General features: G+C 52.5%; 2 protein-coding genes across 2 annotated transcripts; both read right to left on the bottom strand.

Annotated features, from left to right (window-relative positions):
• Positions 1-13139: 13139 nt before the first annotated feature.
• On the bottom strand, positions 13140-41594 carry LOC111154766 (peptidyl arginine deiminase 3). Its single transcript, XM_022514662.1, is given in 17 exon segments — positions 13140-13373; positions 14903-15028; positions 17908-17987; positions 20500-20602; positions 20711-20855; positions 22465-22616; positions 23814-23921; positions 25007-25118; positions 25222-25325; positions 25531-25709; positions 27536-27661; positions 28440-28557; positions 29541-29602; positions 30767-30839; positions 33144-33281; positions 33283-33325; positions 41488-41594. Coding segments are annotated over 17 exon segments (1995 nt in total). The 5' UTR covers positions 41580-41594.
• A 3100-nt stretch (positions 41595-44694) lies between these two features.
• Positions 44695-85706, bottom strand: LOC111154708 (peptidyl arginine deiminase 1). The gene is made up of 16 exons (XM_022514561.1): positions 85615-85706; positions 65975-66155; positions 64726-64798; positions 64037-64098; positions 62593-62710; positions 62351-62476; positions 60177-60349; positions 59922-60025; positions 58834-58957; positions 58324-58431; positions 56839-56990; positions 51496-51640; positions 50604-50697; positions 49512-49591; positions 48613-48738; positions 44695-45806 (listed from the first exon to the last, which is right to left on the bottom strand). The coding sequence occupies exons 1-16, from the start codon at positions 85704-85706 to the stop codon at positions 45573-45575; spliced, it is 1992 nt and encodes a 663-aa protein (XP_022370269.1). The 3' UTR covers positions 44695-45572.
• Positions 85707-142505: the final 56799 nt, after the last annotated feature.

Below are 142505 nucleotides of genomic sequence, written 5' to 3' on the forward strand. Positions count from 1 at the left end.
AGCCCACCCCAGCAGCAGGCAGCTAGGGCACTCATACACACATCCCATCACTTGCTGGGTGAGGGCTGCTCCTGGGGGCGTCAGTGCCCCAGCCTCTGGTCAGCAGGCTCTGACGGGCAGAGAAGGCTCAGGCAGGGTGCTAGTGCCGGTGCTTGGAGCCAGGTTCCGTGAATTGAAGAGGGAGGGGATGGTGTGGGTGGGGAGGGCACTGATAGCATCTGCCCCAGGAAGGCAGGGGCATTCCAACCCCTTCAAGGAGCAGGAGACAGCTGGGGACACATCCTCCCTGAAAAATGCACATGGAACTTGTTGCATATAGTTTGGTGGGTTCTTGGACCCTTGGAGCCCCCACGTGGAGACGCGATTTAAGACCTCTACCTCCGGTGACTCATCCTTCCTCTTTCCCCCACGCCCACTTACATGCCCCCAGCAGGAGATGGTCAAGACTTTCCAGATACAGCTGCCCTCCTCCCACATACGCTCAGGGACTCTTCCGGAGGGAGGCGGCTCAGTGACGGCACTGTGCAGGCGCCCTCCGCTTCTCTGACCTTTGGGATGCTTCTCTGACCTTTGGGACGTCAGGGCAGCTGGCTCCCAGGCAGGTGCCCCCGGGGGCCCCTCTTCAAGGGATGGCAAATCCTCTGCTAGCTGCCTGCTGGAGGCCAGGATCTGCTCTCTTTCCAGCCAGTGGGAGCTGCGTTTTTGAATTGGACTCACTCACGCAGGCATTCTGAGGCTGCCTTTCCGTCTGCATGCATTTCTTCAAACTGTGTAACACACCGCGCATATGGGGGAGGGCAAATGCTCAATCATTTTAAGGAATAATAAAATGAACACCATGGAAACACCACTTAGTTTAAGAAATAGAAACTCCTCCGTACCTTGGAAGCTACTTGGGGACCCCTCCCTCACTACAGCCCCCTTCCAACCCTGAACTAACAATTAGAAGAATTTTTTGCTCCTCATCCCTTTGCTTTTCTTTACAGTTTTTACTGGATTGGTTGGTTCTGTCTGGTTGGCCTTGGTGTCAATGGAAGCACGTGCCATTCCTCTGCGACTTGCTTCCTTCACTCAACATGACCTTGAGTGAATGACCTTGAGTGAAATGCATCCACGTGGCCGTGTGAGCCCTAAATGGCTCTTCCTCATTGCTTTCCGATGTTCCGTCATATGGATGTCCGACAATTTAGCTAGCCATCGCACTGGTGACGGGCATCCTTTCCAGTCTGGGGACAATCCGACAACAGCTGCCATGAATATTTGTGTCTCTCGGGGCGCAGTGCGAGAGTTTCTGCAGGCATTTACTTCGGAGTTGAATTTCTGGCAGAGGGCGGCATTTTTAATTCACTGGGTAGTAACCAACTGTTTTTTCCAAGTGATTGTGCCAGTTTCATTCCCATCAGCAATTCGTGAGTGTTCCAATTGTTCCACATCCTTGCTCACGGCCCCTCCCCTTTTTAAAAGATATTGTTTATTGATTTGACCAAGAGAGACACAGCGAGAGAGGGAACACAAGCATGGGGAGTGGGCGAGGGAGAAGCAGGCTTCCCGCTGAGCAGGGAGCCTGATTCGGGGCTCGATCCCAGGACCCTGGGATCATGAGCTGAGCCGAAGGCAGACGCTCGACCGACTGAGCCCCCCAGGCGCCCCTAACAGTTCTCCTTTATATGCTTATTTATTTTGGTCTATCTGGTGAGCATGTGATAGTCTATCATTGTGGTTTGCTTCTGAGTTTCCCCCACTAAGAACGCGGCTGAATACCTTTCCATCTCTTCATTGGAGACCTGTGTTTTCTGTTTTGTGAAGGGCTATCCGCCGCTTTATCCTTTTTTTCTCTTTTTCTTATTTTTTGATTGTTTCTCTTTTTCTTATTTTTGTTGAATGGTAGGACTTCTTTATATATTCTAGAATAATGGTCCGCAAAGAACAAAATGATAAAGGGAAGGAATGATTAACTATATTAAAATGGAGAACTTCTATTTGTGAAAGACAGATTAAGTGAATAAAAAAATAAACCACAAACTGGGAGAAAGTAGATCTGTAATACAGGTAAATGGTGACAGACCAGTATACGGAGTTTATAAGCAATCACTGCCATGTGATAATAAGATGTCTGACCCTCTGATCTGGGTAGCTGGACTGTCTGTCCAACTGCACATGAATTACACATTGCCCTCATGACTAGAGCTTTTTAATGAGTCTTAATACCTGGGAGAGCTCATTCTCTCATCTTGTCATCTTAATGACTCACTTAGCTATTCTTGGCTCTTTGCACTTCTACATAAATTTTGGAATCAGCCTTTAAGTTCTACACACACACACCCGCTGCAATGGTTTTGATTGGGTTTGCATTAACTTATAGATCTCGGGGAGGAGTAACCTTTTTTTTTTTAAGATTTTATTTATTTATTTGAGAGAGCGTGAATGCACAAGCAGGAGGAACGGCAGAGGGACAGGGAGAAGCAAGCTCACCACTTACCAAGGAGACCGAAGCAGGGCTTGATCCCAGGACCCCGGGATCATGACCTGAGCCGAAGGCAGGTGCTTAACCGACTGAGCCACCCAGGCGCCCCAGTGTACCGTCTTTTCAGTATGGAGCTTTCCATCCATGAGCATGGCATTTCTCTGCATTCATTCAGATCTTCTCCAATGTTTATAGTTCGGTCCTGTAGCATACCGCATAGAGTTTTTTGCACATCTTTGGTTAGATCTGGTTTTGGGGGTTTTGTTTTATTTTTTACTTTTTTATTGCTATTATAACTGGCAACTTTAACTTTTTTTTTTTTGGCAACTTTAACTTTTAAATTTTCTATTTGCCATTGGTATACAGAAATGCAATTTATCTCTGTGTATTTGTTTTATAGCAATAGTCTGTCTAAACCCTCTTAACAGTTTTTATAGTCTATAGATTCTTTTGGATTTTCTGTGCATATAATCATTCTTTTCCAGTCCTTAAAACTTGCATTTCTTTCTTTTTTTTTTTTTTAAAGGTATTTATTTATTTATTTATTTATTTATTTGACAGAGATCACACGTAGGTAGAGAGGCAGGCAGAGAGAGAGAGAGAAGGAAGCAGGCTCCCCATCGAGCAGAGCGTTCAATGCGAGGCTCGATCCCAGAAACCTGGGATCATGACCTGAGCCGAAGGCAGAGGCTTTAACCCACTGAGCCACCCAGGCACCCTTTTTTTTTTTTTAAACTTGCGTTTTTCTCTTGCCTACTGTACTGCATGAACTTTTGGTTCCAGGCTGAATAGAAGTGATGACAATAGTGTTCTTGTCTTGCCCTGGTCCTCTGATCCTACGAGAGTAGTTTCAACACTCCCTCATTAAGTGTAATTGTTGATGTGGGTTTCCTGCGGAACAGTGGTTCTCGAAGTCCAGCTGCACTGGGGTTACCCAGAGGGCTCATTAAAATGCAGCCTGCTGCCCCCCCTCCATGCCCTGACCCCAGAGTTTCAGATTCAGCAGGTCTGGGAGAGGCCTGAGGCCTTCATTTTGAATCAGTTTCCTGGCTGCTGCTGCTCTGGGGACCAGGCCGTGAGAAGCGCTGTTGTAGATGTTTATCAGGTTAAAGGAGCTCCTTCTGATGCTTTAATTTTATTTTAAAGTCATGGATGGAAATTTTGTCAACCATTTTTTCCTGATTTATTGAGATCATTGTATAAATTGTTCCTGATTTATTAATCTATTGAATTAATTTTCTTTTTTTTAAAGATTTTATTTATTTTTTTTGACAGAGAGATAGAGAGTACCGGTAGGCAGAACAGCAGGCAGAGAGAGAAGGAGAAGCAGGTTCCCTAGGGAGCAGGGAGACCGACACGGGGCTCAATCCCAGGACCCTGGGATCATGACATGAGCCGAAGGCAGCCGCCTAACCGACTGAGCCACCCAGACGCCCCTGTTGAATTGATTTTCTAAGGTGAAACTTGGCATTCCTGGGATCCGTTTCATTTGATCTGATAGGTTATCCCTTTTGAATTTTCCTTGCTAAGGTTTTGCTAATAATTTTTGTATCTATGAACTCGTGGCTCTGTCTACAGGTGTCCTTTCTCCTGCCGTCCTCCTCAAGTGCGGTATCGTGCTCAGATTAAGCGCAAAAATGCGGACGTTATTATCCTGCCCGGATCATCGTATTTATGCCACGCTGTCCTGTCCGTCTGCCTCGCTTCACTACTAATCCTCAAGCTTCAAGAAGGTGGGGTTCACACCGGCTCCTTCAGAGTCTGCCACCGAGCTGGACACGCAGCCGGGATGATCCTGTCCCTATAAAACAGGGGCGAGGATCAAGTAGCCGCTGTTGGGAGGATGAATAAGGCATGAATCGTGCAGGGGGTGGAGAATGGAAAGCAAAGAAATGAACATTTCCAGGGTGCTCCCGGTCTGCTAGGCACGGCTCTAGTCCTCAGACGATCTGGGAAGATAAGCATTATGTTGGCATTTTACTGATGGGAAATGGAGGCTCGGACTTAGGAGAGCTCTCATCAGGTTTGCTGTTGCAGGGGGTTGAGGGCTTTGGCCACTTCACATCCTCTCATAACGGCCTGCATGAGGGGGGGGATCACTTGGCATGCTGCCTTCCTCGAGAAGGAGCTGGCTAGCTCCGCTTCCCTTCTTGCATAGGCTGCTGGGAAGCTCAGATCCCAACTCTGAGCTTAACCATGCGCACAAGCTTGGTCCCCATTGTCATATGTGTGTTCGTCCTTTCCATGGCCTTTATTTCTTAAAATCTTCTTGCTTTGGTGTCTCCATTTTTCTCTATTTTTTAACCATCAGTTTGCTGACTCCTTCCTTATAATAAACGGCTTCAAATCCTTGAGGAATAATTCCCATCAAGGGAATAAAATCCAAAAAGGAAAAGAAGTAACAATCGCAAATGAGCTGTCCAGTACCCTCTTGGGTAGTGTCACATAAAAACTCATTTGTGAATCACACCCCGCCCAGCCCCGCTCAGGTTCCTGCTTGCCGGAGCCCTGGGAAGTCCCTGGGGCGGCTGTAATTTCTGCGATTGAGATGTTTCAGGTTAAGATAATTAACACTGAGATGCAGTTTCTCAGGAGGCTGAGACACGGACAGACCCAAGGAGAGCTCAAAAAACGAAACTACGGAGTGAACTTTAAAGCTGGTCTTAAACTCTTCAAAGACAGCATTGCTTTAGAGAGCCGGCTTAACGGTGGTTTCTTTTCATCTGCTGGAAATGATCACACACACACACACACACACACACACACATGTCTGTTGAGCCCTCATACCAACACCACTCACCCTGGGTTTTTCAAGTCTGCATTCCTTTCTAGGAACTCCAAGGGTGACTCCTACCCCCTGATAGACCATCAAAAACCATCTCAAATCCTTCCCACCAACATAGCAAGAAAATGCTGAGAAGCAGGAGGCCCTGGTTCCATGCCCAGGCGGGGGCGGCGCACTTGGAAGAACAGGGAGCCAGCCCCCCAACCCCCACCCCGACCTCATGAAAACTTGCCCACTGCTTATTCAGCCTCAAGTCATTCGGGGGGTGGCTGCTGGCATATCGCAGCGGGCAAAGGGGAGACACCACAGCCCACCTGCCTCCCCCGGTGGGTGGAGGGTGCTAGGATCTGCCGTGTTCATCAAAGCTTTGCTGTAGCCAGAATTCTTACGTGCCCAGCTTTAATGTTAAAAAAAAAATGCTTATTATTAGAAAAAGGTTGGTAAAGGGACTCCTTAGGGACAGTGCAGAAAATTCAAGGCTTTAGAGCCAAAACCCATCTGTGTTTTAAGTGCTTCCAAGTTATGGGTCCCCATCACAGAGCTGCTGTTTCCAAGCACTTTAGGCACGTTGCCAAGCACTTTAGACAATCTCTTATGTCGCCCACACCACCAGCCTGAGGGAGAAGGACTGTCCCTATCTTACCAATGAGGAAAGTCAGGTTCAGAGAGGTTAAGACACCTGCCCAAGGTCACAGGAAGCACACCCTGGCAGCCTGCCTCCCCAGCCCTCACTCTTAGCTATACGACCACCACCGCTGCTTATTGGCTGGGGACATAGTATGTGCTCAGTAAACACCTAACAGGTTCAAGGAAAGTGTCCATCCACGGAACTCTCACCCCTGAGAGACGGGCAGGGAGAGGTTGGTAGGGACACCTCGGCCCGCTTCTGTGTTGGCACACCAGTTACTTCAACAAAGAGGGAACCAGGAAGGACAGAAAGAGGCACTGTCCCACACACCTTCGTCTGTCACCAGGTCCTCGGTGCGGGGCTTTTATCTGCTTGCACCAAAGGAAACTTTGACTCACTAATCTCTGTCTGGGAAGCTGCTGACTGTGCTCTCCGTCAGTGGGCGAGATCCGGAGCCATAGCACAGCTGGCCCCGGGGGGATGGGAGGAAGGGGCTTGAAGCTCACTGCTGGGACCTGGGAGGTCTCTTCGGGGAAAGATTTCTCCCCACCTACTCTCTTCCTCCTCTGGCTCTGAGGAGGCTAGCAAATAGCAAGGAATTCCTTTTCCCTCATCTGTCATGCAGTCATGACTTGTCAGGCAGCTGCCCCAGCAAGGACCGTGTCCCCAGAGTCCCCAGCACTCACATGCAGGCGCTATGTTTCCACGGGGATAGGGGTCCCTGACGTCATTTCTCCTGCCTCTCTTCTCTTTTCTGCTTGCTCAAGGCCAGTGTCCAGGATGACCTTGGAAACCACAGGTGCAAGACGGCAGAGCCTCCAGCAGCCTGGGTCCCTGAGTGCCTTTGTGCAGCAAAACTCCCCCACTCCACCCCCACACACACACCTGCACACCTTAGACGGTTGGCATGAGAAGAAGTAAACAGGGGCTGTGTCTGAGCCATTACACATGTTAGATCCCATTCACTGGGACAGCTAGCCTCCCTGAACAAATGCTTCCCCCGCAGACCGGTCCTTTCCCTTTCTCCTCCATGGCATCACCATTCCCCCAGTTAATGAGGCTAGAAACCTTCTAGATATATATTCTAGAGAGACACATGAATGCGCACCCCGGGAGACACCTGCAGGAATGGTGGTAGCACCGCTGTTTATGGCAGCGCAGCCTGGAAAGCATCCAACACCCACCGACAGAAAAACGTAAATTCCGTCCATGAAGTGGACTCCTACACAGCCGCGGAAAGGAATGCACGCCGGGGACACACAGCCAGAGCCCATCTCGCCAACACGGTGTTGGATGAAAAGAGCATGTCACAGAATAATGCCGGGGATAGGGTTGTGTGCTATCAACTCTAGAAACAGGCGGCACTAACCCGGAGGCCATCCAGAGACGCTGCTGTACGAGGTATGATTACGAGGAGGGGAAAGTGATGATAAACCCAATTTCAGGTTGGTGAGACGTCCTGGGTGTGGGAGAGGGGTGGGAAGGGTCACCCCACAGGACGCCAGGGGGTTTGGAATGCCCTCTTTTTAGAAAATGGTGCTGACTACATGGGTTTTCACTTTGTAACCCATGCTTTAAATCCTACAGAGATTTAAAGACTCTGTTGTACCTGCGCCCTGCTGCATCAGAGACCAATAAGCAAGAAGCCTGGAACTCTGCAGTCACTCGTGACCTGCCTTACTCCCGTTCCCAGCACTGTCCCCATCAACAATCTTCTTCTTCTGGTTGCCACACCAGAATGGTGAATCCAGAGCAGGCCTTGCTCTCTCTAGGCTGAGAACGAGCAGCCTTCCGACCTGTGTCTTTGCTCCCTACTATGTTTCTTACCCCAAAACCCATTCCCCATCTAGAACATTCTCTCCAAGAATGTAGACCAAATCACATCACACCCAGCTGAGAGAGCTCCCCCCACCCTACCTCAGAGCCACAGCCAAGCTCATCCCTGTGGCAGAGATGGGGCCCTGCCGTCTATCCCAGCACCCTGCCACGGTAGCTCGCTCCCTCCATTCCCACCTGGAGGCCTTGGGCCGGGTTCTAGAACACACACAGCCAGCTCCCACTCAAGCGCCTGTGGAAATCCCTCTGAGTCCATTTGGGATCGTTGCCATTTATTTTTGTTCAACAGCGGTATAATGGTCCAAGGTGTGAACCACACCAGAATTCAAAGACAGCCTCTTGGTAAACGTTCACGCTGGGTCTAGGTGTTGCCATGATGAACAGAAAGTCGTCAGAATTTTAACTCAGAACCAGGAGAACCATGAGAACCATCAGGGAAGCTTTACAGCATCCAGACAGCTGGGCCCAGGGAGTTGGCTCAGGAGGCCTGGTGGGATGGGTGCCCAGACATCTGTATTTTCAATGACTCTCCCAGGGAATCTTGTGTGCACCCTAAGAACCACTGGCCTTGCAAGAAAACTCGAACGTAGCAGCAACTGTCTGGTTGTTAGAAATGACCCTGCCGCCCAGGTGGTGTGGGATCCCAGGGCCCCCAAACTTGCGGCAGAGCGGAATGCCAGGTGGGGGGAGGGGCAGAGAGGCTCAGGAAGGCCATATGGCTCGGGTCATGGATGCTCGACCCTGGCTGCATGTCAGAATCCCCCAGCAGCCCCATGCAACACCCCAATGTCCAGGCAGACCCTCAAAGCATGGAGACTACGCCTTGCTGGTTTCCAGCCTCCCGGGTGACTCTCAGGGGCAGATGGGGTGAGAGCCATGGCAGTGGCTGCGTGAGAACCCAGGCTCTGGAGGTCACCTGTCTGGGCTCAAACCCTGTCTTCCCCACTTAATGGCTCTGGGACCCAGGCAAGTTCCTTTATTTCTCTGTGCCTCAGTTTCCTTGACAATAAAGTGATGGTAACCACAGTACTGACTGTTAGCCCACTGTCAAGGGCAAATGGGAGGAGGCGTGGCAGGTGTCTGGTGTGTGCTGGCATGTGGCCCACACTCACCGCCATCGGGCTGGGGGAGACGAGGCAGGATGCTGATTTGGTGGGGAACAGTGGCTCCCACTGACGGTCCCGTCGACCAGCTGGAGCCCCAGCTGCCCCAGCCTGACACTCCGCCCTTCAGGGCTGCAGACAAAGGTGCAGGAGACCACAGAGTTCGCCGAGTGCCTGCCCAGGCCCTGCAGCTGCTTATCCCTACTGGGAATGAAGCACGAGTCCGGCAGGCCTGGTGTAACCCAGAGCTGTCAGTCTGCACAGGAAAGACGCGCCCTCGCTCCCCGTCTGGGTCGGAGCCTCCGCCTGGGTCAGTCTCAGGCAGCTGAGACCAGCAGGATTTCCTCTGAGAGTTGCCTGAAACGCCTTCCCTACCCTCCCTCCCACGTCTGACCTCTGCGCCTGAGAGGGTCTCTGCCCCCTGGTAGAAGGCAGGATGAGGGGCTCGCTACACAGCAGTGGCTGGAGGAGAGCCCGGGGAGGCTGTCCAACAACAGGCAACATTTACTGAGCACGCAGTACGTGCCAGGCCCTGCCCCACGGAGAGTCTCACGGAAGCCAGGCGTAAACGTGAGAGGCACGATTATGACGCCCATTTCACAGAGGAGAAAAGAGACCCAGAGAGGTTCAGAGCAGAGAAGTATCAGTTCAGCATCCGATTGTCTGTCTCTGAGGCACGTGGCCTTCCCGCTGTACCGTGCTGCTTTGCCCAGGGACTGTGGTGTGCGGACGCTCTACTCCATTCTGTCCACCCCTAAGTCAGACCCTGCGGAGTGGGAGAGGGGAAGGGGCACTGCACTCTGAGGTGGGCATGGTAGGGCTCTGGGAAAACCTGCCTCCTTGTCACTCACCCCACACTCCACACCCCTACTGATCCAGTGATCTAGGTCTCTTTACTTGCTACCTCCCTAGAGAGAAACCGAGGTTAGAGATTTTGCCGGCAAACAGCAGATGCTTGTTGAATAGATTTTGAATGAATGAAGAATTCATAAGGTTGCCAGAAAAGCTTCCACTGGGATATAAATAACAGGCCCAGCCGAGCTGCCACCTTCAGCCTCCCCCAGACACCCATCCTAACCTTTCCAGGGTCAAGGCTGACCTCCATCAGAGAAACCGTAGTGCGTTGTGCAGGAGTGGGGCTTCCCCCACTAGAACACAGCCCTCATCCTGGTCCTCCTGCAGGTCTCCAGGGGGAGAACCAGCACCCAAGGGCCCTGGGACTCAGGTTCGTTGACGCAACCCCCAGTGCCCTTAAGAGCCACCAGCCTGAACTCATGGGATCCCAGGTCTCAGCCTCGCGTCACCAGGGGTCCGGGACTAAATACCAGTCCTGGAGGGAGGGTCCACCAATGGCATCTTTCTCCTGATGGCCCCGTTGATACTTGTCGAGGAGCTGAGCTAGATTTCAGAGGGGACATGTGTGCTCCTTCAGAGGAGACCAGAAAGCCCAGTCGGGGAGCCTGGCGGGCCATGGGAGGCAGAAGAATGCTCCCTCCGCTCTGCAAAGATGTCTGTATCCTAATCCCCAGAGCCTGTGACTATGTTCCCTCACGTGGACCAGGGGAATCAAGGTTGTAGGTGGAATTGAGGTTATGAATCAGCTGACCTGGAGATGGCCACTTAGCCTGGCTCATCCAGGTGGGCCCAGTGTAATCACGAGGGTCCTTATAAATGGAAGAGGCAGGCAGAGGAATCAGAGAAACAGCTGGAGAGCCCACATCACTGGCTCTGAAGATGGAGGAATATGATGTTACAGGCCAAGAAATGCGGGCGCTTCTAGAAGCTGGAAAGGCAAGAGAACAGATTCTCCCCTAATGCCTTTAGAAGAAACAGCTCTGCTGATACCTTGACGTTAGCCTAGTGAGACCCATTTCACACCTCAGATCTCCAGACTGTAAGATAATAAATCTGTGTTGTTTTAAGCCACTACATTTCTGGTGACTCTGCACAGCAGTAGTGCACAACAGATACAGCAGCTCTATCTTTCCCCGTGTGGACAGGTGAGTGCCGCGGGTGGTGGCCCAAATGAGAGCTTGTCTTGCTTCCTCTCTGCATGGGGGTCAGGTGCCTGGGGCTACTCAGTGGTACCACCCACACCAGCCTAAAGCATGGGAGGTGAACTGGAGAGGCAAGAAGTTTCCAGGGCTTCCGTTGGGTTCTGGGGTTCTGTTGGGAAGGCATGGGTGGGGACGGGTGAGAAAAGCCTGCTTGCAAACTCATCCTAGTTCTCCTGATTTTTCAGCACTGGACTTCTAGGAAGTCACATTCCCCACTGCAAACCCTTTCAAAAAATTGGATTTTCGAAAAAAAAAAAAAAAAGGATTTTCTCAGCATCGGTATTTGGACCAGCTTCCCTTGGAGGTGGGCTTATTCTGTTAACATCTGGCCACATAGGGGTACTGGGAGTCCAGTCCAGAGAAACTTTTTTTTTTAAACTTTTGGCAAAGTTTATTCATTATTTATTTATTTTTTCTATTAACATATAATGTATTTGTTTCTGGGGTACAAGTCTGTGAATCATCAGTCTTACACAATTCACAGCGCTCACCATAGCACATACCCTCCCCATTGTCCATCACCGAGCCACCCCATCCCTTCCCCACCCCTCCAGCAGCACTCAGTTTGTTTTGGTCCAGAGAATCTAAGTAAATCATGGTGAGGAAGGGGTTTGGGGGAGAAGCTGCAGCACCTTCTCTAACCACTGGGAAGTGACCCAGTCCTGGAGCTAGCCTGAGTGTGTTTCTGTTTTGCACCCTGGTAGGGGGTCAGACGGACACCGAGCAGGGGGCGTGATTTCCTGAGGCTCTGAAGCAAAGCCCACCTGGCCTTTTCTGGGGCACCCATGGCCTCACATGGGCAGGAAGGAGGATGCTGAGACACATACACAGCAGGCGCCCCATGCTCCATGCACCCTGGCTTCCCCCATTGCCACACTCACGATGCAACCTTCCGGCCACAGCTCAGACCCTCCCCCTGCCAAGCTCACTTGGCCCTGGAGGCCTGGCCCTTGACCCCCAGGCTTGCATGCATGTGGCTAAATCACTGTAACTGTCCACGGTAGACCTCACTCTTCCTGTGGTTAATGCGGAACCACCTCCCCATCTTACCAAAACATAGACCTGTCTCCCCCAATTCTTCATGGGCCAGGCAAGCCTATGCCTCAGCTACAAACAATCTCTCCATTCTATTACGTTCTAATCCCAAAGAAGGGCCAGAAGTAGACCCAAACCGTTCGTGTTGCTGTAGCTTTGTTAGCCAGTGATAGAAAACCAGCTAGATGCATACAGAACACATATGGATCTGGCAGACATCTGGAGGAACCCTCCCACCCCTCACCCCCTCCCCTGGCCCTCAGGGCAGGTCATTCCCAGAGCTGGCCCACTGTGAGCTATCTCAGTGGATCTGCCCATCTGGGCCCCCTCTCCTGAGGCACAGCAGGACATGGGATGGTTGACCAGAGGGCAACACAAAGCCTAGTACTGATTCTGCCCTCCTGCAGAGAGTGGTCTGGGGCCAGGGAAGCATCTTAAGCGTTATGAAGGACCTCTCTCCCCCTTGCACCCATAGCCTTCTTAAAATCCAAGAATTTCCCACATAGTTTCATCTCCAGGAAATTCCTGGAGGTTTTTGGACAAAGCCAGATTTCTGAATGTCAGATGATGGGGCATTTATAAGGCTAAGGGCCAACAGTCATTCCTTCAACACACATCTAGAAAGGACCAACTGTGCAAAAGCTCCTGCTGGGCACTGGGTGGGGTAGAGAGCTCAGCATCTGTTCAGAAGCTTGACAGATAGACTGGTGATCCAACCTTGATCTACAAGGACCCCACCTCCTTCCCTTTGTGGGAAGCTATGGGTAGACTCTCTTCTGGGTGGAGGGATCTGACTTTAAGGTGTTCCCCTGCAGAGTGAGAGACAATTGGACCCAAGCAGAATTGTGGGTCCTTCCTCCATTAGGACACACAGGACAAGAGGGCAAATCAGACACATGGATATTTCTAGACCCCAAAGTAGATTTGAACCCAAACAGAGGATTTGGGGATGGGGAGGAGAGGGCTTGCAGGAATCCCCATGGGTCATGTCGATCCTCATGAGAGGCCACAAGAAGTGAGGGCTTTCTTCTTGGGAGGCCAACAAGAATCAAGTCTGAGAACCAAATGGGTTGCCAGTGGTGAGGTGTGAACACTTCAAGGGGAAAGGCTTCTGAGAGAGACAGTCACCCTCAGGGTGCTATCTGGAACACTGGGGTCTCTTGATGCTTTTTGTTCAGGGCCGGCTGATGTCCTGCCCCAGGGGCAGAGGATAGGGGTGTGGGGGACCGGCTCAGGGCACCATATTCCACCACTTGAAGGAGAAGGGCTGCCGGCGCACGTTGGTGCCGCAGTGGACCTCCCCGTGCAGCATGTGGTACGGGGTGAAGTCGTCGATGAAGGTGCAGTGCAGGCCCAGCGGCTCGAGCAGGGTGCGCACCTTCTCCTCCAGGCAGCAGCGGCCGTTGATGATGGGTCCGAAGGGCTTGGGGATGCCCAGGTGCTTGCCCAGCACCAGCATGTTCACCTGCAAAAGAGCGGGGTCCCAGCTCAGGGGTAGCACTTCGTCATCAGCTCCGCCTCGACACCTGCACCACACCTGGCAGGACCTGGCGCCTGCCTTGCGGGCAGCCCTGAGAAGAGGTCCTTATACTTGCACGCAGTGGGAGACGCACCCGGGCTGCTGAGACTCTAGCCAGATATGCCATCCCACAGGAACAACCACGGAGCTCCCAGGGACAGCTCATTTCTCCGGGGACATCCTTCCTTACGGGCGGACTATGGTGGCTGCCATGTTTGTGGGGCAGAATCGCAACTTCCTAGGTTGTAGCTGATTGGACCAGGGCAGACATCTGACCCAGGCTGGACCAATCAGATTCTCTCTCTCTCTCTCTCTCTCTCTCTGTGGTATTTAAAGTTGACAAAGTGGGTCGGTCCAGTGGGTCGTTGCCCGTGTCTGTGTCTCTGTGTGGTGATGCTACACTAAACCTCCTGCCTCGGCTAAGGCTGGCTGGGGTGGCCCTGTTTCCTGCAAAGGCTGGAGGCATTTACGTAAATGCAGATCCGCCTTAAACATGCAGGAAGGAAGGGGAATGATAAAAGGGGGAAACCGAGTTTTGCAAATGGGGAAATGGAGGAGGGCGTAAGGTTAGCCAGAAAGAGGAAGGGAAATGGGGGATGAAGCAATGGTGGTGTGGACAGGCTCCCTGTAAGGCTCTGATGGTGGGCGAGTTGAGTTCCTCTGTGGGGTGGAGGTGAAGGGGGGCTGGAGGAGGGGAAAGGAGGGAAGGGGTGGAGAGTTGGGTCATCTATAGTAGTGCTACTCGAAGTGTGGCCCTCGGAGAGCAGCCTCAGCACCCCCTGCTGAATCAGAACCCATGGGGTGGAGCCCCAGCAGTCCAGGTGTTCTAGAGGCAAAGCCCTCCCGCCTCAACCAAAGGTCATTTCCCCCAAGAAGCCTTCTTGGATCTCCAGGCCTACCTCTCAGGCTGGAATTGCTTTGTCCCACCTCTCAACTGGCACATGACATTATACAAAAGATATCCTTGAGTGGGACACACCCTAAGGGAGGTGAGGAGAGTTTCCCAGCAGTAGATTAGACTGGAAACTCCCTGAAAGCAGGGAGCAACCTTAATCGTTTCTCTGACAGTGTATCCTAAATATATGAGGGTTGGGTGAACAGCTATGCACTGGGACAGAGGGGACACAGGGGGTGTCTGAGCTCCTAGCTGATACTCCTAGCTATGCACACGGAACCTCATGCGATCATTGATTCCCTCCACGAATATCAAGTGGGTCCCTGGGTGAAGGGAAGGGCCGTTGCCTGATGGTCCTTGAGCAAGGGGCTTGGCCAGTGAGCCTTCTGTAGTGACCAGGACAGTCAGCCAACTAGACACCCATCTGCTGGCCATCCTGGGACCCCTGATTCTCTCTGCCACCCCCACCAGCCACCACAATCCCACACATGGCAGTGACCAAACATCTTGCCCTTCTGGGGAGCAAAAGCTTGGAGCCTAACTTGATGAAACAGGTTTAACTCACGAATGGTGGCCTCACCAAGTCAGGGAAGAAGGCCACCGCCTTTCTCCTCTCAGTCTTGAAGAGCTGGGGGATGTCGATGATGTCCCGCTCTGTCAGGCCCAGCTCCCGCTTCAGTACCTCCCGGTTCCAGTCGATGCAGCTCTAGGGGGGTGGGTAGAGTTGGAGAGACCTTATCAGCGAGTTTTGCGGGGACCCAAGAGGTCCTGTCTGGTTAAGGAGACAGGCTGCGCATATACCCATGGGCTAAACTCTCCACACAAACCTTACCTCTGTGTCCCTTTGTCAAAATACACCTGTTCTGGGTCCCACTTCTCACAGTCCTATCCTACTAGCTGGGCTAGTTCCAGAGTGTTCCACAGCATTCTCTTTTTGTGAGTGTTCCAGAATGTTCCATCTTTAGCCCTCTTCCCTTCTTCAGATCCTTTAGTCTTATGGTTTAAGACATCATCTACACACAGACAATTCCCACATTTCTACTTCCTAACTGCATAGAGAGCCCACCCTCTTTCCTGATCTCAGATTTGCACATACAACCACCACTGCGCATCTTCAGTGGATGGCTAATTGGCACATTAGATAAAACATGTCCAAAGACGCTCTCTTCATTTCTACACATGTCACCCCTACCCCTGCCAGTGTCCTTCAGCTCCATAAAGGCAGCCAGCTGCTTGAGCCGAAAGCCTTGCTATCCCTCCAGTGCCTCCTTCCCCCTTACCTCACACTCATCTTCAGCAAGTGCCGTAGGCTCTACCTCTAAAATATACCCCCAGTCTGACCTCTTTCCACCACCTCCACTGCTCCCACCTGGTGGACAGCCATCCCCCACCTGGCCTGAACCAGTCACCCTGCTTCTTCTGCTTCCATACCCTGTGGCAGCCCTCATTATGTTCCTCGTGGATCTCCAGCTGGTGGGTGGGGTAGACTTGACCAAGAGCCTCGCTGCCTGGCTCCAGCTCTGAAATCCCACGGCCACACCTCCCACCAGCTGTTAATGGCCAATGCTGAGTGCAACAAGGGTAATAAGGCAGACCCATGGCCATCTTGGCTTGCGGACTGCCCCCCCCCCACCAGGGCCCCGCCTTGCTGAACCTGTCTGAGACTGCGTGGCCCTACAGGATGCTTCCCTCAGGCTTCCTACCCCCTCACCCACAGAAGTCTGGTCTCCCAGCTCCCTCCGGCTCCCTTCCTCTTCCTAACAGCTTCCCTGATGGGGCATGAGCACTGGACTGGGGGAGTCTGGAGCCCTGCCTTCTAGCCCCTTCTCTTCTGGGCTTCAGTTTCCCTGGAATGAAGTAAGGCATGAGTTCAGGTGCCTTTAACTTTCACTCATCTCAAACGTTTACACGCGCTGACTCCTTTAATCTTCTCCACTTTATATATGGAGACACTGAGGCAGAGGGAGGCCAAGCGTCTCCCTCAAGGTCACATACCTAGAGCGTGGTAGGGCGGGAATTTGAACCCGGCTTGCCAGGGCCCAGCACCCACAGGCTTAATCCCCTCACCTTAGCTGCAAGGTGTTGTCCCTCCTGATCAAGAACTTTCACTGGCTCCCCATGACAGCCTGAGTTTACCCTTGACCTCCTAAGGCTTCACTGTGAAAATGCCTTCCCCTCAGGACAGGTTTCTTTGTCCTTGGTTCCCAGGCACTGTCCCTAACAGGATTCCTGAATGATTAACTCTGTCTTGGCATTTCCTTCTTAGATGACAGCATGCTGGGTATTCTGTTTGCCCTTCTGGACCTTCGGTATGGTCTTCTCCTCTGCTCTGCGGCTTGGAAGCCTAGTGCTTGGAATTGGGGGCTCCTGTGCCCACTGGCTTCTGGCTAGATGCTGCCGATGGGGCACTGATGGGAGGCGGGGGGTGGGTAGCAGAATGCTGTTGGGGTATTTGTTCCTGAAGCTCCTTCACAGCCAAGTCACTGTGGGCTGGCCAGGAATGTCACAGCTCCTGTCTCTAAGCCCTCTTTTCATGGTGACCTCTCCAGGCTCCAGCAGCACGTTCACTCCCTAATGCCATCAGGTCTAGGGGTAGTGACAGCTCCCCTCTCTCTAACCTGGGAATATTACACAGTCTCCTGTTGATTTCCTCAGCTTCTGCCTGCACCTTTATAAATATTCCCTGATTATGGGACGCCTGGGTGGCTCAGTTGGTTGGACAACTGTCTTCGGCTCAGGTCATGATCCTGCAGTCCTGGGATCGAGTCCCAAATCCGCCTTGCTGATCAGCAGGGAGTCTGCTTCTCCCTCTAACCTTCCCCCTTCTCATGCTCACTCTCTCTCTCTCTCTCAAATAAATAAAATCTTTAACGGGTTGCCCGGGCGGCTCAGTGGATTAAGCCTCTGCCTTCGGCTTGGGTCATGATCTCGGGGTCCTGGGATCGAGCCCCACATCGGGCTCTCTGCTCGGCGGGGAGCCTGCTTCCCCCGCTCTCTCTCTCTCTGCCTACTTGTGATCTCTCTCTCTCTGTGTCAAATAAATACAATCTTTAAATATATATATATATATATATATATATTCCCTGATTAAACTATTCCAGTTTTCCAGCTTGAGGTCCCACGTGTTTCTTGCTGGGACCTAATGTCACTACCCCCACCCCCTGCTATGAAATATTGATATGTTCTCAACACAGCCACAGAGCGATCCTTTCAAAGCAAAGGTCCGATCAGGGCCCTCCTCTGCCCAAATGCCCTGGTGGCCTCAAATGTCAACGCCCTTGCAACACCCTCCATTGTTCGATGACCCAGCCTCCCCTCATCTCCCCAGAACCCCCTGGCTCATCCTCAAATATCCCATGCCCTTTCGTTCTACCTCAGGGCTATCGTCTGTGCCCTTCCCTCTGCCTGGGTGCGTGTCCTCCTCACATGCACACGGCTTACCCCCCATTTCTCCTGGATCGGAGGAGGGGTTGGAGCCCCTCTGTCTGGGCCAGTTCCAGCCTGGGCTTTCATGGACCCTGAGCCTCAGACTCTATCCCCTTTGCTGTCCCCAGCCATGCCCACCTTCTCCTCACAGCCCTGTACCTGCACGAACTTATTGAAGCTGATAAGGTTTGCATTGGAGAGGACCTGGTTGATGGAGATGGTGTTGACCGGCTTATCCCCTGAGAGGGAGAGAGAGATGTTAGAGGAGGAGCAGGAACGATGCCAGAGTTGAGGGCCACTGGCTCTGGGAGGCAGCCAGGCAGAGGTCAAGTTCACAGCTACTGGTCTTGCGAGTCAGTAGCTCTCTGGCCTTTCTGGACATGGGGTAGACATCACCCAGCAGAGCTCGGCCTGGCCACGGCGCAAGCCTGGGGGTGGGAGGGACGGACAGGTGGCTGAGTGCCACGGAACTTGGAGCTCTATTTGAGTACGCCGGAAGTGGGGATGCCTTTCACCGAAAACGCCCGTCCCTTCTAGGGCACTGGGTGCTTATCCCTCTTCTTTCCTGCTGGCCATGGTAGTGGGGCTGGGTCATCCACCTGTCCATCAGCCCTGATGGGCCCTGTCCCTGCCCTCCACGAGGGGAACTCATGGCCAAGAGTCTCCTTGAAGTCTCCCTGATGGGCTGGGCAGGGAAGGGGAGGTTAGGCTCACAATCCCAGCTGCCAGCGAGCTCTTAGCACGGGCAGGCCCTGGATTCAGTTCTCCACATTCAACACCTCATTTAGCTTCCCTGTAACCCCACAAGGTGTGCATTGTCACCTTCTTTACAGACGGGCACCTTCAGGTCAGGGAAGCAAAAAGACTCACCCAGGAGCTTACAGCTAGGAGACAGGGGGCTTGTGATTCAAACCCTAGCCCAGTGCTCACAAAAGGCAGCAAACCTTGACCAAGGGGAAAGACAGGGCCCCTGGACCCACGCGCCCGTCTGCAGGCTCAGCATCCCCTCCACCCCAGCTGGGGTCCACCAGCTGGGGTCCAGTCCCAGCTCCATTGCGTCCCTGCTGAGCCCTTTGGGCCAGTGACTCCCTTGACTTCCCCGTGCTCTTGGGTCTATAGGAAGAGGGGATAGTAAGTGGGGGTCTGGCACACAGTGTGGCCAGTGAGATATGCTGGTCTCCTGGGGCACAGTGGCTTCATGTGGCCTGATGGCCATGAATTCCCACATTCTCCTTCCCAGCTGGACGGCTGGGAAACCCACTCAGCCTGTTCCTGGGTCTTGTTCACCGAGGATGTGGTCCTTCCAGGAAAGGTGATGATGGCTTTCCCTCCACCTGATCCGTAACATCTGGATTTGAGGCTTTTTCAGGTTTGCTCTGGACCCAAAGGTATTTAGCCACGATCCTTATGGGAACAAAGGGGCTGGGGACTGTGTTTCTTCCACTTTACACCTGGGGTTCCAGGGTGGCCTTGGGAATGGGGTGAGGATCGTAAGCGGGGAGAAAGGAACTGCAAAGTTCTACTGAGAGCTTCTGAATTCTACACAAGCTTTTCCCTTGGAGGTTTGGTCCAGGACATTCTTTATCTCCCATGAGGCCAAGAAAAGCTATAGTCCCCCCAGCCAAAGATTTTTGCCCTGAGACTGCCAGGGCCCCTGTCGGAGAGGACCAGTCCTCTCTGATTCACACACTTTTGGTGGGGATGGGAATGAGCATCCCAGCAAGCAGGCGCACCGCCGCCAGCCCCAGTCAGCAATGGCTCTCAGAATTCTTTCCAAGCATAATGAGAATGTGGGACCCATTGTTCAAAGAACAGGAAAAAAAAGTTTCAATAAACATACAAAAATAAAAGGACTTTTCTTTCCTCCAGGGTCTCTCTCCCGCCCTGTCATGTTGGTTTTTTACTTGCTCTTTGACGTCATGCTCCCTTGGTCACAGGACATCCACCTGGTAAGCACAGACCCCCGCAGGGCTGGGAGCCCCAGCTGAAACTTGGCGAGTGTGCACAGCCCACCGGCTGCCCGGCATCCCAGCCCATGAGCCACAGGACCCACATCAGGCCAGATGTCTCCCCTTCCCCCAGGCCTGCCATCCCGAGCCACGGTAAACAGGCAGAATCCGCACAGGGGTGTGCTAGCTCCCTTGCTCGGGGGTAGACAAGAGGCTCACCCCTTGCGAGGTGCCCACCCCATGACCTGGGGCACTGCCAGTCCACGACAGGGACAGTTAATGCCATGACCCACCCCCCACCCCTGGGGATGCCGAGGGGCCCATGTACCCAGGCCTCCCCAAGCCCAGGCTCCTGCTACAACAACCGCCACAGGGGGGAAGGGTTTGAGAAGGGGAGGCAGAGAGGGGAGGCCCCACCAGCTCCCACTGCCCATGGCTAAGACTTCAGGGATTCGGGGGTTACAGAAGGGATCTCACCCCTGGGAGGCAGCAAGAGGTTTCACTCGCGAAGCCCAGATGGTTAAGAACTTCAAGACAGTGACGGCAGAGCCTCAAACCTTCTAAGGTGAGGGCGTTGTCTGATGACACTGGTCACAGGCCCACGTGGCTCACCATGTCCCTGCCCCTAGCCGCAGGCAGCGGGGGCCGGTGGGGACAAGGCATGCAGCAACAGTGAGGCTCTTTGGGGGTACCACCCTGCTGGATAGACTTGGCCATCTGTCTCTCAAGCCATGAGGTGTCCTGCTTTAGATAGGGGAGGGGGCGGGAAGCCTGGGATGAGGGGCACAGCATGGGTACCCACCAACAACCCCTTGGAACAGGAGGGCCCCGCCATGGCCCCACTTCTGCTTTTCCTGGAAGAGCTTGAAGCAGGCGCTAGGGCTGGCCAGGAGCATCCGGAAACCCTGTGTGGAGAGGGCAGAACCGCCTGAGTTCCCCGGACTCAGCCCGGCCCCCTGGAGCTCATCCTCTGACCCAGACACCAGGGAAAGGCAGGTCACCACTGTCCTTACCTTCTCATCGGGGGCAGGGACGAAGCTCAGAAACTCATCCACGTGGCCCACAGCCAACCAGTCCACAAAGAGCTCCACGGGGGGTTGCACCCGCTGTGCATAGAGGAAGTCCCGCACCACCTGGGTGACCCGACGGCCGCTGGACCTGGGGCCCGAGGGGTCAAAAACATTGCTTAGCTTAAAAATGTCTGTGCAGGGGCGCCTGGGTGGCTCAGTGGGTTAAGCCGCTGCCTTCCGCTCGGGTCATGATCTCAGGATCCTGGGATCGAGCCCCGCATCGGGCTCTCTGCTCGGCGGGGAGCCTGCTTCCTCCTCTCTCTCTGCCTGCCTCTCTGCCTGCTTGTGACCTCTCTCTGTCAGATAAATAAATAAAATCTTTAAAAAAAAAATGTCTGTGCAGAAATGGAATGACAAAGTTTGAGTTTCTGCAATATCCAATGTTTTTAAACAAAAAACATGCACTGCGTCCTTTAAATTCTGCTCAGGCTGAGCTCTTGAACAGTTGGAGGCAGGCCAGCTCGACCCCACCCAGTCGGTGACCCCCAGGTCTTGCCATCCCAGCAAACGCTCAGAGCCGCCCTCCGACCCATCTTCACTGGCTCCTGGAGACATTCACCATCCTATTCCGTCCCCTGGGGCCAGGCGGCTCTTCTGGGAGTTTAACTTGTGTCTCTCTTGCTGTGGCCTCACCTTCTGTTCGTCAGTGGGGAGAGAGATGGACAAGATCACCCCAAGGAACACAGAGCCCCAGCATTTCATGCTCGTGAACTTAACCCCCATTCTTCTTTGGACTTCCACATAAGTATCTAATGGCACGGCCCAAATTTCCTCTTTCTTTTTTGTCTTTTTTTAAATAGGATCCACATCCGGTTGAAGCCCAAGGTAGGGCTTGAACTCAGGACCCTGAGATTAAGACCTGAGCTGAGATCAGGAGTTGAAGGCTTAACTGACTGAGCCACCCAGACACCTTGAACTTCCTCTTTCTGTGGGATCACATGTTGAGGGCAGTGAGTCCCCTCCAAAGCCTTTTGATTCACCTGTTATTTGACTGCAAGTTTGTCCTAACTGCTTTGTTGAATTTGGATGGCTCAATGCCCTGGTCTATTCCACAACAAAAAACCATCACCATATAATTCCTTTTCTTTTGCATCAGTATCTCCGTGTCACATGTTGAACAACAAATAGTCTATTATTCTGTGTGTGTGTGTGTGTGTGTGTGTGTGTGTGTGTGTGTGTGTTATGACATCTCATTTTTCATGTCCTATACCTTCCTTCTCCTGTTCTCAGGAAAATATCTGATGGTAGTCATTTACATTATAGTATGAACAAGCTCTTGAAATATAATTGCTCTAGGACTGTTGAGACTTGAAGCTTTTTCTTCTAGAACTATTAATTAATAGATTGTTATTATATCATTTCTTTGGGAAAAAGAAGACCTAAGTTTAGTCACAACTTTGGATTCTGTGTGACCTGTACCAGGTCACTTTACTCTTTCTGAGCTCACTTAATGAAATGAAAAGGCTGGACTGAATGATATCTTAGGTCTCTGCTCACCGTGGACTTCTCAAAATTCACCAAGGTCAATGGACAGTGTCCGGTCATCAGCCCACTGCCTCCCCTACCTCAACTAGAACTAGGAATTTATCACTCCTCGTGGGTTCTCTCCCAGGAGTGGAATGATCCCTCACCCCCACCACCCCTGCCACCATCACCACCCTCCACCAAAGGAACACCTCTCCCTGCCCCTCTCTCACCCAGGCAGGTTGCCCCCGATGAGGATCCTCCCCAAGGGGTACTGTTTCCCATTGGCCACCACTGGGGGGCTGACCTCCAGGTTCCCGAAGGAGTCCAGGCCACTCACAGAGCTGTCTAGTGGTTCCCGAGTCACATAGCCGAAATCTGGACCCTGGCAGGGGAAACTGAGTCAGGCTAGGGGTGGGGGTCACCAGAAAGAGCTTGAGCCAACTTGCTGGGCTCTGAGCTCCTTCAGGATGGGGCAGGGTTGTCTGTCCATTCTTTGGATGGAAATACTGAGTCAAAGACAGGGATCTGACCTATTCAATATTTCACACATGCATAGGGGCTAAAGTTGTGAAACACACAGGCACTCTGGGCCTGCTGCCACATTAGAGCACGTTATTTCCGTGGTCACAGGGAGACAGTGGACAGGGCTGCAGTTGCCTAAACTCCCCATTAGACATGGAGCCTGAGGCTATGGTCCCTGCCCCTTTCCCTCTGAGCAGACTTCCTGCCAAGTACAGCCCAAGGGCAAGTACCTGGCTGTTCTAGAGCAGCTTGTTCCTGGGGGCCAAGTGGCTGGTGATGGAGCTTCAGTCTTTCAGTCTTTCAAGTCAGAAAAACGGGAGAGCTCCCCAGGGCCATCTCTTAGAAGCAACTCAAACAACATTGAGGCCCAGGCGAGAGCTCCTACCACCACCTCTGTGATCCAGCAGGGGTTGGAAGGGCCTCATAGTCTCTCCAGCATCAAGGGAGTCTCCCCTCTCTCTTCTAGGAGGTCCTGGTCCCCAAGGACCATCTTCACAGTAGTTCTTATTATCAATATTAATCTCAGCTAACAGCGCTATGTGCTCCCTCTTCCCAGGACAGAGAAGCCTCAGAAACACCTGTGAGGCCAGGGCTATCACATCATTTTTGCTGATGAAGAAACCGCAGCTCAGAGAGGGGAAGTGACTCATACCAGGCCACACAGCATCTGAGTAACAGAGCCCGGTTCTTCTGCCTCCAAAGCCTGTGTTCTTAACAGCGGCACAGCCTCACCCCGCCCTTACCTAGGACTGCCAAATTCAGTAAATAAAAAGTATAGGACGCCCAGTTACATTTGAATTTCGGATAAAGCATGAGTATATTTTTAGTATAACTATGTCCCGTGCATGGTTGGGAACATACTTATACCAAAAGTTCCTCATCGCTGACCTGAAATTTGAACGTAACTAGGCATCTGCCGTATTTTATCTGGTCGCTCCTGTCCCTAAAGAACGTGGTCCCCAGTACCATGCCCTACACTCTACACCCCGGTGGGGCTTTGGAAAACGTTCCTCTGCTCTCCGAGCCAGGCTGTAGCCTGTGGCCCCCGACCACTCACCAGGATTCTTTTGTAAGGGAAGTCCTGCAGCTCCCCGTTCCTGGGGGAGTCAAAGACCACCGGGAAGGTCTTGTGTGGTGCCTGAACATAGCCCAGCTCCATCTCGTCCTGCGAACGAGAGAGACACCCTGTGGACAACAAAGCCTCATTTGGGACTGAGCGCTTTGGGGAGGACTGTTCTTGCGGGTTCTTTTTTCAGGCCAGCTTTGCCCTTTGGGCTGAAGAAGACAGGGGTTCTTGATGCCTGCTGGCTGGAGGAGGGGCTGGGGGCTCAGAGACGGTGTGCTCTCACCTATGGTCACACAGCAAGACAGGCGGGGAATAACTGGAACGTGGATGTGACCCTGGGGGGGGGGTGTCCCCATGCCGGATCAGGGAGAGTGGCCACAGAGAGAGGCTCGGGGTGGCCTGAGTTGGACAAACAAATCTCTAGACATCAGCCAGCACCTCTGGCCTCCACACCTGGTCAAGGGCCAGGGCTGAGGGGACCAAAGGAGGTATAGGTCTGCCTCCTTCTCAGATCTCTCAACATCTAGCCCAGCTTCATCCTGACCTCTCTGGTCCTGGAGGCAAAGATGGCCCAGCACCCCTATGACATTTTCAATTATAGAGGCAGGGGGAGGGGTTGTTGCAATAGGTTCACCACACTAGGGGCTTCTCAGCCTTAGCACTCATGGCCCTTGGGGCCAGACAATTCTTTGTTGTGGGGCTACCCTGTGCCTTCACTGTAGGACACATGGCAGCAGCCCCGAGCTCTACCCACTAGAAGCCAGTAGCATCATCAGGGTGACAGCCATTTCTCCAGATACTGCTAAACGTCCCTTGGAGGACAAAGTCGCCTTCCGTGGGGAACCATAGGGCCGTGCTGCTGAGGACAGGGATTGTGTCCCACACCTCCACCATCCCATTCAGGGCCAGCCCCATGCCTAGCCCAGATCCTGTGGGTGAATGCAGGTTCAATCCAGTGTCAGTGTGTGCCTGGGTCTCTAGAAAGTTCTAGGGAGAGGGAGGGAGCTCTAGGTCTATAGTAGGAAAAAGGAGTGCCCTGGGGAGGACAGTCACAGCCCCCAGGTCCTTCTAGATATCCACAAGCAACCCCACCCCCCAGCCCCGCCCCCAGTTAGGATGGGCCAGCCTCTCCCTCCACAGTGCCAATGGCGTCCTAGCTGGACGCTGCCCGGCAGCCCCGGTACCTGGATCCAGCGGTCATTGCGGTTCTCGTGCTGCGGGCAGATGGTCAGCGTGCAGCTGGCCTTCCTGGCCAGCTCTGCCACCGCGTCCACGAAACACGTGTTGTTCCTCACACTGCGGATGAGCCCAGGCAGCACGACTCAGGACCGAGCCAGGTGTGGGGGCAGGAGGGGCCGCCAGCCTCCGAAGGACACCCACGCCCGCCTCCCACACTCACCGGCACACGTACACCTCCAGCGGCGGCAGGGTGCTGGGCGTCATAATCCAAGGCGCCACGCGGAATACCACGGTGTCGGTGAAGATCGGGGACTCGGAGAAATCCTACAGCAGAAGATGGGCAGATGGGGAAGAGCACTGACCTTGGAGTCCAGAGGCCAGGCTGATGCCCCTGGCATCTCCTCATTTCCAGAGGGGCCACAGCAGGGGTGGGGGAGGTCAAGAGGTCTGGGGTCCTCCACACCCTTGGTGCCCATCTCTCCCGGGGATGGAGCCCTCTCTCACCCTCTCTGTCCGGGCCACCCCTCACCTCATTGGAGTCATCCAGCAGGGTGACGTGGAAGGAGATGAGCCCCGTGAACCTGGCGTCGGGGAACGAGAGGCCCTCCACAAAGAAGCGTTCCTCGTCCCCGTGGAAGCGGGGCACCTCATAGGACACCTTGTCCTGGCCCAGCACATGCCTGTAGGCCTCGCATGAGTCTTCAGGACCTGGGAGGGGACAGGAGGAACGGCTGTGACCTCTAGGTGGGCCCACAGAGCACAACAGATGCAGGAGGAGCTGGGCCAACCTCACACTCCAGATAGCAGCCCCCATCTCTGCCCTCCCATCAGCGAAAGAGAGAAGATGCTTGATCCCCAGTGTGGGCGAGCCAGTGAAAAGGCCATTCCTTTCTAAGACGCCTGTTCAGACCTTCTGGAGGACAGCCCGGCAGCCTCTCGCAAAGGAACCTCTACTCCTAATGAGCAATCCCGCTTCTAGGTGTCTTTGCTACAAATACAGGTACAAGGGTATTCATGCTGTTTAGTCATTGAACAAGTATTTACTGAGCACCTACTGTGCACCTAGGAGGCCAGGTTCCAGGCTCAGGATACAGCCGTGAGCAAGACCCCTGCACTCGAGGAACCTATGTTGTGGTCAAATCAGAACACCGCGAACCGCCGTGTGCTCAGGGGAGCGGGTGAGCCACAGCATGCCTGTGCTCCAGAATACCACGCAGCTGTGCAAAAGACCGAGGCAGAACTGCGTTCGTTCAGAAAGGAATGTCCACCACACACACACATGCACACACACGCATGCACGTTTGATGCCTACAGAGAAAAGTCAGGAAGAACACATAGAGAATCGTTAACAGTGAACGCATTTTCAAAAGTCAGATTTAGGGATAGGGATGAGCATTTTTTTACCTTACATGCTTCTATCTTGTTTGGTCTTTTAAAATTTTTTAATTTTTAAAAGAGATTTATTTTAGAGAGAGTCCCCGTGTGTGAGTGGGGGGAGGGGCAGAGAGCAGAGGAAGAGAGAGAATCACAAGCAAGCTTCCCACTGAACGCGGAGCCGGACGTGGGGCTTGATCTCAGGACACTGAGGTCACGACTGGAGCCAAAACCAAGAGTCAGACGCCCACCCCACTGCACCACCCAGGCGCCCCTTCTTTGAGCTTTCCAAAAACGAGCATTTTATTACTTGTATGCATTTGTATCTTTAAAGATTTTTATTTATTTATTTGACAGAGAGAGATCACAAGTAGGCAGAGAGGCAGGCAGAGAGAGAGGGGGAAGCAGGCTCCCTGCTGAGCAGAGAGCCTGATGCGGGACTCGATCCCAGGACCCTGAGATCATGACCTGTGCCGAAGGCAGAGGCTTAACCCACTGAGCCACCCAGGCGCCCGCATTTGTATCTTTAAAAGGGATTTTATGTCCTTGCTCATACTGTGGCTCTGTAGAACAATTGTCATTGGTTTTGGGGGGAGATGCATGCTAAATTCTGCAGGGACAATAGCCATCGTGTCAGGGAGTGGCTTTATGATACAGAGAGAGCAAGAGAAGCAAACAGCGGTAATTGTTGAATCTGAGTGACTGGCGTCCAAGGGGTCATCGCTGTTCTCTCTACTTTTCTGTGTGTTTGAAAGTTTTGATAAGAATTTCCAAACATGCTTAAATTATATTTTTAAATATGTCTATTTAAGATTTTTTTATTTATTTGAGGGGGAGGGGCATAGGGAGAGGGAGAAGCAGACTCCCCGCTAAGCAGGGAGCCTGACTTGGGGCTCGATCCCAGGACCCTGAGATCACGACCTGAGCTAAGGGCAGGCGCTTAACTGACTGAGCCACCCAGGTGCCCCTGAATGTATTTTAATTTATCCAATCAAACGACCCTGGGCCATGGCCGGGGCCCCACCTGTTTCAGAGTTTCCCCATCTGACCATGTTTCCTTGCCCCCCAGGGCAGGCTGGAAGCCAGAGCAGAGCCTGCCCTCTAGTCCAAGGTGGGGACAGGGGCAGTGGGCACAGGGGAGGGGATGGGCACGAACTCACCGCAGGCGTGGAAGACCCGTGCCCACTTGGCGTCATAGCTGGAAGTGTGGAGGATGAGTCTGTGGTCATCGAAGAGGGCAGCAGGGCCTTGGGTCCTCAGAACCATGACGGACATGTCTTCCAGGTCTGTGGAACCAGATGGGGCAGCAACTCCATGGGCCCCTGACACTCCGTGTCTTCTCCTCCTGCCCACCACACACCCCCCTCCCGGGGCAGAGGGAGCCAAGACTTGGGTCTCTGAGCCCCAGCTCTGCCCAGCCTGTGAAAATGCTAGAAACCATCAAGAACAAACCATGAGGACGTCTGAAGCATGTGCTACGCGAATGTGTCCGACCCTCTCTGGGCCTCCGCTCCCTCACCTGCCCAGAGCGACAGGAAGTACAGAGCGGCCTGCCCTGAGCCCAGGGACAGGTGAGAAGCATGCGGTAGGCAGGCCACCTGGGTGGCACGCGGCTGAGAGTCTGGTCTCAGTCCAAGCATCACTCCCTGTTGACACCAGGCAGGCCCCTCCCTCCCCAAGCCTCAGTGCTCCCCAGTCTGAAATGAGGGACAGATGTGCCCACATTCCAGAGAAACTGTGCCTGCCCAGGCATAAGGCACCTGCCTGCTCCCCAGGCCACTATAGTGGTCTTCCTCACGGGGCTGTTGTGCGCAGTGCCGGACTGACTTAGAATGTGGGGCATCCTGAAATGCAGGCCCGGGGTGCCTGGTGGGGAGGCTGGATTTGGGGTGCGGATAGGAAGCTTTGGATCTGCCACAGACAGGCTGGGAGGGGTCAGCTGCCAGCGTGAGGCAGGTTTTGAGCGACATCAAAGTGTGTCTGGGAGCTGGAACTCTGGCCCCTGGTGCTCCCTTCAGTGCGACCTACAGGGTAGCTGAGCAGTGACCCGGGGCACCCCCTTACCTTGCAGGCAGCGCACCTGCTGGTCTCGGTTGTCCTGGTCATGACAGTTCAGATTGTCCCTGTCGCAGTTCACCAGCAGGATGGCTCCATACCCACCGGGCCCCCAGACCCAATCCCGCTGCCAATGGCAAAGCATAATTGGTGATGGGGCTCAGACCTGTCCTCTGCCCCTGCCCAGCAACCTGCTGGCCAGCCTCCTGACCCCCGTCTCCTCCTCCTTGCCCTCCCTGTGAGGACAGGTCCATGCTCATGGAAGCACTTCCTGCACCAGACACGGCCGTGGCTCCAGACTGCCCACAACAGCAAGTCCAAACTATACAGAGGTCTTTTATGGGCAAATGCAGTGTGTCTTGGGCCAATGTCCTATTTCTCAACAGACAACTTCCTGATTACAGATCTATTCCCGGCTCCAGGCCTTGGCTCCCGCTCATCCCTCCACCTGGAATCCCCTCCCTCTTGCATCACTTTAGAGCCTAGCTCAAGTGGACTTCAAAGGAAGTCTTCCTTGTTCACATAGCCCACCTTGACCTTCTGCTAAGATCTCCCAGTGCGTTGAGTGCCACAACAGTTCAGCCCAAAGTTCTTTAACAGCCTCATATTTGGCAGAGTTCCCCTTTCGCCTAAATCAGAAGATTGGCACGCCAAGGCCGGGGGCCACCTCTGGCCCGCTGCCTGTTTTTATAAATAAAGTTTTATTGGAATAGTCACATCCATTGAATTGGCTACAGCTCTTTCACACTACAATGGCAGAACTGAAGAGTTGCAACAGAGACACTTTGCAATGCCTAAGATATTTACTATCTCACTTTTACAGAAAAAGTTTGCTGACCCCTGAGCTAGACTGAAATTCCAGAAGGACTTTTCCCCACAAAGCAAGGCGTAGCCCAGTTCTGGGCATGTATATGCTTGATAATTCTTGGTAATGATTTTTCTCCTGGTGAAAGAATACCCCCAGCCATGCCTACTTCCCATTTGGCTCTCCCGACCTCGTCACCAGCTAGGAGGCAGGGGAATACCCGTAATGGCCTTGCCCCTCCTAACCCAGCCTAGGTCAATGCCAAACTCCATGCCCCTTTCTGGGTCCAGGTTGAGTCACCCTACCTTGTCCACAAAGCTCCTATTCTGCCTGCCCTCACAGTTCAGATCACAATCCAGAGCGATGTCTGTAAGGGGAGGAAAGAGCATGAGTCACTATGGGGTTCCCAGGAGTCCGGCACAAGTCCAATAATGCATATGTTGCCTCTAACAATGCCTCCTGCAGACAGAGCATTTTCAGCTTTCTTGCTAAGTGCTTTGCAGGTGCCTGTACCCATGCAAACTCCCACCCACCATCCAGGAGCTCCCAATTCCACATCCTTGGCAATGTTAAGTATTAAGCATCTTTCTATTTAGGTTCTGGTCACTGGGAATTTCTCTTCTGTGAATTGTTTGTTCATAGTCTTTGCCTATTTCATTAGTTTATGTTTTTTTCCTATTGATTGGAGTTCTCCATAATCTATGTGTACCAAATCAGCTGTGTGCATTGCAAATTTCTTCTTGCAGTCCATATTCGGACCTTTTTTCCCTTTTTGTTTAAAGTAAGCTCTGTGCCAAGGTGTGGCTTGAACTCACAACCCTGAGATCAAGATTCATGTGCTCTATGGGCTGAGCCATCCAGGCAGCCCTATAGTTTGACTTTTTGCTTGTCTTCTGTTGTGTAAAAGTTTTAAAATTTAGTACAGTCTAATTTATCATTGCCCTATCTTCAAGTTCACTGATCCTCTCTCCAGCTGTGTCAAGTCTATCAAGACAACCCACTAGGAGCATTTTTAAAAAATCTGTTACCGTGATTTTTAGTTCTAGCATTTCCATTTGACACCTTATAGTTTTCATCTCTCTGTTGACATTCCCCATCTTTTCATTCATGTTATCTACCTTTTCCTTTATTGTATTAATCAATCTGAGTTACTGTGCATGGAGTTTACATGTCAATTTTTGTTTAACTGGCACAAAAATCTTAAGGTGGAAAAGCAAGGTCCAGGTCTGGAGTATGTCTCCCTTTGCTTCCAAAAGGAGGGAGTGTACAGGTATGCCTGTGTCCACCTGCACAAGCACAGAAGATCTCTAGAAGGATGCTGGGCTTGGGGAACTGGAAGTCTTAGGTTGGGAGAAAGGGAAGCTTACTTTTCCATATATATACCCTTTCATCCCATTAGAATTTTTAAAATATACCCTTATTTGAATTTTTAAAATAAAATGAGTTGATGTTTGTAAAAAGAACCCTGTTCCTTGTCATTCCCAGCCACCCCCCACCCTTGGTCCAGGCCCTTGCATGGGCTCCAACTTACCAACACAGGTGAGGTAGAGCACCGCATAGGCCAGGGGCAGGGGCTCATGGCTGGAGTGGTAGGAAATCTGAACCTGTAGAGAAATGGGCTTAGAGTCAAGCTGGCAGAAGCCAATATCTCCCACCCCAAAGGACAGGTCTTGGGGGATCTGGCAGGACAGAGAGAGGGTCTCAGGAAGCTCTGTGCACTGAAGTTGAGTTTACCAACCCAGCTCTTCTGTTAGTCTCTGTGCCATTTATTTTTCCATGCCTTGTTTGGCCCATCTGTAAAATGGGACCATTTGTGAGGGATTCCCTGGAGACCTGGGCCCCAGTGCTGCCAATGACTAACGTGGGACTTGGACAATCCCCTGCTCCCCTTTGGATCTCTGTTTTGCTGCTCATAAACTGAGGAGGTCTCTGACTGGGTAGGGTTTAGGGACCCTCTCTTATCTGGGGGATTCAGACAGGCTTGGTCTTGAGCCCAGCACCTCTGGGTTCTTAGACCTTGGCTGAGGTCCCTCACCTTTCTGAGCTGTCTGTTTTCCTCATCTGCAGAACAGCAAGCATACGGGTCCCTGCTGGCCGCAGAGGATTATAGTGCCACTTAGAAACAATGCACGTACCAGACTGACCCCATAGGAAGGGCCCCAGACATGCCTGCTACTGTTCATAGAGGGCGGGCGGCATCACGTGAGCTGCTCCAGAGCTCTGGGCTCCGATTCCGGATCCACCACTTGTGATTATCCTGGGAAGAGTCACTTGCCCTCCCCGGGCCTCAAGGTCCCCTGCTGTAAAGTAGGGATAATAATAGTCCCTACCCCAGAGGGTTGATTGTAGGCTGTGACCATCAAAGAAGGAAGGTGGGTGACATGCTCGGCGCTGTGCTTGGCCACGGCAAGCCCCGATAGCTGTTAAAGGCTGGTCTGGCAATGACTGATGAGAACACAGCTTCAGGCCCATGTGTCAAAGCTCCTTCAACCCACTGCTCTCTGCTTGCGCGGTCCCTCCTGCTGGGGGTCCCTCAGCTCTGTCAGAAGGCTCAGGATCTTACAGAGACCATTCACCCCTCAGTGCTGGGAACCCCTAAATCCTGCAATCACTGACCCCCAACTGTCAAGCCTGAGTTGGGGCTCAGTGGTCTCAGGCACACAGTTACCTGGATCCAGGGCAAAGATGGGGGAAGGGGAGGGGCAGGACACTCTGACCCTCCTCAGTTCCTTTGGTCTTTGGCATCCACATGGCCCCCAGCTTGGCAGGGCACCCAGGAGGGGCCCCTCACCAGCTGGCTGGTCCTCTTGCCCTGCCCCGGGGACTCTGTCCTGAACCTCACCAACTCTGCTACTCACTAGATCTGCTGACTTTGGGTAAGTGGTTTTGGTTTCCTTATCTGTAAAATAAGTTCATTTACCTGTCCGCCTGCATCACAGAGCTCCGTGGAGGGGCTCATCTCAGATACGTGGGTGGGAAAAGACGAGGGGGTGATGAAGGGAACCACCCCCCAGGTGTCAGGAAGTTCTGTGCAGAGAACACGGCTACTCTGAACCTTGGCGGCCCCACCAACGGAATGGAGATCAGACCCTGCCTCTCGCAGCTGCTGTGAGGCCTGTGTGAGGTCATGGCTGTCCAGGGCGTGGCATATGGTCAGTGGTCCTTAAAAGGTCAGTTTTTTGCAACACCACACCTGACGTGGAGTGGAAACCTGTCACTCCTTCATAACAAGCTACTTCCCGTGACCCCTTTAAGGGGGCATCACCTGGGCCAAGCTCCAGGGCCACCCCATTTCTTTCCTCTTTTAAATGTCCCTGCCCTGAGGCCAGAACCCTGCCTACAGCTAGGGCTTGTTAAACTCACCCTTGGTGGCTGAATGAGGAGAGGAAGGGAAGTTATGTGCCTGAGAAGGGAAGGAAGTCAGGGAGCAGGTGGATTAGGAGGTGAGGCACCTTATAGAAGGGAGTCTCCCCGTCACTTGTATCCCCCCATTTCTGCTTTCTCTCCTTCATTCAGGGTGGCAGAGATCTCCTAATCAACCCTCAGCCTGTAGATGGGGAAACTGAGGCCTGACACAGAGAAACGGGGACACCTCCCTTCACCGGGGTCTTGGGAAACAAGAAAAGGAGCCAATATTGACTCATGTTCCACCCTACACCAACACCAGGAGGAAAGGTGCTGTGATCATCCCCATTTTACAGACAGGGAAACCGAGGTCCAGAGGGCTGATGTGACTTGCCATCAGACACACAGTTTATGTCTGTAAAGCTGCAGGGCTGGCTAGTTCCAGGGGCAGGTACTTACCCATCACGCTACCCTGCCATCTGGGTAAATAGAGGGTGCCAACCCTTGTGGAGCTAGATCACGGCCCCACCCACCCCCCACCCCGGACCAGGGGACCTGCTCACATGACTGTCATTGAGGTCGTTGCTGGGTGAGTTCATGACCACGATGATCTCCAACCCCGTATCAAAGTGCCACCGCCTTGTGTCCGCGCGCTCCCGGCCTCTCTCCACACTAGAAGAGATGTAGATATCCACGCCGGGGGGTCCCATAGACCTCGAACATCTCTGTGCCCTCAGGTACCGACCTGGGAAGGACAAGAAGCCATGGGAAGTTCTAGAGGGATGCAATAACTCTTCAGATGCTTGAGCTTTGGCTCAAACTCTTGGTTCCTTCAGGAAGCCCTCCCTGACCACCCCAGTCCTCTCAGATCCCCACAGCAAGCTCCTGGGAGTGAAGCCTGGACCCCACACGAATGCATTCACCATCTCACATTCCCAGGTTCTGTGTTCATTAACACTTCCCTTGTGAGTTATTTTAACTCCCAACAAAGCCACAAGCTCTTTGAAAGTTAGGACCCAATGAAGTACTTTATAATCCCCCAGTGCCAAGCTGGGCACAAGGAGCTCAGGGGACACCAGCCAGCAAATGGACCCCAGTGCAATTCCAAGACCATGGCTTTAAGAGCAGTCTCCCCCTCAAGGTCCCAATGCATCCCTCTTTAGCGGGTGAGATGTCCTCTGGGTGTTCCCTAGGGAAGGGCAGTAAATCTTGTGGCGTGCCCACCATGTGCCAAGTGCCTTGTAGTTCCTGGCTCCTTTTATTCTTATAAGTCTACAAAGTGAGTGGTACCATCTCCAATGCAAAGGTTAGAAACTGAGGCTCAGAGAGATCAAGTACCAAGCCCAAGATCACACAGCATTGAATGGCACAGCCAGGTTTGCCTTGCGTCTCTGACACATAGCCCCTGCTTCTCCGTGGCGCTTCAGTGTCACCTGGGAAACTGGGCCAGATTCAGTCAAACAACCAGTCATTATTCGTACGGTTAAAAAGTCTATGTCATTTGGCCCTGGGACTGCATGTCCCCCACCCCACCTCCAGCTAGTCCGTAGTCCTGTTTGAAATCAGTCCTTTCACCCTCTGATTGTCTGTGGGGTGCCCGGGGCGCCCACTGTGCCCAGAGGCATTGCCAGACCGAGGCAGATATACCCACTGCTCTCCCCACTGCCCCAGAACCTTCCATCCCATCAGGGAGTTAAAAACAGCCCTGCCCGGGGCAGCCAGATGGGGCTTATGGCCAGGAAGTCAGTGGTCAGTGGAATCCCATGTAGGGACAGGCCACTGTGAGCCAGAGGGACCAGAAGGCTTCCTGGAGGAAGCAGCATACACATGTGCCTGGGGGATAACAGAAGCTGACATTTGTCGAACTCTGGTCATATGCTAGCCCGGTGCCAGGTTCTTAGGTCTATTACATCACGTAATCCTTTCAATAAACCTAGGAGACGCAGACTACCATTGTCTCCCATTTTACAGATAGGGAAACTGAGGTTAAGTAAACCGTCCAAAGTCATGGAGCTAGTAAGTGGCAAGGCCCAAGCCTTCTGGTTCCTGAATCCATATTCTCACCCACCACCTCCCCAAGAGTAATCACGATAACCCTAGCCCCCGAGGTCCCCATCCCCTGCACGCTCACCAGGGCAGGCCTGGCTGAGCCCTTCCAACACAGCATTCATTTCATCCTCACTGTGGCCCCGGGAGGAGGGATTATTACTCCCACTTACACCTGGGGAAACAGAGGCTCAGGACGAGCAAGAGACTTGCCCAAATTGGCACAGCCAGCGATTTGACTCCAGGCCCTTTCCCTTTCCCTGCCCCACTGGGAGGAGAGCAGACCTCCTTCAATACACCCTCTTCACTCCTCCACCAGTGGGATCCTGATACTTCTCAAAAGGCTTTTTTTAATAAATAAAGAAATAAGCCAAGCCCAAGCTCCACTTCATGAGGCGGGTCCCAGCCCAGTGCGTGGCCCTCCCAGGCGTCCTCGCCAGCGGGGCGGGGCCGGCACACCTGCTTCTCCTCCCAAGGAGGGCTGCTAGATTTAGCAAACAAAAATAGAGAACACCCAGTTGGACCCGGATTTCAGATAAACAACGAATAGTTGTTTTAGTCTAAGGACGTCCCATGCGATATTTGGGACAAGCTTACACTAAAAAAATATTAATTGATTATCTGAATTTCAAATTTAACTAGGCATCCTGGATTTTATCTGGCAACCCTATTCCCAAAGCCTGTAATTTCCAGGGCTGGTGGTACCCTCAGTCCTGTTGTGCCCTGGGTGTGGGAGCCAGGCCCATCATGGGACATAAAGAATCTGGACAGAGAAGCATGGGGGCACAGAGACAGAGAAAGACAGAGACAGAGAAAGACAAAGAGATGTAGAAAAACCCAGAGAGATGGAGAGCCAGAAAGACAGAGACACGTGGAGATAGACTGGGTATGAAGGGCCCGCCCACCCCAGCCCAGGCAGCACCCTCAGCCTCACTCCACTCCCTGAGTCACCGGGCCTCCAGCTTCCCAGGAGGCTTATAAACTTTTCATGAAACTTCCCCCAACCCCAAACTGCTGCTTGGACCCTGGGCGCCCGTGAGCTCGGGGTGAACAGCTTGATGATCCTTCTGGTATGGGACCCCACCCAGCTCCCCCGCCCCAGCCCCTGGGTTTGGGGTACCTCCCTGTACGAGGCACCAGGGATCCGATGAAGATTCTGCCAGGCCTGGGGGGAAGATGCTGAGAGCCCAGTGGTGCCAGGACCAGAGTCAAGAGTCAGATTCTAGACTGGGCTGGGTCGCACCTAAGCCAGGTGACCTTGAGAAATGACCCAGCCTCCCTACAAAGTGGAATGATGACACCCATTTTGTCAACCTCACGGGCAATTGCAAGGCTCAGATGAGATAATGGGAAAGTCTTGGAAAACCACCCATCTGAAATGGCGGAAGGGTGATAGTCAAGTAAATTATGAAATGGGAAATGAGTAGACAGAGGCAGGTTGAGAGGGTGGACTTGGGGGGGCTGGGGGCAGCTTCCTGGAGAGAGGCAGGGGAACCAAGGACAAGGAGGAGAAGCATCTGAGGGGAATTATTTTCACAGTGAAGGCTTAGGAGGTCAAGGGAAACTCAGGCTGTCGTGGGGAGCCAGTGAAAGTTCTTGATCAGGTGGGACAACACCTTGGAGCTGCGGTGAGGGGGTTAAGCCTGCGGGCGTGGGCAAGCTGGGTCCAAATCCCAGCCCTACCATCCACTAGGTATGTGACCTTGAGGGAGAGGCTTGGTCTCCCTCTGCCTCAGTGTCTCCGTCTACAAAGTAGAGATTAAAGGAGTCAGTGCATGTAAACGCTTGAGACAAGTGAAAGTTAAAGGCACCTGAACTCATGCCTTACTTTACTCCAGGGAAACTGAGGCCCAGAAGAGAAGGGACTAGAAGGTAGGGGTCCAGACTCCCCCAGTCCGGTGCTCACGCCCCATCAGGGAAGCTGTTAAGAAGATTAAAACGGTGGCTTCTGGGAGAAGAGCCTGCATCAGGTACAGGAGGGTCTGGATTTCCCATCTTGTGGAGGGCAGGGGAAGAAGCCAAAGGCTCAGCAGGACAAAATTTCCTCCAACCTGTCCACACCGAGCTGCCAGCGAGCTGCTCTAGACTGTGCCCCAGGCCCAGCCCAGCTTTCCCTCACTGAGGCTGTCCACACACGGGACGGGCTAAGGCCCTTCCCCGCACTGAGCAGCTCTGGCCAGCCCAGGGGCCCACCTGCAGGCCCTACAAGCCCAGTTGACAAAGGGGGAGGGGAAGCATGCTACTGTGACCAACAGATCTGTTTTGTCAGAAACGTGTATGTCGCGCAGTGTAGGACTTCCAGTGCGAAGACCTAGAAGGTCTTGGGCAAACCAGGACAGCTAGTCACCATCACGGTGACCAACCTCAGACCTATTTGTTGAAAATGCAGAGTCTAGACCCAGCTGTGCTGTTGGCAGGGTCCCCAGAACCTGTCCTTCAAGCCACACGATGCCCAGTGACGTCTGAGGACCATGGCTAAGGGTGGGCTGTCTCCCTGGGCAGCATGGGAAGGACTCAGGGTGAGCCCACCTCGTCCTAGGAATCAAGACAAGTCAGGTCTTCCTTTTTGCTCTATGTCACCCCTCAATGGTGAGGACAATGATGGTGACAATGGTGACAGAGGTATCCCCACAGCCACACACTGTCGGTCCTATTATCCCCACTGTACAGATGAGGGAACAAGGCCAGAGATGACAGGTGACTGGTCCAGAGTCACACAGCTGGTCGGTGATGGAGTTCTGACCCCCGCTCCTCTGCAAACCCTAACCCATCCTCCCCTTTCATGGGCTCAGGGTCTTGGCCTCTGGGAAAACGAAACCAGACATTTCAGAGCCAAAAAACTGATGGGAAAGGTCTTTGTGGCTGAAACAGACAGGTTGACGAGATGACCACCATGGTCCCCACTGACGTGGCCCACGGGGGCAGAGAACATCAAGGCCCAGACAGCTCGGGCTCTGGGTGACAGTACTCGTGGCCCCTCCCTGTTCAGCGAGGTTCCCAGGTCCCAAGTCCTCTGGCCTCATCATCACCAGGGTCAGAAGACCACGGCCCCTCCTTAGTCTCACATTCTTCCGCTGAGAAAATGTACCCCTGAGAAATGGTGGCCCCATGAACCCTTTTCCTAAAGCCCAGGTCACTGGGAGATTTGGCGATGCACCAGCCTCCCAGGGCCCTGCTCTGCCCAGGCAGGTCAGCACTCTCACACAGCACAAGCTGGGGAAAGCAGATGGAGAGCCACTTTGTCAAACCAGGGAGGGTGCTCAGACACCTCCATGAGCAAAGCGTGCAACCCAGTGTTCAATGTCAGCCTCATCAGGGCCCATGAGGGGAAACTGAGGCCCAAGAAGGCACAGAAAGTGGCTCAAGATGAGGTAGCAAAGGATGACTAAGCTAGGATTAAAATGCAGGAATCCTGCCCCCCAGATGCCCTCTGCCTTTTCACTCCATTGACCTGTCTCTGCTGAGCAAGAGGGGACAGGAGTTGTTAGCTTGTCTAACCAGAGCAGTGGTTTTCAACCCTGGCTACAAATTTGTCCCCAGGGGGGCACCTGGGTGGCTCAGTGGGTTAAAGTCTCTGCCTTCAGCTCGGGTCATGATCCCAGGGTTCTGGGATCGAGCCCCACATGGGGCTCTCTGCTCAGCAGGGAGCCTGCTTCCCTCCCTCTCTCTGCCTGCCTCTCTGCCTACTTGTGGTCTCTGTCTGTCAAATAAATAAATAAAATCTTTAAAAAAAATTTGGGGGCCGCCTGGGTGGCTCAGTGGGTTAAAGCCTCTGCTTTTGGCTCAGGTCATGATCCCAGAATCCTGGGATCGAGCCCCGCATCGGGCTCTCTGCTCAGTAGGGAGCCTGCTTCCTCCTCTCTCTCTGACTGCCTCTCTGCCTACTTGTGATCTTTGTCTGTCAAATAAATAAATAAAATCTTTAAAAAAAAAATTTGTCCCCAGGGAGGTTCAGCACACCTGTGTATCTCCCTCCCTTCCCTTTCCCCCTAGAAATCTCTGCTCAGGAAACCAAAACCCCCTTAACAAGTCAGGGTCATCTCCCACTCAACGGAAGGCAAGAAGACAGGGTTCAGTCCATTGCCACAGACAGAGTACCCCAATGGTCTTGCCTGCGCTCATCCTTCAAGGTTCTGGTTGGGGCCCTTCCTCCAGAAAACCTGCCCTGACTGCTTGGCTTATGTTCATTTCTCTTTTCTCATTTCCTCCTCCTCCCAGTAGGGTTTAGAGGTTGTACCCATCTTGTGGATGGCAGGTGTGGAGACACTTGAGGCTGTCCACTGTCCGAAGGGCTGGGCAGAGCCTTAAAATGATGATGAAGAAGAAGGAGGAGGAGGAGGAGAAGGGGGAGGAGGAGGAGAAGGAGAAGAAGTCGAGGAAGGAGAAAAAGAAGGAGGAGGGAGGGGAAGAGGGAGGGGGAGGAGGAGGAGGAGGACGGGAAGGTGGTGGTAATGGAGGAGGTGGTGGCAGTCACCATAATAGACTACCCACCATGGGCCTGGCATCACCTATGGGCTCCACACACACAGTCTCATTCAATCCTCCCCAGAGTCCTCTGAAGTGAAGGTCAACGTGTTTGGGTTGCAGCCTGGCTCCCCCACTCCTCACAGGCTGTGTGACATGCGGCGAGTTACTCAACCTCTCTGTGGCTCTTTTTCCTCATCTATAGGACAGGGATGATGATAGTCCCCCCTCGTGGAATTGAGAGAATTCGTTACTAAACACCAAGCACTTCGGGCAGCGCCTGGTACGGAGTCGTCTCTAAGTATCATCGCTGACAGGACCATGTCCATCCTACAGGTGAAGAAACAGACTCCGAGAAGTTAAGTGACTTTCCCGAAGTCAGACAGCTGCTAAGTCATTGCAGAGCCAGGACTGAGCCAGCACACCCACTGTCCTTTCCCTCCTTGGCCCGCCGTGTGAGCATCAGGATTGCGGTGACATCTCCAAGCTGGGAGGGACTATAGAGCTGACCCAGTCCCTCTCCCCTAGCAAGACAGGAATCCTTCCACCAAGCGTTAGGTGGTCCAGCCTCTCATAGGACTCTGAAGGGACAGGATTTTCAGAGAGCAGGGACCACGCCTCCTTGTTCACCGCTGTGTCCCCGTGCCCGGCCCATGCTAGACCTCAAAGAAATACTTGATGAATGTGTGAATGAATGGACCAGCAGCTCTCACTCTCCTCCAAGATGGTCTGGTCACAGCAGTCCAAGAATCCTTCATCTGAGGGTGCCTGAGGCTCTGCTGTGCACCCTGTGGCTGTCCCCCCCCAGTCTCCTCTGAGAACCCCAACACGGCCCATCCATTCTCATACCCGCAAGACACTGCTGCCTTTGCCTCTGGTGGCCCCAATTCGTCCTCCATCGTCTAAGGAAGCTCTGCAGGGGAGGAGCTGGCCCTGAGCCTCCTGGGCAGGTCAAACTAGAGGCACATCTGCCCAACGGGCATGAGGCAGCCAACACAGGTGAGTCACGGCCATGGGCACGCAGTGCTACAGGAGGGGGTGGCGCCAAACACCTTCCTCCCTTGTCACTCCTCTTGGTACAGCCTCTGTGGCTGTCCCCTCCTCCAAATCCCCTTCCTACTTCTCACTGTCCACCCACCATCAGCCAGGCTTTAGCTCCCCATGCCTAGCTTGGCCAGGTCTGCTCCAGACTTGGTTCCCTCCCATAACCAGCCCCTCACCCCTTCTCATCTAACCCTCTGGGGCCAACCCCATCTCTGCTTCCAACTAAGTTCGCTCCAATTTTTTAAAGTCTTAGTCTGGGTTACTGGCTCTCAACTGGGTGTGATTCCCCCCACCCCTTACAGGGCACAACTGGCAATGTCTGGAGACATTTTTGGCGGTCACTAGTGGGTGTGTGCCATGGGCATCTGGTCCGTAGAAGTAGAGGGCACTGCTCAGCATCTCCCAGTGCATAGGACACCCTCTGCAGCTGGGAATTATCGTATCAGTACTGCTGAGGTTTCAAAACCTGGTCTGAGGAGAGGGTACAAGACCAGTGACAAGGGAAGGGTGACACAGTTCTGCCTTCTCTCTTCCCCGTCCCCTTCCTCCCTGCATCCTCAGCTCAGCCTTGGAGCTGGGACCCCTGGAGTCTCCCCAAAAAGCTATGTAGCCAGCTCCCCAGTGGTTCCCAGAGCCCAGTTCCTAAAACCCTGCCCAAACTCTCCTTTTCTTCCTGGGAGAGAGAGAACGTGGGGTCTTACCTCCAGCCACTGGCTTTAAGGACATGGCCAGGGCACACAATAGGGCCATATCAGGTGGGCTCTGAATGGCTGGAGGAAACCAGATTCTTCCTCTTCAAGTGGCACACAGCTAAAATCATAAGACACTTGACCATGAATGGGTTTGAATCTTGGCACTGACACTTAGTGACTGTGTGACCTGAGCAAATGGCTTGCCCTCTCTGTGCCAGTTTCCTCATCCATCAAATGAGATGAAGCTGACAACAAACTTAGCTCAGAAGTTGTTGTGAGGTTAAACTGAAGCGTTTAAGTTCACGGATTAAATTCAAGGAGATTGCCACGCCTCGAACAGTGTCTGGCACACAGGAAGTGCTACATAAGCATAAATGATTTCTAAAGAAATGACTGATGCTCTTCGCAGAGCTCATAAGCTGGGGACCGTGGCTGGGGTACATACCTCTTCCTGTGTACCCAGCCTACAGGGTCCTCCACTGTGCCCAAACCCCCATGACACCAGCACCCTCCAAGGCCCTGGACTAGAGCTCAACCACTGCAAGTCCCCTGACTTGGGGGAGCCAGGCCTGCGCCCCGAGGAAGCCCTGCACAGCTTGCGGGAAGAGACCAAGGGGTTCAGCACCAACGGCCCGCAGACCCCCAGGCCTCTGGCTCTTACCCATAAATGTCCACGAGGGTCTCCACGCCAGCCACACACACGGCGCTAGTGGGATGCTCCAGGGACACACGCACGATTCTCTGCAGTGACATGCTGGCCTTGGGACTGGGCCTGGGCCACCAAACCCAACACGGCCCCACAGATCCCTTGACTGTGGTTTAAAGGACACCGGCCCCGCCTCTTCAGCCCGGGGTGCTAGCTCATTGGTTCCAGTTCTGGAAGCCCAGCCCCTTCCCAGAGCCGGGAGCTCAGAATTGGCCGGAAGGAACCCATCATTTGCATATGAACCTGTTGCTCCGCCCCCAGCATGGAGGGAGTCAGGTTCTCCCTCGAAGGGAGCAAGTCCCCACAGGTATCTGGCTGGGCCACGAGGGCTTTGAGAGGTGGAGGAGGCAAAGATGTGGGTTATTGATCTGGGCGCCTCCTTCCCTTTCCACACTCCTCCTCACCCCCTTTCCTGCATTTTCAGAGATGATCTGGTTTGGTGGGGAGCTTCTCTACCCTGCTGAAGGAGCAGGTGAAAATGCAGATTTCCAGGCCCCGCCTCCAGTCTGACGCGCCGGGAAGGGGGTACCGCCTGGCATGTGGATTTTTTTTTTTTTTTAATAAGCACCCCAGAGCATTTTGAGAAACTTTGAGAAACAGCAGACTTTTTCCTAAGAGCATGGAGTGTAGAAGCAGGACTGGATTCAGCCCTGCCTCAACCACATCCTGCTGCGCGGAGTGGGCGAGTCACATCATTGCTGTGTCCCTCACGTGTCGCTTCTGAAAATGCTGTTGCAGGGCTTCCATGGGACGACGTGGGCAGAGTTGTAGTGTGGAGCTCGGCATTATTTTATTACTGGCGTTGTTATTATTTTCACATGCCAAAGGCCTGTGGAAGGGGCGGGTGGTGCGATTTAAACCCTTTCCAGCTAGAAAGAGCTTAGAACATCAGGGCAGGAAGGCTCACTTGTCAGGTGGGGAAACTGAGGCCAGAGGGGGTATTCAGCCACCTGAAGCAGCAAGGGCTCTGGGGAGAGGGGTCTTGGGTTCAGATCCCGACTCCGCCATGCACCAGCTACATGACCTTTGGTGGTTACGTTCCCTCTCTCCGACCCTTGGTTTCCTCACCTGTAGAAAATGTGGCTCATCACCACCTGGGCAGAGATAATGGCGGGGACACGCCCTACCCAGCCAGGCTCTAAAGATGCTGGATAGATGAAGCTTCCTCCCTTCTCTCTAGCGATGCTGCCAGTCTGAGGCAAGGGAGGGACCGGGACCTGCTCCCCAGAGTTCCCAGTGGGTGAACTCCAGCAGTTCAAGGATCTCGGCGGGTCTCCAAGGCTGATGCCCTTCTCTCCCAGAGTCTGGGAAGGATGTTCTCAAGAAGAGCCGCTGGGCTGCTAGATTCAAAGACAGCTTTACTTTTTTTGGCTGGAAAATGGTGTGATGGCTGACTCAGCTCTGGGTAAGAGTCAGGGCTCAGAAGGAAGTCCAAACTATCTCCCTACCTGCTTATGAACACAGCAGGGGAATCGGTGCAGAAAGTAAGGGCTTCCCTTGGGCACCGGCCCACTGTGCTGGGGCAGGACCTGCTTCCGACTTAGAGCCCTGTAATCTCCCTTTGGAAGTAGAGCCAGGCCTTCGCCTCTACCCGGTTGATACCAGCTGGTAGAAATATATCCGCGGTTCGTTCAGACTAAAGTGTCAATGACTGATGGGCAGCAACGTTTTGCCTTTTAGTCCACAAGATAGAATAAAGTGAGTGAGTGAGTGAGCATCAAAGGGGGCCACCTGAGGCAGCAGCCTGTGCATAGGGTGAGAGGGGTGATATTTTCAGGCTCCTGAAACCAGAACACTGAGGCTGGGTAACCCAGTCACTTTAGAGGCAGGAAGGAAAGGGGATCACAGCGGCCTTTGGCCCTGGGCACCAGTCCCACTGAAGAGTCTCCTGCCTCTGCCAGTAGGGCCCAGCCCACCTGCATCTGAGAGATGGAAGAGAGAGATAGCCCAGGGAAGGAAGAGTTAGGACCCACCTCTCCTCTGATACCCATCTCAGCAGGGCAGTTGGCCTCAGAGCCATGGGCTGGTGCCAGTCATCCCGCTGAATCAGCCTGCCTGCCTGGCACCGGCCCTGGGGGCTCTCTCAGCCAGGAAGGAGCTGCCCACGGCCCGCAGTTGAGCCAAGGAGCTGGGGCATGGTGGGTGGAACGGGAAGGAAGGTTCTCCCCTGCCTCCTTCCCTCCTCCCTGCAGCCCAACGAATAGAAACTAAGGAGGCAGCCACTTGAAGAAATGCATATTGACATTTTTATTAATCACGTAGGAGATGATTGGTCACCGGAACATCCTCAGTGGGGGTCATCAGGGCCCTCGGACAACTCTAGCATTAATTCCAGAGCTTCCCACACTCAGGGTAGCTTGAGAAGGCCTGCTCCCCATCCTCCCGATCCCTCCGTAATGCCCATTCCCCTCCACCCACAGCCTTTCCCTGGGGAATCTCAACCCTGGCTGCTCGCCCTTGGTCCCGAAGAGCTTCCCTTCTCTCCTTGGCTCAGTCTAGGCTGCGTCATGGTTATGAGCAGAAAGTGCAAAGGTTCGACCAGAGGCTTCCAAATGGGGTCCCCAGAATCTTCTGGAAGGGGAGAACCCGGGTACACCACCCCTGACATCTTAAACCAGAGCAGTTCTGTTTCATCCGCTTCATATGTCCGGTTTCCATGGAAGTTTCTGGTTGCTAAGTGTTCTATGGCTCACAGAGTTTAACAGTGGCTGGCTAGCCTGGTCTTGGTCTTAACAGGGGCCACTGAAAACCCCGCTGGTGGAGGCCCGGGGCTGAGAGCCCCTGGCAATGGTGGGGAGGGGGCAGGCTGGCTCCCTTGTGCCTGCGCCTGCCTGGGGCAGGGGCCACCGCTTGCCCGGCACTGGCCAAGCCTGCCTGCCTGTGCACATCCCGGTGACCTCACCGGGGACCAGCCTCTTAACCAACCCCCACCCCCGTGGCAGTTCTCTTGCCCTCTTTGGGGGGCATGGGGGCGGATATAGGCCTGCTATGGGGTTGACTCCACAGCGGAAACCCAGGCTACGTGCAGGGTCTCCGAGCTGCTGAGAGAGACGGGGCGAGCCTTCCCTCCCACTGCCTGCGGGACCAAGGGGAATAATTAAAGACAATTAAAGGAAATTAAACCCCACCTTCAGAGATAACCTAATGGCCCCCCACCCTCTCTTAACATCGGGGCCCCTGCCCCCTGTGACATCTGGAACGGTCAGCACCCCCCGTTTTGCATCCAGAGTCCAAAATCCGAAGTGGGGACCAGGCCCCGCGGCTCATCCTCAGGCGTCGGCCTCCTCTGCCACCCTGGCCTCCTGCCAGCTTGCCTCTGTGTGTCCCCTGAGGCCTCTCTCCAGCCTCACAGTGTTTGGGGGCCGGAAGCAGCCAGCACTCGTAATTAAAGGCTTTCTAACCAGGTAACAAGCACCCTTCTAAGGACAGAGTCAGGTATTAAAGGGGTTTTGTTGCCTTTTCTTTTTTAAACAGGCCCTCAGATGCCGGGTTTTCCTGTCCTTATTTGTCTCTATAAACATGGCTGAGAGATCCCAGGAGGTCCCAGGACAGCTGGTAGAGAAAAGACGGTGTCTCACCTCCCTGCTCCTGCTCGTACAAGAACCACGGATGCCTGCGGCCCAGGCCCCCACCCCAGAGCCCAGGCCCTCTGGGACCCCTTCCTGGTGCCGACACGAGAGGAACAGCAGAACGGATGGGGAGCTACTTAGAGTGACCAGGCACAGCCGGCTGTGAACACATTAAGGCCATTGCTCTTTTCTAGAACCTCTAGGAGTGGTAGATCAGGAAGGCGGAGAGAGGAATGAGGACAGTCCTCCCTGGGCCGGGGAGGCCCCTCCAGAGGGAGGTGTGTGTGTGTGTGGTGTCCACGGTCATATCCCCATATCCCCGGGCCCGCGGTGGCCAGCACGTTTGCAAGCACTCGGGAAGAAGCGCCACGGGCTCCCCTCAGAGGCCGGAGGCTGGGTGGAGGGTCTTCGCCGTCACCCTGGCGTGGCTCCCTGGCAGGTGGGCGGAGGGGATGGCGGGCGGAGGCAGGCTCAGGGCACCATGTGCCACCACTTGAAGGAGAAGGGCTGCCGGCGCACGTTGGTGCCGCAGTGGATCTCCCCAAGCAGCTCGTGGTAGGACAGATAGTCGTCGATGAAGGTGCAGTGCAGGCCCAGCGGCTCCAGCAGGGCGCGTACCTTCTCCTCCAGGCAGCAGCGGCCGTTGATGATGGGTCCGAAGGGCTTGGGGATGCCCAGGTGCTTGCCTAAGACCACCATATTGACCTGCAGAAGAGAGAAGACGAGGGAAGCCTTGCTACCAGGGGACGCCCCCCACATGGGGCCCCGTCCCCAGGTCCATCCCATTCTCATCAGCATCCCTGGGCCGCTAGGACAGGCGCTTGCGCAAAAACTAGGGTCAATGGAAAGAAGAAACGGATTCGTGTTTGGAAGAGAAGATTAATACCAAGTAGGGCTGCCAAGGACATCCGTGATGCCTTTATGTGAATGACACTATTCCTCCAATACTTCCTCTCAAAATATCGTCAGATTCTAACAGTTTAGTTAGAGCAAGCCTTCACCATCATCGGCCAGAAACTTTGTACAACAAATATCTATGAGGTCCACGGTGTGAATGTCCTTCTGGTGTGGTGTCCTTGTGCAGTGCACAGCTTGCTCAACTCTCCCTGGAAGCCCTGATAAGTGTTATGGTTTTTTGAACATCCCCTGTGTGCCAGATACGGCATCACTAAACCTCACAGCCTCCCTCTGAGTCAGTGGCTGGGGAAGGTTAAGTAACATAATCCAGGCCACACAATCAGAGAACGGAGAGATGAGGGCGCTTGGGTAGCTCTGCCGGTTAAGCATCTGCCTCCGACTCAGGTCATGATCCCAGGGTCACAGGACTGAGTCCCGCATTGGGCTCCCTGCTCCTCGGGGAGTCTGCTTCTCCCTCTGTCTCTCTCTGTCTCTTATGAATAAATTTTTTTAAAAATCTTTTAAAAAAAGAGAACAGAGAGACTAAAATTTATGTGGATGTAACTCACGCCCAAACTCATGCTCTTTATCTTCTGCCAGAGTTGGTAGCACTGTGGCTGGCTGGGGGGCTGAAGAGTCAGGGCAAGGGGCTAGAGCCCCTGGTGGCTTCTCAGTCTCCAGGGGCACTTCCGCTTCCCTGGCTGAGGGCCCTAACCCTGGGGAAGGGAAACTTTCCTAGGACAGGGTATGGAAAGGTCTCAGAGAAAACCTCGGCCCCATACTGATGGCCAGAGGAGCTGCCCTTGGTGTTCCAATGGGACTCTTTGGGGACCTGCTGTCCAGAGGCTGGTGCTGGGTCATCTCAGCATGGGATGGACCACCCCGGACTCTGCGCTCTCACATTTTCCCTGCCATGGCCCCTTGGCCTCAAGTCTACCCTGCAGGGCCATCCGCAGCTGGGAATAGTATGAAGCTGGAGGGTCCTCTGGGGTCCATCCCATGGCCTTGGCCCTGAGCTACCCCATTGCCCACGAATGGGCCAGAATATGCCAGGTGGAAGTGAGGCAAGTAAAGGGACAAAGAGCCTGGAGAGGAGATGAGAATTCAGGAGACTGAAGGCTCCTCGCTTGCTGGGTGACCTTAGGCAAGTCAACCACTCAGCTCGGAGGGCCCGTTTCCCCATCCGACCCATGAGGGGGTTCAGTGAGCATTCCCTACGGGGCTCTTCCAGTGTGGACATACTGGGATCGTTTAGCAGGGTCTGGACCATAGTTTAGGGATTCTCACAGAGGGGTGTGTGTTGGGGTGGGGGCTCCCAAAAGAGGGCTGGCCAAGGTCATGGGCTGTGTCCCAGGCTCTCCCCCAACCTCAGCCAGAACCAGAACCTGGGTGTCCCTTAGTGTCTCCCTGACCAATATGGCGGCCACATGCAGCCACAAACAGCTGTTGGAAATTAAGTAAAAGCATAAATTTCATTCCTCAGCCACACTAGCTATATTTTAAGTGCTCAGTGGCTTGGTGGCTCCCACGTTGTGTTGTGTAGACACAGAACTTTTCCATTACCTGAGAAAGTTCTAACACACAACACTGCCTTAGTTCTCAACCAGGGTGATTTTGCCCCCAGGACATTCCGGTTGTCACAGCAAGGGGAGTGCTACTTACTGGTATCTCATGGGCAGGGGACAGGGACGCTGCAGCCATCCCATGAGGCACAGAACAGCCCCCACAACAAAGAATTTGGGCCCAAACATCAGGAGAGCCAAGGTCATGAAGCCCTGCCTTAGAGGTCTCTGCTAGGACCTCACAGTGAGGATGTAGGAGTGAGAACACATCCCGGCAAGGAAGCCCCGCCCCACATACGTGCCTCCAGGCAGGCCCTCGGGATTCACTCCCACCCCTTGGCTTGTCCAGTGACAAGGACTAGAGCGAAAGGCCCCGGGCTGAAGAAGGAGGGTCTCCTGTACTGGGGAGCCCAAGCCGCCAACACCCTGACATCCTTTCCCAAGGTGTTAATGGGGTAGCCGGTGCTGTGCTGATAGCATCACCGGGCCCCTCCCAGAGGCCACACCGGTGAGATCACACCTGGGCATCTGCTTGTCAGCTGCTGACTTAATGACAGCGGGGAGGCAGCCACCTTGGGCCCGCCTGCTCGCCTGGGGAGCTGCACTGGGGAGCAGCCTGTAGGGGGCCACGGTGCAGGGCAGAGCCAGCAGCTGAGGCCCAGGAAAGGACGCCTGAAACACTGGAACCAAAAGATGCTTCCTTTTTCCACTTGGGAGAAAAAAAACGCCCTTTGCTCAGGGCTGGCCCATGCATGGAAGGAGGTTCAGCCGCACCCCGGCCCGCATCCACGAGATGCCCATAGCTCCCCCATCCCCGTAGCAATGAGAAAATGACCTTGGGGGCAAATTTGCCCTGGTTGACAGCCACCGATGGAGATGCTTTGCACGAAAAGCAAACATACGCAGGAGAGGTCCACAAGCCGCCCACCCGCCCCAGTCTCTGCCCAGCGGCCCTCGGATGACAGGAAGTGCTTCTCCTCTGGAGCCCCAAATGACACCCCTCTGGGCCCTGTCGGGCCCCAGGGAAAGGAAATGACCTTCTGCGCTCTCACCATGTCAGGGAAGAAGGCTTCTGCATAGGAGCCCTTCAGGGAGAAGAGCTGGGGGATATCGATGATGTCCCGCTCAGTCAGGCCCAGCTCCCGCTTCAGCACCTCTCGGTTCCAGTCGATGCATTTCTGGGGGCAGGGGGAGAGGCAGCGGGCACCCAGGGAGCCGGGGAGGCTCTAACACTTGCTGAATGCCAACTGCGTGTCAGGCCCAGCGCACGGCGCTGGGCACACCTTCACTCCTCCAATCCTCCCAACAGCTATGGGCCCCTGCCACTCCCAGATAGAGAAACTGAGTCTCCAAGGACCTGCCCAAGGGCACAGAGCTAGGACACAGCAGAGCTGGGATGTGGACCCAGGCAGTTTTGGTTCCGAAAGTGCCTGCTGCTACACCACACTGCCCCAGGTGCAGCGTGAGCCGTACCCCTGTGCATCTCAGCAGTGAGGGAGAGAGTGCCAGGCTCCGCTCAGGAGAAGGGAAGGGCCTCCTCCATTTACTGAGCACAGCTGCCACGAGGTCCTGCACCTTGCACTTGGCTGGCATTAGCCCCGCCCCTCCCAGAGACCTCTTCCCGCCCTCACCCATTGTCCCTTTGACTCCCACCTGCCCCACCCCTCACCCCCACGGGGCCCCATTTCTCCACATTTCTCTCCTCTCACTCCGCTCCCCGGAACCTGGAATCTCATTTCCTCAGAGCAGAGCTAGATCTCCCTCATCAGACTGGAAGCTCCCTGAGGGACTGCTATGTCTCCTCCATCAGACCCTGGGTTTCCCACTGCAGAGGTCCTACCTTACCCACAGGTTTTGGCAGCCCTCAGGACAGGCTGAGCCCCTAATCCCCAGCCCAGCAATTCCTGGGGCTGCTTCTCCTGGGAACTGGGGGACCCCCAAGAACCCTCACCTGTACATAGAGACTGTCGCTCCTGAGACGACGGTCGGCCAGCATCTCATTAATGCTTCTATTCGCCTGGTAACTTAACCCTGAGAGAAAGAAGGTATGATGGGGGTTCAGGGCGGACTGCCCAGGGCCATCTCGGGCCTGGGGCTGTAGAATCCAGGCCAGGATTTTTCTCCTCCCTCAGGGCCAAGGGCTGAAGCTAGGACAGAGAATGTCAGACCCAGGAGACCCTGCAGGGCCCAGGCTCTGGCTGCAAGTGCTTCCCGGGGATGGAGCACAGGCTCCTGGGGAAGAGACTCCTGGCTCAGTGCTGTGTCATTAAGGTGCAGCTACCATTACTGAACACCCACCATGCCCTGGCACCCTCCTAAATTTGTGACTAATCTTTAAAACAATGCTAGAGGGATTAATTATCACCCCCAACTCAGAGCAGAGGAAACTGAGGCACTGAGCGGTTTGGAACACAAGCTTGATCTCCCAGCCCAGGATTTGAACCCAGGTCCTGAAGCTCTGCCACAACCCTTCCTGTGCTCCATTTCTCAGGTGGGAACACTGAGATCCATGGTGGGAAGGGGGAGGTGCTCAAGGGGGCCCAGCCAGATCCTTGGACAGTCTGTCAACTCCCAGAGGCAGGCTTACAGAGTGGCCCTGACCATGCACCTGGCTTCTCCCCCACTCCCCCACTCTTGAGCGAGCCCCAAAGCCCTGCCTCATCCTGGGGATAGCCCTGAACCAGGCACCCCTCCCAGGAAAGGGATAAGGGAAAGGATGCAAGATCAGCAGGGTGCACATTGTTTCCGGTGGCTTTCCTCTCCTGGGGTGTGGCCAGGAGCCACCCACTCTTACTACGGAGGTCACCCTCTGTGTGTGCCTGGGACAGTTCACTGGCCTCTTGGCTTCCATGCCTCGGCCCAATAAAGGGAGGACTGAGAGCCCTGCTCCCAGGGGAGGGTGTCAGAAGAATTAGTGATGTTCAGCTCTAAGCGGAGGGATCGGAGCAAGTCAAAGGCATAGCCACGAAAGGCATCCCCGGTGCCCAGGGCTGGCAGTGAGAGGGCAGGATCCCCACAGGGGGACTGGGCCATTGGCACTCACCATCAAACTGGGCGGCATCCCCATACCCCTCCTCTTCCTTCTCTTGGAACAGTCTGAGGCAAGCGCTAGGGCTCGCCAGGAGCAGCCGGAAACCCTAGCACAGAGGGAGGAAGAATGTCTCAGTGGATGGGGTCCCCCTAGGTGCAGGAGACCCTAAACTCAGGAAGGGCCTGAATTCAGAGGCCAGACCATGCAGGGGTGCCACCTACCAGCCACAAAGAACTCTCAGCGAGTCCCCTAATCCTCCAAGCTGGTTTGCACCCCCAAGCCTTTGTCCAAGACATTCTCTGCCTGGATGCCCTTATCAACCAGGGAACTCAGCCACTGGCCACTGGTCAGCCTTCCCTCCCAGGCTGCTCGCTCTCTGAGCAAGGGGCCCTCTCTGCAAGGCAGTGGAGCTGAGTGGTTAAGAGGCTGGTCCCGAGTCCTCTGTCTGGGTTTGAATCTTACCCTACAAGTAATTGCCCTTCTGAACCTCAGTTTTCCCATCCATAAGATGGGGACAATGATAATACTACCCACTTTATGGAATTGCTGGAAGATTAGATGACTTAAAACACATGCACACCATAGGTGCTCACTAAATGTTACCAGTTATCATTATCAGTGTCATCCCTGGGTTTAGACTGAGAAGTCTGGATCAGAGCAAATACCCAACAAGTGTGAGAATGAGTGTATGAGTGGTGGAGCCAACCAGCACCCTCCTGATCTGAGCTTGACCTCCTCCAGGAAGCCCCCCAGATGAACATCATCTTGTTCCCAAGGTGCCCTGACTCTGAGCTCCCTATGGACATAGGCAGTGAGCTGGTTCCAGGCAGCTTTGCCCCATCCATCTTTTTCCCATCAGGTTGGGGAGTGGGGGGTGGCTCAGGCAGGAGGAGAGGGGACGTACCTTTTGATCAGAGGTGGGCACAAAGCTCAGGAACTCATCCACGTGGCCCACGGAGAGCCAATCAGAGTAGAGCTCCACAGGTGCCTGCACCTGCTGGGCCTGCAGGAAGTCCCGGACCACCTTGGCCATCCGCCTCCCACCGGACCTGGCCCAGGAGGGAAAGAGTGGGGTCATTTCATGCCTACCATCCGCTGGCTCCCTGCAGGCACTCTCTGAGCCTCCCACCCCTGTCCAGGCCTCATAATGTCCCTCTGAACGGGTCTCCTTTCGTCCCCACTTCCTGGCTCCAGCTCCCAGGGTCTCCCCAGAACTCACTGTCCATCCTGACCGTCATCCCAGAGACTCCAGCCCTCCCATACACAAAGCATCCTCCCCAAGGCCAGGAAGGCCCTGCCAGCCCCTCCCCACTAAAAAGAGCCAAACAAGAGAGCTCCACCTGCCAAAGGGAACTAAAGACCCTGACCTCACATCCCATGACTCAGAGAGGTTGACTCTTTACCTAAGGTGCCCAGCCTCAGGTTCCAAAGATGACCAGGAGCTGGCCGGCCCCTCCCTCGGCCCAGTGTTTCCCGAAGCGTGAGGTCTGGACCACCTGGGAGTCAGACTCTGGTGGAGGCAGCTGCTTGTTTCAACAGAGAGTTCCTGAGCCCTGACCTCCTCCACATCTCAGAGTCTTTTTTTTTTTTTAAGATTTTATTTATTTGTTTGACAGAGAGAGAGAGATCACAAGTAGGCAGAGAGGCAGGCAGAGAGAGATAGGAGGAAGCAGGCTCCCTGCTGAGCAGAGAGCCCGATGTGGGGCTCGATCCCAGGATCCTGAGATCATGACCTGAGCCGAAGGCAGAGGCTCAACCCACTGAGCCACCCAGGTGCCCCCACATCTCAGAGTCTTGAAGAACGTGGCACATCCAAGGATGTGGGATCTGCATCCCAACCAGCCCCTCGGCTGATTCACGCGCCAGAGAACCACTGCCCTGGTCACCTTGTGCTCAACATGGACTGTCTAGCAGTTCCTGAAATGAGCTCTGGGCAGTTTCACACCACCCTTTACTAGCAGAGGGAGGGGCTGAGGTGGCCCAAACCAGGGAGCAGGTCTTGGGAGCTGGAGTCCCAGGGCTGTGGGAGGAGACATTACCAAAAGCCGCCTGGGCCTGGGGGTGGTTTCCACACTGCCTCCAGCACGGCCATGTCCCCATTTCACAGATGGGGCAGCTGAGGCCTAGGAAGGTCAAGGGGAGGACTTGTCCAAAGTCAGAGCCATGTCTGATATACTCTGGGCTCTCTCCACCTTTCCTTAGCACAGGTAACCATGTGCAAACACACGCATATATATAGAGAGAGAGACATTTTTTAATATGTTATATGTTTTAATATATTAATATTTTTTAATATGGCTTTGCTTGCCTGGCTTAAGGACCTATTATGGACAAGCTCCCCAGCCTACATCGAATCTGGTGCTTCTACCTTAAGCAGAACACAATCCAGCCGTCCCCTCTCCTCTTCTGCCACCATCTGGCCCGCACACCTCCCTCATCTAAATAATTCTAGTGGCAGGGGCTCCTGGGCCACTCAGTGGGTTAAACCTCTGCCTTCAGCTCAGGTCATGATCCAGGAGTCCTGGGATGGGACTCCCCTTGCTCAGTGGGAGGTCTGCTTCTCACTTTGCCCCTTCTCCTACTCTCTCTCTCAAATAAATAAAATCTTAAAAAAGAAAGAAGAGAGAGAGAGAGAGAGAGAGAGAGAGAGAGAGGAAGTGAGGGAGGGAAGAAAGAAGAAAGGAAGAAAGATAGAAAGAATTCTAGTGGCTTGCTTCTTTCCCTGGTCTCTCTGCTTCACCCTTGCTCTCTTGCAGTCTAACCAAACGGAGGCTCCCTCCGTCCTCCAGACAAAATCCTCCCACCACCCATCTCCCTCGTTGTACATGCAAAGTCCTCACGCTGACCTGCACAGCCCCTACCAATCCCGACAACTTCCCGCCTTCCACTCTCCTCTTCATCTGCTCAGTTCTGGCCACGCTGGCCTCTTGCTGCCCCTTGAACATACCAGGTACAGGTACAGACCTGTCTCAGGACCTTTGCACATGCTGTTCTCTGTACCAGCAATTACTGCCCACCTCCCCTCTCCCCATGGCTCGCTTCCATCTTCAGATTTAACTCAAATGTCATCTTCTTTCTCTATGAGGACTTTGAAAATTACAACAGTCCCTCAATCCCCTTCCAGATTTATTTTTCTTTGGCACTATTTGGTGTACTTTCTATCTCATGTATTGCCTGGCATCCCACCAGAACATAAGCTCCAGGAGGGCTGGAATTTTGTCCACATTCACTTCTGGGGTCCTAGCACCTCTTATGTACTAGATGCTCAAAACCTAAAAACTGTTTGTAAATGATATGCTTTTGAACAACTGTGTAATAGTCCATAGTCTGTATCAATCAAATATGTCATAGACTCGACAAGCAGTGACAAATGACAACACTGATTTGACCTGGGGGATAGGATTGTGGAAAATATTTTTTTTGTATTTCTGTTATTTTAAGATGGTGCTGGTGATTTAAAAGACTTCCTAAACACAGTGAGATAATGGAGAAGAGCGAGACTCTGGAACCTGCTCCTGAGCAGAAAGTGTCAGGAATGAAGAAGGTTCTTCGTCAGCCCAAGCCTGCCTGGGGAGCGTCAGAACTGCTCGCGTGTCACATCAAAGCCACCACCAGGGGGCAGAATTGCTCAAAGATTATTTTAAATATACCGCACAGAGGTGGAGAAACCAGAGAATGGACAGGACACTTACTGAGCACCTAGTGTGTACCTGCTTGAGGCTCCTAGTACTAAGTATCTTGCTTTTTTTAAAAATTATTTTATTTATTTATTTGACAGAGATCACAAGTAGGCAGAGGCAGGCAGAGAGAGAGGAAGGGAAGAAGGGTCCCTGCTGAGCAGAGAGCCTGATGTGGGGCTCGATCCCAGGACCCCGGGACCATGACCTGAGCCAAAGGCAGAGGCTTTAACCCACTGAGCCACCCAGGCACCCCCTAAGTATCTTGCTTACTGTCCACAATTCCCCTATGCTGTATGTACAAATAATGCGCGGTCATGATCTGAACTCTGCCCGGCTAAGCTCTCTGACCTCATCCCCGATGGAGACCCTCCTTGCTCACTCAGCTCCAGCTCATGGGTCTCCTTGCTGCTCCTCTAATGTCTCCAACACACTCCTGCCTCAGGGCCTTTGCACTGACCATTTCCACTCCCTCACACGTTTTCCTCCCAAATACCCACATCTTTCCTCCAGGGCTTTGTTTAAATGTCAGTTTCTCTGCAGGGTGCACTTTACCTAACATTCTCCCTGCTAGAATGAATGTAGGCTGTCTGTCTGTTCACTACTGAGGTCCAAAAGAAGCGAAGACAGGAACATAGGACAGCAGCCTGAGTGTTGAATTTTAGTCTGGGGCCCAAGGAGGAGATCTGGATTCTATCCATACTGCTAACTTACTGTGTGATCCTAGGCAGTAGGTGTCCCTCTCTGAGTCTCAGGGACCCCTTCTGTTTACCAAGGAGCTTGTTTCTGGTTATCTACACAATGGTCAGTGGACTGGGTCTCAGCTGCACTGGGGATCCTCACCTTCCTATCCCCAGTCCTTGCTCTGAGCCTGGGAGCTTCCAAAACATTTCTTTTATTCAGGGCCACAGACCTGGCAAATGGGAAGTTTCAATAAATATTTATGGAATCAGCAAATGAATGCATGAATGAGTGCATTCCGTTCCCCTTTCTGAGCCTCAGCTTCGTCATCTGTGAAATGGGGATAATAATCATCCCAACCTCATAGGGCTGTTCTAAGAATTAAATGAGGTAATGGGTAAATCATTATGTTCATGGCACATAGTAGTTGATTAATAAGTTTTGTCCAATGAGTTCCAACCTGCTTCATAGCAGACCCACTGCTGGGGACCCAGCTAAACAATACTGAAACATCCAGAAGACAGTTAACACAAATTCTTTATCCCCACTAGTGCTGATGATACAGCTAGCATAGAGATTTTTAATAGACCCATTTCACAGACAGGGAACTAAGTAAGGCATGGAGTAGAAAATAATTTGTTCATTTCCTAATGTATCTGTTGCACACTGATAAATCCCTAGTATCAGCCATGCCTGGCACATAGTAGGCCTGAAATAAATAGCTTCAAATGAGTTAACTGAGCACCTACTATGCGTCAGGCACTACAGTAAGTGCTGCTTAGGTGGTATACCCCCAAACGTGTGACTATTATATGGCAGAGGTAGGACTCGAACCCAAGCCCATCTGGGCTCCAAAGCCTGTGCTCCTTCCTCCTGGCTCCCTCCCTGAAGCCCAGGAGGACTACCTGGAGGCTTCATGGTCCTTCCGCTTCCAGGGCTGTGGGCGGGATCCGGTCCCAGAGTAGTGTCTGAGCATGAGTCACCAGCGAGGTGAGCACTCCTCCCTCTAGCCAACCTCAGCCCCAGGCACCCAGCTTGGGCACCCGGCTACGTGCTTGGGGTTAGTGCCAGGAAACCTCGTCTCACCAGATCCATAGCCCTGAGACTGCCAGGGTCACCACCTGAGGCTGGGTGACCTTCCTGTGACTGCCTGCCTGCTCTAGGTGTCAGTCAGGCCCCAGGGTTTTCACCGGGTTTCAAGGCCACCCATACACACAAAGGAGAAGGTGGCCTCCGGTGCCCGTGGTGGGCTTAATGTCCAGGCAGGAAGTCAAGGACCCCACCAGGATCCCTGGACAGCGTACCCCATTCTTCGGTCAGCAGAATTTAGCAGACACTGTCACCTGTCTCAGCACTAACCCCTATAAACCTTATTTCCCACCTGATGACAGCTGTCCAGGGTGGGACTCACCAGGTCACCTCTACCACTCTGGTGTCCTGGCCAGCCACTTGTTCATCGGCAACCACCTTGGTGACCCCTGGGCCCTTTAAGCTGTTGCTAGAACAATAGCCATTTTGACCTTCTGGGAGAGGTCACCAGGTCCATCTCCCGCCTCTGGGCCAGATGGCGCATCACCTCTCCAACAATTTCCGTGTTTCAAAAGAAGCTGGAAAATCTGGCAGCTCCCCCTATATACGAGCTGGTGACTAATGAAGCTCATTAAATACTTGGCAGGCCCAAAGACCGTGGGTCGCTAGTTCGTGAGTTTCCTCCAACGAGAAATGAGCTTTTAAATCGAAGACTCTAGGATTCCGAGTCTTTGACTCCAGGACCGCACACAGGAATAAAGACCACTTCTCAGACTGGGGACCCATGTTTGGGGTGAGGGAGCTGGAGTGTGCATGCTGTGGGGTCCCCACGCCCTCCCGCCTCCCGCCCAGCCTCTCACTTGGGGAAGCTGCTGCCGATGAGGATCCGGCCCAGGGGATATTCCTTGCCGCCCACTGTCACGGGGGGGCTGACGTCCAGGTTGCCGAAGGAGTCAAGGCTGGAGGCGCCAGCGAACAGGATCTCCCGGGTTACATATCCGAAGTCAGGACCCTAGGGGAGGACCAGCAAGTCCCCCCACCCCAGAAGGAGGGGTCAGTTAGGACAGGAAGTGACAACTCTTGGGTCGGGGGGTGGAGGTGTGCGATTAAAGTCCAAGTCTGCAACCGGACAATAACGAGAAAAATCCCCAAATGTTGGGAAATCAGGCAATACCCTTCTCAAGTATCCTTAGGTCAAAGAAGAAATCCAAGTGGAAACTAGACAATATTTTGAAGTGTAAGGTAATAAGCATGCAGCCCACCAGAACTTGGGTGCTCATGAGGCTGCAGCTAGGAGCGGCTGTAGCTCCGAACACACATATCAGGAAGAGAGAGGGTTGGAAAATCTTGCTTCCATTTCCAGCTAGGAAAAGAACAGCAAATTAGACGCAGAGCAAGTGGAAGGGAGGACAGAGTAAAGACGGGGACAGAGATGAGCGGGGAACGCCCCGGCAGGGTCAGGCCCGGGCTTGGGGGCAGGCCCTTGGTTGATGCAGAACTCACCCTGTGGGGCTCACTGTTGCCTGTGCTGGGGCTGGGTCCCGGCCCCGGGTCCCGGCCCCGGCCCCTCCAGGCTGTGGTAAACACCCTGCTCCAGGTGACCAGGAGTTCCCGGACTTCCCTCTCCCAGCCCCCACCTGGACAGAGGGACAGTCCCTGCGCAGGGGTGTGGGAGCCGGGAAACAGGCAGAGATGGTGAGCTGTAGGGCTCAGGCCCACCTCCAAAGGCAGTTCAGCCTAGTGGTAGGGCTGTAGAGACAGTCCCTCTGGTTTGGCCTCTTGGTGCCACTAGCTGCATGGCCTAGGGTAAGTTACTTAACCTCTCTGAGCCTCTGGAAAGAGGGACTGAACACAGAACTGTGGATTTGAGGAGTGACCCTGTGACCCGAGGGCCGGGTGCCTGGAATGCAGTGCAAGGTTGCTGGGGCTGTTCTCGTCCCCATCCTGGGCACGAGAGGCAGCATGGGGCCTGGCCTGCAGCAGGGGTTCAGAAAACATTTGTTACCTTAAGAGGCCCCACCTCGTAAAAGCAAGAGTCATGAGGGCTCGCCAACGGTGCGCTCCCCCACAAGGCAGTTTGGTCTCCCCAGGGCTGGCCCCACTGTTGACTCCCATCCACATGGGGGAGAAGGGCTCCCCAGGAGGACTTGACTGGCCTGCCCTTCCCAGAACGGGGTGATTTGCATGCTGTTTGCATGTCATTTGCATGTTCTGGCCCAATCTCCCCCCCCATTTCTCCACCATTTGTGTCCTTTAGCTCCCCCTAAAGGACAAGGACCAGGACCAGCAAAGTCCTATAGGAGGAGCCCCCCCAAGGGACCTCCACTCAGCCCTTTGCCACATACCAGGATCCGCTTATAGGGGAAATGCTTCAGACCTCTGTTTCGGGGAGAGTCAAAGACCACTGGGAAGGACTTGTGAGGGGCCTCAGTGTAGCCAAACTCCATCTCGTCCTAGGAAGGGAGAAGAAGAGATCCTGGTGGTGTCCCCAGGTGTGATTTTCTGAACGGGGTGATCCCCTCGGAGCTGGGCCAAGGCGGGGCCACAGATGCTTCCTAAGACCTGGGGGTACCTGGGTCAGAGGTACAGGTGAGGCCTCTGGGAGGCCACTGGGAGAGGACTCTGTCTGGGACCCGGGCATGTGGGGGAAACAGGAGAGACTGGGAAGATGGGGCAGCGGGAATGTGTCCCCCTAAGCTGTCAGCGCCTCGCGCCCCATCCCGACCGAGTCCTGGCTTTTCTCGGGACACCAAGTCTGCTTAGGAACCTGTACGGGCCCCATTTCCCAAAGTCGGGGTAAAGGACGGGGGACCCAGGCGTCCTAGGCCACCCCTCCCCCAGGCTCCTGCACCCACCTGGATCCAGCGGTCATTTCTATTTTCAATCTGAGGACAGACGATCAGCTTGCAGTTGGTTTTCAATGCTAGGTCCAACATGTCTTCCAGAAATTTCTTATTTGGGCCATGAGAGTCTACCACACTGCAAAACACAGGGAGAGAGGAACGTAATTGTGACCTCTGACTGGGGCCTTGGTCCCGTCTGCACTAGGCCCCATGTGGCCCCTGGGTAGAGGGGTTCAGACACATTCCTGCCCTAGAGAAGACAGAGATGGATAATGTCCCCAGATCATAACTGCATGGTCAGGAGCAAGCCCAGGTGTGTGGAGCCCAAAGGCAGGGCACCTAGGCTAGCAGGCATGGCCATGGAGAAGGAGGCCTGGAGACTGGGGGAAGGTGTCAGTGAGGGGCAGGCAGCCCCATCCGCTCCCGCTCCTCCAGCCCACACAAAAGTGTCAGGGTGGGGTTAGTGAGCAAACGGAAAGAAAGAATTCCCTTCCGAACAAGTGCAGAGCAAACCTATTGCTCCACACCTTCCCGGCCTTTTGACTTAGGTTCCAAGCCCGCGGCAGGTCTGTCCGCTGCTCTGATCTCTGATACACGGGCCTGGAGTGGCCTTGCCAATCAAGGCTCCCCTGTCCATCACGGCGCCTGCCAAGGATTCTGGGAGACGGCAGAAGGACTAGGGTCCTGGGCTGGGCTGGGGCTCACAGCTGGTGCCAGAGGCTGGGCTCCCGTGTTCTGGGCAGGCCCAGCAGCATGTCCACGCCAGAGCGAGGCTAGGTGTCCTGCGACCACCAGCTGCCTCAATAGAGCCTAGCCTTGCTGCCCGGACTGGATCCAAGCTGTCCCACCGGCAGGACACAGGAGAGGCAGGGACACCGACGCTGGAGCCAGTGACCTCAGCCGGGGCCTTCGCTGCTCAGAACAAGATGGGGCTGACCGACCCAAGCCAGCCTCGTGCTCTCCCCTGCCCAGCCAGCACCCACGGGTGACCTCAAGGCATCTGTCCACTGAGTGAGGGCCCAACGCTGGACCCAGCATTCCGTTCCTATCTCTACCAGTCCAGAAATGGTGGGGTTCCTGCAGGAGGAGTGAGGCCTCACCTGCACGCATACAGCTCCAGGGGGGGCTGGGTGTTGGGGGTCATGATCCAGGGGGCCATGCGGAAGGCCACGGTGTCTGTGAAGAGGGGCACCTCAGGCAGGGTCTGGGAGGGAAATGAGGACTAAATGGGCCCTGCAGGAAGCCCCATCAGGCCCCAAGGGCCCCACAGGCCCCCAGCCTGCCCAGCCCCAGAGATTCCCAACAGGTTCCCCCACACCCTCAGCCGCCACACCAGCCCCCAACACTGTACATACCCCCGTGTCCACCAGGCTGACACTAAGGGAGACCAGCCCCAAGAAATCAGTGTCAGGGAAGGTGAGTCCCTCCACAAAGAAGCTGATTTTCTGCTCCCCCTGCTGCCGCTCAACTTCGTAGGACAGGCGCTGAGGTCCCAGCACCTGCTTGTAGTGCTCGAGGGAATGCCCGCCTAGGGGAAACCAGAGGCAGGGGCCAGTGCTAGGACGAAGGACAGGAAGGAAGAAACCAGAGGCCAGGGATCCAGGGCAGAGCCACCTTCGTGTGAGATCTACTGGGACTCCCCTCGAGCCCTGCCACGTGTAAGCTGTGTGACCCTGGCTCAGTGACTCAGCCTCTCTGAGCCTCAATTCCTCATCTGTAAAAGTGGGCCAACGGTATCTCATGAGGTCAGTGTAAAGCTTTAAATCAGATCAAGAGATAAAAGCCGCTGGCATAGAAGGTGAAAAATACTCAAACGTCCATCAGTGGATGAATGGATAAACAAACGGTAGTGCGTCCATATAATGGAACCTTTTTCACCCATCAGAAGGAATGAGGGGCTGATGCGTGCTACAGTGTGCACGAACCCTGCAAATAGTATGCAAAGCTGAAAGAAGCCAGACACAGAAGACCACATATTGCATGATTCTATTTGCAGGGAAGTATCCGAACCAGGTAAATCCACAGGGACAGAAAGCCAGAAAGCAGATTATGGGTTGCCTAGGACTGGCAGTGGGGGAAGAGGGGAATGGGGAGTGGCCACTGATGGGTACGGGTCTTTATGTGGGGGTGAGGAAACGATCTTACAACTAGATAGAGGTGGTGGTCCTACAGCAGCAAGGACCTACTAAGTGCCAGGGAGCTGTCCACTTTCAAATGGTTAATTTCCTATTATGTGAATTTCACCTCAATTTCTTTTTTTTTAATTTTTTTTAAAGATTTTATTTATTTATTTGACAGATAGAGATCACAAGTAGGCAGAGAGGCAGGCAGAGAGAGAGAGAGGAGGAGGCAGGTTCCCTGCTGAGCAGAGAGCCCGATATGGGGCTCGATCCCAGGACACTGGGACCATGACCTGAGCCGAAGGCAGAGGCTTTAATCCACTGAGCCATCCAGGCGCCCCTCAATTTCTTTTTTTGAAAGCGCCTGGCCTGTAGTGGTTCAGCGCTACCCGCTTCCGTCCTCGCCTGAGGCTTGTCTGGGAAAGGTCACCCCGGCATGCTCTTATTCACAGCGGGGAAAGGTTATCTGTTCACTTATTGAGATTTTGTTTATGTTCCGGTGTCCCAGGAAGCGTTTCCAAAGCAGGGCCCTCAGCCTAAACTTCAACCATGGGTGCACGAGGAGGAAGGTTCTGGCTCCTGCCAGGCTCAGGTGGCCAGGACAAGTTTTGGGTCAGTCTGAACAGAAGGAGGTAAGGGGGGAAGAAACAAAGGAGCAGGAGAAGCCTCTTGCTACTTATAAAAATGAGTGAAGGCAGCTCAGGGTTAAGGATGGGTATATTTTTTTTAAGCCACAGATTTTGATTAATAAAAATCTCTGGCATTGAGACGCCTGGGTGGCTCAGTGGGTTAAAGCCTCTGCCTTTGGCTCAGGTCATGATCTCAGGGCCCTGGGATCGAGCCCCACATCAGGCTCTCTGCTCAGCAAGGAGCCTGCTTCCCTTCCTCTCTCTCTGCCTGCCTCTCTGCCTACTTGTGATCTCTGTCAAATATATAAATAAAATCTTTAAAAAAAAAAAAAATCTCTTCCAAGGTTCCAAGGGCCGGCCTGGGCCTCAGCTTTGCTAGTTCCCGCTCCCACCTCACCCAGCCTGCACAGAGCTGGGCGTGTTTCAAGAGCTTGCCCCGTGCTGCCTGACCAGGGAGTGGGGTGGACAGTGGAAAGAGAAGGGGTTTGGGCAGTTGAGAGACCTGGGTCCAAATGCCTGCTCCCTGCCCCCACTTGGTTATATGACTTAGAGACCCTGGATTCCTGCCCCTGAGCCTCAGTGGCCTCCTCTATAAAATGGAACTCATTTTTGAACCCCCTTCTTAGGTAATATGCTGTGAGCTGCTGGGGTGGCTGTTGGTCAGAGGTAGAGGGAGGTATAGAAGATGCTGCAGGGGAGGGGGGATGTGTATAAGAGAAGAGTTTGGGAAGCAGAGTATAAGCAGAGCAGGGAGGAAAACAGCCCCAGCAAGCCACTCACCCCTAGAACAGAAGACCCCCACTCGTTTGGAATCCGAGAAGGGCACATTCAGGACCAGCTTGTGGTTGTCGAAGAGCCTGTCTGGGCCATCACAGCTCAGCACCATGGGGGACATGTCCTGTAGGTCTGGAGAGAATGGCACCCTTGAGACAACTCTCCCTGCACCCTCCTCCCACCTCCCCCAGCCTGTACTGCCCCACGCCACTGCCCTGGACGTCCCCACACACCCTTCTATCACACACCGTCCAGTGATGCCAGCTGGCTGTTGGTAAGGTCAGGCCCTCTGGACGTGATACTGTCCCGGTCACAGTTCACCAACAGGACAGCCCCATAGCCCTCGGGGCCCCAGCGCCAGGTTTTCTGTGGCAAAACAAGAAGCTTTGGGGTCAGTGGGACCCAGAGAGCCTGGGGAAGGGGCTCTGGAGTTGGCTAGGGCTATTTTGTTAACATGGAGACTTTGGTTTTCTGGGTTTACTTCAGGATTTAAAGAAGAATCATAGATTTGGGGACTGGAGTTCCAAGTCTTTAGACCCAGAGCCACCCCACACTTGTGCAGTGAACAACCTATGCAACCATACATGGTGGCCCCACCCAGCCATGGCACTGGAGGAGGAAGGGTAGTGTCACTCCCTCAGGAGGAAGGCTGTTTCAGAAACGACCTTCACCAGCCCACTGAGCTTTGGCCCTACCTAGGGGACAGAGGCTGCCTCCCTCCCAACTCTCTGGGTCCTGGCATCTACCCTCAGTCCTACAGGTCCTGCAAGGAGGTCTAAGCCAAGGAGGGAAAGATGGCTGGAGCCCTGCCTCAGATCGCAGCTCTCCCTTATACACCTTCACTTAATCCCTACCAGACCCTACAAGGCAGGGCTCACTTGCCTCATTTCACAGAAGAGGAAAGGAAGGCTCTGGCAAATGGAAAGAAAGGCTCTGGAAAGGAAGGCCTCAGTCCCCTAGCTGGGATTCAACTAGTTGGGAGACCTGGAGGACTCCGCAGGGCCACTGCTAGCCTATATGACACACCTGTCCACCTTTCTTGGTAAATGCTGCCCTATGCCAGGGCGCAAGACATGACTTGTACCATAGCCCCACTCACCACCTTAGCCAAGCAACCTTGAGCAGTGAACAACCTGTACAACCACCCATGGCTGCCCTAACCCCTCTTGTCCTCAAAGCCTGTCCTTGGGGCCCATGCTTTCTCTCCAGGATCTCTCCCTACAAATTACACCTTCTACCCCTCCAGGATGGTTTCCAGATACTTCTATCTGGAATCCCCATAATGTCTCGGGACCACCCCACCCTCCTCCTCACTTTTTAGGATCCAACTGAGGCTGTCCACCCAGCCTCCTCTATCAGAAGCCTTGCCTTCTCCCAGCCTTCAGTCAGTCCCTTGGCAACCTTTTATGAAGCACTTATCATGTTTCAGGTTCAAATACCGCTAAGGAAAGAGAAGATGTATCAAGCAAAAGAACCAATTCCAATCCCTAAGTGCTGCAAGATAGGCTCAGAGAGGCTCACACAGGAGTCACGCAGCACAGTGATCACACGGTGCAAGTTACGCCCACCTGGGCCAGCTTGGCAGCCTCCACATGGGTTCCCTACATGGTCGGATCCCACAGACTCTGGGATCCATCACCCCTGGTTTTGCCTGTCAACTCTGCCAGCCCAAGGTAGCCAGGAGAGCATCACCTTGTCGCCGTGGCTCCTCTTCACCTTGCCCGTGCGATGCGTGTCGACATCGAGGGAGATGTCTGTAAAGGAGTGGAGAGGGGCACCAGAGGCTCACGCATCCCACCTCCATGCCCATGAGGTCCAGGCTAAGGCAACCTTTGCCCACGAGACCCAGGAAGACCTGTTCTGGGGACCACACCAAGCACCCGGGAGACTGTGTGGCCACCCCCTGTGGTTCTGGATGTTGGAGGGACCCGGTCTCCGGGACTCTTGAATTCATTGCCGGTCTATGCTTGCTGAATTGCTAGCTCTTGGTGGCCCTGCCTCTGGCCATTGGGAACGAGGCCTGAAGTTGTCGGTGCTGGATCCACAGTTCTCAGGACCAGCGGCCAGGGCTCAGGCAGAAGGCGGCTCACGGCTCCCTGAGGTTTAGCGAGGAATCTTGGAGTTCCAGAGGTGTGACAGGTGGCCTCCAGAGGAAGGAGGCCTAGGGTGGGTCTAGCTGTGGGCCATGGACAGTTTCTAGATTCTGGTGGCCCTGAGTACTGCTGAGTCTCCATCCCCGAGTGAACTAAAGGTCTCTGAAGAAGCTCCTGGAGGTGGAGGAAGAGGGCCTGGGCCTGGGACTCAAGGGGGCAACTAACACCCTCCAGAGGGCAACATGGAGGGGTGGGGGGACATCCTGGGAGCCAGGAGCTGGTACTTACCGACACCGGTGAGATAGAGCACGCTGTGGCCTAGGGCCCCATCCTGATGCTGCCCAAAGTAGGACACCTTCACCTGTGGGGACATTGTCAGCCCTAAGTGAGCACAGTCACCCTTCAGAGATGGCAGGGGCAGGGGACATGGTGGGGGAGACCCTAACAGTCCTGCTTCGAGGCAGGGGAGGCCTGGGCATCCCTAGAGTCTCCCCAATGCCTAAGGTCCAAGATGCCCAGGCTCCTGGCTTGGGCTCAGATCTGCCTTCCCCAGCTCGAGAGGCTGTGGATGCCTCCGGGGCTCCAGGTCTGGGCTGAGGAGCAAGGAGGGCTGAGGAGGGTGGGGCGGGTGCCGGGGGAGCCGCTGGACCCTCAGGAATCCATGGAGATATCAGAGAGGAAGAATGAGGGGAGGGACGGTGGACGCCATCGACATGAGCCAGCTGCTCAGCCCATGTGTCTTCTGTTCCTTCATCTGTAAAATGGGAGCAATGGCCACACGCTCCCGCACCCCCACTCCCCAAAAGAGCCAGCGGTCACAGAGCTTTTCCCATGGTCCAGATCCCATGCCAAGTGCTCTACCCAGGTCATCTCAGTGAGCTCCCAAGATGGCCCCAGGAGTCTGGGCCCATTCCTAATGAGGCCACTCCCAGCCCTCCCTGCAGGCTTGTAAGCAGAGGGGGTAGGATTTGAACCCATGGCAGGCTCCAGGGCTCCTGCTCTCAACAGCTCACAGTCTCTGCCTTTAGGGGAGAAAGGGCCATGGCAGCGAACCAGTGGGCCACTGTGTGTGTGGGGGGTTCCTGGGGGTAAGTGATGAGGAGGCTACCCGTGAAAGCAAAGCCTTTCCCTTCCTTGGATATGGGGACGGGGCACATCTGGGTGGGCACCTGTGTCTCCGTGCATGCACATATGCATGTGCCCGGGCTGTTACTCGAGTCCTCCCTGCTACGGGACATATTTTGGGGTCTGTGCATAGGGTGAACACAGGTATTCATGTGAGGGTGCCTGTGAATTGGAGGGGTGAGTAGGCAGGCTGTTTTTATGGGCGTATCCATTCATGTGTGCATGTGTGACATTGCTGCCATGGGGAGGGGGGGAAGTGCATGTGCGGGGTGTCTGTGGCATCGAGATGTGCTGCGTGGAGGCAGATGTCTGAGCCTCGTGGGGTTTGGTGGAGTAAGGGTGTTGTGTGAATGGAGTTATGCTTGGGTGCAGGGGTGGGGAACACGGCCCCTGTGGAGACGTGGCCTCTTACCTTGAGATCATTTAAGTCCTTACTGGCTGCATCCACGGATACGGTCACCTCCACACTGACATCCAGGGGCCAGCGGGACTTGCCTGTAGGCCCCGTCACCCGAGCTGGGTCGTAGACCACGAAGACCTCCACTCCAGGGCTTCCAGAGACGCCGAAGGTCTCGGCCCCCTTGGGCACAGCACTGACAGAAAGGAGAGAGGTGAGTTTCCAGGGGGCTCAGGAGAGAGACCACAGTGTGGTAGCGGGCTTGGGTCACCAAGCTATACAAACAGCACCCCTAAGAGCTGGACTGGGGGGTGGCAAGGGACTGCCACTGGCCAGGAGACCAGGCCGACTGGGCACCAGGCAGCCTGGGCTCCATCCCAGCTCTCTGCTGATTCCCATGTGACCCACCCTGGGCACCTCATCTTGTCCTCTGGCCTCAGTCTCCCCATCTGTAACATGGGGCTTTGCTTTAGTGGCAGGGCCCTTTTGGCAGACCTCCTGTGGAACCCAGGACCTAAGACAGACACAAGCAAGCAGGACATGGGCCCAAACCATGGCGCTTAACACCCCCGCCCAAGAGCGATCCCTGAGGCTCCAGAGAGCAGAGACAGCAAACCCCGGCACAACCTCCCACCCCCACCACAAAGCTTCCCATGCTGATACTTCCAAATTCTCCAACCCAAGAGGGAACACACTGGGTCATCTGCCTCTCACCACCCCACCCCCACCACTACCTGATGGCTGGGCAGCCTCCTCACTGGTCTCCCTGACCCACCTGTGCCCCCCTCCAGTCTCTTCCGCACACGGCACACTTAGGCAGATTCTGTCATTCCTTTGCCCCAAAGCAGTGGTTCCTGTCACACTCAGTAACAGGTAAAGTCCTCACAGTGGCTTACAAGGCCCCCAGTAATCTGCCCCCTGCCACCTCCCTGACCTCTCCTCCCCACGATGCTCCCCTCGCCCACTCTACTCCTGCCACACTGAGCTTCCTGCTGTTCTATGAAGCTGCCAATCTGTCCTAGCTCACGGCCTTTGCACTGGCTATTCCCTCGGCATAGAATGCTCTTCCCCCAGGTGTCCACAAGGCTCATTCCTTTACCCTCTTCAAGGCTCTGCTTAAATGTCACCTTCTTTCTCTCTCTTTCTCTCTCTTTTTAAGTATGGGTTTTTCTCCCCTCCAATATATTTTTTTTTAAAGATTTTGTTTATTTGACAGAGAGAGACAGGGAGAGAGGGAACACAAGCAGGGGGAATGGGAGAGGGAGAAGCTGGCTCCCGCCAAGCATGGACCCCGATGCGGGGCTTGATTCCAGGACCCTGGGATCATGACCTGAACCAAAGGCAGACACTTAATGCCTGAGTCATCCAGCTGCCCTTCTCAGTGAGCCCCCCATCACTCCATTGAATGCTGCAACTTGCTCTCTTCCTCTCCTCCTCTTCCCTATCCCTCTCACTCTGCTCTGACCCTAGGCTCCGCAGGTGGAGCTCATAGCCTAGAGGGGTATGTCGGACCACAGAACTACCTGTCAGTGCTTCTCCGTCCCCTCCATGTCAGGGCTCTCGCCTGCCCTTCCCAGGGACAGAGCCATCAGCCACTTAAGGTCACGTCCACTTACTAGACATCCACCTGACTGCAAAGATCCAGAGCCAGAGGGGTCCTTTAATGTATCCTCCTGCCTCTATCCTTTCCCAGATCCCTGAGAACCCACCCAGATATTAAACCCTCCAGAGAAACCAGACCCCCCGACACGGTTACCGGCGCCATCAAACTGCCTCCCGTGACAAGGGTGACAGCGATCACGGTTACAACAACCCCAAGCCCTACTCAGCGCTTGGCCCTCTGATGCTCAGCAAGTAGTTTTCACTCTCCTCACCTTACAGATGTGGCTGGGGTGGAGAAGGGCCCTGGGGCCCTGCAGGCTGCTGGCAAGACCCACCCGCGCCAGCCCACACTCGTGGCCCCATGGTACCTTCAGGAAGCCCCATCCTACATGCCCTTTGTCCTTGTCTAATCAGTTACCATAGAAACCCAAGTACCCCAGACACTCGTCCTCTAATCGGACCCCATCTCCCATCCGCCCCACTCCAGGACAATCCCACACACCATCACCTGCGCAGTGGCCTCAGTCACATCCCAGAGTGTGTCCTTGACCTTCATACTGCCATAGAGACCTGTTTCCCACAGCAGGCAGGGGACCCCCTGCAGCCCTCTCAATGGTGTCCACTCCCCCCTCACTTCCCCTACCCCCAGGCCCAGAGGTGGGCAGGAGTCCCCCTCCTCCCGGTCACTGCCACATCACTGTCACTCTGCCCTCATTCCTGAAGGGGGCCAGCTCCTGCCACCATCTCCAGCGCTGCAGCCCCATGAGTGATGGGGCAGCCCCTCAGGCCTCAGCATCGGGTTTCCTCTCCCAAAGATCCTGGCCTCCACCCAGCCTCAGCCACCCGCCCCCAGGGAAGACCCCAGACTTTGTCATTACCAAGAACTACACTCCCCACACACCCCCTCTCAGCTAGTCCAGTGAAACCACCTGCCGACCTGCCGGCTCAGTCCTCTAACATGCCAACCCCATTGAGCCCCCAGCTCCACCAGGACCAGCAACCCCTGAAGTAGAGACATCTTTATCCCCTCTCTGCAGCCCCGGCCTTCCTGATCTCTCTTCCCTTCACAGGGTCAGAGTCCCTAGCCCACCTCAAGGTCACTCCCTAGCACCTCTCCACTCCTCTGCACACCTTCCCCTCCATCAGACCCTCTAAGCACCGCCTCAGCCTCCAGGAAGCCCCTCCCTCCCCACTCTGCAGGTGCACCTCCCCACAACCCCCCACCAGCCGACCATGTTCCACCTAGATTCATTGCCACTGCCCACAGCCTGACAACATTTCTAGGGGCTGGAGAGCCCAGGAGGGAGGGGATAGTGTATCTGGCCCTTTGTGGCTCCATCTCCTGGGCACTGGGCACAGGTCTTTCTTTGGTCTAAAGAAGGGCTCCAACTCGGAGTCCTGGGTCCAGGCTTTGGGGTCTGGGCTGTGTGTTCTGATGGCCAAGAGGAATTGGTGTGCAGCATCGGAATGAAACAGGGACAGGACTGGGCAGCCCTGAATTTCTGCCTCTGTTTCTTGCCTATGGCCCATCTGCCTGAAGTAGAGAGGTGGTGGGAAGTGACAGCTCGGACACCCACACCTTTGTCTCTTCCGCTCCTTTCCTTTACAGGAAAATACCTCAGGAGTTGGCGTGCTGGCTGCCCAGTCCTGTCTCCCCGTTGTCCCTGTAACCTGTCACCAGTCAGGCTCTCCTCCCCGCCATGCCATTGAAACTGCTCTGGTGCCAAATCCAGAGAGAGGTCCCTTCTCTTCTTCCTCTAGAGAGCCGCCAGGGGCATCTGACCCAGATGATCGGCTGTCCTCCCTAAAACACTTTCCTTGACTTCTTTCCTTGACTTCTGGGGCACACGGCTCTCCTCTCCTCCACCTGACTTCTCCTTCGCTGCTCTGTCCTCCTAACTGCAGCGTACCCCAGGCAGCAGCGGGCTGCCCCCCCAAACCACCAGCAGCTCTGGGCAGAGCACATAGTTAAGTTGATGATGAATTTTACTGATACAAAGGCCTTGCAGCACACAGCATCCTAACGATAGTACACTGTATGTTACTCTTCTTTATAAAATTACTCGGAAATCCCATAAATCCCTTCGATTCTTACAGAACGCCTCTCAAAACCACAGCCAAACCATGCTGGCCATTCAACCACAGCTCCGCAAATGCAGTTGCCTCCCAACCTGCTCTTTCTTTCCCCAATAAATTCGTTGTCATGAAATTTGATATGTGACATAAACGCGGATGGATATTTTCATTTGCGTTCAAGAATAAAATGAAAGCGAAGCCGTGGAGATAAACCTCACTCCATCGGTGATATGAATAATCTCTTTGCTGAGCCAGTGAATACCAGACAAACACCTCCCTCCTTCTTGTGCTAATCACAACATAACACGCTTTTAAATTTAACCTGCGTTAATCTCCTTTTCTTCATCAGTAAAACTGTAAGTGGAGGTCTGATTTGTAGACTTTGCCAATTTCCATGGCCTACCGACTTCCACCAATGGCCAATATAAAGTTACCAATGCAACATCCTTGAATTCAAGAGTTGCAAAGAAACACACAATGGCACCCCCTACATCACTATTTCTACCAGACAGAGGTAAATGATCACAGAGCATAGATCTTGGTAGAGTATAACAAAATAGTAAGGAAGTGGAGATAATTTTGATTGTCACCTTTGTTTTAAATATGATTTATTTACTTGTAAGCATATAAAATTTAATTTTAAGTACTGTCATGGAGGGATACCTGGGTGACACAGTCAGCTGAGGGACCAACTCTTGGTTTTGGTTCAGGTCATGATCTCAAGGTCGTGAGATTGAGCCCGCCATAGGGCTCCACACTCAGTGTGGAGTCTGCATGAGACTCTCTCCCCCTTTCCCCCGTCCCCTTACATGTGTGTGCGCACATGCACGTGCTCTCTCTCTCTCTTCTCTCTTTCTCTCAAAAATAAATGAATGAATATTTTTTAAAGATTTTATTTATTTATTTGACAGACAGAGATCACAAGTAGGCAGAGAGGCAGGCAGAGAAAGAGAGAGGAGGAAGCAGGCTCCCTGCTAAGCAGAGAGCCCGATGCAGGGCTCGATCCCAGGACCCTGGGATTATGACCTGAGCCGAAGGCAGAGGCTTTAACCCACTGAGCCACCCAGGGGCCCCAATGAATGAATACTTTTAAAATTAAAAAAATAAATAAATACTATTATGGCTGTGTTTGCCAACAGGCTCATAAACTTCCTAAAAAATGGACAATCAGGTCCTCTTGGGGAAGGACCCTCCTGTACTGCTAAAAATGGGTACTATTCCCCTCTCTCCCAGGCTTCTCCAGAGGAATTCACCACCAAGTGACTGTACACTGGGGAAAAGGAAATGATCAGACTCTTCCAGCTTTATTGGACACTGAACTGAGGCTAATTCCAGGAGATGCACATGTCACGGCCACCTGCCAGTCAGAGTAGAGGTTTTCAGTGGTCAGGTGGCCAATGGGTTTAGCTCAGGTCCAGCTCCCATTCTGTGATTTTTCACCCTGCATTCCAGAATGCATAGTTGGAACAGAACTCAGCAACCGGCAGGGTCACCTCATAGGCCCTCCTGTGAGGATGTCCCAGCGGGCTCCAGCCCACCCAGCCCCAGGGCTTCGTGCTCAGTCCTATTGTCTGGTGACATTCACTACCTTGATGATCTCCACCTGCCATGATGATATGCATAGAACCCCTACTTTTCATCTTCAGACTCTTTTTTTTTTTTAAAGATTTTATTTACTTATTTGACAGAGAGATCACAAGCAGGCAGAGAGGCAGGCAGAGAGAGAGGAGGAAGCAGGCTCCCCTAGAGAGCTTAGAGCCCGATGCGGGGCTCGATCCCAGGACTCTGAGATCACGACCTGAGCCAAAGGCAGCGGCTTGAGCCACCCAGGCGCCCCTCATCTTCAGACTCTTATAGCTAATTGCTTTTTGAACATCTCCCTTGGATGTCTAACAGGCACTTTAAATGTAACATGTCCATATAGAATCATAAAGGAAGCAATCCAATAAGAAGATAGAACAATTGTAAATATTTATGCAGCCAGCATGGGAGCACCCAAATACATAAAGCAAATAATAGCAAACATCAAGGAAGTAGTTGATAGTAATACAATGATTGTAGGGAACTTTAACATCCCACTTATATCAATGGATAGATCATCCAAACAGAAAATCAACAAGGAAACAGTGGCTTTGAATGACACACTGGACCAGATGGAAATAACAGATATATTCAACATTCCACCCTAAGACAGCAGACTACATGTTCTTTTCAAGTGCACACAGAACATTCTCCAGAAGAGATCACATATTAGGCCACAAAACAAGTCTCAACAAATTCAAAAATACTGAAGTCATACCATGCATCTTTTCTGACTATAACATTATGAAATTAGAATTCAACCACAAGAAAAAATCTGGAAAGTACACAAATACATGGAAGTTAAATAACATGCTACTCTAAACAATGAATGTTTCAATTAATGAAACAAGAAATCAAAGAGGAAATTTAAAAGTACATGGAGAGGTGGGGCGCCTGGGTGGCTCAGTAGGTTAAAGCCTCTGCCTTTGGCTCGGGTCATGATCTCAGGGTCCTGGGATCGAGCCCCGCATTGGGCTCTCTGCTCAGCAGGGAGCCTGCTTCCTCCTCCCTCTATCTGCCTGCCTCTCTGCCTACTTGTGATCTCTGTCAAGTAAATAAATAAAATATTAAAAAAAAAGTACATGGAGACAAATGAAAATGAAATGGTCCAAAATCTTTGGGATGCAGCAAAAGCTATTCTAAGAGAGCAGTTTATGCCAATATAGTCCTAGCACAAGAAGAAAGAAAATCTCAAACAACCTAATCTTACACCTAAAGAAGCTAGAAAAAGAACAACAAACAAAACTCAAAACCAGTATAAGGAAGGAAATGGATAAAGATCAGAGCAGAAATAAATGAAATAAAAACAAACCAACCAACCAAACAAAAAAAAAAAAAATAGAACAGATCAATGAAACCAGGAGCTGGTTCTTTTAAAAAGATCAACAAAATTTATATACCTCTAACCAGACTCCGAGAGAGAGAGAGAGAGAGAAGAGAGAGAGAGGATGCAAATAAACAAAATCAGAAATGAAAGAGGAAAAACAACAACAGACCTAACAGAAATACAAAGGACTGTAAGTGAATAATATAAAAAATTACATGCCAACAAATTGGGCAACCTAGAAGAAATGGATAAATTCCTAGAAACATATATCTACCAAAACTGAATCAGAAAGAAATAGAAAACTTGAACAGACTGATTACCAGCAATAAAATTGAGTCAGTAATCAAAAAACTCCCAACAAAGAAAAGTCCAGGACCAGATGACTTCACAGGTGACTTCTACCAAATATTTAAAGAAGAGTTAATACCTATTCTTCTCAAACTATTCCAAAAAACAGAAGAAGAAAGCTTCCAAATTCATTCTATGAGGCCAGCATGACCATGATATCAAAACCAGATAAAGACACTAAAAAGAGAGAGAACGAACTATAGGCCAATAGCTCTCATAAACACAAATACAAAAATCCTCAACAAAATATTGGCAAACTGAATCTAACAACCTATTTAAAAAAATCATGCACTGTGATCAAGTGGCATTTATTCCTGGAATACAAGGGTGGTTTAATATTCACAAATCAATCATCATGATATATCACATCAGCAAGAGGAAGGATAAAACCATATGATCATTTCAGTAGATGCAGAAAAAGCATTCAACAAAGTACAACATCCCTTTATGATAAAAATCCTCAACAAAGTAGGTTCAGAGGGAACACACCTCAACATAATAAAGGCCTTAAATAAAAACAGCACATCATATTCAATGGTAAAAAACTAAGAGCTCTTCCCCTAAGATCAGGAACAAGATACAGATGTCCACTCTCATGATTTTATTCAACATAGTCCTGGAAGTCACAGCCACAGCAATCAGACAAGAAAAAGAAGTAAAAGGCATCCAAATTGGTAAGGAAGAAATAAAACTCTCACTATTTGCAGATGACATGATACTATATATAGAAAACCCTAAAGAAACTACTAGAACTGATATGTGAATTCAGTATCACAGGAAATGAATTGTATCCCAGGATACAAAATCAATGTACAGAAATCTGTTGCAGTTCTATATACCAAAAGAAAGAAAATTTAAGAAAATAATCCCATTTACAATTGCACCATAAATAATAAAATATCGAGGAATAAACTTAACCAAGGTGGTGAAAGACTTGTATGCTGAAAACTATAAAACATGAAAGAAATCGAAAATGACACAAACAGAAAGATGTTCCATGCTCATGGATTAGAACAACAAATATTGTTAAAATGTCCATACTACCCAAAGCAGTCTACAGATTTAATGCAAACTCTATCAAATACCAACAGCATTTTTCACAGAACTATAACAAAGAATCCTAAAATTTGTATGGACTACAACAGACCCTGAAAAGCCAAAGCAATCTTGAAAAAAAAGAACAAAACTGGAGATATCGCAATTTCAGATATCAGGATATGCTGCCAACCTATAGTAATCGAAACAGTATCCTCCTCGCTCAAAAATAGATACATAGACCAATGGAAAAGAATAGAGAACACAGGAATAAACCCACAATTATACGGTCAATTAATCTTCAACAAAGGAGGCAAGAATATCCATTGTGAAAAAGACAGTCTCTTCAACAAATGGTATTGGGGAAATGGGGTAGCTACATGTAAAAGAATGAAACTGGACTACTTGTACCATATACAAAAATAAACTCAAAATGAATTAAGGACCTAAATGTGAGACCTGAAACCATAAAAAGTTCTCACATTTAGGTCCTTAATTCATTTTGAGAGTGTAGGCAGTAATCTCTCTGACATCCACCGTAGCAACGTTTTTCTAGATATGTCTCTTGAGGCAAGGGAAACAGAAGCAAAAGTGAATTATGGGGACTACATCAAATAGAAAGCGTCTGCACAGCGAAGGAACCAATCAACAGAACTAAAAGGCAACCTACGGGATGGGAGAAGATATTTGCAAGTGACATGTCCAATAAAGGGTTAATATCCAAAATATATAAAGAACGGATACAACTCAAACCTCACAAAAAACAAATTTTAAAAAATGGCAAGAAGACATGAACAGACATTTCTCCAAAGAAGACATCCAGATGGCCAACAGACACATGAAAAGGTGCTCCACATCACTCGCCATCAGGGCAATGCAAATCAGAACCACAATGAGATACCACCTCACACCGGTCAGAATGGCTAAAAACCAAAACCCAAGAAAAAACAAGTGTCAGCGAGGATGTGGAGAAAAAGGAATCTTCACGCACTATTGGTGGGAATGCAAACTGGTGCAGCCACTCTGGAAAACAGTACAGAGGGTCCTCAAAAAATTAACAGTAGAACTACCCTATGATCCAATAATTCCCCCACTGAGTGTTTACCCAAGCCACACAAAAACACTAATTTGAAAAGATATATGCATCCCTAAGTTTACTGCAGCTTACCAACAACAGCCAAATTATGGAAGCAGCCCAAGTGTCCATTGATAGATAAATGGATAAAAAAGATGTGTTTATATACATATACATATATATATATATATATATATATATATATATATATATATATACACACTAATGAGTATACTTCCATGATGAGCACTGGTTAATGTACAGAATTGTTGAATCACTATATTGTGTACCTGAAACCAGTGTAACACTGTATGTTAACTATACTGGAATAATTTTTTTAAAAGAAGTTCTACTCTAAAAACAATAATGTAAATAAATAAATTTATAGTGTCCAAAATCAAACTCCTACCTCCCCACCCCTGCCCCGTCCAGACCTGACCAAGACCTTCCCCTGCCTCTCCATCCTTGGGTTCACCCTGAGGTCCCCTCCCTCCCTTGCACCCAGCGGCCCAGCAAACCCTAAGGACTCCACCTTCATGTCATGCCCGGGGCAGACACTCTCACCTCACCAATAGCTAATACCCCAGAGCAGATCACCAATCACTTCCACATGAATTTTTACAACAATCTGGTCTCCTCTCCTGTTTTACAACAAGCTCCTCTCCTCTCCTCTCCTGAGGGCAACCCTCTCCTGTTGCCCTCAGTCTGTTCTGGACCTATCTGCAAAAGGGTCCTCTTTATTAAAAACAAAAACAAACAAAAAAAAAACCTCTGGTGTCCCTCCTGCATGTAACCCTTCCACAGAGTCAAACTGGCTTCCAGACTATGTGGCTTCCCTTTCCCCCTTTTCCCAGACTCAGCTCCTTGCTCTCCCTCTAGCACGTTCATCTCACTCCTACCTCAGGCCCTTTGCACCTGCAGTTCTTGCTCAGGATGTTCAGCTCACAGATATCTGCTAGGTCCTCACCCCTCATTTCCTTCTCAGAAAAGTCTTCCCTGCCCAATTTAGTACAGTGTGATAGGAAGACACCATGAACACCGCACTCTCTTACCCCATGAGCCAGCTTCATTTTACCTGACGTATTCTGCTTATTTTGACATATTTGCTTATTCCCTGTCCCCCCTGTTTCTCCCTCTAGAATGCAGGCATTTTTTCCACTTTACTCTCTAAACCTACTGTCATCTGAGCGTCCAGCTCAGTGTCTGGCACGGACCAGGAGGACAGTAAACCTTTGTGTTATGGATGAGGACAGGGAAACCCAGAAACCCAGGACTGCCCAGCTGGCAGGTGGCCATGTTGGACTTGAATCCAACTTGCCCAGCCCCAGAGTCTTTCCCCACACATCCCAAAAGCAAGCAGGCACAAGCCCCAGCTGATGGCAGAAAGGTTCCCAGCTCCTGGGAGACTCCTGCCCTGCCCCAGCAATGGACTGCCATCACCAGACACAGCATTTTCAAGGGGAGTGGGGTTCCATGGAGCCAATCCCCAGCTTTGGTTGACATTTCCAAGTCACAGCCCTGGCCTGCAACTCCCTATTCGGGGTAAGAAATATAGGAACAGTAATAACAACGACGGTGGTAAAAGAAGAGGGGGAAAGAGCAGGAACAGATGCTCTGGGGCTGTCCAGCCCTTCCAAGCCCAGCCTACTTCTCACCCCTCACCTTACTCAGCCGCTGCTGCCTCTGGGGTGCTGGGAGTCTGCTCTCGGCTTCTGTCTACCCGGCAGGTGGCAGGACAGTCCCTCCAAGGCCGGGCCTCGGGGAGAGGTGATGACGTGCAGGAGGGCCATGATGGGCCAGGCTGACCCCCAGGGCCGCCGCCTCCCTCCTCCGCTGGTCTCACCTGCCCTCTGGCCCCCACGGTCTTCCCTGTTCCATCACGCCCACCCAGGTGGTTTCCCTTGGGCTGCCTCTTGGGGTAGAAAAGGTGCAAAAGAGCCGAGGCTCTCCCAAGCAGGAGCTTTGCAGACTGGGAGGGAGAGGAAGGGGTCCGCTGCTTTCCGCTGGTGCCCACACTTGGCAGGTTATGCCCAATAGGTCCTCATGATCTCAGAGCCTCATTCGCTTGGCATCCTCCCCTGGACCGTGCCCAGGCCTCGAAGAGGGGGTTCACCCTGCTTTTCCTCATCTCTCAGGCTCGCGGATCTGTGGCTGGGGCCGTGGATGAAGGGCTGGGGGTGTAACCGGCAGGGATAGAAGGTTGAGGGCGGCTCGGTAGGAGCCTCCAGCTGACACCTGCGGGCCGGGTGCTCTGTGGCGGAGTCTCACAGAGCAGCCCCCAGACCCAACTCAGACTCACAGGCAGATGAAATAACGGACTTGAAAGCACCCGTCAGACGAGAGGGTGTAAGTCATTACCACACACGTCAGCATTGTGTCTTTATCATCATGTCCACGCTGATGCCAATGAGCTAGGGCCCTTCTCCCACCTCTGCAGGGGTGCAGGGTGAGAAAGGAGATGGTCGAGGAGAAATCTGTATTCTTGAAGACCCACTTCAGATACCATCCTTCTGCGGACAGAAGTGTGGGTTCTGTGCAGAGTGTGGGCCCAAACCCGGTCGCTCACCTGCTCTGAGCCTCTGCTTCCCTCCTCTGGGAAATGGGTATAATCCAAAGAGTTACTTCCTAGGGCTGTGGGGGGGCGGATTCCAGGAGATGATGATTTAAAGTGCTTGGCATACAGTAGGTGCTTAAAAGGCATTAGGTGCCGCTGCCACCATTACTATCACTCAGCCCAGAGCCCCCCAAATAGCCCAGCCCACAAGGGCCAGCTTCCTGTGTCCTTTCCCCGTGTTCCCATAGCACAGGTTCAGACCTTCCCTGGGGCCCTGTCGCAGTCCATCTGTGTCCCCCGGAGCCGCAGACTGCCTGACCCGTGTGCATCCGTGAACCCCAAAGCTGGTATGCACCAGGTTCAGAAAGAGGCTGCGAGGAGAAGAGAGTCGATTCTTAGAAAACCTCACAGAAGGAGGTGCCGACGGTGAGGTGGGGAATTTCAAGTCAACAGATAGTTCCCAGCCACCTGATGAGGCAGAAGGACAGCGTGTTCCGCGGGTAATAGTGGGGAGGAGGACGCTGGGGTGGCTTTTCCCAGCACCCACCATGTGCCAGGTACCTGCTCAGGTTTTGACACTCATGATGTCATCTGTACTCAAAACTACCCTCCCAGGTATGTGTTGCTGTCCTCATCTAGCCCATGAAGAAATCTCAGAGAGGTTAAGTAACTTTCCTAGGGTCACACAGCTGGCAAAGGGAGGAGGGAGCAGCAGGTTTATCTCCCATCATATGCTGTACTGATTGACATGAAAATGAACGTGTGTTCCCTGAGCATGCCCCCAGGGGAACTGGAAGGGTGAGTTAGTTGGGGAAGACGTAGGAAGGAAAAAGGAAAATGAAACTTTGCAACACAAGCTCCTCAACATGATTCCTTGGGATTGAGGGGAGGGGGTTGGCATGGAACCCAAGGCAGTGTGTGGGGCACCGAGTCAGGAAAGCCATGTCCCCTCTTCCCCACACAAGCACCTGAACTTTGCAGGAGTGAGGCTGGTGCAGGCCAAGAGGACAACGCTCATGACCTCCTGGCTCCTGCTTCCCCCAAAACAATAAGTCTGTGGAGTATCTGCCCAGGCCCTGGGTCAGAGAAAGGTCTCAAAGATCATCTTGACCTACCTCCTGCCCATCGCAGGGCTCTGTGTTTGAACTCTTCCTGGGCCATACAGCTCACTACCACACATCCCTTTGTGCTTTGACAGCTCAGGTAATTAAAAAGCTTTTCCTTTTGCTCAGCTGCACCTTCCCAGAAGCTTCCTCCTACTGGGGTTCAGCAGGCCACACCTTACCTCAACTACTCAGAAACTTACCACTGGTCTCTAAGGAGAGGAGAAACACAACAGTCTTGGAGAAGTCCCTCCCATGCCCTTCATCATAGCTGCTGCTTGGACGTCACCAGCGCCCCAGAGGATAGGGTTGAGGGGTTTGGGGTCCCTCTTCCCAGCCTAGGGCCTGGGCAGGGAGGGCAGAATGGTGCTGACCTAGCCTCCAGCTGGGTGGGTGGGGATGGGGGCATGGTGGCAAAGGACAAGCATGCTCCGGAGGGCTGCCCAGGGCACCGTGCTGGGGAGAGGCAAAGGCAGGAGAATAATGCAGAATTGGATGGAAAGGCTGAGGAACGAGCCAGTGGGCAGCTCTCAAGCAAACGGGGCCAGCCTACAGCTGCCCTCACACTTACCCAGACACCGGCTCTCTGGGTGCCCTCAAGGTGCCACCTTCCAGATGCCCTGGACTTGAAGTTTTCTGGACCGAAGCCAGAAGAAATGACATAGCGCCAGTGAGCAGGACCCATCAAGTCCTCTCTGGTACAGCCAGCCCCGTGGATGCTTCTGCTGGGTGCCAAGACCTACCATAGCCGACGGTCCCAGAGAGCTGGGCAGCCAGCTCCCAGGGGCCCAGGGAGCTCCCAGTTAGTGCTGCTGGCTGCCCTGCCTCAACACACAGTCCCTGGGCACCTGCTGGGCGTCAGGCACCACACCGGGCACGGGGAGGGCAGGGGGAGTCACCCCGGCCCTGCCCTCATGGGTCCACACGGGGCAGGTACACCATGGTCTGCACCACACTGCTATTCCATTCTAACACCATCCCTCTGACCTCTGCCTGCGGAGCGGGGAAGTCCCCATTCCTCTCCCCATTTTATAGAAGACGGATTGAAATTCAAAGGGAAATCACACATAGGGACACGGTGGCGGAGCCAGGATTTGACCCCACTTGGGACAGACTCCAAAGTTCAGCCTCTACCTTGATCTCACGCCTCCCCTTGAACTGACAAGCAACACAGAAGATTCCCAGACCTCAAGGTGTTTGGAGGTTGAACTCATGGTATTTGGGATCAGGTAGACCTGAGCTCAAATCTCAGCTCCTGCGTGACTAGCGTCAAGTCTCTCGACCTCTTTGTGTCTCCATGTCTTTGTCTGCAAAATGGGGACCATAGTTGTCCACACCTCGTGGGGTTGTTGGGACACTTCATTGAGCTAAGGCCGTGAGTCCTTGCTACAGTGCCACCCCCTGTCATTATGGTCACAAAGGACATGGAGAGAGGGCAGATCCTGGAGAGAAGGCTGGTAGATAAGAGGATCCTTGTACCTCCCTTCCCTACCCGACTTGACCAAAAATGTGGGTGATTAACATCCACATCCTGAAGTTCCTTTTGCTCCCAGACGAAGACCGGAGTCCCTCACCGGTGGGTACGGGCTGTATCACCTTCCAGTGCCAAGCCCAGCAGGGACCTGGACACAAGGTAAGTTTCAGTAGGATCTGTTAAATGCCCTCCATGGGGCAAAGGCCCCAGAAGGTCCCACAGCTTCCCCACCCCAGTGTGGCTTTCTCCTCGGACCTCCCTGGGTGCTGGCTGTGGCTGGCCCCTTGCAGACCCCACGTCACAGGCAGACACTTTCTCCTAAATCTAGAAGGGTGCAGGGTGTGGCTGTGTTCTCTCTTTCCTTCCTTCCCAGTGATAACAATCATGGGTAACTTATGCCCTGTCATTGCTCAGGGAGGGGCACACCCAGGACCTGGAAGGAGGGCCCAGGCCGGGGAGGCCTCCTTTCAAGCGGACCCCTGCCTTCCTGGGAGTGCGGGAAGGAGAGAGAGGACAGGGCTCTCAGCTGCAGGCGCCCCCAGCAGAGCCACATGGGGGCTGGGGACCAGAACCTCCCCCCACCGAGAGAAGCCAAGAGCTATGGATGGGAAATCATGGGTGAGTCACTTCTTCCCTCTCACCCACGGGCTCCCCAACTGCAGAAAGAAAAGCATGCCTGTGCGTACACATTTCATGCGAGATGAAATTCCTCATCTGTAAAATGGGGGCCAAAGCCACAGGTAGGAAGAACAAGTAACGTCATCCCTGTCTTGCAGGGGCAGAGCAGGCGAGGCTAAGCAATGGGCCCAAGGTCACACGGCCTGCAAGCACGTGCCTGACCCGCCGCCAGAGGTCATGACTCCGCGGTCAGTGCACTGACTCTCCGATGGCCCCAGCCCCACTGAAAGGGACCCAGTGATGATGGTGGCCGGCCTTCCATCCCAGGTGAGAAACCCGAGCCCAACAACCTCGGCTCAGCCCGGCTCAGACCACACAGTTGTACCCACAGCAGGGTCCGACTCTGGAGTTTTCAACCCTACCTTAGCCCACCTCTCCCAGCTCGGTGCCTGTGACCCAGGTGGGGGTAGGCGGGGTGGTAAATTGTGACTGGAGCACTTTAAGGGCTTCAAGTGGCCTTGGGCTCCAATGCAGGGTGACTGGCTTCTCTGGGGCATTTGGAGGGCCAAACACTGCTCTGCACCTCCTGTGAGGTCAGGGCCCTGACAAGAGCCAGTGCGTCCCAGCTCCCTCGGCCCTGGCCCCGAGAGCCGGGCACCCACACACACAGTCTCGATGGCACCTGTCCAGGCCCACAGCTGAGGCCCACGTCCCAGGCTCCCCTGGTAGCTGACGTCCTCAGCTGGTTGGGGATTTGCCAGCTCCTTCTAGCCCCACATACCACCCACAACATCTTCGAGCCTCAGGACCCCTTGGCAGAGCTAAACAGCTACTTAGCAGCCCCCCAAAAAGGAGTAGAACCTTCTCTGGACAGAGCAAAGCTGAGGACATGTGACATGGAGAGCATTTTGGGGTCAGGAGGAATCCACCTCACCTGGGAGCAACCCCCCCATTCCTGGTGTCTCAAGTGCTCTCTCGGGGTCCCTAGAGGGTGGGCCCACCGAGAGAGGAAGGGCAGGGACTGGGAGGAGACGGGACTGCCGGGGGTCGGCAGTGATGGAAGCTGGAAGGGAAACCAACCCGGAAATGATGGGAGGGGCAGGGAGGAGAGGACAGAGAGACCGACGGGGAGGGGCCCATGGCCTTAAATGGCAGGTGGCCAGGGGGACCAGGGAGGCAGGGACACCTGTAGGATTAAACAGTGACTGACCTCAGAGGTCTGCCCCATCACCAACATTTTCCGTCCCAAGAACACACAGTGCAAGTTCCATGTCCGGACCCCGCGGAGGGCGGGGAGGACCCCGGCCCCAGAGTCTCCAGGCACCTCACGTTCAAACTGCAGCATCACTAACGAAGGAATGCGGTGCGGCCGGGGACGGAGCCAGGAGGAGAGACGGTCCTCACCCAGCTTTCAAACCCTGGTCCAGCCCGGCTCCCGGAGTCCATCCGTCATTACGAATTAGTGTCTGCGGCAGTCGGTAATTACCCCGTGAGCCGCACAATTACACCTCACGGTACTTCTGCGCACGTTAAAAGTATCAATTTATTCAATGTAAACATTAAGAATATATATACCACCGGTTTTATAACTCTGTTTTGGCATTTTCATTTTTTGAAATACACAGAACTCCAGGAAAAAGCAGCAGCCTGGGGCCTCTCTCCAGCTCCTCGGAGAGGCCCCCGGAGTCCCTCTTTCCTGGGCACCTCGAATGTTACCCGTCTGATCTGAAGGGTCTATTTTGCTCTGAAGCTTTTGCAGGGCTGGGGGAGGCTTTGGAGAGATCCAGGAGGATGTCTCTTCCCCCTACCCCCACAACCAGCTTCTCAGGGCCAGAGAGTAAACATTCATTACAGCCTCCAGCCTGGGCCTCTCATTCTGGCCTCTGGGCGGACAAGGAGGGCCAGACCACACCACGGATGGACTCCCCACACTCCCCACCCTCCCCTCTTTTTTGGCATGTGTCCTCTGGGGTCCACCTCCAAGCGAGGACAGGGACAACCAGGGCAATCTGACCAGACCCGGGGGGTCAGGGTGGGGGCTAGGGAGCACGTCTGCTGGGGTGATGATTCAGGGTGGGGAGCTAGTCCTTCGGAGTGGGGGGGTTCTATAGCACATCCTGAGTCAGGGGATTTCTAAGGGTTCCTTGGGCTGCGGCACACAATTACCCCAAACACAAATATTTCTCTACAAGGTCCACACAACACCTGGGGGAATTCATCACCCCACATCTCCACCCCCATTGGCTCTCCTGGGGGGCTTAGCCTCCTAGCAGCTCAGGTGATGGGCAAACCTCCTCTTTCGGAGGGGGGGCTTTCCCCTTCAATCGGCAAGGCTAAGTAGAAACCGGCTGCGGGACACCTGGCAATGTGGGTGGAGGAACCCCAAGTTCACCATCCCAGCCAGCCCGGGCCCTGGGTGACCTTCAGGCTCCTCTTCAAGCCTTCCCAGGTTGATAATGCCGTGCCCACTTCTCTACCTATCTTCGACCAGACGGCAGGGGTGGCGGGGGGGGGGTTCTTCCTTTCGTCTCCTTTTAAACCAACTTGCTGCAAATAAACTTCCGTTTTCTAGCTTAGAGACCCTCAGTATTTACTCCCCTGGTCAAGACCAACACCCAGGATGAAGGCTCCCTAAGGGCTGTTAGGTGGGGGGAGGTCTCTCAAAATGCTCACTCAGGGGGCGCCTGGGTGGCTCACTCGGTGAAGTGCTCAACTCTTCATCTCGGCCCAGGTCTTGATCTCACAGTTATAGGTCTGAGCCCCACAATCAAAATAAAATAATTAAAAGTGCTCACTTCAGGGCCCCAAAGTAGTGCCCCCCCTCCACCTCCCAGAGTCAACCAGAGCACAGGAGCTGTGGCCAACCCAGGCAGCTTCCTTGTGCTCCACCACTAGGCCAGGGCCCGAATCTGAGGGTGCTGGGGTGCTTGGTGATCCCAAAGGGGAACCGCCCTCCGTTCCCACCCCACACACAGCCTAATCCGTCCTCTGCTCCTCCCACTCTCTGAGACTTGACAGGAAGAACAGGGACCAGAGGAGCTGTGAGCACCTCCTCCAGCTTCCAGGGGCCCTAAACACGCAGGGTTTCGTTTATCCCCCCTCCCACTCCATTGTCAGATGAGAACACCAGGGCCCAGAGAAGGACAGCGGCTTGCCCAGGGTCACACAGCCACAAATGGAGCTAGGATGAGAAGCCAAGTCTGTCCAGAATCGGGGCCCTTGACCTCCACGCTGAACTCAAGACAGGACTCAGCTCACTATGCTGGGGCTCAGATAAGGAATGAGGCCCAGCAAGGGCCGGTGACTTGGCTGACGCCAGAGAGCAAGTCAGCTGCTGAGCTCAAACGAGAACCCATGTCTCCTGGCTCCCAGGAAAATGCTTCTGGCCTTAGTCAGCAGCACCGTGTAGGGCCCAAGTTTCTGAAATGACCTTCCGGAAACAACCACCCCCCAGGATGAGAGCAGAGGTCTGGAATCCGGACAGCGGGGGTCTGCTAGCGATCCCTTCCTTGCCCTTGGTGTTAGAGCTGGGTGGCCAGATAAAGTCTGTGTCCAACTAAATTTGAATTTCAGCTAAGCGGCGGTTTTTAAAAACATAAGTAGGTCCCATAGGATATACTAAAAATAATTATTGTTGTTTACCTAAAATGCATACTTAACTGGGCGTCCGGTTTTCCCATTTGCTAAGCCGGGGAAATGCTACGTTAAAAGGACAGGAGAAAATGGGATCTCGGCTACCCACCCAGATCCGAGAGAACCAGCGCCATGCCAGGACTCCCAACAGGACTCAGAGCCAAGGTCTGGCCTCCAAGTGTCCTGGCTCCCCCTCCTCAGCCCTGTCACTGGGGCCCCAGGCCACTCTGAGCGGGGTTCAGAGGGTTTCTGGGACAGAGGCTCACCGGAGGCCAAGCGGGAAGGCAGACCCAGCATTCACAACCAGACTGGGACAGCACAGGAACTGAGACCCAGGAGGCAGTGGGAGCTCAAATCCCAACTTGTGACAGACTCCTCAGCCCCCACCTCCTCTGAGCCCCTTATCTGCAGGGGCTCCAGCTCCCTCTTATCCAGCAGGAGTGGAGTCCCTAAATAGTTCCAGACAGAATGGAGTCCACAGACAGTATCAGAGCTGGAAAGGCCCCCCGAGACCCCCAAGTCCAGCTCCCTCCATGGCCAGGTGAGGAAACTGAAGCCAGACCAGGTCCCTGGGACCCCGTCTGGGCACAGCCAGGACAGGTCAGAGACTTGAGCCAACAGGAGAAGCTGATTCTCCTGGGGCCCCTCAGATGTCACGCCTCAGGTGCCCCCTTCACCACCGGTACCGTCATCATTGCGGCAAACACAAGCCCGGGTCTTGTTCTAGGTTCTTGTCCTTTATTAACTCCTTGAATCATCCCTCTGACACTCCCCCCTGATCCCAATCACCCTGGCCGGCCTCCAAGGATCAAGCCGCCACACACCCCACACCTCCACCTCAGACAGAAGGGCTTTTGGCAAGAAAGAGAGAGAAACTCAGGGCGGCCCGGTCCTGCTCCCCGTCTTGAATACCAGTTCATTCTGGTGCCGCACACCAGCGCCTCTCTGATGTCAGAACACAGAGCCTGGGGCTCAGAGCTAGAACCCTGAGGCCAGAGACCCGACCCCAGGTGCCCAGGAGAGACAGAGCCCCAAGATGGGCCTGATACCCTAGCTCCTCCCTGATACCCAGGCTCTCCATCCAGGCCACCTGCTCCACACTCCAAACGACCTCCTACCAGCACCCTCTAGCATACTCAATGTGTCCAACGGGCACCCACCCCATGGCCTTGGGGTCCTCCGATGCAGCCCAGCACTCTACACCCAGACGGGTACCTCTGAGTTCTCACCTGTGAACGTCCACAGATGTCTCAACTCCCACCACACACACGGCATAGGTGGGCTTCTTGAGGGACAGCCTCACAGATCTCTGCGGGGCCATCCCGTGCCCCGGGCTCCCGGGCTCTGCTCTTCCTATCTCCCTGGCTCCTGTCCTGGGCACCAAGTCACCAGGAAGGAGCCTGCGTTCTGATGGGTCGGTGCTTTCCTCCTCCCTTTTAATTTCACCCTGTGACCTGATTAGCTGCCTAAACCGAGTCCCCACCTCCTGGCTCCCCGCCCAGCCCTCTCACTCAGGCCTGCCAATCCAGGAGGCCAGGGGAGGAGGCACCCCAGGTCTCTCAGAGAGATGGGAAATGGGGGTTTCCATTGGGGGCCCCGATGAAGCAGGGCTCAGCTGCCCCCGGAAGCTCCCCGTGGGCCCTGTCTCTCCTTCCCTAGCTTTGACTCCAGCCTCAGACCTCGGCGCTCGAACCCTCATGGTCACAACATCAGCACTTTCTGAGGGCCGATGACATGCCGGGTGCAGATCCCGATCTCACACATCCAAAGCATGGGGCAGTCAGACTCCAGGTTCAAATACCGGCTTGGCCTCTTACAACCTGTGACCTTGGACAGATGCTCCACCCTCCTGTGGCTTCCTCTCCCAGGAGTGACTGTACCTGCTCCATCGGACGGATGTGGGGATGCGTGAGCTACGCGTGCGAGGGTTAGCACAGGGCCTGACCCCCAGCATTCGCTGAAAGAAATGCTCACAACTCTTCTCGGTATCCTCGTTTTACAGGGAGGAGAGGACCCACTGTCAGTAGGAGGACAGCCACGGCTGACACCCAGGTCCTCCTGACTCACCAAATCACCCCCAGAAGCTGAAACTAGAGCCTTGTACCCCAACTCCAGAGATGGCCAGCCAGTGGGGAGGGCACCTCACAAGGCACTCAGAGCAAGGGGCTGGGGAGGCCTGATTCGTCCCTCAAAATCCCATCTTTGCAGCCCTCCTGTTCTCGGGGTGCTCATGGAACCCCGGTCGCTCACTTGACAAGCGTTTGCGGAGCACTTACTCTGCGGTGGGCACTCCTCTAGGTGATGGGGACACAGCCAAGAACCAAACAGACCACAGTCCCTGCTCCAATGGCATTGATACTCCGGGAGCCACCACAAGCTCTGAGATGATGGTGGCTTGGTCCTAGGGGCAACCATAACGGTGGGGAGGAGCAGTTGGGTTCTGAATGTCTCCTGAGGACAGGGCTAGGAAGGGATGCGGGCAGGCTGGGTGTGGGTGCGAGAGAAAGAGGGGAGTCGGGGATGACAGGAGTGCTTGGGCCGCAGCAGCTGGAAGGATAGAGCTGTCATCAGAGAGACGGGGAGGGCTAGGGGTGGGCAGGGGGCCCGGGGCCTCCCAGTTAGGAAGTGTCTATAAGGCCCGCAAGGACGGTAATGCTTTACGGGTGCCATGCTCCCATCATAGTGGGCAAAGAGGAGGAGGAGGAGGGGAGTTCCCTCGAGAGGCACTGGACACCCCTTCGGCCACGGGGTCCTCTTGCTCCCGGCCAGCCACTGCAGGGGCAGAATAAGGACGCACAACCAGGACTGCTGCCATCCACAGGTCTGGGGTGGGAGGATGCCAAAGAGAGAGGGGAAATGGAGCAGCACCCTCACCTGGGGAACTGCCAGTCTGACCAGGCAGGAGGGGGACACAGTTCCTGCTCCGGGAACCCCCTGTCCGAGGAGGAAGACGGGAAAAATAAAAATCATATAAGCATTTATGTGGTTACTTTTCACTTTGAAGATCTTCCTGAAATGTCTTTCTTAGGGCCAACACATCCAACGGCAAATGTTCCCCATCTACAAAGTTCTTTATACCCATTGGCACCGATGCAAAGTCTAGGTTTACCCCCATGGACACAGAGCCTAGCAACACAACACCCAAGGGGTTTCCACCCCCACTAAGCAGAACCCGAGCCATTTTGTTCATATGTAATGTAAAGTGGAGTGGAAAAAGTGGGCTCCCAGAGAGCACATGGGAATATTCCCGTTAAAGGAAGATGGATGGATGAATGGATGGATGGATGGATGGATGGATGGACAAACAGACATGAAAGAGGGAGGAGGGGAAGAAGGCAGGTTGGTGCATGAAGAGCTGTCTGCACAAATGAGGGTGATGGCGGTCACAATGGTGACAAGATGCTAGCAGACACCTGTTGGCCTCTGACCACGTGCTGGGCGCTGTTCTCACCCCCTTCCGTGTCATCACCCACCTAATCCTCACCACAATATTAGGTGGCAGGTAACAGCTAAGCCGGGAACCCAAGTTCAAACAGACCACAGCCTGGGTATACAGGACGTGCCTTTTGCGGGTTGTGGGTGGGGCAGGGGCCTCGGGCAGCTCACAGTCGCTTAAGGGAAATGTTCTCAGAGCTGGAGGAAAGAGGGAGGTAGTAGCAGAGAGTGGGCAGAGTAGCAGAGACTGAGAGGAACATCCGTGCATCCCCATTTCACAAAAAAAGTGAGGTACGGAAAAGCTAAGGGACCCTCTCAAGATCTGACCCTGGCCAGTGGTCGAGGCAGGATTTGAACCCAGGCCACGGGACCCTGGATTGGCTCTGAATTGTTGACTGGATCCCTGGGAGATAGAATATCAGGGTTCTTATGTTTTGTTTCATTTTGTTTCATTTTACCTTCTTCCTTATGCTTTTATATATTGTTTGAAAATTTTGGTAAGCTGATGTTTTTACTGTTAGAGAAAAAATGAAATCTGTCTTTAAGAAAAAATGAGGAGACTGGCCCCCCAGGTGGCTCAGTCGGTTAAGCATCTGCCTTCAGCTCAGGTCATGATCCCAGATCCTGGGATCGAGTCCCACATCGGGCTCCTGCTCGGCTGGGAGTCTCCTTCTCGCTCTCCGTCTCTGTGTGCCTGCGTGCTCGCTCCCTCTTAAATAAATAAATCTTGAAAAGAAGGAAGGAAGGAAGGAAGGAAGGAAGGAAGGAAGGAAGGAAGAATAAGTTTCCTGCTCTTGGCTTCCCTGTCCCCCTCCTTCTTTCCTCTGGCTCTAAGAACATGTCCCTTCAGACACCATGACCTGCCCGGGTTCCTGCCCTGCCCACAACCCACAAAAGGCACATGCTGTACACCCATGCTGTCATCTATTTGAACTTGGAACATCAGGCTTGATTGGTCAAATTTGGGAGGAGCAGGGGTAGGGGAGCTGAATGACATCACTGCCCCCCCTCCCCCCTGGCAAGGAGAACCTTCAGCTGGGAGGACATGCCCGGGTTAGCCTCAAACACAGCCCCTCGCAGGGGGAGAGGCCTGCCAGCTGCTGGGTGACCGTGGAACCCTCACATGACTCCAGGATGCCCCCGGAACAGCCCGGAGGCATGGCAGCAGAGAGGATGTCTGGTGCTGGTGCGACCATGTCCAGGGACTCATTTTCCCCATTCTCCAACGGTCATTTTGAGCTCCTGCCATGCACCAGACATTATTCTTGGTGCTGGTGATACAGTGGTGAATAAGACCAAGCCCCTGCCCTCATGGGACATACAGAGTAGCAAGAGAGACAGGGAATACACAGCAGGACAGACACTGGGGCGTCAGGAGGTGCTGAGACCCAGTGAAGCAGGTTAGAGGAGCAGAGGGGTGGGGTTCCGTTTGCATCAGCTGATCGGGGAAGGCTTGCTGGGGAAATGATGTTGGAGCACAGCTCTGAAGGGCAGACCTCACACGTCCCGTTTCCCCATTCAGAAGACAGGGCTCTGGAGCCAGCACCGAGCATCCAGACCGAGATGCCTTCAGAGGCTGGGCAGATAATAAATGTGGGAAGCCACCAGCTATAGCACCCAGGGAGGGGTACCAACTGTGGCAAAGGGAGTAACACAGGTAACACAGTTGCTTTGCCTAATGCATTAAAATTCAATATCTCTTAAAAACAGAATACTGTAGGTCAAGCCCATAGTGTCAGCAGATCTGGCCCTCGGGCCACTGTTTGAGACCCCAACTCGGACTATTTAAAAACTGGTGGATAAGGGCAGGGGAAGGAATAGTTCAGGTTGGGGAAGTCATTTGATGCCGAGGAGGGTAAACTACCTGGGCCCAGGGAAGCCTTGGTTGGCATGATCAGGCAAGGAATCTGCCGGCCTCCGGCCTTGCGAGCCTTCAGAATGGGTTCTGGGCCGTTTGTGATTTGCGGACATCAGCTGTGGGCTCCTCTCCTCGCGGGGAGGGATCCTCTTCAGCCCCCACGTGCCGCCTGTGCCTGAGCTTACGTAGGATGGCCATGGGGGGTGGCAGCAGAGCCCAGCTCTCTGGAGCCCCACACGTGGCCTTTCTCCGCTCCCGGCGCCCTCCGAGCACCACAGGCTCAGTTCCTCCTGCCTCCCACAATCCTCCCATTTCCAGCTGGAAAAGCCCCTAGAGTCCCTTAATTTTGCGGTACAGTAAACCAGGGCTCTGAGAAGAGATTTGACACACACAGGGCAACGTGGCAGAGTCATGGGAAGCCAAGTCCGGGTCCCAGGTTCTCAGTCATTCACTGGAGACGACGTGCCCTGGGTGTTCTGTGTACAGGTGCTGCTCTGGGCATCGGAGGGCTCACCACCCGTCGGGCCCTCGCAGCTCCTTACACTGACTCACTCCTCTGGGATCTCCCGGGGCAGGATCCTGGATCCCCTGTGGGCCTCAGGGGCTCTGACTCAACTATCGTGAGAAGGCAGGGGACCCACTGATTCCCGCAGGGCCAGAGGGCCTGCAGCCAGCGGCTCTAATAGCAGGAAGTGGCAAGGGCCATGAGTCACCCAACTCAGAGCCAGAAAGCCAGACCCAGGTCTCCGTTGGGCACCTCGGACCTTTGGGGATCGCTGACTCCCTCTCCAGCTCTGGAACATCCGAGGCTCCACATGGCATTAAGAGCATCACGTGCGGGGCTGGGCTGGGCACTAGGGGCTCGTGGTCAGGTGCAGCCAGCCCCACCCCCACAAGTGGCCAATTCAGCAGCCTCCCAGGCGCATCACCTCCTTCCCTGCCCCCCACTGGCTGTCTGCCCTCCCCCTCCCTGCCTCTCTCAGCAGATGGTGCCGCCTCCACCCCAGGTATACCAAGCACAGACCCAGGCAACCCCTTCAGTCGTCCCCTCCCTCATCTCCAGCATCTAACAGTCACTCCACCTGACTCATCAGCTCTACATCCCAAACCTCTCTGGCCCCATCCCTTCCCCTCCACCTTCACCCCTACTGCACCCACACCCTGCCAGGACCTGAGCCGACCCCCGCTCTCCCCATCCCCAGGCTCACCTCATTCTGCACTGCAGGCAGTAGGGAACTGTCTGAAGCACACATCCCATCTGCCAACCCCCTACCCCAGAAGACTGCTCCGACATCCTGTGGCCCCCGATAAAGGAGGGCAACTGGATGGGGAAAGTCTAGACCCTGGAGCCCTACTATCTGTGGTTCCAGTCTGGGCTCAGCCGTTTCTCAGATTTCGCAGCACTGGCCAAATGATTTAACTTTTTTGAGACTTAGTCTCCTAATTTGTAAAGTGTGGAATAATGTGGGAGTTCAAAATGATGTCTGTAAAGTACCTGGGATATAGGCAATCCTCGAGAAATAGAAACTTTGCCTGGCACTCAAGGCCCCCCAGACCAGGCCCCTGACAACCCCTTCTACACTCAGTGCCTGACACCTGTTCTGATCATATTTCTGTAGCTGCTCCCCCTCACTGCCCCACAGGAATTTGCTTCCTGACCTGCGGGGTCTCCATAAAGTTCTACCCATCAGCTGCTTTCCCGCCTTCCCCTCCCCCACTTCCACCTCCCTTCCTCCAGTGCCCACTCCACACAAGACAACATTTCCTTTTCTTTCATGGGTTTTTATTCCACATCCTAATAGAAAGAATTTGAGGCAGCTTACAAAATGTACCCTGGGTAAAATCATTTTTTAAATGAGAAAATTAGGTCAAAGAGTGGGAAAAGAAAACAAAAGACAGGGATGGACATCTGTCTGGTTGATAGATCTAGCAGTGAGTTCCCCCTGGTGGCCCATGAGAAAAAGAGAAATAGAAACAATTTCATGAACCATGGCACCCACAAGATACAACCAAACCAGTTGAAGAAGAGGAGCCCGACTCTTCTGGGCCCTGAAAACTAAGGAACATTCCCCTCCTCCCATCCCCAAAACAGGGCAAGTGTGGGATTTTGAACTAAGTGACCCATGGCATTCTTATGGTTGGTTCTGAGTTGATTCATGGGTCTATTTTGGGGTGCAGTGTCTCTAGAAAAATGTGCTTGGTATCCTTCAGACTTTCCTCAATGAACAGTCTTCATTTTATTCAAGACTTTGATTAAATGGGGAGTAGCAGGGAATTTGGGGGTTCCCCCCATGATGACAGCCCTTCCTCACAGCTGCTACAGTAGAGATCCAGTATCTTCCAGTGTCAGTCAATCTGGCCACACTTGCGGTCCTACCGTGAGAATCAGAGTCTAGTACCTTCTACCGGCTCACACAGAGCTGGGGAATTGCTCCTGGAAAGGGGGTGAGGGACGGTACCTCTGCTGGGCATCTCCCAACACTTCACATCTCAGCAAGCACTCCCAGAAAACTTGGTCCACCTGCCTCATCAAACACATAGAGATAGAGAGGCCCAGAGAGGGAGAGCAACTTGCCGCAAAATACACAGCCTCCTCTAGCAATGTGAAGTAAAAGACAGGGAATCAGCCTCGGAGCAAGAAACCTGGATTCTCGGGCCACCTGACAGGGGTCCTTGAAAAAACTCCTCTTTTCTGTAGGGCAAACCTGTCCACTAGGGACCTTTGATCTGGATCTGGCCTGTCCAGATGCTATGAGACATCATCTCCCCAGGCCCCCAGGGGAGAAACCACTGGACAGAAGAGCCCGGCATCGTTCCCCATATCACTCAGGCATATTTATGCCATCAAGATTTCCTGGGCGGCTCCACCATGGGCCAGGCCGTGAGCAGAGGACAAGACCTGGCCGCAGCCTGCCTTCTAGGAGCAGCCGGCTAATGGGGACTGTGGGCATGTGAATTGGTAGCGACGATGAAGCTTCCTGAGAGCCCCAACAGGGAACCATGCAGAGGCGCAGGGACGCATGCGTGGAGAGAAGGCATGGTAGTGATGGCAGCCAGAGGTCACTGAGCCCTTCAGGGCACCAGCTTGGTGCGTCAGGCCTCTCGGGCACCATCGTGCTTTCTCAGAGTGGAGCGAGATGGCAGACTGCTGTCGCCTCCGCTTGGCAGAGGAGGACATGTTGTCTGAGGTCTCCTGCCAGTGAGGTTGGAAACAAGGCCACGGTCCTGTCCGTGGAACTCTGAGCTTGTTCTACCATATTCTACCGTCCTTGGTGCCACAGGCCTCGCCCCTCTTGCCGCATTACTCACACACATAGGCACGCACGCACACACACACGCGCACGCGCGCACACACACCCCGACCTTCTGCCCTAGGGAGGCAAGATTGTCCTGTGTCTGGCACAGAGGCCAGATGGCAAGACTCAAGAGACACCCCGTCCTCGACACCTCACACCAGTAAGACCATCTGGGTCCCAACCACCCAACTCTGTCTCTCTGGCTCCTTCAAACCCTGGGAGCTTCCACGACATGAGCCCCAGCCATCTGGGCCCTGCTGGCCTTGGCCTGGCCTGAGCCCTGGGCTTGGCAGGGAGCCCAGGGGCAGACGCCCCCCTCAGAGAGGGCCCTGATGGCTGGGGCGGTGGGATGGGACATATACTCTCCTAAAATGTCAGGGAAAGAGGAAGCTTTCGAGATAAGCTGGATGTTCAGGGGCTTACACTGAAAACAAACCAAAGAGTAGACATTCAGGCCAACGCAGAGTAGGGGCCCAAAGCCCTCTGCTCACCCTCCCCCTCTAGCAGTACCTGTAGCCCTTGATCGGGAGCCTGGGGCTCTCCAGATCCTCCCTGAAAGCCATGGTCCTGGTTCGTCACCACTAATAAGCCCAGAGAGGGCCAGCAATTTGCCCAGGACACACAGACTATTCTGTTTCCCCCAGACAGGGAAGGAAAAGGGAGCAGTAGGAGTATTGGCAGGGGGTCAGCAGCTGGACAGGCTATACGAACAGTGGACAGAGCATGGGTCCGGGGGAAGGTCCAGCCCTGGCCCATCACTCCTTGGCTGGGTGACCATGGACAGCCCTCTTCCTCACTTCTGTCCCTTTGTTCTCTGGGTTGGACTTTCTCTGTCTCCATTTCTCTCTGTTTCTTCTCGCCTCTGTGTATCTCACTGTCCCCTCTCCCCCCACTTCCCTCTGGAGGAGCATTTGGGATATTGGGGGATCAGCTTTGGCCTCAACATGTCCCCTGTGACACTTCCCAGGTGATGGCTGTGCTTGTCCCCACTCCACAGATGAAGACACTGAGGTCCTGCTTACAAAGCATTCGGCATGGCCAGGTCCCCAGTAGGCACTCGGTGCATACTAGTCCCTCTCCTAGACCCTCACAGTCCACTACCTCCAGGAAGCCGTGTCACACGCCTGCCTCTGGCTTCCATGGAATGTTCTGTTCTCTCAGTAGCAAACCCCCTCCCCGGTCCAAGGCTCTGTCCCAGGAAACCACCTGTTTTAACCCTATTTCCCCCATCACACTGGCAAGACTGCATATTTCAGAGGAACAGAAACAGGGAGTGGCCAAGCCTTCAGCTCTGGGAGATCAGGAAGCTGGCTTGAATGAAAAAAAAAAAATGAGACTCAACGGTTGTACAGGAGTTCTCAGCCACCAGCCCACAGCCAGTCAGCAGCCCGAGGTTGTCTAGGCAGGGGTTCCAGCCACCCATGACAGAGCCCCCTGGGCTCCATCACGCCCCAACTGTGGCCCTCGGGGAGCACAGTGCAGCCTGGGAGCCGAACTCCAGCTTTCTCCCCACCCTAGCCTGGCCCTGTGGCTCAGTGAAGCCAGAAGGGCCTCCAGAGAGAAGTGGGGGGAGGGGGAACAGAGAGATGCACAGAGACAGGAAGAAACGGAGACAGAAAGAGACAAAGAAAATTCAAACCAGGGAACAAAGGGACAGAAGTGAGGAAGAGAGGCACAGAGAGCAGTAGAGACAGAAAGACAAACGGAAAGACAGAGGGAGGGACAGAAAAACCCCAGCCCTCTCAACCCCCCAGCTTCCCCAGGGCCTCCCTTTCCCCAAACTCCTGCTCCCACCCTCGGACATGGAGGGATCACCTACTTTGCACCTGCCCTGGGTGCTGGGGACACACCCCCTGATACACCTCCCACGTGGTGGCTGTGTGTATCCCCACTGTGCAGATGAGGAAACTGAGGCTAGGAGCCATCAGGTTACTCAGCCAATCAAACTGGATCTACCACCGCAAGGGTGCAGGAGGAAGGCCAAGGCACAGGAACACTGAGGCCCAGAGAGGGCAAGTGACTGGCTCTGGGTCACACAGCAGCCAGCCACAGAGCCAAAGCTAGAAGCCAGGTCCTCTGCCACTTGGCCTGGATGTGAAGAAAACAAAGTTAATCATATTAAGTCTTTGGCAAGCAGGTTCCAGGTCTTACCAGATGGCCTGTAGCCAACACCCTAAAAGCTGTCAACACCCCCCGCATTTCCTTCTTGCTTTCCTCTTACTATCTTTTCTGGGAAGGGCAGCCTAGGAACCTCCAAAGCTTGTCCTCTCTCCTAGGAACCAGGCCTCCACCGGGGCATCTCCACCTCCCCATTCCCTGCCTTCCAGCCTGGACTCCTGCAGAACTAGGGCATAAGAGCCAGGCGGGCTGTTCCTATACCCTAACTTCACTGACACCAGCTAAGTCTGAGCTCAGGCTCCCCGCCATGTCCTGACGGGTCCAGCCGTAACACACAAAACCAGGGCAGAAACCAGGGATGAGGTCAACAGGTGAGCCCACATTTACACACTGGGACATGTGTCAAGGAAATTGACAAGGAGTCAAGGAAATTGACAAGGAGTCAAGGAAATTTCTAGAAGCGGTGCTCACTGCAAAGAATGTAAAGACCTACCCCAGAAAACAAACACAGGGAAACCTTTCTGTTCACCCCACCCGAGTTCTGAAGAAATTCTCCTTGATTCAACATTCCCAAAGAAAACCACTTTAGTGTGGCAAGAGGAACCGGCTTCTCACCCACTGTGTTCTCTCTCATTCTTCATGTCAGGGCAGGGGCACGTCACAGGCACCGGCACCAGCAGGGCCTGGCCAGTCAACCCGGTGGCTCCCAGAATGACCAGTGACTACATGAATTACATTTCCAGAGAGCGGATATCTGTGTGTGTGACAAAGGACTCACGTCCGGCATGTATGAAAAATGCCCATAAATCAACCTGAAAAAGAGAAACCACCAGCCCCGTGTGGTTAGTCGAGCAGGACACAAAATTCACGTGCCACCCATGCTAAGCAGATGACTTCCAGGATAGTCTGTGGTCGCTGCTGGCTTCCCCGGCCGGGACCCCCGCGCCCCTCCGAGGCAGGCATCCACCTGTGCCTTACTCAGGGCTCAGTCTTGGAAAGTCTCCCGTGCAGAGGGGCAGGGCTGCGGGCCGGGGACCGGGGAGAGAGGAGGAGGAAGGATGAGGCCGGGAGCAAAGGTAAGAGGCGCACGTAGTCTTCCCAGACCAGCCCCACGCTCTCGCCCCTGACTTAACCAGGCTCAGTGCTAACCGTAGAGGGGTATGGGGAGGGGGGTTCTGTTCACCCCCAGATTAGAGGGGAGGTTCCCCAAGAGCACAGCTGTAAGAAGCAGGCTGGTAGAGTGGAGCCAGGAGTCAGGAGCCCCGAGATCTGGTGCAAACACACCACGTGCTGACTGGCCTGTGGGGGTTGGGGGGCTTTGGGGACCGGCTCCATGGCCTTGGTCTTCACATCTTCACATCTGAGAGGATTGGGTAGCTGATCCTCAGAGTGCTGCTAGGGCCGACTGCCAGCCCTCTAGCTGCCCCTCTCCACCCACTTCCCAACAGCACCCCCAGGGCCCCCAGCCCCAGTGACACCCCCAGGGGAACTACCATGAGGTCAATCAGGCTTTGGCCAAGTCTGAGAGCCAGCCAGCCCCAACACGGTCTGGAAGGACCCAGCCCGACCCTGGTCCTCTGTCCTGGGAGCGCCCAGTGCCAGTATGGCCTGGCAGGGTGGGCAGCTCGTCCCGAGGTGGTCTCTCAGTGTGGTTCTGGTTTACATTTCCCTCCTGACTCCCAATACTGAGCATCTTTTCATGTGCCTGTTGGCCGGACATATCCCCACGGGCATATCCCCACGGGCCAGCCACACACCCCACAGCTGCCCACAACACAGTCCTCCCAGGTGCTGGCTGTGAAGGAGAAAGGCAGGGGACCGGGGAAGCCCCCAATCTGAAGGGGTAGACACAGACCACGCTCTGTGGGATCCCCAGACTGAGTGTAGAGACAAAATGCCTGTCCCTCGGGAATTTTCTCTCTGATAGAGGAGGCACAGCCCTACACCTGAGAAGCTTCCAATCTGACCACACAGATCAGCTAGTGTGGGGGAGACACAGCCCCAACCTCTGAGAAGCTTCCAATCTGATGGGGGAGGCACAGCCTCTGACCACACAGATCAGCTAGTCTGATGGGGGAAACACGGCTCCTACCTTACAGGAGCTAAGGATTACACAAAACCCCTCTCGCCCTCTTTATCAAAACTTCTGATCTAATGGGAGAAGCACAGTTCTGTCCTAGAGGAATCTGTAGTTTGATGGAGGAGCCTAGGGAAACTCTGTTTCTGTCTGTGGAAGGGACCAGCTCTACCGTGAAAGTCATTCTTAAATCCCACATCCACTCACTACTGGCAAAAAGCTTTCCTGTAATGTCTTCCCTGAGTTTCATCACCATCCAGAAGCAAGGCCAGTCCAGGACTGGCCTCCCTGTTGGACAAGTGAAAAAACTGAGGCCCAGAAGGAAAAGTGGCAGGGCCAAGGCCACACAGGGAGGCAGGACTATAGCCCAAGTTTATCTCCAAAGGGAACAAGGCGAGGATGGAGGCTGGAAAGAGGGAAGGGTGACTAAGAGAGCTGGTTTCCCAGACACTTGGCCCAGAAGGCCAGGCAGCCAAACGGCCCAGAACCGGTGCCTCTGGGACGGGCTGACTCAGGGTCGCCCAGAGCTAGCCTTTCTCAACCCTGTTTGGGAAACAGTTCTGTTTGAGAGAGGCCTGCTGTCCCGCCAGGAATTTACGAGCCTCGTTTATGGGTCTGCCCCAGGGAGCCTGGGGCACAGCTTCTGTGTGAGCTAAGGCTGGGCAGGAGCTAGAACTCTCCAATGGTCAGAGCCAGAGGGAGCCTGGGGCTGAGTGGGAAGGAACAGTGAGGACCCTAGGAAGGGCAATGACCTGCTCAAGGTCACAGAGGACCTCAGCAGCACAGCTTGGCTCCCTTGTCTGGGACTCTCCCAGCAATGGGGTCAAGCAGAGCCACTCTGTACCTCAACCTGTCCTTGCAGGAACCCAGGTTTCAGAAAGATCTGTATTAGGGGTATTTTGGGGATTTGCTTAGGGTTGAACCCCCTTCCCCACTCCTAGCTCTGTACGCCACCAGAGCATCCCCTGAGGCTGCCACCCAGGTCCTGGCCATGGTAGGGATCTGCTAAGACAGGGGTGGGGAAGGGGAAGGGGAGAGATGGGGGAGGGCCTGGAGGCTCACATCACCCCTCCCTCCTGCCCCTCACCGTCAGCCAGCAGGATGCCCTGGCCGGGGAGAAAACCAGGGAAAGGAGAGAAACATACTATTTACTGAGCGCCTCCTGTGTGCCAGCCCAGTGAGAACCCTGGAACACGAGCTCATCACGATCACTGTGGAACCAGGCACCTTTATGAGAGGAAATGGAGGTTCAAAGATGTTGAGACACTTCGCCCAAGGTCATGCAGCAGTTATGCGGGGAGCTGGAATGCCAGCCTGGCTGGCTGCCTCTGAAGCCCACGCTTTGTGTCTCCTTTGTACCCGCAGCCTCCGGGAGGGTCCCAGGGGTTGCCTGGCTCCTTTGGGGAGTGCTCGGAGCATGTGGCCTTCACAGGATGGGGGTCCTGTCTCTGCTGCTCAGAACTGGCCTTGCTGCCTCCCGCCTCCACCGTAGCCTTGGCACGAGGCTTCCGGGGCTCCCTGCAGGAAACAACGGGGCAGGCATAGCCACACCTGACTTCTGGGTATGTTCGACCCCATGGGGATCCCCAGGCCAGTGCAAGGCAGCATGGGGGGTGGGGGGAGTTGAAGAGGGTTCGTGGGCCACACCCACATTTGTACAGTTCCAAGGCTGGGATGGGAGTCCATAGTCTGAGGTTCCAGGTGAACTCTGCCATGGCCCACTGTGTGACCTTGGGCGTGTTGCTGGCCCTCTCTGAGCCTCCATTTCCAGAAGCTGGTCACTGACATTCTGTGATGCCTAAGTCTACACAAGCCTGGTGAGGTTCAAAGTTTCAGAGTGGACCACTGCCCTAAAATGGTCGTGATGAGCTCATGTTCCAGGGCTCTCGCTGGGCTGGCACACAGGAGATGCCCAGTAAATAGTATGCTTCTCTCCTTCCCCTGGTTTTCTCCTCCCCACCCAGGAGTTTCTGCTGGCGGACGGTGAGGGGCAGGAGGGAGGGGTGATGTGAGCCTCCCTGCCCTTCCCTACCTGCCCTCCCCCAGACTCGGCAGATCCCTACCACGGCTAGGACCTGGGTGGAGGCCTCAGGGAATGCTCTGGGGGTGTACAGAGCCAGGAAAGGAAGCTGGGCCACCAGTGAGGGGAAGCTCCTGGGCTAACGCTCCCTGGCAGTAGCCTACCCCAATGAGCCCTCGCTGGCTGCGCCATCAGCGACTCTCCCAGAGTGGAGGGTGGCTTGGCGGGGCCTCAGGGGCAGGAAGACACGGCAGGAGTCCATTTCTTGTCACAGGTCCGCAGAGTGCTGGAGGCCGGCTTTGCGGAGGGGACGCTGTACATCTCTGCCCACCTCTGCACTCAGCAATGTCGCACTATAGCTTGAACCTGGTCATGGTGGGAAAAGTCACACCACGGAAATTGGCAAATGCTACCAACAGAGGGGGTTTTGTTTGTGTGCATGTGTGGGTTATTGGTTTGGGGTGCCAACTGTAAAGCATTTACCCGCACACCGTGTGTTGGATGGATAAGTTATATTTTTCTAGAAATGTGTCCAGTACCTCTGAGTTTTCACACTTATTGCACACATTTTTCTTTTCATCTAAATTTAATTTTAGCACCTAAAAAAAAATAAGATGAAGTGGGCTTCATCAAAATTTAAAAATTTGTGCTTCAAAGACAAAATCCAGAAAGTGAAAGACATTTGAGAGAATGGGGAAATATTCACAAACTGCACTCTGACAAGGGTCTACTATCCAGAATATATCAAGAATTCTTACAATTCAATAGCAAAACAACAACCCAGTTACAAAATGGACCAAGGTGTTTGTTTATCGGTTTGTTTGTTTTTGAGAGAAAGTGAGACACGCAGATGGGGCAGAGGGAGATGAAGAAAGAGAATCTTAAGCACGCTCCGTGCCCAGTGCAAAGCCCCACTCAGAGCTCCATCTCATGACCCCGCAATCATGACCTGAGCCAAAATCCAGAGCGGGACGCTTAAGGGACTCCACCGCCAGGTGTCCCAGGATTTACATAGACATAGACATCTCTCCAAAGAAGACGGCCAACAGGCACATGAAAAGATGCTCAGTATTGGCAGTCAGGAGGGAAATGTAAATCAGAACCACACTGAGAGACCACCTCACACCCACTAGGATGGCTACTACCAAAAAAACAGATAATGACAAGTGTTGGTGAAGATGTGGAGAAACTGGAACGCTCGTCCAGCTGTGGAGTGGGGGGAGGGTGCAGCTGCTCTGGGAATCAGTGGGCAGCCGTATGGTAATCTGACAGTCCACTACCATCCAAGGAAAGGGCTCCTTCCCTGGGGACTTCCATCAGACAGCAAGCAGGTACCCCCTGAAGGCCTGAGCTCCTGCATGTTTGCCAGTGGGACTGTGAAGCTCCCCGGGGGGCAGGACTGCCTCTTCCAAAAGACTGCGATGTGGGTGACCTTCTAGGGGTCCTTCCAAGGCCAATAGATCTGAGGTGGTATCTGTCCCCTCCAGGAACTGGGTGGCTTTCTTGAACCACCTAGTCTACATCATCAGACTCTCTCGTGCCTCTCTCATTAAGTTCCTTTATTTATGTGTTTCTCTTTTCACCCCACTGAATCTTGCCAAAAGTTTATCAATTTAATTAATCTTTTCCAAGAACCAAATTCTGATTTTTTTTAATCCTAATTTTTTCATCAATTCTCCCACATTTCTACTCATCATTCCTTTCTTTGGGTTAATCTTGTTATTTTCCTGAATTCTCAATTTATATTGAGAATTATATTATATATTATATTATATTATATTATATTATATATTATATTATATTTTGATTAATTTTCTGCCTTTCTTATTTTCCACCATAAACATTTCAGACTCTGCATATTGGTTTGGGGGGGGTTTTTTAGATTTTATTTATTTATTTGACAGAGAGAGCCAGAGAGCATAAGGAGGGGGAGAATGGCAGAAGGAGAGGGAGAAGCAGGCTCACCAAGGAGCAGAGAACCTGATGCGGGGTTGATCCCAGACCCCTTGGATCATGACCTGAGCCAAAGGCAGACACTTCCAAGAACAACTGTAGCTGAGCCCACTGGTTTCCAGATGTTGTCTTTCCACTATTGTTCCATTCAAAATTTCCATTCATAATTTAACTGACAAGTTAGTTACAAGGCCATTTTAAAACATTTCCCTACAAGGGGCGTCTGGGTGGCTCAGTCAGCTAAGCGTTTGACTCTTGGTTTTGGCTCAGGTCATGGTCTCATGGGTCATGGGATTGAGCCTCGAATCGGGCTCCACACTAGGTAGGAAGTCTGCTTGAAGATTCTCCTTCTCTGTTCCTCCCCCCAACTTCTCAAAAATCAATAAATAAGTCTTTTTTTTTTTTTAATTCCACAGGAATAGGTTTTTCTTACTATCTGTACTGAGTTTTAAGTTCATTGCACAAGAGTCGGATATGGTCTGAAGGATGCAATTTATTTCCATTTTGTTGAGACTTGCTTTCTGGACCGGACTCGCATGGTCAGTTTTCACTTATGTTCCCTGTGCTCAAGAAGAATGTGTGTCCGTCTATGATCAATGCAAAGTGCTTGTGTCTGTTGAGTGGGTGGGGTCTGCTATTGTCTTTCTCAAACCTTCTATCAACTACGGATTTCCTTGTCGGCCTCATCAGTTAGTGAGATGGGTTAAAATCCACCAGTGCTCAGCATTCAGTCCACTTTGCCTTCATAGATTTTTGTGATTCTTGTATTTTTGGTATTTTATATGTGTAATATTTTTATTGCTATTTTTCGGTGTCATTCGGGCTTCATAAAATGAATTGCAAAATGACCTCCTCTTCTGTTTTCTGGAAGAGACTGTGCAGGACTGGTGATAATTCTCTCGACACACGGTAGGGTTCTCCAGCAAAAACATCTGGGCCGGATTTCTTTTTTAGGAGTTTTTATTTACTTATGGATTCTAGGTTTTACTTATTTAAATAATCTCTACACCAACATGGGGCTCAAATCCAAGACCCTGAGATCAAGACCTGCACACCCTTCAGGAGTTTTTTAATTATGGATTCAATTCCTTTAAGTGGTACAGGGCCAAATTACCTATTTCATACTGTCTGAATCTTGGTTCTTTGTGTTTTCTGAGAAAGGGGCCCGTTTCAACTGAGTTGTCAGACTTACACGTGTAGTTTGTATTATTTCCTTCTTAATCTTTTGATAGCCCCAGGTTCTGTATGGATATCCCTAGCTTCATTCCTGACATGGACAACCCGTGCCTTCTGTCTTTTTTGTGAGTTTCACTAGACACTTGTCCATTTTATTGACCTTCTCAAGAACCAGCTTTTGGTTTCATTGATTTCTCCATTGTTCTTCTGTTTTGGACAGCATTGATTTTTGCTCTTAGCTTGATTACTTTCTTCCCTCTGCTTGCTTTGGGCTTCTTTCACTCTCCTAGCTTCTCACAGCGGGAGCTTGGAACATGACTCGAGACTTCTACATCACCTTTCCACATCAGCATTTAGTGTACGTTTCTCTCTCTCGGCACAGCTTCCTCTGTGCCCCATACATTTTGATAGGATGTATTCCGATTTTCATTCAGTTCAATGTATTTTTTTTTTTTTTACTTCTCTTGAGACTTCCTCTTTGACCCATGGATCATTGACAAGCATATTTTTTTAGTTGCCAGGAGTTTGAAATTATTCAGATTTATTTTAATTCCATTGTGGCCCAAAAGCACACTGTATACAATCTCCATTCCTGTAAATTTTGCTGTTGGGATGATACTGGAGACAGTTCTTTCTGGGGTATGCGGCTGGAGCACAGAGGTTCACTGTCTAAGATGGCCTTTGTTGCTCTGCTGCCTCTTTTCCTATTCTTTGGCCCGAGAAAGCAGACTTTTGTGGAGTCTTTTTTTTTTTTTTTTTTTTTGTCATCTCTGCCTGTTGATGTTTCTGGGTTCCTACCTTCTTTGGTATCCAGTCCAGGATATACAAAAGAAAGGCAAGAAGAAAAGCCAAGAAGTTCACTTTATATATTTTGAACTCATGTCATTAGATCATACAAGTTCAGAATTATTCTGGCTTTCCAATGTACAGAACCTTTTTTTTTTAAGTTTTATTTATTTATTTGACAGACAGAGGTCACAAGTAGGCAGAGCAGCAGGCAGAGACAGAGGGGGAAGCAGGCTCCCCACTGAGCAGAGAGTCTGATGTAGGACTCGATCCCGGGACCCTGAGATCATGACCTGAGCCAAAGGCAGAGGCCTAACCCACTGAGCCACCCAGGTGCCCCCATACCGAACCTTTTAACATTATGTGGCAATCTCCTTAATTATACATTTATTTATTTATAATTATTCTATTTTATTATAATCAATAACATTATTGTTTCCTAATAATGTTTTCACCATAATTTTCTCTCTCTCTCTCTCTCTTTTTTTTAAATGTAAGCACCATGCCCAGGGTAGAGCCCAATGCAGGGCTTGAACTCATAGCCCTGAGATCAAGACCTGAGCTGAGATCAAAGGTGTGTAACTGAATAAGTCGCCCGGGCGCTCCTCTAATAAAGTTTTATCCGTGATATTAAAGCCATACCAGTTTCCTTTAGGTTGGCATTTCTTTTCATCTGTCTTTTTTCCATTCTACTCTTCAAACTTCCTGTGATTTAATATTTGGGGAGTTTCTTTAGTACAAAATTGTACTTCTTCATCTACACGGACTATCTATGTCTTTAAAGTAGATAATTTAGTCCATTTCCAATTATCGTCATTGTTGACTCATCGCTTTTAGACATTCAAATATTCGGGTCCCTACTCTGTGCCAGGCACTGTTCTAGACGCTGAGACATGGCAGTGAGCTGAAGAGCCACCACCCAAGCCCTAGGAGGTCGAGTCTGGTTGGGGGACATGGACAACGAACACATGACTAACGTAGATACCATCCATGGATGAGAATTCCGAACAGCTTCTGTAGGCACTCTCCCCTCAAGGAGGTGGAGCTTAATTGCAGGTTGCGCGTGACTTTCTTCCAACGCACAGAGCGTGGAGAGGGGGAAGAAAGAGTGACTGCACCATGGTGTATATATTTGCTAGGGCTGCCATAGCAAAGTCCACAAACTGAGTGGCTCAAACAGCAGAAATGGACTGTCTCAAGTCAATTTCTGGAGGCTGGAAGTCCGAGATGGACGTATCCATGGGGCTGGTTCCTTCTGACCACTGTGAGGAAAATACCTTTTTTTTTAAAGAGATTTTATTTATTTATTTATTTGACAGAGATAGAGAGCACAAGTAGGCAGAGCAGCAGGCAGAGGGAGAGGGAGAAGCAGGCTCCCTGCTGAGCAGAAAGCCCGATGTGGGACTCGATCCCAGGACCCTGGAATCATGACCTGAGCCAAAGGCAGCCACTTAACCAACTGAGCCACCCAAGTGCCCCAGGAAAATACCTTTTCCTGTCCACTTTTGGGACTCTTAAATGGCCGCCTCCTCACTCATGTGGCATTCTCCCTGCATGTCTGCCTCCAGATCACCCCTTTTATTATGAGGACACCTGTCATATTGGGTTCAGGCCCACCTGACAATTTCATTTTTGGCTTGCTTCCCTCTGGAAGGATGCTATCTCCAGATGGGGTCAGATTCCGAGGTGCTGGGGGTTTGGACGCGAGTGCATGGATTTAGGGAACAGGGGTATACAGGTTCAACTCATAACAAGTGGAGGACACTGACCAACATGTCATGAGCCGGGTGATCAAGGTTAACGCCAACAGTGGTAAGACAGGGTGCTCAACGCCACAGAACAGGGCAAGGCTGCTGTTTTTTTTGTTTTTTGTTTTTTTTAAGAGAGGGACAGAAGGGGGAGGGGCAGAAGGAGAGGGAGAGAGCAAATCTTACACAGGCTCCACCCCCAGTGCAGAGCCCGATGGGGTACTCAATCTCACAACCCTGAGATCATGACCTGAGCCACAATCAAGGGTCAGAGGCTTGACTGACTGAGCCACCCAGATGCCCCAAGGCCACTGTTTTGTACAGGGGCCAGCAAGCCTCTCCAGCAGAGGAACACTTGAGCAGGGACCTGAGGAAGCAAGGGAACAAGCAGTGGGGATATCGGGGTGGGGAGATCTCAGTGCTGGGAAAGGGAGCAGAATGTGCAAAGCCCCAAGACACATCCAAGGACCTGCTGGGAGGCCAGCGTGGCTGGGGGTGGAGGGAAAAGGACATGGCATTGGGAGATGAGGTCAGAAAGGTGGAAGGTAGACTCGTGTTGACCTTGAAGACAGAAGGAAGGGCCTCACGTCTGCACGAGTTGAGGAACCATGCGAAAGGTTTAAGCAGAAGAAACAAGAACTTGACCTGGGTTCTCACAGAATCCCTCTGGCTGCCTTGCTGACCGCCACTCAAAGGAGGACACGGTGAAGCAGAGACACGGGTCAGAGACATCGATAATAACCCTAACGAGAAAGCAGCGGTGGACCGGGGAAAGTCCTCAGACTGAAACCGTTTTTTGGAGGCAGATCTGACAGTGTTCACGGATGGATCAAATGTGGGGTGTGAGAGAAAGATGGGAGCCAAAGGCTATTCCATGTTTGGGGGTGGGCCCCCTGAAGCCTGGGGCTGCCACCGACTGAAATGGGGACCCTGGGTGAGGGGTAGGCTTGTAAGGCTGGAAATCAGGAGGTTGGTTTGTGGGTGTTGAGACTGAGATGCCATTAGGCCTCCTCGAGCTGATGCATTGGTAGGGGCAGCAGTCCCTCTAGGGTTCAGAGGTAAGGCTGGACTAGAGGTGTGACGGCAGGAATCGTGGGGCTGTTTCGAAGCCGGGACCCTGGATGAGTGCTCCTGGGAGTGTAGACAGCAGAGAGATGAGGCCCCGGGGACGCGCCTATAGTCCTCCAACAACCAGAGGTTGGGGAGAACCAAGGAGCCTGAGAAGGAACACCCAGGAAGGTGGGAGGAAAACCCAGCAGGAGTGGGTGTGTCCGGAAGAGAGTGTTTCAAGAAGGGGCACGATCCGTTGTGTGACATGTTGCAGGGGAGTCTAAGAAGAGGACGACAGATGGCCCCCAGCCAGGCCTTCCGTCTTTCCCGTGTCACGGCACACACAGAAAACACCAATGTTGGTGTGGCCCCTGGGAAACACACAAGGCTACTCAGGGACGAATGTGACAGACTGGGGATCTCTGGCCACCCTGGACCCTGCCCACGAGCTGAGTGAATCCACAGCTGGCCATCCAGGACCCTCCCTCCACGGCATCCCAGTCGGGAAGCTCTCAACCACTGGGCTCCGCCATCGGGTGGTTTTGGTCTCCTGGACCAGAGCTGGGACAGGGGGCCACAGGGACAAGTGCCTCACTGGAGTGTGTTGAGAGAGAAGAGAGGCGAGATGTGGAGACGGTACATCCGGCCTCCCCTGTAGGGGCCTCTTGCTGAAGTGGGAACAGAGAATCAGGAAGGGGATAGAAGCACCCGGACTTACTTCTGCCATCCTGCTTTGTACCATCTATCATCTTGATTTTTTTATGATCTTTTTTTTTCTCCTTTTTTTTTTGAACTGAGTTTTCTCCTCATTCTATCCACCCCCCTCCCTTTAAATGCTATCACCTCTGTTTCTCTTCTTTCAGTAGCTTCCCTGAAGCAGGTGCCAGCAAACGTGTCCTACAAAGTGCCCAGTGGTAAATATTTTAGGCTTCGCCGACCACAGTCTGGATAGCAACCGCTCAGCTCTGCCACGGTCGGTAGCTTGAAAACAGCCATAAACAATACCTAAAGGAATGTGTATGGCTGTGTTCCAATAAAACTTTATGCATAAAAACAGGCAATGGGCCTAATTGGGCCTCAGGGCCACAGTCTGCAGACCTCTGTCCGAAAGTGTACATACGTAAGTCACTAAAGCTACTGTATCCTCCAAAACAGGACAGCCACCTTGGAAAACTCTAAATCCTGTCACCCCCTCGTGACTTAACATGCTGCTGTTGTCTGGTATTTTCACTCTATTTTTTTAAGCCCTCAAAAAAGACATTATTACAGCTAATTATAGATTTGGTGTTTAATTACATTTAGCCACATGTCTGGCGTGTTTATTACTCACAATTCCATCTGTGGCTCAGACTTCCTTCTAAGATCATGTTCTTTCTTTTTGAAGCACATCCTTGATGATCTCCTCTAAATGCGTCTCATCTGGGACCACACTCTCAGCTTTTCCGGATCTGAAACTGCCTTAATTCCCTCTCCTTCCACAAAGATAGCTTCTCAAAGCATCCACGGCTGGTCGAGGGCTGTTACCCCCCCACCACCCCAGGCCTTTCCTGTGGGTGTGGCCTCTGGCTTCCACTGTCTCTGATCAAAGGTCCCCTATCAGCCCTGTCGCTGTCCCTCTGCTCCTACCAGGCTCTTGGGGTCTTCCCTTTATCCTCAGTATTCCGAAATCTCAATGTAATTGTCTAGTTGTGTATTTCTTTCTTTTTTTTTTAAGATTTTATTCATTTATTTGACACAGAGAGAGAGATCACAAGCAGGCAGAGAGGCAGGCAGAGAGAGAGAAGGGGAAGCAGGCTCCCCGCGAAGTAGAAAACCCGATACGGGCCTCAATCCCAGGACCCTGAGATTATGACCTGAGCCAAAGGCAGAGGCTTAACCCACTGAGCCACCCAGGCGCCCCTAGTTGTGTATTTCTTTTTCTTTTTCATGATGGGGTTTCTGAATGTGAAGATTCATCTGTCCTTAGTTTTGGAAAATTCTCAGCCTTCTTCCCTTTGAAAAGCATTGCTCCTTTATTTCCCTGATGTCCCTTTCGAGAAAGCGGAGTCAATTTGTTTTAGAGGCTTTCATGCCATCCTTTACATTTCTTCATTCTTCTGTGCTGGGATCTGGGTATTTATCTACCAACCTCCAGGTTCATCGATTCCCTTCTCAGCTCTCTCTTCAGTGTTTAATCTACTACTCAACCTATGTGTTGTATTTTCTGTTTCAATTTTATATACTCATCTCTAGAAGCTCAAATTGAGTCTTTGTCAAACTGCCTATTGATTTTTTAATTTAATTTTTTTTTGAGAGAGAGAGTGTGTGTGCATGTGATGGGGGAGGTGGGGAGGAGGCAAAGGGTGGGAGAGGGAGGGAGAGGAAGAGAATCTCCAGCAGGTTCCACGCCCAGCACAGAGTCGGACTCAGGACTCAATCCCAAGACCCTGAGATCATGACCTGAGCAGAATCAAGAGTCGGATGCTCCACTGACTGAGCCACCCAGGTGCCCCAATTTATTGCTTTTTTAAAATTAACTTTACTGAAGTATAATTTCCCCAGGTGCAGTTATGTTGTATAATTTGCACCCAGTAAAAGTCTCTATTTGAAGTGTACCATTTGATGAGTTTTGACACTCATGGAACCACCTCCACAATCAGGATGGAGAACATTTCCATCGTCCAAAAAAAGGAGCCTCGTGTCCTTTTGCCCCCTTTACTCTCAGCCCCAAGCACCCACTAATCTGCTTTCTGTCACTAGAAATTAGCTTTTACCTTTTTTGAAAAACTCATAAAAATGAAATCATACAGTGTGTCGTATCTAGGTTTCTCTCTTCCCACATGGTGCTTCTGAGATGAATTCAGGGAGTCCAAAGCATCTGTAGTTAATTTCCTGATACTGCTAGATACCATTCCACTATATCCCGCAATTTGTTTCTCTGTCCACCTTGTGGTGGACACTTGTGTTGTTCAGTCGGGAGCTCTCAGAAATTCTTATGAGCATTCACGCACAAATCTTTCCCGGGACATATTGGTGTGCATTCCTCTTTGGCAAATACTTAGGTGTGGAGATGCTGGTTCACCTGCTAAGCATCTGTTTAATTTTAAAAGATACTGTGCCTGGTCCTTCTTGATAGTCTCTCATTCCTTGTTCCTACTTTCAATACTTTCGTTTGTTTAAATGATTATGCACCTTTATTTCCGAAGATGAACTCTCTCATTGCCGTACCTGAGGGTTTGCAGATCTGGTCCTCCTGCTTCTTGTTCCTATTAAAACTTGTTCATGGAATCTTGGTTCTTGTGTGTTTTTAATATTTTTCACTGCAAGCTCATGACCATTAGGACTCTATCTGTGGGCATTTTATAAGGCTTTTAAGGCTCTGATTGTTTTCCCCCAAAAGGATTTTAGTTTTTATGTTTTGGGGGGTTTGTTTGTTTGTTTATTTGTTTGCTGGAGACCTGGGAGTATTACTCATCCCGATCTACTTTAAATTCTCAGCTGGAGGTTTCTGAACCAAGCAAGAAGTAGGAATTTGGATTCTAGTCTCTCCTGAGGGCTGGCTCAGGAAAGCAGTTATCCCCCCCTCCATCCTAAGTCAAAGCCAAGACCAACATTTTTCTTGCATACCCTTTTGGAAGACAGATACTTTGCAAGTTTCTGAAGAAGACACTGAAGACATTGGCTGCAGAGGAACCCAGATCCCCCTTTCTACCTGGTCAGGTCTTGGGCTCTATGTCCTGTCTCCTGTGCATCTATTAAAACCAAAGTTCCAGGGGCGCCTGGGGGACTCCGTTGGTTAAGTGTCTGACTCTTGATTTTGGCTCAGGTCATGATCTCAGGGTCGTGGGATCGAGCCCCACTCACACTCCATGCTCAGTACAGAGTCTCCCTGTCCCTCTCCCTCTGCTCCTCCCCTGACTCACACCTGCTTGCTCCCACGTTCTCCCAAATAAATAAATAAAATCGTTAAAATGTAAATAAGCAAGGCAAAGCTGCACATTGTTGGTCACGGAGGGGCTTGCAAAGTAGCACAGGCACTTGGGAAAACAGTTTGGCAGGGCAGTCTCATGAAGTCTAGCACGTACGTGCCATACAACCCTGTGAGCTCACTCCTAGCTATCCACGCGGATGAAATGAAAACCTGCATTCACACTGTGCCCTGTGCATGAATGTACATAACAGCTTTACTCGTAATCACTACAAACCACAAACAAGGCCGATGTCCCTCAACAAGCAAATGGATAAGGAAAATATGGTATGTCCATACAATGACATAAGGTACACACGTACCTGACCACAATCACTCTCGGATGCTTTATGCTAAAAAAGAGCCAGCCATGAAAGGTAACATACCATAGGATTCCATTTCTACAACATCCCACAAAAGGCAAAACCATAGGGACAGAAATCAGATCAGTGTTTGCCAAGGGCCAGAGACGAGAAAGCAGGCTGACTACAGAGGGACACAGGGAGATTTAAGAGGAGAGGAAACATGTGGATCTTGACCATGGTGGTGGGGTCGCAACTATGGTTGACCTTGAAGGACAGTTTGAACTGTGCGGGTCCACTTACACTTCGCTTTCTTTTTGACAAATACAGAACAGTAGGGCAAATGCATTTCCTCCTCCATACGACTATCACAGCACTTTCGTTTCTCTAGCTTACTTCCCTGTAGGAACGCAGGACACAGTCCATAGAACAGACAAGATGCTTGTTGACTGACTTGTGTCACCAGTTTTGGCCAACAGAAGGCTGTTAGTAGTTAAGTTTGGGGAGTCAAGAGTGATGGGGGGATTTTCAACAGCGTGACAGAGGAGGGGTGGTTGACGTCACAAAGCCCCATGTCATTCGAGGGTCAACTGCCTTTTGCATTCGTCAAAATTAAAAAACCTTCACACTAAAAGGGGCGAACGGCACTCTTCGTACATTTCGCTTCCATTGAAAAACTGACAAAGCTCTAGTTCACAGGCATCTTTCAGGGGAGTCTGTCAGGGTGGGACTCACTTTCCTCTCTTGATTTGTGTCCACATCCTTTCTTTATCTTGAATTTTTTTTAATTTTTAATTTCTTAATTTTTAAAAATTTTTTTACTTATTTATTTGACACAGAGAGAGATCACAAGCAGGCAGAGAGGCAGGCTGAGAAAGAAGAGGAAGCAGGTTCCCAGCTGAGCAGAGAGTCCAATGCGGGCCTCGATCCCAGGACCCTAAGATCATGACCTGAGCCGAAGACAGAGGCTTAACCCACTGAGCCGCCCAGGCACCCCATCTTGAATTTTTTTTAACTTATTTTTGGCTCTTGAATAGCTTCTTTATGTTCTTGCCAGCTCCGTCGTGCATTTTAAGCGTTCTTTCAGATCTTTGGTCCAGAGCTCCAGCCTCACGATGGGGATACCCTCTTCATCCTTAAAAGGGCTCCCCGTCCAACTGTGCAGGACAGAACTGGCTGGAAGCAGGAGCCTCCTCCCAAGCAGCCCTGGAGAGGAGCTCCCCTGGGGCATTCTGGGGCTTCCTGGACCTGCACGGTCACGTAAATTTTTCATAATGACAGTAATGGCTGTTATTAACTGACATCAAAACGTGATGCACGGTAGGTGGCTGGCCCGGCTCATAGCCAGGGAGGCAGTGCTGCCTGACTCATGCCTCGGGGCGGGGGAGTCAGCAGAGGCAGACCAGAGAGGCTAGTGGCCCCACCAGGCTCCAGAGAGAGTCGTGGAATGCACCGTCGTACCCTGGTGCAGGTGGGAGGCAAGGTCCAGGACTCAGAGCATGGGCCTGACTCCATCCTAGTCAGCATCCAGAGGGTCCTGGAGCTTGAACTCATCACCCCTGAGATCAATAGTTGCCTGCTCTACCCACTGATGGAGCCAGGCGCCCCTCTGTGGCCGATCTTAGAGCAGAGCGCTCCCCAGGGCCGGATGTGGAGCCAAACCCTTCACCTGAATTACTGCACTGGGGCCTTCTGCAGCTCTGTTTCAAGAGCTCCTGTCTCGACCGGCAGCGGCGAGGATTCAGTTAGCCACCACGTGCAAAGCATTTATGACGGGAGCTGCCACTCCACGAATGCTGGCCATGGCCATCACCGCCCCCATTACACAGAGCAGGCAATGGAGGCCCTGTGTTTTTAAGGGACTTGCCCAAGGCCACACAGCTACTAGTTTGTGGAGCTGAGTATTCCTACATCTCACAGGACACCCCCTTGGAGCAAGGTCATAGCTTAGACAGAAGTTTCCAAGCCTCGAGTGGGGCTAGCTTTAAAATATTCCAAGGAGGGCATGCCTGGGTGGCACAGTCGGACTCTTGGTTTCAGCTCAGGTCGTGGGATCGAGCCCCAGTCGGGCTCCGTGCTTGGCACAGTCTGCTTGTCCCTCTCCCTCTGTCCCTCCTGCTCGTGCTCTCTCAATCTAAAATAATTAATCTTAAAAAAAAAAAAATTCTAAGGAGGGAAAAATGGTCCCCTGAGCCCTCTCCACCCAGCTCTTACCCAGTCTCCCGGCCACTTAACACACTTCCTGAACACCTACTGTGGGGCCAGTTCAGAACTGGCCACTGGGATAAAAGATGGCCAGGTCCCAGCAGTGCCTCGGGGGTTGTGTGTGGGGGAGGCACACAGGCCACCAGAGGAGGACAGGAGGACGGTGATGGTGGGGATGGTAGTGACAATGGGGATGATAGGTTCCAATTTGTTAAGGGCTCACTAGGTGCCCCGCACCATGCTGACCACTTGACGTGCATTAATTCACTAATCCTCCTAACAGCCCTATGAGGCAATAGTAATTATTTTAATCATGGGTAACATTTACTACTTACTAAATGCCAGGCACTGTTCTAAATGCTTTACAAGTGTTAACCCATTCGAGGTGGGTGTTATTATTGCCCCTATTTTACTGGGGAGGACACTGAGGCACGGAGACATTTAATAACTTGCCCAGGGTCACGCGGCCACTAATTGGCAGAGCAAAATGCCATTTGTCATGATGAATGCAGGCAGGGGGTGCTGTGGGGCACAGAGGAGAAAGGAGCCCCTTCCTCCTGGGCAGATTGAGGAAGACTTCATGGAGGAGGTGGCTTTGAAGTCAGTCTTAAAGGGATTAGGAGGGGTTCACCAGGTGGGCGTGGGGGAAAGGGCATTCCAGGCCAAGGACAGTAGGGCAAAGGCCTCAGAAGCCGGGCGTGGTTTAGAGAATGGGCGTTGTTCGGGGAAGGGCGTTGTTCAGAGGGGCCGGAGGGTTGGGTGGGGCTGCTCAGGTAGGAGAGATGGGGAGAGGCCAGGTCACCAAGGGCCCCAGGTGGCTAGGCTGAGGGGCTTGGACTGACCCTGAAGACATGGGAGGCTGCAACCCCCTTGTCTCTCCCCTGAACTGCTAAAGCTAACTCTTAACCCTGTGAGGTGTGAAAGAGAAAAACTTTCTTTAAAGAGGCCCACTCAGCAGCATCCTTTCAGAAGCCTGTGGGCCCTGCCTCCCCCATCCCATTCGTGTTGCACCCCAAAAGTGTCCTTGGCAGCCCTCAGGCCACACATCCCACCAGCATGACTCCTGCACCTTGTTCCCCAGCCCAAATGCCCTCCATTCTCCCATCCACCTGTCCACAGCCTGTTTTCTCCCTGCAGCTTTGCTCAGGGACCCTTCTCCAGAAAGCCCTCCAGGATCACTCCAACCTAGGTGACGCTACACCTTTGATGCCAAGATGCTCGTCCCTTGGGACCCACATCATAGCTGACATTGTGGACTCCCAGCTTGCTTCCGACCCATCCTGTCTCCTCAGCAAGAATACAGGATCCTTAAGAGCCAAGACCATACGCTGTAATTAAGCGTACGAGGTAGGTTCTGTTTCCGGAACGCTGCGTGCAGTAGCCAGCGGCACGACCATCTCAGGCTGGGTTCTGTGCTCACTCAGTCCTCAGTGCCGGCTTGCAGCTTGAGGACAGAGCCTCAGACAGGAGAGGGGATTTCTCCACGGCCGCCCCATTAGGATTTGACCCAAGTGTGTCTGACTCCTAACTCCCTATAAGCAGCTGCCTCCCACATCTCACCCAGATCACACCCTCCCAGCTGGAGGCACGCGGCAGGTGCACAGTAGAGAGTCAGAGGCTGATCCCAAGGCTGGTCCAACCTCAGGAGTCACCCTCTGTGCGGGGTCCTGCCTCGGCTCTGTTCTCTCAGATGAGGTCCTCCCGAAGGGTCTCTGGCTGCCCTCCCAGTCACTGCCCAATGACAACACTGAGGTCTGGGTGGCCCACAAGTCCCCAGGAGTTGGAGGCTGAGACTCTGGACTGAGCGGTTCTGAGCTCTTCTTGTGGGGATTAGCTGAAAGGCAGAGATACTGCTAAGGCCAGGGGAAGTGGTTAGGGGAGAAAGACCTTCATGCCTCAGGGCCTGGAAAGGATTTCACAGTTTCCCTGGGACTATGAGGGAAGCGTACAAATAGGCCTGACCAGACCCTGCCTGAGGCAGTACTGGAATGGTGGGGGCAGGGAGACAGGTAAGCAGGCTTCAGCGGCCTCAAGGTGAAGGAGTAGGCCCACACCCCTGTGCGCAGGCTAGCGCATCACTCAGCTGTTTGTGTTCCCACACATCCATTTCAGTTTTATCACAGGATTGTAATGGTTTACACTGTCCCCCTCACTGGACCAAGTCTCAGGCCTGGGACCAGGCCTTCTTCTTCTTCTATCAGCTACTGGCCTAGACTCACTCTAAAGGCAGGAATCTCAATGGAGGTCTAAGAGAAATTGACAGGGCGGCAGGTGCAAGTCCCTATCCCTTCGTCCTGCCAAATTATAGCCCCATAATAGTCTTGGTCAGCACACACTGGGTACTTCCTATGATCCGGAGCTGTGCGGAGCCCCCCACAGGCATTTCTCATTTCTCCTCCCAGACACCTAAAGGCAGTCCCATAACCACCCCCACTGCACAGATGATGAAACTTTCATGCATTTACTCCACCATCCAGTCACTGGATTTATCTGAAAAAAAAAAAATTATTGAACACCTACTGCATGCCAGGGCTGGAGTCCAGAACCAGGGTAGGAAAATGCTCAACGTATACACAGTCCCAGCTCTATAGCGCACACCACCTGGGGGGTGCCTGGCTTTGGGTATCGGCACAAACCCCCCCGGGGGGGCGGAATGTGAAGGCCTCACTAACTCTGAGTGTGGGGAAGGGAGAGACAGCGGCCCATCGAGAACAGAGCATGCGGAATGGCTGTGAGCCCCGTGATCATTTCTCCTGTGAGGTGACACTGGGGACGCCACCCCCCCCCTCCACGGGAGCCCCATGAGCAGCTGGACACGCACCCCGCGAGTTGCTCACACAGAGAGACTACTAAGTGTGGCTGAGAGCCCTCCATCCCCTACACCCTGCCAGGGGCGGACAGGGGCGGGGAAAGGAGGTGACAGAGCAGCAGGAGAGGACGATGGGGAACCTGCCACATCAGCCAGCCCAGGCAGGGAGCAGGTTATAAAGGCCAAGCCACTTAGCAGCTCAGGCCTTCCTCAGAACGGGCTCTGTGGAGGGCATGGAGAGCTGAGGAGGTGTGGGAAATGGAGCTGGCCAGGATGGGAACCAGCGGGGGAAGCGTATTCAGTGCCATGGTCCCAAGACAGAGGTGGCTGAGCGATGGAAGATAGGGAAACTGAGGTCCTGAGGGGAAAGAAGTGGCCCAGGACCACTCAGCACTGGGGTGGGGACCGGGGACGGGTGGGGGCAGGGGGTAGGCAGCCCAGGGGGATGGCGGAGCCTGGCCTACACACAACTTGACACAGGGCCGCTCCCAAATCAGCACATTCCACCCCAGGTCATGTGGCTTCTTCATGAGGCCCCATCATGCCCTCATGACTGGTGCCCAGGTGCTGGGCAGTTACTCACGGGCTTGTTACAGAGGCCTGAACGCATGGGGGATGGGCAAGACAGGAGAAACTGGCCTTGGCCTTGGCCTCGAGCCAGCTTCCTGCTCCAGCTTCTCCCCTTCCTTGGCCCCTTTCCACCACTGTTCCTGCTTCCCTGTGGAGAGCAAGGGCTGGGCCTGAGCCTCCCTCATTAGACTGGGGTCTCCTCTCAGGCAGGGCCTATGTCTCTTCTGCCCCACCAGGAACTGCCCCAGGACCTCCCCTCTCAGACTAGCGGTTCTGCCCAGAGAGAAGCCAAGCCTGCCCATCAAAGTAGGGGCTTCTCCAGGGTGTCCCTGGGAATTCCCTGGACGCCCTGATCTGGGACACTGGCCAGCCCTTGTAGACTTATCCTCTCTATTTGGGGTGTGTTTGAGGGCAGTCTCTTCAGGGCCTCATCCTGACAAAGGTCTCATGGTAAGGGACAACCTTCCAGACTCACACTGACCAGGGTTGGTGACCCACATTGCCAACTCCCTGATCTCAGACCGAGGCAATTTACTTAACCTTCCCAAACCTCTGTTGTCTCATTTAGAAAACAGACAGGAACAGTCAGTCGCCTGCCTTGTGGGGTAGGCGAGAAGTACATGACAAGATGCCTGTCGAGTGTTTTACACAGGCTGGGCAGGGTGAGGGCTGCACAAATGGGCACCATCGTCATCATAATAAGAATCACGGGAGACAAGCACAGCTCCGCCGTGCCCAGCGCACTTCCGTAAGCAAAGCACCTCCATCCTTGGAGGCATGGGAGGGAGCCTTGAAGGAACCCCTGGGGTGACAGGCAGAGGCTCCTTCCCTGGAGTCACCGAGCCTGTCCTCTTGGCTCTGGCCTTGTCATCCTGACCCACCACTTAACAGGTGTCAGTGCTGCGTCTGAGTACTCACAAGCTGGGTGCCTGGAGCAGGTTGCTTGACCTCTCTGAGCCTGTTTGCTCCTCTGCAAAATGGGAATCCTCGTGGTACCTCTCTCCCAGGCTCGTCGCAAAGAGTAAATGACATCATGCGGGCAGAGGATATAAACGCTGTCTGGCAGAGTCGGTCCTATCCATTGAAGCATTCGCCAAGGTTATCATTTACTGAGCAACTACTGTGTGCTGGGCAGTTGCACTTATAAAACATCATGGCAAAAAAAAAAAAAAAAAAAAAACACATCACGGCAGTATTGTTTCAAGTTTACAGATCCAGGGAGCTGACCTAGAGTCCCTCCTGGGGAAGCAGAGTGTGGGGTGGAGATTTGCACAGCGGGAGTTAACTGAGGGGTGCTTTCAGGATCCATACCTGTGGGGTGGCAGTGGGGGGAAGAGAGCCAGCTTGGGTGGAGGGAGAAGCTGGACTGGATCACATCCCCAACAGAGACCTCAGCCGAGCCCACCAGAGGCTCTGCTGCTGGAATGTCCTTCAGAGATGTCCTCCCCTGAGGCGAGGAGCGGGCTCTGTACCCCCACACTGGCATCACTGTATATGGGCTGTCCCAGGAAAGGGCATGGCCTTGAGCAAGGTAGCTCCCTCTGGCTAAGGGCAATTTCTGGAGAGGGACTCACCGGAGAGCTCTCAGCCGCCCGGTGTTCCTCGCCGCTGGGGCACGTGTGTTTTAGGATTTGGTTTTGTTTCACAGGAAGGGGGAGCATCTGGGCATCCCCCACGGGGAGTTTAAGTGACTTGTCCTAAGTTTCCCAGCCAGAAAGTGGCAGAGTTAAACCCAGGATTTAAGCCCAGATCAGACCCTCATTCTTCCTTCTCCATCACACTGCTTCCCATCAGACAAGGAAGGAAGAAACAAGTAAAAATGGAATCAGCAGTATGGGCCAGGATGATTTCACTAACTATGGAACAGAACAAGGAACACGGAAAGCCATCACGCAGCAGACGGCTATATGTCCCTCCCCCAGATCTACTCTCTCCTTTGACCCGTGGCTGGGGAGGAAAGACTCCATTTCCCAGCATTCCCTGCAGCCTCCATGACCATGTGACCAGGGTAAGTCCAAGTCATGTGACAGGAAGCTGTGAGTGCAACTTCTGGTTGGTACCCTTAAAAAAGGAAGAAAGAAGAAAGAATCCCTTTCCCATTCTGCTTTCCTACCAGATAGAATGCATATGTGATATGGAAAGCCTTATCAGATCATAAGGTGATCAATCCTCAAGTGTTGAGGAGGGCGGACCAACGAGTCAGAAGGAGTCTGGGACGTAAAATACCAGTCAGCTCCTGTATCTGTCCTAGACTGTGCATGTCCTGCCCCATTGAAGAAACCTATAGCAACCTTGGATGTCTGTCCTTTGAATCTTTTTCCTGCCTGTATCAATGTGGTCAGGAACACTCAAGCATGTGGGTTTGAATATGCAACGAGTGTGGATTGCCCAGGACACAAACTCACAGATGCAAAAACATTCTGTTTTCGGCATCTGAATGTAGTTTATGTCTCAGGCTCCTTGTTCCCTGCTGGGGGAAGCCTAAACCAGCCTATGGGTAACCTTGGTCATTTCAGATCAATTTCAGCCAATTAAGATTTATCTGCTTTGAGCAAATCAGGGTGAGTTCTATCAATATGGCATTCTTCCTCCCCATTCCTCACTCCTTCCTCTTTCCTCAATAACATTTAAATTCATAACTTACATCTAACATTATAGGGGTGTCGGGGTGGTTCAGTCAGTTGAGCATCTGCCTTCATCTCAGGTCATGATCCTGGGGTCCTGGGATCGAGCCTGATGTGAGGCTCCATGTTCAGTGGGGAATCTGCCTCTCCCTCTCCTTCTGCCCCCCCCCCCCCCGGCTTGTGCTCTCTCTCACTCTCAAATAAGTAAAATCTTTTTTAAAAATAACTTAAATATAGCATTATAATATTGCTGACTAGAGCTGGGGCCATCCAGCCCTTGGGTAGAATCGGAGGTGGACGTCCTGCCATGTGGTTCCTGACCATCCTGATAAGTCCACATCCCCACTTGGCCTCTAGGTGTGAGGTCTCAGCCACCCTTGCCCAGGGTCACCCTGTCATGACCCCACAGTGCACTGTACACCTTCCTTAGAAGTGACAACTGTTCTGCACCCCGTCTGAAGTCAGAGAACTCGGGGTGCCATCTGGAAGCCCTTCCCTGATCACCGTTTTCCAGCTCATGTCTACCTGTTCTCGGATCTCCAAACTTCTGTAGTCTCCATGCCCTCCGAGCCCCTGCCAAGCTGGCGGAGGGGCTGCAAACTGTCACCTTCCCTCTGAATCTCTCTGCCTCTTACAGTTGGAGGGCAAAGGGCCCCATGGAATGCAGGAAGGTCAAGGGATTGGAAGGAAGTATGTTGCAGGACAAGTTCTCTCTCAAAGAGTCCGCCAACCCCTCACACACACTCCTGCTGGCACGGAGGACACAATCGTGGGAAAACCTGTTCCCTGGCAAGTCTGAATTGAAAAGTGATTCCGAAAAGTTGGCTTCTGAATATGAGGATGCTTGAAGAACATCTTCACCAATTCACTTCTATTTCATTTATATTTTCCTTGTAATGTATCCACAAGACCAACTTATGATAAAGAATGTTGTCCAAAGGAGCTCTTCTGGTAAGAATAAAATATAACCTCAGTGTAAGGGAGGACTGGGTCCTGGTTGGTCACCTCCTTTCTTTACTTATGGGACATAAAATACTGGTGTTGGGCAATGGATGGAAGTCTTAGCTTTGATGAGCTTTGGTGGCTCGCAATATTGTCCCCATTCTGCAGATGAAAGCAGGCCAAAAGAGGTGAAGACGAGGGCACACAGCTAATAAAGTGGGGAGCTTGTCTGCATCCTTATGGGGCGTCCTTCCCTTTCCCCAGCCAGTTTTGGCCTCATGGTCTTGTGTGGTGTTCACAAACATCTCCTAAGGAAGACAAGGACCATGGCGAGGATTACTCCCGTTTTACAGTTAAGGAAACTGAGGCCAACTAGGGAAAGGTAACTTGGTCTTAGGGACCCAGATAGGGACAAGTGGAACAAGGTCTCCTCTGGGGAGGCCCCAACCCCACCCAGCAATACTTCCGACACTCCCAGGCCCCCAGCGTGCACACACACACAATGCACACCCAAATGACTTGCACACATATGTACATACTAAGCAGAGCTGGCCTGACCTCCTCCCAGTGGCTTCATCCCAGAACACAAAAATCATTACCCAGTGCTGGCACTCGGCCTCCCTCTCCAGGCAGCAGTGCAGGGCTGCCGGAGGGGAAAGTGGAACCTCGAAGCTGTGATTAACTCTCCAGCCCAATTACCAGTGGTAATTTGAGGAGGGCCTGGATGCTCCTGGAACCAGGCTGAGCAACATCAAATGTGGCTCCTAAGTGCACCAGAAGGGAGTCTGGCCCATTAACCAGAAAGTAGCTACTGTGGGGAGGGTGAGGCCCCAGGTCATACTGGAGAGGGCTGGAGGCTCCACGTTCAAGTCCCAGCTCTACCATTCTGTGGCCTTGGGAAAGTCCCTACACACCCGTGGTTGGTTGGGGAGTTGGGGAGGCCCCCTCTGACATTAGCATCTTTAAATAATGGTAACAACAACTTCTTATCCTTGGAAAATTCTGGGCCCTTTGGGTTAGGGACCACATCTGGCTTGCCCATCATTAGATCCCCAACAAGGCACCTGGCACATACAGGTGATTAATAAATGATTGTTGAGGGATTGGATGGCCACCCCCTTTCTAGTTATACACTTTTACAAAGTGCCTCTCACTTAATTTCATGATGCTGGTATTACTATCCCCATTTTATGGATGAGGAAACTGAGGCTCACAGAGGCAGGGACAAAGTACGAGCTTGTGACATTAATTTGCACGTGCCAATTCTCCCAGGCTCTATTCTATTTGACCATCATTTTCTCTTCTCTTCAATTTTTTTCTGATTTTCACCCCACCCTCCCAACCCACACACACAAAAGAGTCACAGTTTCCGGGAGCACCTAGGTGGCTCAGTCAATTAAGCATCTGACTCTTGATTTCAGCTCAGGTCACGATCTCAAGGTTGTGAGATCAAGCCTCATGTTGGGCTCCATGCTGGGCGTGGAGCCTGCTTAAGATTCTCTCCCTCTCCCTCTGCCTCTCTCTCCTTCTCTCTCTCCACCCCCCCCCAAAAAAGAGTCATGGTATCCATAGGTACAAATGTGCCCATTACTGTGAAAGAGCAAAGGGATGTGTCCTCACAAAGAGGACATGATAATGATTGGGAGGGCCATACCATAGACTGCTAACATCCATTCCCCCTTCCTAATGGAACCCCAAATTTGCCAATCTGGTGCTTTAAGAGAAACTAGCCTCGTCTCTAGCTTCAGAGGCAGGTGTCCAAGTCAATCAACATGTCCTATCCTTCTGCCCATAGTTGTTGATTGAGAGATACACAGATAACCCCAGACAGGCCAACTGAGACCAACAAACCCATTCCAGAACTTTTTTCTACTACCATGGAACTTTCTCTTTACTACTGAATTTGAATCTAGAGACATAGAGTCCCAGAAACTTCTCATGCCATCTTAGGAACATAAGGGGAGAATCCAACTGAGGATAGAGCCACAGAACTGAGCATGTATGAGCTGCTGGATCAAGCTATACCTGAAGGTTATATTGTTGGTTTTTTAGTATCTTGAGCCAATAAAATTCCCCTTATTGCTGAAAAATATCCTAACAAATATAAACAGTTTTAGGAATAGCCCCACAACAAATACACTGACTATTCTTATAGAGATTTTATGACCCCTACTTATTATTAAGGTATATGGTAGGCGAGTGGGAAAGGGGACATGGCCTCTCATCTTCCAGCTCCATCCATATTTTTTTTAAGATTTTATTTATTTATTTGACAGAGATCACAAGTAGGCAGAGAGGGAGGCAGAGAGTGAGAGGGAAGCAGGCTCCCCACCAAGCAGAGAGCCTGACACAGGGCTTGATCCCAGGACCGTGGGATCATGACCTGAGCTGAAGGCAGAGGCTTTAACCCACTGAGCCACCCAGGTGCTCCCCAGCTCCATCCATATTGCCACTTCTCTCCACAGTTCTTGCTAAATGAAACCTCATGGTTATACTCCATGCAAATTCTAGGGTGAAGTCCTAGAGGCAGCTGGAGAAGCATGGAGGCAAAGTTAGGGTGCCCACAATGGAGCCTGGTTCTTTGAGGGCAGCAATGACACTGGGGGGTCCAATTCCTCCATCCTACCTTTGGCATTTCCATCCTCCAACTAATGGTATCTACTGAGCGCCAGTCTACCGACACATCTTTGTTTAGAAAGTCATTTATTAATTTAGAAGTCTCCTGAAACCTTTGGGTAAACCTTCAACCAGTCAACAGAAGTTATAAACAGAGCAGCAGGGGCGCCCGGTAGGAGAGATCACCAGGATTTGGGGCTTAGGGTTTTGGGGTTCAAGTACTGGCTCTGCCACTCCTGGGCTGTGTGGCTTTGGACAGATCCCTTTGGATAAAACCCCTCTGTTTTGGGCAAAATAATCCCCCCCCCAAACAGGTCCACATCCTAATCCCTGGAACTCCCAAAAATGGCAGAGGGGACTTTACAGATATGCTTCAAGTTAAGGATTTTGAGATAAGGAAATAATCCTGGATTAGCCGCCTGGGCCTATCTAATCACAGGAACCCTTAGGAGAGGACAGAACCTTTCCTAGCTTGCGACAGTGCTGACTCTGGACCTGGAGGAAGGAGGCTGTGCACCAGTGAATGAAAACTGGAAAAACCAGAGAAATGATTCTTTTTTAGAGCATCAGGAATGCGCCCCTATTAACACAGACCTTAGCCCAGTGAGACTCGCCTCAGCATTCTGACCTCCAGAACCATAAAGTAACAAATGTGTATGGCTCAGGCACCAACTTCACAACAATTTGTTAGAACAGCCACAGGAAACAACCACAGACGTCGAGCCTCAGTTTCCCCATTTGGGAAATCAGTGACAGCACCAATCTCCCCGGAATCCTAGGAGAACTTGATGTTGAGAGCCCAGCCCTAAAATCACAAAGTCTAGGGTTCAAAGCCAGACTTACATGGGGTCTCCCTCCTCTTCAGTGGGCAGGGGAAGGGGTTCACCCTCTGCTGGGAAGCCTGTCTCCCCACCTGAGTGAGGCTTGTTGGCCCAACACCACCCCAAGCTTGCCTTTGGACCTTTGATCTTCAGCCACCTGCCGGGTCAGGCCAAAGCAGAAAGGATTAAGGGAGAGTCCTGGGAGGGGCTGGAAAAAACAGGAGTAGGGCCTAGGTCCTGGCCCAGGAGCTGGGTGAAGCTGGGGTGTTGGCGGAGGGAGACAGGCACTTGGAGGCTCAGCTTCTGATCTCGGGACTCCCAGAAAGGCAGTAAGCCTCGCTCTCTCCATCTGGAAAATGGGGAAGAAGTGTTCTAGAAAAAGCTAGCTCCCATTCCTATGCATCCTCCTTTTCTCTCCCCATCCCCACCCTCTCCTTCCTTTCCTCTCTCCTTCCACCCCACGCCAAGGCTAATAGTCTCTCCAGGGAGACAGCAAAGGAGCCACTTCAATCCAGACCCAGATCAGACTCCCCTCTCCCCAGTTCTTTCCCTGCTCTTTGTCCCCAGAGACTTAATAGAGAGGAGGCATCGTCACACAGCAGGGGAGAGACAAAGCCAAATCCCAGGTCAGCCACCTGCCCGTGGTGGGAACTTGAATCCATGAGTCCGTCTCCCTGAACCTTCACCTCCTCATGGGGAAAAGGGGCGTAATAAGAGCGCCTGCCCCACTCAGAGCTATTTACTGAGCACTAGATAAATAACCACGTAGGGTATAGCAAGTACTTAATAAAGGCTAACATTAAATTCCCTTTAAGCCCCTTTCCCCCCACCATATGCACACAGAGCAACAAGGGCAAGTCAGCCCAGACTGGACAACTGCTTATTAATGACCTGCCATGTATAAAGCCCTTAGGGTGGTAGAAATTGGAGGACACATGTCCTTTCCCTGCTGGGGGACATGGACAGAGGGAGACAGGGTCTCTGCAAGGAGGAAAGGGAGTCCCAGCCCAGAGGGGGCAGGCGCTGCGGCTGGGAGCTGCTTTCCAGGAAAGGGAAGCATGCGGCAGCTGGGGCTGGAGAGGCAGCGAAGGCCTGGTGTGAGAGCCACTTATGCTGGATGGTCCTGGATGGGGTCTTTCTCTACACCAGCTGCTGTTCTGTTGTGGGGTGGCTTTTGGGGGGGGTTCATTTTTCAGTTGTTTGATCCTCAGGACAACTCTCTAAAAGTACACAGTTCACCTTATTATCCTCTACATTCACAGAGGAGGAAACTGGGCCCAGAGTAACTTGCCCAAACTTAGCAGGTGGTAGGAGGCAGATGGGGTCTGCCCATAGGTCGTGGCTCTCGCAGTTCCCCGTTGGGGTTACTCCTCACAGCACGCTGGAATCTTGTTAAAATGCAGGCTGGGGAGCACCTGGGGGGTTCAGTAGGTTTAGCCTCTGATTCTTGACTTCAGCTCAGGTCCTGGGGTCAAGAATCTGTCTCCCTGGGGGCTCCTCACTCAACTTGGAGTTGGCTTGAGACCCTCTCCCTCTGCCTCTGCCCCGCACTCACTCTTTCTCTCTTTCAAATAAATAAATAATTATTCTTATTCTTATTCTTTTTTTTTTTTTTTTTTTTTTTTTTTTTTTTTTTTTTAATGCAGAGTGGCTTAGCAGGTGTGACTGCAGGTCTAGCCACTGGGTCTCTATCAAGCTCGCAGGAAATGCGGTGCTGCTGGTCCACAGACCACACCAGCAGTTTCCACGCTCTGTGTAGCCTCTTAATAAGTGCTCCGTGTTGTTTTTAATAATAATGAGTTTAACCACGGTCCCGTAAGGAAATTGGAGCTTGGAGAGCTTAACTTGTCAAGGTCACGGATCAGGCAAAAGGCAAAGGTGGCATCTGAACCCAGGGCCCTCAACAGCATCAGTACACAGGGCTGCCACAAAACCGAAGGAAGCCTGGCACCACCAAAAAGGGGGGCTCCCTTTGGGGCGCCAAGACTTCGCTTTGGGAAGCACAAATGTCCTCGAGCAGCAAACCTGGGCGGGACTGGATGGTCTGAACTGAGGGACAACCGCTCCCCTCAACAGACGGCGGCAGATCCCGGGGAGGGGTGGTGGCCAGGGCTCTTCCAAAGGCCTGGCGGAGGGCCGCCATCAGCCAATGGGCTCCAGCTTTTCTCCGGAGCCACGCCGCGGGATGAGACGGAGCCCGTGATTGGAGGAGGGTGGGTGTCCCTGGGAGCCCCGGCGCCTAGGGCGGGGCTCGGGCTGCGAATGAGCAGCTTAGTCACCAAAGAGCTGGCCCTCCGCAGTAATCCCCGGCTAAAGCCTCGCTAAACCATGGTTGCCGGCTCGCTCCCTGGCGGGCAGGGCGGTCACAGGTCAGGGCGCCTCTCTCGCCTCGCTCACGCCACGCGGTTCGCCCTTTCTCACCTCCAGACCCCCAACAGCAACAGCCAACCCCCTCCTCCCCGCCCCACACCGCAGGCTACAGCAGGGTGAGACCCCCACAGTTCCTCTGGTCACGCCCATATCCCATGTCACAGATGGGTAAACTGAGGCCCAGAGGAAGGAACCTGGTTGAGGCCAGCAGAGCCGGACTTCTCTGGTCATCGAATGTCATCACTTGTTCCTGTCTACACTAAACTGGGGCCCTAGCACTTAGCCTGGGCCCTTGCACATAGTATGTGCTGAGTGAACCTGGGGTCTTTGAGGCCATTCCAGAACCCCACACTGAACTGCTGAAAGAGACAAGACTTAGTGGGAGAAGTGGAGGGATGGCATACTCTGGAAGGGGTGGAAGACCAGTAAATGTGCCTACATTTTATATGAATATTTGCTAGAAATATGGACACTAGTGTCTTTGGAACCTGAATTTGCTGAGTTTTCTTTCTTTTTTTTTTTTCCTCCACTTTGTAAAATGCAGACTCCTCTTTTCAGTGTCAAGCCTCTGGCTGGCAATGTGCTTGTATATCTCATTCAAACCTTTGAGCAGGAGATTACATTATTCTTCTTTTACAAATGAGGAAACTAAATGGAATCAGAGAGGTTAGGTCACTTTCCCAAGGTCACACAGCTAGAAAGAAATCGAGCTGATTTCTGAGCCCATGTCTGGGCTTTTTTTTTTTTTTTTCCTGCTGAACTGGAATAAAATCTGTTGAGGGCATTCAGACTTGACGGTCTATGATTCTACTGTTACACTTAATATTTTTGAATTGATCTGTTTGAAGAGGGCAAAATCAGTTCTCCTGCAGCCTGGTCAGCCCACGGCTGCCAGGAGAAGGCACTCCAGTTCCTCCTCTGGAGGGTGTCCCTTTGCAGAAAAACTCCCAGGGAACGTGCAAGATCCATGCACCAAACGGCCACTTGTCCAGTTTTACTAGAACACAAAATTGAGGCTTGAGGACTGGGTTATTGTCTCACACAAGCCAGTTTCACAGACTTTTCCTGATACTATGTGACAGATATAGTCCTGGGACTAGAAATAGAACAACAAACAAGATACTGCCACTCTCTGTTCCTCAGTCTCCCCCTCTATAAAAGGCATTTGACTAGGTCAGAGATAGCAAGAAATACAGCCTGCAGACCCCTTCTCTGCCTTCCAGCATCCGTAGCAGACATTGCTAATCAATCCCAGCACACTTTCCTGCTGAAACACATCTCAGCCTCAAATACAGAGGTTTCTGAGGCACCAAGCACCAAGGACAGAGGTCCCAGGGAGGATGAAATACTTTGCCCTCCCTGGACTAAGGTAGCTCAGACTCTCCCCAGCTCTGCCTTTCAGCTCAGTATCTCCCAGTCCCCCCGAGAGTCCCCATCCCTGTGGTTTCTCTGCTCCCAGAAAGGATTCTCCCCTAGGAGAGGTGAGACTGCTGGGCCAAGCAAGAGAGCCATGGGGCAGGGTCTCCTTCTGCCTCTTTCCCTGTTGTGCAGAGAAGGGAGATTTGACAAGCCCCCTGAAGACTGGCTTCCCCAAGCAGTGCCTCCTAAAGGACTGCTTTCCAGCTCTCTGCAGGGAGGCTGGCCACTCCTGTAGTCACACGTCAGCCACCTCCCCACCAAAGCCACCTTGGCTCAGGCCGAAGTCGGGAAAGGCAAGAAGTAGAGGAAGAGTTGGATCAGCCAGAGGGGAATCCCACAGATGCCAGTGTCCCCATCTCCGTTGTGTTTTTTGCGAGCCTTCCAGCCTCTCCGCACCTGCACGTCCCTCCCTCTGACTGCCCTGCCCACTGTCTGACAAACTTCTATTCTATTTATCCCCTTGCCCCTTTCAGATGTCCTTTCCTTTGGAAGCCTTTCTTGCCCTCCCTCTAGGCAACCACCCACTTTGTGGGTATCCTGTCTGTGGCTCTACAAACACACACACACACACACACACACACACCATTTCCCGTAGCCACTGGACTGATTCTCCTACTTGTTTCTCTCCCTGTGTAGACAGTGAGCTCCTCAAACGCCGATGATGTCTTATTCTACAGGGCTGTGGCCAAGAGAGGGAACTCACTCAATGTTTGCAGACCTGTTGACCCAACACCAAATCCTTCTACCTGAAAAGTTTAAAACACCCCAAGCTGATGAGCCAGGAACAAACATCATTATCCACAATTTGTGAGTGACTCAGCTCAGACAAAGAGACCTGCCAAAAAGTCACCAGCTCGTGCCACTAGCTAAGTCAGGGCAAGGATCTGGGAGTCCAAGCTTCTCAGCATTCCGAGGAAGGGAAGTCGTCCCTCCCTTTGATTCTGCATATGAGTTGGCAAACTTTAAGTGTCTATTAGTGGTTTTTTTTTTTCTTTTCTCTGTATATTCTGAGGCTGGAGTGGTTCATCCAAGTAGTTCTAGCTCATGCTGCCACAGTGAAAAGTTTGCACCATTTTCAGCAAACACCTTCTAAGAAATCAAAAGACGGAGTACTAATATCCTTAATAAACAGAGTTCTTGCAAATAAATAATAACTCAGTAGAAAAATGGTAAAAATCATGAAGAGGTGAACCAGGTAATTTCAAATCAATTCAACAATTATTCATTGAGCAACTATTGTATGTCAGGCACTGTGGTAGACATTGGAGGTACAGGGTGAAAGACACAAGGTCACCCACCCTTGGAATGATCTAGTGAGGGGAGAACAAGAAGAATATACCACTCCTAGAAGGTGGGAGGGACAGTAAAGTATCCCCCAAACTGAGAAGGCACTTTGCGACCAGAAAACAGCAGGTGACCCTGTACAATTTACACAGAGTTTTATTCCGTGTAACTTACTAATGGGGGCATCTGGCAAAGGACGGTCCATGGCACCTGCCTAGTTATTCTCCACAAATTCCAGAACTTAGTCCACAGATTTTATAGAGCGAGGGGCCACTCAGAAGGGCACTGCAGTGAGACCAAAGGATCCGGACACGCCTTAAAGGGTTTTGCCCTGAACACTGGGAAGATGGTGGTGCTTTCTCTTAGAAGGGAAAAAAATGGCAGAAGGCAAGAGTGGAAGCTGGTTCAGACAGAAGTTTGTTTCTCTGAAGATTTTATTTTTTTAAGTAATCTCTACACCCAACGTGGGGCTCAAACCCACCACCCCGAGATCAAGAGTCACACACTCTACCATCTACCAACTGAGCCAGCTGGGCACCTGACAAGTTTTTGTTTTTGTTGTCTTGTTTTGTTTTGTTTTTAGAGAGAGCACAAGAGTGAGCAGGGGAGGGGGCAGAGGGAGAGAGAGAATCCCAAGCAGACTCCCCACTGAGTGCAGAGCCAGACACAATCCTACAACCCTGAGACCATGACCTGAGCCAAAATCAAAAGTCGGGCGCTTAACCAACAGAGCCACCCAGGTGCCCCAAAGTCATGAGTTCTTTGGCCAAGTTGGGCTGGAGTGCCCACTGGCTATCTTCGGACAGATATCAACCAGGCAGGCGGATGGCCACGAATGGGGCTCAGGGAAGCAGTTAGGGTGAAGAGAGGAGCTACCTTTGGGAGGCACCGGTGTCTGGTTAGGATTTATGCCATGGGACTGGAGGAGGTCCCCAAAAGAGAATGTAACGTCCCCTCTCTTTTGATGGATCTTACTCCTGTTATCTCTGCCCACTCCTGTCTCAAAACAGGATGTGGATGTCCCCATGAGCAATCACAAGGGGTGTCACCCTCCTACCTCCCCTCTACCTCCCACCCCATTTCTCCACTCTCCTTTCTAGCAATATTTCCAAAAGTGTGGGGACAGTCTGTCTCTCCAAAACATCACCTCCCATCCCCCCTCCACCCACTGTGATTGGGCTCCCATCCCAACATGTCACTGAGACTGTGCCCTCCGGGCCACCAACCCCAGGGGCCACTCCTCTGTCCTCATCTTATTGGCCCTCTCAGCAGCCTTGGACATACCTGGCCTCCCTCCTTCCAGAAGAACTTTGTTTCCCCGGCTTCCTCAACATCATGCTCTCTGGGCTTCCTTCAACGTCTCTTCTCCTCCTCCAAAGGGGCCCAGGGTCTGGTCATGGACCCCCTTTGCTTCCCTACTTACACAGAGGGAAAATAGGCAGTACGCAAAGAAAAAAACACGCTCAGCCCCAAGCATAAGGGGAGCCCAATGAAACAAATGAGATACATTTTCAATCTACACGATGGCAGAGATTCAAAAGATTACTAATGCTCAATGTTAGCATGGGCATGGGGGGACCAAGATAAAGGGTATGGCCCTTTTTTTTGGAAGGGAACTTCTTAATATCTATCATTATATAGATAAAATGGAATAGAATAATCAACCCTATACTTTGTCTGCAGTTTTTCTTGTTGACATAATTTCTTTTTTTTTTTAAGATTTTATTTATTTATTTATTTGTCAGAGAGAGAGAGAGAGAGAGAGAGAGAAAGCCAGCACATAAGCAGGCAGAGTGGCAGGCAGAGGTAGAGAGAGAAGCAGGCTCCCTGCTCAGGGAGCCCGATATGGGACTTGATCCCAGGACCCCCAGATCATGACCCGAGCCGAAGGCAGAGGCTTAACCTACTGAGCCACCCAGGTGCCCCCATAATTTCTGATTTACAGAAAAACTGTAAAAGTAATACAAAGAATTCCCAGATACCCACCATCTAGATCAATTAGATTCCCCAAATATCAACATCTTACTACATTAATGTTCTCCCTCTCTCTCTATATATATATATTCATGTTTTATATATTTAATATACATGCTTTTCCCCAAACTACAGGCATGATGACCTTTTACCATAGATACATATTTATGTGTTTCCTACAAGTGTAGGATTCTCTTATAACCACAGTATAATTATCAAAATCAGGAAGCTAACACGATGCGATGCTATTACCTAATCCATGGTCCTTAACGTGGATTTTACCGAATGTCAAAATAATGTCCATTTCAGCAAAACAAAATCCAAGATCATCTGTTGCATCCGGTCATCATGTCTCTTTAGTCCCCTTTCATCTGAAACAGCTCCTCGGACTTGCTCTGCATTTCATGACGATAACATTCTTGAAGTTTTTGCAGACGCTGTCCCTCCATTTTATCTGATGTTTCCTCATCATTAGACTCAGGTGACGCACCTTGGCATAAATTTTTGTGCTTCTCTTCCCTCTGCCCAAAGCTGGTTTCCTGGTTTTCAGTGGCTTTCTGCCTGCTCCTCTTCTGAATCTCCCGTCAAACATCGCCTCCTCCGAGGAGCCTTCCCTGACCACCCTAGTAAATAGGTCTCTTCTGCTTTCTCTGTGACAACATCATGCTTACTTCCTTTACAGCACTTCTAATACCCTGTAATTATTTATACATTTGTTCGCTTGCTTATCATTCTTCTCTTTGTAAAAGTAAGCTCAGCCTGAGCCATGACCTTGCCTGACCTGACCTTTACTTTCATTCCAGAATAGACCAACATTGCCTGGAATACAATAGCTGTTGAATAAATATTTGTTGCGCCAATAATGATTGTGCATAAAAACAATTTGAAGAATAAGATATATATTAGTGTGATCCCATTTATGTTGGAAAAAAATTTCATAAAATATGGTTATATATGTAAGGAATGTTCTAGAAAGATTCACGTTGACTGGCTAAAAGTGGTTACCCCTGGGAAGAAGGATTGTGGGGAAGGGCAAGCTTTTACTTTTTTTCACTTTGTATAGTTTAGTATTGTTTGGTTTTTTTTTTCTACAAACATGCATTGTCTATGCAATAATAATTTTTTAAAATAAAATGACTTACTCCCTCTGGAAAGTGTTCCCAAACCACTTCTCCCTCCTCTGGCCCCTCCCTGGGAACAGATCATGCCGTGCTGGGCAGAATGCGGGCAGCCTCAAGGTCAGGGGCTTCCAATCCTCTCTTCTGTGCTCTCTCCTGCTCACAGGTGCTGGAGCTGAATAAGCAGGTGGTTAAATGGGCAGGATTCTGGATCCAGGACCAACGTGCCAGACCCACTCCTTAGAACATTCTAGACTGCTCCCATCTCCAGAGTGCACACACCATCCCCCTGCCAGGAACACCCTTCTCTATCCTCTGCCTGGCAAACTCCTGCTTACCCTTTAGAACTCAGTTCAAACACCACCTCCTCTGGGAAGCCTTCCCTCATTCCCATTTGAACGCAGGCACTTCCTGCTTCAGCAGGTGCTGGGTTGAAACCTGTATTAGTGTTCCCATTTGGAGCTCCCTGAGGCCAGAACCTGCTCCTATGTATTCCTGAATCCCAGGGTCCAGCACAAAGTAGGGGTCTCAGGTCGTCTACCAGCGTGCATGAAACGGTAACAGGTGACCGATTAGCTTAAAGGGAGGGTAAGATCTCAGACCTTTCACAGGGTCCACACAGTGCCCTGTACAGAGCAGGTGCACCACCAGGGTCAGTGCAGCACCCGGCAGGGAGCAGATACTCCATCAATTAGCTGGATCCTGAAAGGCAGGGGGAGTGAAAGTTACCCTAGAAAGCAGACTTGAACTGCCCCTACAGTTCCAGAGCAAGATGCATTTCCCTTGTGGAAAAAGTCTCTTCTCTCCTCCTGCCCCCGGGGAGATCTGCACCCACCCATGTCACTTTTAGGACGGGCAGTTGGCCACCAGCCCTACGCATCTCTGTGCCTTCTTGCTGGTTCTCCCAAAACGGCTGCGTCCTGACTGCTCCTTACCCAGGCCAAGTCTCAGGCTCGTGTTTACAGCAAGCAACTGGAGGGATGAGGGGATAACACCACTCCCCCCACACCAGGATGAAGCCGGCTTCCTTGTGCTTGCCGTAAAAGCAGCAGATCCCCCAAACTCAGTGTTTCTCTGCCGATGCAATGCCCCCCCTTCCTTTGAGCCCTTTCTCCAGCCCTCCTACCCTGAGATTCCCCCCAACCTGCTCCTGCTACCACCCATCTCTCCTCCTCCCTTCAACCAGCAACCATGGGGAAGGAACCAACAGAACCATTTCCTGTTCTGATCATGCTCTCCGAGTAACCTAGCCCTGGAGAAACTAACACATTAAAGGCACGCCAGTAATTTACTCCCTTGTTCTCCAATGTATCAAAAATGCCACTAGTGGTCCCCCAGACACCTTTCAATAGGTACAGGGAAATGAACACAGCTTTAAGTAGCCCTAAATTCCCCTGAAGCAAGTAATTCCTTTTAGGGTTCTCTTTGCTCCTTCTGGTCACCTCAAAGAGAGAGTCTCAGCTGGGCGCTACTCTGGCCTTTAACACTTGCCAATCTCCTTCTCAGGCAAAAAGAGATCAGGTCTCAGGCTCTCCAGAGCTATGCCAGGCTAATGTCTCTGGCTTGACCTTAAAAAAAATGATTTCGCTTTCCTTAGACTTATTTCATAGGAATCACAGAGGAGGTAACTGGGATTGGAACCAAAAAACCCAAAGTTACCACAGTGGTGAAGGACACGAGCCCCCAGTATCCAAGAGCATCACGTGGAGGGGCTCCTCTCTGGGACACAGCCTTGAAACCCTGTCCTGCCCCTGATCCCCTGAGTTTCTCCGCCAGACACCTGACCTGGGCCACAGTATCCTAACCACATGTTCAGGCCACCAGGCATCTCTCTCCTCCGAGAGCCATCTCTCAGGCAAAGGAGCGCCCAAGCAGCCCGAATCCTTCCCCGCCCGTGGAGGCAGAACGACGGACTCAGAGCAAACAGACCAAAAGTCAATCCACCACATTATCAATTCTCCAAGGAAGCCATTGGCCAAATTATCGCGAAACCTGATGTTTTAGACCAGATGCTGACCGACTACAACTCAGGAATCAAATCCACCCCCCGGCAGATGTGCCTACAGCCCCCGAGCGAAGAATGATTTTAACATTTTTTAACATTGATTCGGGGAGGGGAGTTAAATCAAAAGAAGAATATTCCATGACACGTGAAAACTAAATAAAATTCTGTTTCCATGTCCATAGATAAAGTTCCAGTGGAACATGACTGTGCCTGCTCCCTACTCGCTGTCCAGGGTCCCCTCACCCCACAACCACTGAGCTCAGTAGTTACAGACAAACTCGCCGCTCTCCTCGCTGTGCGTGGCCGCGCAGGGTGCGACAAATCACAGTGACACAGCTAAGGCGACAGTGCAGATCACCACAGTATATATATGTATTTTTTTTTTACCAGTGCATTCCAATCATGTCAAAACATGGAAAAACATGGACTTTGAATATTATAATTTTTTTTATTGTGGTAAAATACACCCCACATAAATCCAACCATCTTAACCCTTTCCAAAGTGTATGGTTCAGTAGCACTACATGTGTTCACACAGTTGAGCGACCACCTCTGTCCCTAGAACTTCCCGTCTTGCCAAACGGAAGCTCTGCACCCATTAAACACTAACCCCCCAAGCCTTCCTCCCCAAGTCCCTGGCCACCACCATTCTGCTTGCTGTCTCTATGGATTTGACTACTCGAGGAACCTCGAAGAAGTGGAATCATATGGTATTTGTCTTTCTGTGACTGGCTGACTTCACTTATATGACTGTCCTCGAGGTCCATCCATGTTGCAGCAGATAGTGGAGTTCCCTTCCTTTTCAAGGCTGAATAATATTCCCTCGTATGTATATACTACAATATGCTTATCCCTCCATCTGTTGATGGTCAGACGTCACACTTTTCAGGCACAGGGGAGCGTGTGTATTATTTTGTTAGTGAATTTAATGGCAAAGCGTTGTACTTATGCAAGGGCACTATATCTCTGCTAAAAGAAAACAATACATACCTTGGTCCAAAGCACCTAAAATATTTACCCACTGGCTATCTATGAAAAAGGCTGGGCCACCCCCATTTGGGGTTTGTCCTGGCTTCCCAGCAGCCACGGGGCTGGACTGCATATCTGACTTCATAGCAAGCTATGTCGTCGTGCCAACGTCAAATACAAGCTCAGATCCTCAACCCTTATCTGCAACTTCCTGTGGCCATCCCACAGAGGCACTTGACACTGTCTTCCTAATGGTGCTACCGTCAGCCCTGCACCTGGCCCAGAACCACCCCAGCCCCCACCCCCAAGCTGGCCTTGTCCTTTCTCACCCAAACATTCATTCTGTAAATATTTCCTGGTTCCTCTTTTGTACCCAACCCTTGGAAACTTGACACTCAAGGAGGGGGCTGATGCTTATGCACCAGCCTTGTCCCTGCCTTCCCCACCTACATGCTTAGCACCTTCCTGAAATTAATCATAGAATCTGCAAATCATGGGATCTGAGACGCAAAGGGCTCTGATTCAGCAGGTGTGTATTATAGAACCTCCGAACTTGTAAGCTCTTGCTTTAGTAGAAGCTTAGATGGAACAAACGCATGACCTTAGAACATTAAAACGTCAGGATTAGGGGATCTTCTTCGGATGCTACTTGTTCAAAGTAACAAACACGAAACCCGTAGACTCATTTAGCTTAAGTATGTGAGAACTGCAGACTTTTAGGGCAGTGAAATAGCAGAGTGTTCTGGGTGGAAGGGACCTCCTAGATGGTCAGGACTCACTTCCTACCTGGACCATGACTCCCTTCCCAACCCCAGCAACCGTCCTCCTTCTGCCTGATCTCGGTCCCAGGGTCTCACTGTCCAGCCACGCTGTGAGCCCCCACAACCCACCCTGCTTACCACTCTCTCCTCCATTTGCTCTCTGAAAACACCCAGAGCTGCTCATGTCTTCAAGCCTTGCTCACATGGTCTCCTCCTCCTGGCTCATCTTCTCCTCTCTTCTCATCTCCCTACCCCTGCCTGTAGACAGCCCAGCCCCAGATCAAGAGCCTCCCCAAACATCACCTCCACCAGGATGTGCCCCTTCATTCCCCTGGGCAGAGGTCACAGTCCCTCCATCCTCAGGTTCACCTCAAGCCTGAAAGTCACTTTAATTCTGAAAACCTCAGTCTCAACATCAGCAAAATAGAGTAGAATAAAAGTTCTCCCTCTGGAAGCGTTGCTATGGGAACAAATTTAGAGAACACTTAGCCCAGGGCCCCACGCATGATATTAGCTGGTGATCTCGGGGCGGGGTGGGGGGGAGGCACTCTGGCTCCAGAGCCCCACAGAGCATGGCAGGCACACAACCTCCGTGGGCAAACGCAGAACCAGTTGAACACGGCGTTGAACCTGAGCCCAGGAAGAAAGGGAGTGTGCACCTGGCAGGGAGGTGCCCATCCAGGAAGACTCCCTGGGAGAAGATGGTCTGCCTTTGCCTGAAAGCATTTTGATGATGATGAAGGACAAGGGTCAAGTGTGGTGTGGGTGAGGCCAGCCCATGATTTCACCCCAGCACTGGAGTGAGTGACAGGTCAGAGGGAGGGGCTGGAGTAGGAATGGGGGAGTCAATCATCTAGCCGGATGAGATTATAGCTGAGAAGTCACCCCAGGAACAAGAAACAGTGCATTTATTGAGCACTTGCTGTGTGCCTGGTACCATGCTGAGCACTTACCCTGAGCTGATTTGGTCCTAACCAAGGCCCAGCAGTGACATTTAAGAGAGGAACCAGGTGGGCCTAGGTCCGAATCCTGGCTGAATCGGGCTGATCTTGGGAAGGAATTGTCCCCTCTCTCAGTCTCCTTTCCTCATCTGTAACACAGGGATGATAATATCAGGCTATACTAAACACATCTGTCAGCATTTTGACTGTTTCTGACCTATAAAAATTGCAATTTCACATGCTTTGACCTAAAATCTATCCTGACAGGTTACTGAGAAGATCAAATAAATTAACCTCTCTAATCTCATGGCCCGGTGTCTGGCACATAGTAAGTTTTAGCTCCTCTTTTTTAATTGTCCTCTTTGTCCTCGCCTAACGGGTGAAAATACCGAAGCTCAGAGAAGTTAAGCAACTCATCCAAGGTCATCCAGCCCGAAGGCAGCTGCGGAAGATTCAAATCCAGAAGGAAGGGCAGCGCCCTGGGCTTCCCCTCTCTGGAGCCGAGGCTCCTCTCAGATGGGAGGGACAGGGAGCCACGCCTCAGTGTGGGCCCCTCAAGCCTTTCTTCTCCATCTGCCAGCCAGATCCTGGGTGCTGGGGCCCATGTCACCCCAGCTCCATGAACCAGCTCCAGGATCCTCCAACCCCCTCGCACTCCCTCCCTGCAGGGGCCTGACTCACACCCCGTGGACAGCAGCAGTGCCAGCAGCCTGGTGGGGTGGGGGTGGGGGGAGCTGGGAGAACTCTGGGGTGGGGTTGGGACCAGGAGATCCCATCAGGCGGAGGAAGGATGCGGAGTGCGAGGCTCACAGCCAAACCCGCTACCAGCTTTCCCACAGACTCACCTTCCTTTCCCTCCACAGAGAACGGGACTGCTGTGCGTGCGGGGTGGGAGGGGTGTCATATGGGAAGAGTTGAGTGTGCGTGCGCGTGCACCTGGGGGAGGTACCCCCCCCCCGCGGGAGGATGAGCGCATGAGTGAGCCCGCGTGCATGAAGGGCGATGGAGGCACACGTTCCTCAGGTGTGTCTGCGGGTAGTTGCGGAGGCCTGGAGCGCGCAGACGCACAACGGGCCAGTTAGTAGAGCATCTGGAACTCAGCTCTGAGAGCAGAAAGCCTGGATCGGAGCCCTGCTCGGCTCCCTGCTGGCCGTGTGAGCTTGGACAAGTTACGGCAAACTAAACCCGACAAAGACAGACTGCGTAGGGCACGGCTTTATTCACATGGATTATTGCAGGGAAGGAAGGAACGATTTCATGGGGGTAGGAGGGCCTCTGGCAGTAGGGAGAGCTCTGACCATCTGTACATTCTGTGAGCACCCCAAGAGGCAGGCAGAAAGGGCTTTTCTTTTATAGAAAGGAGTGAATGAGGCGAGAGGAACTGGTGTGGGGAAGTGGGCTGGAACGTGGGTGATAGAGAGGTAGACCACTTTGGCCCCAGGGCCCTACTATTGTGGGGGGCGGGTGGGGGGTTGGGGCTGTAGCTGGCCGGTGCTGAGGGTGGACCAGACACGCAGGGAGGAAGGAAGGGAGCTTGGTTAATCAGTACTGTGTTCTGATGGATCCGTGGCGACAAGCAGTTCAGCTAATCATTTATCCAGTAAACAATGGGAGTTTGGAAACCAAGGGCCATAGGGAAACCAGGGGACATCTAGGAGCCTTAACTAAGTCATGTGGATAAGGGGAGTTATGTGGAAGGGTTAAACCTTCACTGTTGGCAGGCTCACAGGGCTCAAATGAATTCACCACTGTCATCACTGAAGCTCTGTGCCTCAGTTTCCCCTTCAGGAACGTGAGGGTAATGGTAGTCCCCACCTCCTAAGCTTAGTGAGAGCACTCAGTGCCTGGCATGAAGCAGGGCTCGATGCTTAATTTTGTTGCTGTGTCGGGACTCTGCTCGTACCATTCGGTAAATGGTTACTGAGACTTCCGACCCCTATGCCAGGCGCCAGGCACAGGGATGAATTAGAGGTCCCTGAACACTAGGGGCTCACTGCCAGGGATGGGGGCACACTTCCCAGCCCCTCACTGCCCCTTAGGGTGAGGCATGCCTTCCAAGAGGGGGCTGGGTCCCAGGAAGCCTTCTGGGGAGCTGACCCTTACAGGGTCCATGGGATCAAAGCAGTATAAGCTTATGTGTGTGTTTGAGCGCACACATGTGCAGGTCTGGGCCCAAGTGGGAGGGTCGACTCATCTGTGCTGCTGGAGTCTGGCTCATGGGGGCAGAGGCTGAGGCTTCAACCCCTCCCTGGCTGGAGTGAGGGTGGCTCCGTGTAGCGCAGCCCACGTGGGGACCCCAAGACCCCTCCTTGGAAGCCCACAAGGGCCTATGAGGGCAGAAAGGTCCCCACCAGGCCCAGCAGAGCACATTCCTACAGGCTACACGTGGGACCCCTGTTCTCTCTCTTGGGCACGCATAGCAGGCACTGGGAAGGTAACAGGTGGAACTAGTGAGTGGCTCTCCCCTACATTCGGCTTCGCTGTGGGTGGCCATCTACTGGCCTCGGATTGGTGAAGCAGGTACGACACCAGGGCTCAGAAGCACCTCAGAGGCCCCTGGGCCAGGCTCTCAACCATGGGGAACAACAGGAAACAATGACAGCCCCAGCTCCAAATTCCATCACAAAATACTGGAACAACATACCCGAAAAATTTGCCTAGGATTGGACACCTGGGTGGCTCAGATGGTTAAGCATCTGCCTTTGGCTCGGGTCATGATCCTGGGGTCCTGGGATCAAGTCCCTCATCGGGGTCCTTGCTCAACATGGAGCCCGCTTCTCTCTCTGCCTCTGCCCCTCCCCCCGATTATGCTCTCTCTCTGTCTCTCTCTCTGACAAATGAATAAATAAACTCTTTTTTTAAAAATTGTCTAGGATGAACCCAGCCGGGCCCAGGTGGCCCCAGGAAGAAAACCTGGTGTTGAACTCAGCCTGGAGGCTCAATCTGATTGCTCAAGAGATCACCAAGGGCAACCTCCCAAAAAAGGGGGTGCTGTGAGTCAGGTCCCGTGCTGGGCACCAGGAGTACAGCAGGGAGCAAGACAGAGAGACTGAACCTTCACAGGCTTACGGTATTAGTTGGGGAGAGGGTGTAGGACTGGCGATTATCAATACAGTTACGTAGGGGGGGCTTGCTAGATGAACTACAGGGTGCCCAGGTGAATTTGAATTTCAGATAAACAACAAATAGTTTGCAACGCCTCACGCAATATTTGGAACCTGGGATCATTATCCATTGCTCATCTGAAATTCAAATTTAACTGGGTGGCTTATGTTTTTATTTGCTTGCACAAGATATTTTCAGCCAGGGACTGAATCATCTGAGGAAAATAAGAAAGGGTGATCAGCACCATAGACCGTGATGGGGGATGAGGGGTTTTGGCTGGAGAGGCTGAGACCAGAATGAAGAGGAAGCCCCACCCCAGGCTCCACCTCTGCCCCCCCAACCTGACCGACACCCCGTTTCTTCAGCTGCGTGCAAGTTTCTTAAGCTCCAGCTTAAGAATTGAGTTGTCAATTCTCAAGTTGTCACTATAAACGCCTTAGAATTGTGCCTAGGAACCAAATAAAATCAGAAAGATTCAGTTGGATGTCATTTAAGTATCTGTAACAGGGTGGCTCCAAAAGGAAGTCCTTGAACAGGGTTCAGAACAGATTCAAGCAGTAAATCCAGTTGAACCAAAATCCAAACCCAAACACTTAACCTCAAATATGACTTGAGAAATAGGGAATCCACAGGTGGAACCCGTAGGAGCCAAGCTACAGAACCACTCCCTTTCAGGAGATGGGAAATCTTGTCCAAGTGACATACAAAGGACTCATGTCCCATCAAGGTCATGGGCAAAAATCTGCATCAAAGCCTGTGGTTTCTGTCGATATTAAGAAATCTTAGAGGAGATAACCCCAAAATGGCTTGGGAAGTTAACCTCAACATTTGCTTGGAGTGGCAAAATCGTAGCCTTCGTGAACCCACTTTTCTTGAGCTTGATAAGAATTGAGTACAAAGGTATTTAAGAGGGTTGCCTGGGTGGCTCAGTAGGTTAAAGCCTCTTGCCTTTCACTCAGGTTGTGATCCCAGGGTCCTGGGATTGAGGCCCGCGTCCTGGGATCGAGCCCAGCATCAGGTGCTCTGCTCAGCAGGGAGCCTGCTTCCCTTCCTCTCTCTCTGCCTGCCTCTCTGCCTACCTGTGATCTCTGTCTGTCAAATAAATAAAATAAAATTTTTAAAAAGGCATTTAAGAGAATCAAACATATAGCAGTTACACAGTGACGTTAAGAAATGATGGGCAGGTGCGTGTTTAGAATTCTGAGTATCATATTTAAAAGAATATGCTCCGTGGGTGTAACAGATCAGCCTTCTGGTTCTAATTGAAAATGCACAAACGAATCATTGATTGATTTAGACTCAGGATTTTTAAATTGAAATCTATCCAAGTTTGTTAACAGCATCCGAGTAGTTCTTAGAATTCAAATTCACCATATTTATTAACATAAATTATTAGATTTCTAAGAACTATTTAAGTGCTTGAGAAAGTTTTGTTTGCCATTAAGGCAAGTGAAGTATTTTAAACATAAATTGAATATATTAAGTTTATACATTCCGTTTAAAGTGTTGACACATGTTTAACCAAGATCGTAAACATTCATCACTTTTAAATGATAAAAACTTATTTTTAAAGTTGCACTATTCGTGAGGGATTTTTATTCTGAACTCAAACGCTGAAACGAAGTTATTGAATTTAAAACTGTAAGAAATTGTTAATTTTGGAAAACCAAAGGAGACCTAATGATCTTCTCTAGGCAGAAAAGCCACCTCAAGGGTACCAAGAACTCACAGTGACACTCAGGTAGCATTAGCTGTGGAAATGACAATCGGGTCACCCACTCCCCCTTCCCTGGTGATTTTGTGTCTGCCAACCGCACAGGGGAACTATCATCCGGGGACAAGGTCCTGGTCTCTGGACCGCTCCTGTCACTTGACTTCAGCCCTCATGGCTAGTGGCTGTTTCCAAAACTTACCCACCAATTTCTGAGCACTATGTGCCAAGGGCTTTAATATGCTTTATTTCATTTCATCCTTGTAACAATCATCTGGAGAAGACACTTTCATTGCGTACGTTTCACGCATGGGAGAATAGAAAGGTAAAGAGATAAAGGTGGCGCGTGGGTTTAAATCCAGGCTGCTGGCTGTGTGTTGTTAGGTCTCAAGCCCTCCCCTAAAGAGTGGAACCCGTGGAATCCACTCACTCGGAGCAGAGAGGAGGGGGCCCTTCTTTCTTCCGTTTATGAGCGCTAAGAGGCGGAGAGTTTCTGTACCAGTGACGCCTCCTGCTGGAAGGTGGGCGTATGGCACAGCGGAGCTCTGGCACACAGAAAGGAGCTCACCTAAGGTTTCTGCCGCTGGAGGAACAGAAAGGGCTCCAGGCTCCAAGATTTCTAGGACCTGTCTCCAGAAAGTTCTTTAACCCCCAGTACGCCTCTCTCTAAGCTCACTCCCACTGTCCCAGCGGAGCCCTAGCACAGCCTCCCATCTGCTCTTAGGAGTCCCTCCTGCCCACTCTCACCAAAAGCCAGAGATCCTTCCATGGCTCCCTAGTGCCCAAGGAATCCAGCCAGAAGGCTCTCTGGCCTGGCACTCAAAGGCTCCATGGCCTGGCCTCAGGCTTTTCTTGGCCCTGCCCCCCAAACATCTCCCCACCGTGTACCCTCACTCACTGAGCGTCTACACCTACCTTCCTTGGCTGTGCCCTGTCTCCCGCCAGCAATGCCCTCGTCAAACTCTTGCCCATCCCTCAGAGGTGAAATCCAGAGCCACCTCTTCCCAAAGGCCTTCCCCTCTTTCCTTAGCTTGATTTAAATTTCCCTCCTCTGTGAAGCAGTGGCTGTGTGTCCCAGCCTGCCTCCCAAGAGCACCTGTATCCCTTCACCTGGCAGAAGGCTCTCTCTACCACAGACCACAGGCCAGGGATGCTCAGGAATCATCCCACTGCCACCCAGGTGCGGTCCTCCACCGACAAACACCCCAGCTCCATCACCCCTCTCGGGGACAACTCTGAGTTCATGCTCCACGCTCCCCCCCAGAAACTCCCCCCACCTCCCACCCCCCAAAACTGCAGTTGCCTACACCAGTAAATTTGGCACCCCTTTCCCTATTGACTCCCTAACCTTTCCTGCTTCAATTCCTCACTCCCCTACTGGTGCTTCCTGGGACAGCCCGTCAAATAAACAACTTGCCCTGAATTTCTATGGCAGGATCTGCTTCCAGGGAACCCACCCCAGGCCTGTGCACTCCCTCCACGATACTCAGCGGATGGCTTTGCTGAAGCACCGGGCAGCAGGGGCCTTGCATGATGCCCACTAAAACCACAAGCAAGATGGATCGAGCACTTTCGACGTGCCTGGTCCTTTTTATGTATCCTCTCGTTTCCAGCTCACAACAACCTGGGAAGTGGGTGCCGTGGTGACCCTGATTTCACAGTTGAGAAAACCAAGACTCGTGTAAAACGATTTGTCCAAGGTCTCCTCAGCTAACAAGTGGCAGGGCTGGGATTTAAATCCAGGTGGATGGATTCTAGAGATGGAGAATTTAGGTATAATGGTATAATTTAGGTATAATGACAGCGCCTGCCTCCACGTAGTTGTGAATGCCCGAGAAGTGTTCTTATGGAAAGGGCTGGGGGGGGGGGGGCAGGGAACCTCTGTCACCCCTGCTAGATTGCTTATAAGGATGGACTGTGTCTATGGACTCACGCCCCTCCTCCTGCCCAGCCCAGTGACGATGCATACTCAAGAATGATTTATTAAGGGGCGCCTGGGTGGCTCAGTGGGCTGAAGCCTCTGCCTTCGGCTCAGGTCATGATCTCCGAGTCCTGGGATCGAGCCCCGCATCAGGCTCTCTGCTCGGCAGGGAGCCTGCTTCCTCCTCTCT

The sequence above is a fragment of the Enhydra lutris genome, unplaced genomic scaffold (genome assembly GCF_002288905.1).
Source record: "Enhydra lutris kenyoni isolate GAN:26980312 unplaced genomic scaffold, ASM228890v2 scaffoldscaffold38, whole genome shotgun sequence".
In the NCBI taxonomy this organism is placed as follows: domain Eukaryota; kingdom Metazoa; phylum Chordata; class Mammalia; order Carnivora; family Mustelidae; genus Enhydra; species Enhydra lutris.

Coding starts and splice junctions, on each gene's coding strand:
- LOC111154708 (XM_022514561.1), bottom strand. CDS start 85,706: ATGGCCCCGCAGAGATCTGTGAGGCTGTCCCTCAAGAAGCCCACCTAT. Junction 64,799..65,974: donor AGGACTTAAATGATCTCAAG/GTAAGAGGCCAC, acceptor ATGTCCCCACAG/GTGAAGGTGTCCTACTTTGG. Junction 51,641..56,838: donor ATCGGCAGCAGCTTCCCCAA/GTGAGAGGCTGG, acceptor CTCCTGGGCCAG/GTCCGGTGGGAGGCGGATGG.